We start from the raw sequence: 110,762 nt of genomic DNA on the forward strand, positions 1-110,762 counted from the left end.
CTGTGTGTGTGTGTTCTGTCTGTGTGTGTGTTCTGTCTGTGTGTGTGTGTTCTGTCTGTGTGTGTGTGTTCTGTCTGTGTGTGTGTGTGTTCTGTCTGTGTGTGTGTTCTGTCTGTGTGTGTGTTCTGTCTGTGTGTGTGTGTTCTGTCTGTGTGTGTGTTCTGTCTGTGTGTGTGTTCTGTCTGTGTGTGTGCGTTCTGTCTGTGTGTGTGTTCTGTCTGTGTGTGTGTGTGTCCCAGGCACTGGGGTCATCCACAGGTCCTCTCCAGACCAGACCAGATGAGCCAAAGTGTCTCAGATCAGGGCTCTGGGATCTAGGACTATGCCTTGAGCTGTGACTAAATGAAAAATGAAACAGTGTGCAGCAGCGAACGCTAAACATTTGTAAACCAGAGCGGAGCTAAATCACCTAAAGACAAAAATACACGGTGGGTAGACTCTAAACAGATCTCCCACACAACAACACAACATGGCCTGCTTTCTGTAATACAGCCTGTCACTGATCCAGATACAGAATGATGATCATGGTAACTTCACTTATAAATCACTTTCAAAATTCTAAGAACAGGTAAACAGTGTCAACTCTCTCTGTCTGTGGCCCACATGGGAGAATGATGTTTGACTTTGGCTTTAATTGTTTCTTAGGGGTAAATAACATTTCAGAGAACCCACCACATTTTAATGGATTCTTAACTTTGATAAACAAAATAGCAAGTGTTGTTGCTTTTGCCTCAGATTCTTGCGCAACGGTAATATATTTAACAAAACACACATGTGGTATCTGCCTGGAGACATCGTTCAGAGGAGGAGGAGGAGGAGGGGGAGAGAGAGAGAGCAAGGCAGAGGCTTTAATATTTCCCAAATATACAGGGTATTTACCAAGTACCCTGTACCAGGGTTGCCTAGGTTACTTTATAAATGTAATCCGTTACAGTTACTAGTTACCTTTCCAAAATTGTAATCAGTGATGTAACTTTTGGATTACCTAAAAGTAACGTAATCACATTACTTTTAACTAGGCATCCCCTTCCCCTTTTTGAGTTACTTTTAGATTACTTTCACCTTAAGAGGAATTAGAAGAAGACTCAAATTAATATTACAAATTGAAAGATAGATCAACGATAGATCAACGATAGATCAACGTTTACATAGCTGGCCATGCATAGTAGGCTTTTAACCCATGGCTTCGTACTTCAGTAAAGATAACAAAACGAGTAGGCTATATATTTGCATAAAATACAAAGTCTGTCAGATTTCCAGACATATTAATTGTATATATGCAGTGGAAGTCAGAAGTTTACATACACCTTAGCCAAATACATTTAAACTCAGTTTTTCACAATTCCTGACATTTAATCCTAGTAAAAATTGCCTGTCTTAGGTCAGTTAGGATCACCACTTTATTTTAAGAATGTGAAATGTCAGAATAATAGTAGAGAGAATGTTTTATTTCAGTTTTTATTTCTTTCATCACATTCCCAGTGGGTCAGAAGTTTACATACACAATTAGTATTTGGTAGCATTGCCTTTAAATTGTTTAACTTGGGCCAAAGTTTTCGGGGAGCCTTCCACAAGCTTCCCACAATAAGTTGGGTGAATTTTGGCCCATTCCTCCTGACAGAGCTGGTGTAACTGAGTCGGGTTTGTAGGCCTCCTTGCTCGCACATGCTTTTTCAGTTCTGCCTAAAAAGAATTCTACAGGATTGAGGTCAGGGCTTTGTGATGACCACTCCAATACCTTGACTTTGTTGTCCTTAAGTCATTTTGTCACAACTTTGGAAGTATGCTTGGGGTCATTGTCCATTTGGAAGACACATTTGCGACCAAGCCTTAACTTCCTGAATGATTTCTTGAGATGTTGCTTCAGTATATCCACATAACTTTCCTTCCTCATGAAGCCATCTATTTTATGAAGTGCACCAGTCCCTCCTGCAGCAAAGCACCCCCACAACATGATGCTGCCACCCCCATGCTTCACGGTTGGGATGGTGTTCTTCGGCTTGCAAGCATCCCCCTTTTTCCTCCAAAGATAACGATGGTCATTATGGCCATACAGTTCTATTTTTGTTTCATCAGACCAGAGGACATTTCTCCAAAAGGTACGATCTTTGTCCCCATGTGCAAAAGGGAGTCTGGCTTTTATTACTGCGATTTTGGAGCAATGGCTTCTTCCTTGCTGAGCGGCCTTTCAGGTTGTGTCGATATAGGACTCGTTTTACTGTGGATATAGATACTTTATACCTGTTTCCTCCAGCATCTTCACAAGGTCCTTTACTGTTGTTCTGGGATGGATTTGCACTTTTCGCACCAAAGTACGTTCATCTATCTCTAGGAGACAGAACGCATCTCCTTCCTGAGTGGTATGATGGCTGCGTGGTCCCATGGTGTTTATACTTGCGTACTATTGATTGTACAGATGAACGTGGTACCTTCAGGCGTTTGGAAATTGCTTCCAAGGATGAACAAGACTTGTGGAGGTCTACAATTTTTTTCTGAGGTCTTGTCTGATTTCTTTTGATTTTCCCATGATGTCAAGCAAAGAGGCTCTGAGTTTGAAGGTAGGCCTTGAAATACATCCACAGGCACACCTCAATTGACTCAAATTATGTCAATTAGCCTATCAGAAGCTTCTAAAGCCATGACATTATTTTCTGGAATTTTCCAAGCTGTTTACAGGCACAGTCAACTTAGTGTATGTAAACTTCTGACCCACTGGAATTGTGATACAGTGAATTATAAGTGAAATAATCTGTCTGTAAACAATTGCTGGAAAATGACATGTGTCATGCACAAAGTAGATGTCCTAACCGACTTGCCAAAACTATAGTTTGTTAACAAGAAATGTGTGGAGTGGTTGAAAAACGAGTTTTAATGACTCCAACCTAAGTGTATGTAAACTTCCGACTTCAACTGTATGCCTTTCCCCCCAATTACGATCTTGTCTCAGCACTGCAACTCCCCAATGGGCTTCGGGAGAGGAGAAGGTTGAGTCATGATATGACCCGCCAAACCCACCAACGTGTTGGAGGAAACACAATTCAACTGAGGACCGGATAGGCGCCCGACCCACCACAAGAGCACAATGATCCAAGTAAAGCCCCCCGGAACCCGGACGACGCTGGGCCAATTGTGCGCAGTTCTATGGGACTCCCAGTTATAAAACAGCCTGGGATTGAACCCGGGCCTGTAGTGACACCTCAAGCACTGCAATGCAGTTCCTTAGACCGCTGAGCCACTCAGGAGGCTCATACAATTTAAAGAAATACCCCTTAATCTTGAGGAATAGGACTTGGAAATATAGATTAGTCTAATTATTTTACCTGGGTTCATTGCTTCAAAACGTGGTTGAATAACAAAGGCATGCTCATGGAATGGCATGCTTTGAGCACTACTGAAAAGTGCTATTTGCATGATATGAAAAATAAATGCCATATGCTGCATTTTCTATAGGCCTATTGTTTACCTTTTTCTTGGTGACACCATAGAATTAGAAAACTGAATGACTCTATCGTTGACACGTTCATGTCTCCATAATTTGCAGCTGTTGAAGTCTATCAAAGTTGCACAAGTTTAAGCATGTCTGTTAGGCCTTTGGAAACATATTTTGAATCAGCACTAATTATGTTGAGCAATAAAAGCCCTACTTGTGGTCTTGAATTAAAGTCATTTTTTTCCAGTGTGTTTGGAGCACAATATCATGGAGAAGTTTACAAGGGAGGAACTTGTATTCCATCGGCTGGGATACGAACTATACAGCTGTTGCAAGAGCGCAGTTTTCGCTGGCTGTCCACGGGTCACATAAACAATGACTGATAGGCAGCTTGGCCTACACTTCTTCAATTCAACCATAAAAATAGGCCTACAGTGCCTTCAGAAAGTAATACCCCTTGACTTATTCCACATTTTGTTGTGTTACAGCCTGAATTCAACATTTTGTGAATTGATACAATTTTTCTCACCCATCTACACACAATACCCGATAACGACAAAATGAAAACCTATTTTTAGAAATGCTTGCAAATGTATTGAAAATGAAATACAGAAACATCTCATTTACAAAAGTATTCACACCCCTAAGCCAATACATGTTAGAAACACCTCTGGCAGTGATTACAGCTGTGAGTCTTTCTGGGTAAGTCTCTAAGAGCTTTGCACACCTGGGTTGTACAATATTTGCACATTATCCTTTTTAAAATTCTTCAAGCTTTGTCAAGTTGGTTGTTGATCATTGCTAGACAGCCATTTTCAAGTCTTGCCATAGATTTTCAAGCCGATTTAAGTCAAAACTGTAACTAGGCCACTCAGGAACATTCATCTTGGTAAGCAACTCCAGTGTATATTTGGCCTTGTGTTTTAGGTTATTGTCCTGCTGAAAAGTTAATTTGTCTCCCAGTGTCTGTTGGAAAGCAGACTGAACCAGGTTTTCCTCTAGATTTTGCCTGTGCTTAGCTCTATTCCATTTATTTTTATCCTAAAAAACTCCCTAGTCCTTGCCGTTGACAAGCAAACCCATAACATGATGCACTCACCACCATGCTTGAAAATATGAAGTGAGGTACTCAGGGATGTGTTACATTGGATTTTCCCCAAACATAACACTTTGTACTCAGGACATAAAGTAATTTTCTTTACCACACTTTTTGCAGTTTTACATTAGTGCCTTGTTGCAAACAAGTTTTGGAATATTTTGTATTCTGTATGGGCTTCCTTCTTTTCACTCTGTTATTCAGGTTACTATTGTGGAGTAACTACAATGTTGTTGAGCCATCTGCAGTTGTCTTATCACAGCCATTAAACTCTATAACTGTTTTAAAGCCACCATTGGCCTCATGGAGAAATCCTTGAGCGGTTTCCTTCTTCTCCGGCTACTGAGTTAGGAAGGACTCCTGTATCTTTGTAGTGGCTGGGTGTATTGATACACCATCCAAAGTGTCATTAATAGCCCATGCTCAAAGGGGTATTTAATGTGTGCTTTTTTATTTTATGGGTGCCCTTCTTTGTGAAGCATTGGGAAACCTCCCTGGTCTTTGTGGTTGATTCTGTGTTTGAAATTCACTGCTCGACTGATGGACCTTACAGATAATTGTATGTGTGGGGTATAGAGTATAGCAACTTATTATGTGACTTGTTAAGCACATTTTTACTCCTGAACTTATTTAGGCTTGCCATGACAAAGGGGCTGAATACTTATTGACTCAAGACATTTCAGCTTTTCATTTTTTTATAAATTTGTAAACATTTATACATACTCAATTCCTCTTTGACATTATGGGATATTATGTGCAGGCCAGCGACACAATCTCAATTGAATCCATTTTAAATTCATCCTCTCTTCTCATCCTCTCTGATTGTTGTGGAAATTATATTTGGGGCTCTGGACAGATTCAGTCTGTTCTCTATCTCTCTCTCTTTCTCTCTCTGTCTCTCTCTCTCTTTCTCCCCCTTTTCTCTCTCTGGCTCCCTCCCTCCCTCGCTCTCTTTCAACATGGATAAATCTGCTGGCAATTAAACGTTTATGGGTTTTATCCCATCTCATCGTTCTCCCACGTTCTCGCTCTCTCTCTCTATCCATTCCCCACTCACCTTGTTTCCTCCTCTTTCTCTATTTTGTCACTATCCCTCCTTCTCTCAGCTTCCACCACCTGATCCCTCTGTCCTCTCATCTTTTACTCCTCCACTCCTCTGTCTCTATCTGTCTCCCTGTCTCTCTCTTTCTCTCTCTTTCCCTCTCTTTCTTTCTCTCTCTCTGGGTGGAATAGGGGAATGATTAGTGAGAACAGATTCAGATTTTCCTTCCATGTGTCGTGCCAGTAAAACGCCCGTGTGCCCGCAACACTCAGGACAGCTGTGCCAGAGAAGTAGGGGTGTGTGTGTGTGTGATGATGATGAGAGAAAGCGAGAGCACGGGGAGTGGTAAAGTAACAGAGCGTGATACAATGTACAACACTTGCATAAGTGTGGCTTGTGTAGCTTAAGGCATGCATATCCAACGTTTGTATAAGATCTAGAATATATGTGTGCTGGTGGTTATCGTGTGTGTTCTTAGGTTATTGGTTGTTGTTGGTTGAGGTCATTGTTGCTCTGTGTGTGTATGCTGATTGTCGAGGTGTGTGTGTGTTGTTGGTCGTGGGAACTCTGCTTCAGCTCTCTCTCTCTCTCTCTCTCTCTCTCTCTCTCTTAGCCCAGATGTGTTGCACGGTGCAGTGAAACCTGACCAGCCCCCCACCCCCCACCAACCCGCCCAGAACTCTGCGTTAAGACACATATGGAAACAATTCAGTCAATACCCTGAGCAGGGTAGCCCTCACACACACACACACACACACACACACACACACACACACACACACACACGTTACTTCCATCGGTCCCTTGTTGAGGTGCTCATTGCATGGCATTTGACAGTGTGTTAACTCTGCGGTACTTCAGGTTGTCTACACCCTATCACTAAGTCATTTGGGTTGTCAAATGGCTGTTGAGGTGAGGAGGTGGTTAGGTGAAGGGCTATAGTAGTGGAGTAGGGGGAGATACTTGAGGGCAGTCGGTGATGTCACAAAGGCATCTTGGCCCCCAGGGTTCCGAGAGTCATTGTTGTAACATTCTAGAACTCCTGAAGCCAGACCCGTGAGAGCATGTAGGTGTTTATATTCCACAGTGTGTGAGTGTGCCGACCTGTGTGTATTGTGTGTTTCGTCTGCTTTTGAGTGTGAGAAAGTGTGTGTGTTGGGTCTGGGGAGGAGCGAGGGCAAGGGTTGTTTTTGATATAGCCAAAGTGCAGAAACAAGCCCATTTCTGTAGTTTAATATTTCACTGTCTCCACACCAGGAGCTGCATGTCCAAATGGAAAATAGAGGGGTGGGATAGGAGAATGACATGGAGAGAGGGAGAAAGAAAGAGTACACACACACTTTGAAACGACACACATGTTTCTCTAGACACATGTGTTTCTACTACACACACGTTTCAGGGTCATGCATATACACTCATTATGCATTCTCTCTCTTTCTCTTTCTACCTCTCTATTTCTCTGTCTCACTTGCTCCCTCAAACACAGCATGCACACACGATGCACGGTGACTGGTGCTCTGACTTGGCGTGAGTGTGTAGGTGATCTGAGTGTGATTAGTGTTTGGCTCCATGACAGCTCTGATGACGACGTTCAGCGCTTTGAGCTCCAAACACAACCAGGCTAGGCCTGCTCCTCACACAACCAGCCTGGGCCTGCTCCAAACACAACCAGCCTGGGCCTGCTCCTCACACAACCAGCCTGGGCCTGCTCCAAACACAACCAGCCTGGGCCTGCTCCAAACACAACCAGGCTGGGCCTGCTCCAAACACAACCAGCCTGGGCCTGCTCCAAACACAAACAGCTTGGGCCTGCTCCAAACACAACCAGGCTAGGCCTGCTCCTCACACAACCAGCCTGGGCCTGCTCCAAACACAAACAGCCTGGGCCTGCTCCAAACATAACCAGCGTGGGCCTGCTCCAAACACAACCAGCCTGGGCCTGCTCCAAACACAACCAGCCTGGGCCTGCTCCAAACACAACCAGCCTGGGCCTGCTCCAAACACAACCAGCCTGGGCCTGCTCCTTACACAACCAGCCTGGGCCTGCTCCAAACACAACCAGCCAGTACACTACACTATGCCTCGGACACCCATACACACGCACCCATCCACCCATACACACACACCCACACACGCACACACACACACACACGCATGGGCGCTTGCACACACACACAGAGCGCAGACCTACACACACACATATGTTCCACATGTACTGTACCCCTACACAACCAAGCAGTCTGTCTGTCTGTCTGTCTGTCTGTCTGTCTGTCTGTCTGTCTGTCTGTCTGTCTGTCTGTCTGTCTGTCTGTCTGTCTTCTATTTACTCAAAGTTTAGGTTTGCTTCATTTAGTTCATTACTCTCACCAGAGCAGCTGTGTGATGGATTGTATCTATCAAGTCAGAAATCAACATATGTATACATGCACATATACACACACACACTCTCTCTCTCTCTCTCTCTCTCTCTCTCTCTCTTACACACACACACTCTCTCTCTCTCTCTTTCTCTCTTTCTCTCTCTCTCTCTCTCTCTCTCTCTCTCTCTCTCTCTCTCTCTCACACACACACACACACACACCATTCTCTCACTTGCGGGGCTCCATGCCCAGATCGTGTAAATCCTCTCTGTCCTCCACACATTTCCCTGCTCCCATCAACGTCAACGCTGCTTTGATGAAAACACACACACACACACACCACTCTCCATCATTATCATTGTTTCAGCTGTAGAGGAGTGTTTGTAATTACAGGGGTTTGAAATGAAAGGGAGTTCTCAAGAAGAAAGAAAGGAGGGGTGAAGGAAGAAAGAAAGAGAGAGAAAGACAGAAAAAAACTGTGTCTGTGAAATATTAGTCATTTTTTACCGTAATTGTTTTTCGACCCCATCCCACACTTGTTAAAAAAAACCCAGGGCTTTGGGAATGTGCTTTGGACTGGTTCCAAGGCTCTTGGTCTTTCTCTGCTGGAGTTCTAAGTAAAAGACAAAAGGTTTGTGGGTGGCTGTCAGTAAGGCTTGAGAACGCGGGGTACTTATGGACAGACATAGGCCTGTCCTGTTGCCAGGCCTGGGGCTGGATTTAGGGCTGACTCCCAGCAAAGAGGCTTGTGTTGTGGCTAGACGTTGTGTACCGTGTTGGTCCTGTACTGTCCCACTGGATGGATTCTCTAAAGACTAATGCACTAAACAAATCCAGATCTATTCGATTGATTGACTGACTGACTGACTGACTGACTGACTGACTGACTGACTGAATGAGTGATTGGTTGTCATCTGTCAGCAGTAGGAAGCCCATTTCAGTCAGAGGCATGTCAGAGACAATTTGACCTCGCCACAGAAATGTACTGTACAAACCCACAGCCTGATGACAGGCAACATGCAGGCATCTCCAGCAGTATTTCACTGTGTCCCGGGGCTCGTAAAACACATGCTCGTTAAACAAACCACTGTGACAAACACGCCGAGGTCAGAGGTCAAGGATGAGGTCGTCATACAGTATCACGTTAGATAAAGAACTCACAGAGAGCACCCCCTCCCCTCCATCCACCCCCCCCTCCCCTCCATTTCTCCCTCCCTCCCCTCCCCTCCATCCACCCCCCCCTCCCCTCCATTTCTCCCTCCCCTCCATCCATCCCCCCCTCCCCTCCATTTCTCCCTCCCTCCCCTCCATCCACCCCCCCCCTCCATTTCTCCCTCCCCTCCATCCATCCCCCCCTCCCCTCCATTTCTCCCTCCCCTCCATCCACCCCCCCTCCCCTCCATTTCTCCCTCCCCTCCATCTATCCCTCTCTTCTCCTTTGATTTGATTCTTGCATCTGGAGGACTTATCCATCTCTCTCTCTCTCTCATCTTGCTATTTCCCTGTCTCTCAGGGGTTTACGACTAAACACAAATCCTCCTTTGACAAAACATCAGAAAATAGCTCTGCTTTGTCTGTGAGTTTTGTGCATAGTCAGTGGAACTGTTTTCATATGTTACTTAAATAAGAAAGAGAAACAGACAATCTACCTCCTACGCACACACACACACCCTGCAACGGGGAGTGTGTGTGACCTGTGTACGTCCTCTGCTGACTATGTGTTACCCAAGAGGCAGTGTTTGTGTGGTATCCAGTGGCAACCACTGGGGAGGGTGGGAGAGGCTGATGCAGGGATGTAGGGCTGCAGCCTTGCTTTCCCTCCACTCAGTGTGCATGCCTGATTGCAGTGTGTCTGTGTGTGTGTGTGTGTGTGTGTGTGTGTGTGTGTGTGTGTGTGTGTGTGTGTGTGTGTGTGTGTGTGTGTGTGTGTGTGTGTGTGTGTGTGTGTGTGTGTGTGTGTGTGTGTGTGTGTGTGTGTGTATGATGCGCGGAGTGTGTGGAGAGTGTTGTTGTCTGAAGTCTAAATGTTACTGACATGCACACACTGACTACTGGAGTCAAAAAGTTAAATGCACTCTCTGCTCTCCTCTCTCCCCGGAGGCTCCCTCCCCCTCTCTCTCTCTCTCTCCCTCTCCCTCCCCCTCTCTCTCTCTCTCTCTCTCTCTCTGTCATACTATCCTGCTTTTTCTCTTCCTACCTCTGCTATTTACCCTTCCTCTCTTTCTCTGATGGTTTTAACAGAGGTGTGACTCATTCGGCATAGAGCCACAATGTCAGGTACTGAGGGGGGAGAGAGAGAGAGAGAGAGGGAGAGAGGGAGGGAGAGAGAGAGAGAGAGAGAGAGAGAGAGAGAGAGAGAGAGAGAGAGAGAGAGAGAGAGAGAGAGAGAGAGAGAGAGAGAGAGAGAGAGAGAGAGAGAGAGAGAGACAGACAATCTGAGCCCTGCACTCTTCAATATTTACATCAACGAATTGGCCACTATTCTAGAAAAATCCTCAGCCCCTGGTGTTAGTCTCCACAATTCAGAAGTTAAATGCCTACTCTTCACAGATGACCTATGCCTGCTGTCACCCACAGCACATGGCCTACAGCAGAGCCTGGACCTGCTAGAGCAGTACTGCCAGACCTGGGCCCTGGCAGTAAACCCCAAAAAGACTAAAATAATGATTTTCCAGAGAAGATCCAGATCTCAGGGAATTAGACCAAAGTTCTCAATTGGTACAAAATATGTAGAGTACTGTACACACTACAATTACTTAGGTTTAAAAATAAGCTAAACTGGACACCTTAATGAGGCAGTGAATGAACTGAGAGAGAAAGCACGCAGGGCATTCTATGCCATTAAAAAGCAAATTGAAATTGAAATACCTATTAAAATGTGGCTAAAACTAATTGAATGTGTCATTGAACCAATTGCACTTTATGACAGCGAGGTGTGGGGTCCACTTGCAAAACAAGATTTCATCAAATAGGACACCCCATTGAAACCCTGCATGCAGAGTTCTGTAAGTGTCACGACTTCTACCGAAGGTGGCTCCTCTCTCTGTTCGGGTGGCGGTCGTCGTCGCCGGTCTACTAGCTGCCACCGATCCCTTTTTCCCTTTTCGTTTGGTTTTGTCTGTCTTTTGTTGCACCTGTTTTGAGTTGGGTCATTAGTGGGTTATTTAGTCTCGCTTTTCTAGGTTGGGTTCGTGCAGGATTGTTTGCTGTTACCTGTTGTGGGTTTTGGGGTTGCGTTTGATTTTCTTTGTCTATTGTGGACTTGCGTTTCTTTCTGGACTGCGTCCCGGCCCTTTTTGGGTGGACTATTTTGTCTGGTTTACATGCCTGTTCATGGTGTTTTTGGACTCTGGAATAAAAACGCTCTGCTAGTGCACATTTGGTCTCCTGTGCCTGACTTCACCCCCTCCCAACCACTCCTAGAGAGCAGTGACAGAATCCCGCACCAGTTATTATGGAGTCAGCAGGAGCGGACGCGCCCCCACCCATCCATGGAGGAGTGTGTCTTACAATATACCGCCGTACTACACCGTCTGGGGACGGCCATGGATCAAGTGTTGGCAAGAATGGAGAGATGGGAGAGCAGCGGTCTCCCTACCCCGCCTTCCGCTACTCTCCAACCTGCACCACCCCCAACTCCGACGGCTCCCAGCCCCAGCGGGATTAGGCTTGCGCTCCCGAGGGAATACGATGGGACGGCTGCCGGGTTAAGGCGACCGTCCACCCGACTCCCTCGAGAGAGGAGAGCGTCAACGTCCTCGTCTCCTGCCTTTCGGGTAACGCCCTGGAGTGGGCCAACACAGTCTGGGAGTGTCCAGATTCAGCAAGCGACCATTACCCAGAGTTCACCCGCCGCTTCCGGGCTGTGTTCGACCATCCACCGGAGGGCAGAGCGACGGTTGAACGGCTATTTCATCTAAGGCAGGAGACGAGAAGCGCACAGGACTTCGCGCTGGAGTTCCGGACCCTGGCCGCTGGCGCGGGGTGGAATGACAGGGCCCTGATGGACCATTATAGGTGCAGCCTTAGAGAGGATGTCCACAGGGAGCTAGCGTGTCGGGACACCACCCTAACTCTGGACCAATTTATCGACATGTCCATCAGGTTGGACAACTTGCTGGCTTCTCGCGGGCGTCCTGATCGGGCCCTGTTCGTTCCACCTCCCAGCACTCCTGCTCCAACGCCCATGGAGCTAGGGGGTGCTGAAGCTAGGATGACTGGAGGAGGAGTCTCCTCCTGCACCAGCTGTGGTCGGAGAGGACACCCTGCTGACCGGTGCTGGAGGAGCTCGTCTGGGAGTCGAGAGGGCAGGCAGAGCACTACTCGGACACCTCAGGTGAGTCAGCACCAGGCTCACCCAGAGCTCCCTGTCGGCCATATGTATGTGTTGGTTTCTTTTCCTGAGTTTTCCCCTCATTCCCAGCATAAGGCGCTAGTCGATTCAGGCGCAGCTGGGAGTTTTATGGACCATGGGTTCGCGACTAAGTTAGGGATTCCTTTGGTTCAGGTGGACCAACCCTTCCCCGTGCACACCTTAGATAGTCGACCACTTGGGTCAGGGCTGGTCAGGGAGGCCACAGTTCCACTGGTCATGGTAACGCGGGGGAGTCATGAGGAGCGGATTAGCCTCTTCCTCATTGATTCCCCTGCATTTCCGGTGGTGCTGGGGATTCCCTGATTAGCTTATCACAATCCCCAAATTTTGTGGAGACAGGGTTCTCTTATGGGGTGGGCTCCGTAAGGCTCCTAGACACCTGCCTAGAGGGAAGTTACAGCCCCTCCCCGTTACACAGCAGCCTTGGTCCCACCTGACGGTGGACTTCCTCACCGATCTCCCTCCGTCTCAGGGGAACACCACGATCCTGGTCGTTGTGGATCGGTTTTCTAAGTCCTGCCGTCTCCTCCCTTTGCCCGGTCTTCCTACGGCCCTACAGACTGTGGAGGCCCTGTTTACTCACGTCTTCCGGCACTACGGGGTGCCTGGGGACATAGTCTCTGATCGGGGTCCCCAGTTTACGTCCCGGGTGTGGAGGGCGTTGATAGAGCGTCTGGGGGTTTCGATCAGCTTGACCTCGGGTTTTCACCCCGAGAGTAATGGGCAGGTGGAGAGAATTAATCAGGATGTGGGCAGGTTTCTGCGGTCCTATTGCCAGGACCGGCCCGGAGAGTGGGCGAGGTTCATGCCATGGGCCGAGATGGCTCAGAATTCTCTCCGCCACTCCTCTACGAACCTGTCACCATTTCAGTGCATGTTGGGTTACCAGCCGGTCCTGGTACCATGGCATCAGAGCCAGACCGAGGCTCCTGTGGTGGAGGAATGAGTGCAGCGCTCAAAGGAGACCTGGAGAGCCGTCCAGGAATCCCTGAAATGGGCCGGTGGTTGCCAGAAGGAGAGCGCTGACCGCCACCACAGTGAGGCCCCCGTGGTCGCGCCGGGGGACTGGGTCTGGCTCTCGACCCGGTCCCCCGGAATAAAAACGCTCTGCTAGTGCACATTTGGTCTCCTGCGCCTGACTTCACCCCCTCCCCACCACTCCTAGAGAGCAGTGACAGTAAGATTCTCCTACATGTCCAGAGGAAAACTACAAACAATGCATGCAGGGCAGAATTAGGCCAATATCCACTAATAATAAAAACTAAAAAAAGAGCAATTACGTTTTGGAAACATCTAAAATACATTGACCCGCTCTCATATCATTACCAAGCCCTGCAATGCCAAGAGCTGAACAAAGAAATGAGTCCCCTCATCCAGCTGGTCCTGGGGCTGAGTTCACAAACCTGTTCTACTAACACACTGAAGCCTCAGGACCAGAACATCCAATCAATCAGAATAAACCAAATTACAACACAGTCAAAACAAAACTACATTGCTTATTGGGAAACACAAGCACAAACACAAAGCAAAATGCAGTGCTATCTGGCCCAAAATCGACAGTACACCGTGGCTAAATATTTGACCATGGTTACTGATCAAAACCTTGACAAAGTACAGGCTCAGTGAGCACAGCCTTGCCATTGAGAAGGGTAGACACAGGAAAACCTGGCTCCCTGTAGAGGAAAGGCTGTGCAACCACTGCACAACAGCAGAACCTGAGACGGAGCTGTATTTCCTGACAACATGTAAAAAATATAAAACCATTAGAGAGTGTCATTTTCCCAAATTTGAAACCCTTATTCAAGGTTTCAAAGACCTCTCTGATGAAGATAGGCTACCAGTCCTGTTGAGGGAGGATGCAGAGAGCTGTGGGTTGGCAGCGCACTACATTGCTGCCTGCCATAAGTTGAGGGACAGTGTCTGACAGACCAATCAACCTGCACATGTCCTCTACTGTATGCTTATTGTTGAATGTATGGTTATTTTGACCCTTGGTTATTGTCCCTTTTGACATTTTTGATTCTCATTTTATTTATATTGTAAATATCCAAAATAAGCTTTGGCAATATGTACATTGTTGAGAGAGAGAGAGAGAGAGAGAGAGAGAGAATAAACAGGAGTAAAATGAATAATTTTAGCAAACGGTTTCTGTCACGATTGAGTTTTTTCCTCCTCCTTGCGTGTTTTCCTTCTTATTTGCAACTCATGTTTTGGCGCTGGACTCAGAGACCTGACCGACACACCAACCTGTTTATGTGATAATCTGTGTTTATGACTTATTTTGCTTTAAAGGAGCTAACTACCTAATTACCCTGGGGGTCATTAAGGAGCCCCCTTTACACATACACAGGGACTCACGCATACACTCACACACAAACATACACACACTTATAAAATGCTGTGGGGGAGAATGGGTGTAAGGTAGGGGGTGGAGGGGGCAGGGAGAATGAATATGGGAGTGGTTAGACTAGAGAATGGGAGGGGTTAGGCTATAGGATGGGAGGAGTTAGTCTAGAGGATGGGAGGAATTAGTCTAGAGGATGGGAGGAGTTAGACTAGAGGATGGGAGGAGTTAGACTGGAGGATGGGAGGGGTTAGACTAGAGGATGGGAGGAGTTAGACTGGAGGATGGGAGGGGTTAGTGTGATAGTGTATGGCGTCAATCATCTGTCTCACTAACCCTTTCGCAGGGGTTCTCCACACTCATTTCACACACACACATACACACACACACACACACACACAGTCTTGGCTGATATTAGGGAGATTCTGATATTTCTCCTAGTGAAGTGACATTGTACTGAATGATTTGCTGGAATGTGCCCTGAAGTTCAGGTCAGTCTGAACACACACACACATGTTGAACATTGATCCATGTTCCCAGTAGCCTCACAGAGGAGTACAGACGGTCAGTCGCCACTCTTCTTTCTCCTCCTCCTTCACCTTCCTTCCTTTCTTTTCCTGCTTTCCATTCCTATCTATTATCCCATCCCACGTGGGGGGAGGGGGTTCTGGGTAAGATTTACAATGATGACGACGACGATGAGGAAGATGATGGTGATGATGATGATGATGACAGTGATGCTGAAAAGGACAGTAATAACAAAAGCGTGTTGCATGGGGGGATAATGACAATAACGATTATGACAGCAATGACAAGGAAGATGATTTCACTGAGGGTGTAGTAAAGCACTTCTGGCTGTTCACCTTAGGCCTCTCAAATGCAACCATGCGGCCTAAAGACCCTTTCAATACTGCCACCTTCAGGACAGAACCCGTCATTGACGATGCTAAGTGTCACTGTGAAATATATCAATTAATAGCTTATTACTACTCTACTAGTGTAATGGTATAGTTATTACTACACCTAGAGATGATAACAGTGGTGATGGTGTTATTATTACTACACCTAGAGATGATAACAGTGGTGATGGTGTAGTTATTACTACACCTAGAGATGATAACAGTGGTGATGGCGTAGTTATTACTACACCTAGAGATGATAACAGTGGTGATGGTGTAGTTATTACTACACCTAGAGATGGTATAGGTATTACTACACCTAGAGATGATAACAGTGGTGATGGTGTAGTTATTACTACACCTAGAGATGATAACAGTGGAGATTGTGTAGTTATTGCTACACCTAGAGATGATAACAGTGGTGATGGTGTAGTTATTACTACACCTAGAGATGATAACAGTGGTGATGGTGTAGTTATTACTACACCTAGAGATGATAACAGTGGTGATGGTGTAGTTATTACTACACCTAGAGATGATCACAGTGGTGATGGTGTAGTTATTACTACACCTAGAGATGATAACAGTGGTGATGGTGTAGTTATTACTACACCTAGAGATGATAACAGTGGAGATTGTGTAGTTATTGCTACACCTAGAGATGATAACAGTGGTGATGGTGTAGTTATTACTACACCTAGAGATGATAACAGTGGTGATGGTGTAGTTATTACTACACCTAGAGATGGTATAGGTATTACTACACCTAGAGATGATAACAGTGGTGATGGTGTAGTTATTACTACACCTAGAGATGATCACAGTGGTGATGGTGTAGTTATTACTACACCTAGAGATGATAACAGTGGTGATGGTGTAGTTATTACTACACCTAGAGATGATAACAGTGGTGATGGTGTAGTTATTACTACACCTAGAGATGATAACAGTGGTGATGGTGTAGTTATTACTACACCTAGAGATGATAACAGTGGTGATGGTGTATTTATTACTACACCTAGAGATGATAACAGTGGTGATGGTGTAGTTATTACTACACCTAGAGATGATAACAGTGGTGATGGTGTAGTTATTACTACACCTAGAGATGGTATAGGTATTACTACACCTAGAGATGATAACAGTGGTGATGGTGTAGTTATTACTACACCTAGAGATGATAACAGTGGTGATGGTGTAGTTATTACTACACCTAGAGATGATCACAGTGGTGATGGTGTAGTTATTACTACACCTAGAGATGATAACAGTGGTGATGGTGTAGTTATTACTACACCTAGAGATGATAACAGTGGAGATTGTGTAGTTATTGCTACACCTAGAGATGATAACAGTGGTGATGGTGTAGTTATTACTACACCTAGAGATGATAACAGTGGTGATGGTGTAGTTATTACTACACCTAGAGATGGTATAGGTATTACTACACCTAGAGATGATAACAGTGGTGATGGTGTAGTTATTACTACACCTAGAGATGATCACAGTGGTGATGGTGTAGTTATTACTACACCTAGAGATGATAACAGTGGTGATGGTGTAGTTATTACTACACCTAGAGATGATAACAGTGGTGATGGTGTAGTTATTACTACACCTAGAGATGATAACAGTGGTGATGGTGTAGTTATTACTACACCTAGAGATGATAACAGTGGTGATGGTGTATTTATTACTACACCTAGAGATGATAACAGTGGTGATGGTGTAGTTATTACTACACCTAGAGATGATAACAGTGGTGATGGTGTAGTTATTACTACACCTAGAGATGGTATAGGTATTACTACACCTAGAGATGATAACAGTGGTGATGGTGTAGTTATTACTACACCTAGAGATGATCACAGTGGTGATGGTGTAGTTATTACTACACCTAGAGATGATAACATTGGTCACAATAGTGACCATTCTATAGAGTACCACAGTATGAGTCATAATACCCATACAACCTAGTGGTCAAACAGGGAAATGGTTCCAATTGTTTTTCCACCATTCATTTTTCCCATAAGGGATTTTAGAAACACTTAAAATAAGGACAGTTTCGTGTAGGCTTAGCCTGGTGTGACATTCTGATAACCGTGTAAATCTCTCTAGGACAAGGTGACTTTTATCAATATATTCACCTTTTTTTACCCACCAAAAATGAAATGCTAATTAGCTGCTCATGTGGCTATCAGAAAAAACTACAAATGCCATGATGATCTGGACGAGACTGCCGAATCGAGGCAAAGGTAAGAATCTCTGGATTAACTATCTAATGTTAGCTAAATGTAGTAATGAATAAATTGGCAACATTTAATTAAATGGACAATTCTGTGAACTGTCTTGTAAAAGTTTTAAATTGACACAATACCTGTTAGCAAAGGTGTCAGCTAAGATGACATGCAGGAGCTTGCAGGGATTTGTAGCTTTGCATGATGTCTACTTTGATGCTAATTAGCATTATTCGAATCTGAGAGTAAATAGAGCCGCATATATTGATAAAAGTCACTTTTTCTGAGAGAAATTTACACGGTTATCAAAACGTCACACCAGGGTAAGCCTACACAAAACACAGCCCTTATTTTAAGTGTTTCTAAAATCCCCTATGGGAAAAATGAATGGTGGAAAAACAATTGAAACCATTTCCCTGTTTGACTGTTAGGTTTTATGGGTATTATGACACGTCCACTGTGGGGCTCTATTGCCAAAACATTTTTCATTTTCCATTGTCTCGGTCAGGTCCACATTGGGTAGACGTCAATAGAAAAATATAACATGTGTTTGTTACTTTCATTATTTTACATTCCTTAAAGTCATCATCTCGTCTCTGCTCCTCATCTCTGCTCAGGCAAAAGCAGTCAGCGAGACCATCTACTGTTATCTCTGTTCTCCCCACACTGTACTGTCTTTAGTCACCCTATTTAGCTAGCCTGCCTAAGTACGCTGCAGAGCTGTCTGACAAACTCATTTTACTAGTTCTTCAAAGTAGATGAGGAACACCTTCATGAACTGCCTCTATCCCTCTCGTCGTTGCCTTGTGTTCATTCCTCTCCCGTGCGGTCTATGCGGTCTGTGTATATCTAACCTAAAAGCCAATTTATGCTTGATCCGAAAATGTGGTCGGAGGCGCCGTATGGATGGTGTGACGCAACAATCTTCAGCCCATTGTCCCACTAGTTATTGACTTGATTTCTCTCGTTTATGATTTGATTTCTTTCTGTAATTCAAGTAATTCCACTGACGTTGCTCAATTAGTTGTCTAATGAAGAGTTTATATACCCACCAGTGCGTCAATCTAAGTAACATAATGAAAAAATCTGTACATTTAAGATAGAGATATTTTTGTATGGGCTGTGACTGAATTCCAAAGCATCCACCTTTGTCAGCCTTCCTCATCTGCAGAGGAAGGTGGCCCGAGCTACAGTGGTTTGTCAGACTATGAGACATCCATATGAGACATCCCTATGAGACATCCCTATGAGACATCCCTATGAGACATCCCTATGAGACATCCCTATGAGACATCTATGAGACATCCCTATGAGACATCTATGAGACATCCCTATGAGACATCCCTATGAGACATCCCTATGAGACATCCCTATGAGACATCCCTATGAGACATCTATGAGACATCCCTATGAGACATCCCTATGAGACATCCCTATGAGACATCTATGAGACATCTATGAGACATCCCTATGAGACACCTATGAGACATCTATGAGACATATCTATGAGACATCCCTATGAGACACCTATGAGACATCTATGAGACATCCCTATGAGACATCCCTATGAGACATCTATGAGACATCCCTATGAGACATCCCTATGAGACATCTATGAGACATCTATGAGACATCCCTATGAGACACCTATGAGACATCCCTGAGACATCCCTATGAGACATCTATGAGACATCCCTATGAGACATCCCTATGAGACATCCCTATGAGACATCCCTATGAGACATCTATGAGACATCCCTATGAGACATCTATGAGACATCCCTATGAGACATCCCTATGAGACATCTATGAGACATCTATGAGACATCCCTATGAGACACCTATGAGACATCTATGAGACATCCCTATGAGACATCCCTATGAGACATCTATGAGACATCCCTATGAGACATCCCTATGGGACATCTATGAGACATCCCTATGAGACATCTATGAGACATCCCGAACATTGGACTTCTCACAAAAACGTCTGTAGCATCCAAATGGATATGACCACACTATGGAAAGATGAGACTGGTGTGTTCTCCGTTTTGCTCTACGACCCCCGCAAGTGTCACAGGTAACCAATGGAAGTGAATGGAAGTTTGGAGGTAGTTTTGTGTCAACAAAATAAGGGGCTAAATGTGTTCAAAATTACAAAAACATTTCCTGAGCTTTCTTATACAGTATCGCTCAGCACTAGTGACAGTAGGGATAGGTCAGATCTATTGTGTGTATTTCTATGTTGGTGACAGTAGTGATAGCTCAAATCTATTGCGTGTATTTCTGTGTTGGTGACAGTAGTGATAGTTCAGATCTATTGTGTGTATTTCTGTGTTGGTGACAGTAGGGATAGGTCAGATCTATTGTGTGTATTTCTGTGTTGGTGACAGTAGGGATAGGTCAGATCTATTGTGTGTATTTCTGTGTTGGTGACAGTAGTGATAGTTCAAATCTATTGTGTGTATTTCTGTGTTGGTGACAGTAGTGATAGGTCAGATCTATTGTGTGTATTTCTGTGTTGGTGACAGTAGGGATAGGTCAGATCTATTGTGTGTATTTCTGTGTTGGTGACAGTAGGGATAGGTCAGATCTATTGTGTGTATTTCTGTGTTGGTGACAGTAGTGATAGGTCAGATCTATTGTGTGTATTTCTGTGTTGGTGACAGTAGAGATAGTTCAAATCTATTGTGTGTATTTCTATGTTGGTGACAGTAGTGATAGTTCAGATCTATTGTGTGTATTTCTGTGTTGGTGACAGTAGTGATAGTTCAGATCTATTGTGTGTATTTCTGTGTTGGTGACAGTAGGGAAGGTGGAATAGGGAGGATCAAAGTGTCCTGATTGATCTGTCTTGTTCCACCCACCTGTTCTGTCTGGAATGTTCCTCTCCTGGCAGTGGGTGTGTGTGCGGGTGTGTTATGTCTATGAGAAGTTTTGTGTGTCTGTATGTGTGTGTTCGCATCTGTTACCAGGTGGATGTCGATCTCTCTTTGTGTGTGTGTGTGTGTGTGTGTGTGTGTGTGTGTGTGTGTGTGTGTGTGTGTGTGTGTGTGTGTGTGTGTGTGTGTGTGTGTGTGTGTGTTTGTGTGTGTGTGCAGTCTGTTTCAACACGTCTGTGTAATTTAAGGGAAAATGATCATCTGGAGCTGGAATATGTGCTCATGTCTGTCTGCCACCGCACCACCCCTCCACCCCACCACCCCTCCACCCCTCCACCGCTCCACCCCTCCACCGCTCCACCCCTCTCACACCTTCCTTCTTTTCTCTCATACCCTCGTTCTTTGACAGCTCTAATAAGTTCAGTAGGTCAGGTTACACCCCTCCATCCATGCCAACTTCCCGTTTTTCTGTTCTTTCTCTCTGTCCCCAGTTTCTTTATTTTATCTCTCTCCTTTTGTCTCCCTCTGTTCTCTCTCCCTCTGTTCTCTCTCCCCCTGTTCTCTCCCCCTGTTCTCTCTCCCTGTTCTCTCTCCCTGTTCTCTCTCCCCCTGTTCTCTCTCCCCCTGTTCTCTCCCCCCCTGTTCTCTCTCCCTCTGTTCTCTCTCCCCTGTTCTCCCTCCCCCTGTTCTCTCTCCCTCTGTTCTCTCTCCCCCTGTTCTCTCTCCCCCTGTTCTCTCTCCCTCTGTTCTCTCTCTCCCCCTGTTCTCTCTCCTCCTGTTCTCTCTCCCCCTGTTCTCTCTCTCTCTGTTCTCTCTCCCTCTGTTCTCTCTCCTCTGTTCTCTCTCCCCCTGTTCTCTCTCCCTCTGTTCTCTCTCCCCTGTTCTCTCTCTCCCCCTGTTCTCTCTCCCTCTGTTCTCTCTCCCCTGTTCTCTCTCCCCCTGTTCTCTCTCCCCCTGTTCTCTCTCCCCTGTTCTCTCTCCCCTGTTCTCTCTCTCCCTGTTCTCTCTCCCTGTTCTCTCTCCCCCTGTTCTCTCTCCCTCTGTTCTCTCTCCCCTGTTCTCTCTCCCCCTGTTCTCTCTCCCCCTGTTCTCTCTCCCTCTGTTCTCTCTCCCTCTGTTCTCTCTCCCCAAGTTCTCTCTCCCTCTGTTCTCTCTCCCCTGTTCTCTCTCCCCCTGTTCTCTCTCCCCCTGTTCTCTCTCCCCCTGTTCTCTCTCCCCTGTTCTCTCTCTCCCTGTTCTCTCTCCCTGTTCTCTCTCTCCCTGTTCTCTCTCCCCCTGTTCTCTCTCCATCTGTTCTCTCTCCATCTGTTCTCTCTCCCCCTGTTCTCTCTCTCCCTGTTCTCTCTCCCCTGTTCTCTCTCCCTCTGTTCTCTCTCCCCCTGTTCTCTCTCCCTCTGTTCTCTCTCCCCTGTTCTCTCTCCCTCTGTTCTCTCTCTCCCTGTTCTCTCTCCCTCTGTTCTCTCTCCCCCTGTTCTCTCTCCCCCTGTTCTCTCTCCCCCTGTTCTCTCTCTCCCTGTTCTCTCTCCCCCTGTTCTCTCTCCCTCTGTTCTCTTTCCCCCTGTTCTCTCTCCCCCTGTTCTCTCTCCCCCTGTTCTCTCTCCCCTGTTCTCTCTCTCCCTGTTCTCTCTCCCTCTGTTCTCTCTCCCCCTGTTCTCTCTCCCTCTGTTCTCTCTCCCTCTGTTCTCTCTCCCCCTGTTCTCTCTCCCCTGTTCTCTCTCCCTCTGTTCTCTCTCTCCCTGTTCTCTCTCCCCCTGTTCTCTCTCCCCCTGTTCTCTCTCCCCCTGTTCTCTCTCCCCCTGTTCTCTCTCCCCCTGTTCTCTCTCTCCCCTGTTCTCTCTCCCCCTGTTCTCTCTCCCTCTGTTCTCTCTCCCTCTGTTCTCTCTCCCCTGTTCTCTCTCCCCTGTTCTCTCTCCCCTGTTCTCTCTCCCCCTGTTCTCTCTCCCCCTGTTCTCTCTCCCCCTGTTCTCTCTCTCCTTCTCTCTCCTCTGTTCTCTCTCCTCGGTTCTCTCTCCCCCTGTTCTCCTCTCCCTCTGTTCTCTCTCCCTCTGTTCTCTCTCCCGCATCCCCTGTTCTCTCTCCCTCTGTTTCTCTCTCCCGCTGTTCTCTCGTCTCCCCCTGTTCTCTCTCCCCTGTTCTCTTTTTCCCTCTGTTCTCTCTACTCCCTGTCTCTTCTCCCCCTGTTCTCTCTCCTCTGTTCTCTCTCCCCCTGTTCTCTCTCCCCCTGTTCTCTCTCCCCCTGTTCTCTCTCCCCTGTTCTCTCTCTCCCTGTTCTCTCTCCCTGTTCTCTCTCCCCCTGTTCTCTCTCCCCCTGTTCTCTCTCCCTCTGTTCTCTCTCCCCCAAGTTCTCTCTCCCTCTGTTCTCTCTCCCTGTTCTCTCTCCCCCTGTTCTCTCTCTCTCCCCTGTTCTCTCTCCCCTGTTCTCTCTCTCCCCTGTTCTCTCTTCCCTGTTTCTCTCTCTCCAGTTCTCTCTCCCTCTGTTCTCTCTCCCCCTGGTTCTCTCTCTCTCTCCCTCTGTTCTCTCTCCCCCTGCTCTCTCCCTGTTCTCTCTCCCCCTGTTCTCTCTCCCTCTGTTCTCCTCCTCCCCCTGTTTCTTCTCTCCCGTCTGTTCTCTCTCCCCTGTCTCCTCTCCCTCTGTTCTCTCTCTCCCTGTTCTCTCTCCCTCTGTTCTCTCTCCCCTGTTCTCTCTCCCACTGTTCTCTCTCCCCCTGTTCTCTCTCTCCCTGTTCTCTCTCCCCCTGTTTCTCTCTCCCTCTGTTCTCTTTCCCCCCTGTTTCTCTCTCCCCCCTGTTTCTCTCTCTCCCCCTTTCTCTCCCCCCTGTTCTCTCTCCCTCTGTGCTCTCTCTACCCCTGTTCTCCCTCCCCTCTGGTTCTCTCCTCCCTCTGTTCTCTCTCCCCCTGTTCTCTCTCCCCCTGTTCTCTCTCTCCCTGTTCTCTCTCCCTCTGTTCTCTCTCTCCCTGTTCTCTCTCCCCCTTGTTCTCATCTCTCTCCCCCTGTTCTCTCTCCCCCCTGTTCTCTCTCCCCCTGGTCTCTCTCCCCCGGTTCTCTCTCTCCCTGTTTCTCTCTCCCCCTGTTCTCTCTTCAATCTCCCTCTGTTCTCTCTCCCTCTGTTCTCCTCTCCCCCTGTCTCTCTCCCCTGTTCTCTCATCCCCCTGTTCTCTCTCCCCCGTTCTCTCTCCCCCTGTTCTCTCTCCCCTGTTCTCCTCTCTCCCTGTTCTCTCTCCCCCTGTTCTCTCTCCCTCTGTTCTCTCTCTCCCTCTGTTCTCTCTCCCTCTGTTCTCTCTCCCCTGTTCTCTCTCCCTCTGTTCTCTCTCCCTCTGTTCTCTCTCCCCCTGTTCTCTCTCCCCTGTTCTCTTTCCCTCTGTTCTCTCTCTCCCTTTTCTCTCTCCCCCTGTGCTGCTCTCTCCTCGGTTCTCTCGCCCCCCTGTTCTCTCTCCCCCTGTTCTCATCTCCCCCTGTTCCTCTCTCCCCTGTTCTCTCTCCCTGCTCTCTCCCCGTTCCCTCTGTTCTCTCTCTCCCCTGTTCTCTCTCTCCCTCCTGTTCTCTCTCCCCCTGTTCTCATCTCCCTCTGTTCTCTCTCCCCCTCTGTTCTCTCTCCCCTGTTCTCTCTCTCCCTCTCTCTCTCTCATCCCTCGTTCTCTCTCCTCTGTTCTCTCGCTCCCTGTTCTCTCTCCCCCTGTTCTCTCTCCCTCTTGTTCCTCCCTCCCCTGTTCTCCTCCCCCTGCTTCTCTCTCCCTGTTCCTCTCCTCCCCCTGTTCTCTCTTCCCTCTGTTCTCCTCTCTCCCCCTTCGTTCTCTCTCCCTCTGTTCCTCTCCCCCTGTTCTTCTCTTCCCCTGTCTCTCTCATCCCCTGTTCTCTCCTCTCCTCTGTCTCTCTCTTCCTCTGTTTCTCTTCTCTCCCTGTTCTCTCTCCCTCTGTTCTCTCTCCCTCCTGTTCTCTCTCCCCTGTTTCCTTCCCCTGCCTCTTCTCCCTGTTCTCCTCTCCCCTGTTCTCTCTCCCCTGTTCTCTCTCCCCCTGTTCTCTCTCCCTCTGTTCTCTCTCCCCCTGTTCTCTCTCCCCCTGTTCTCTCTCCCCCCCCTGTTCTCTCTCCCTCTCTCCCCCTGTCTCTCTCCCCCTGTTCTCTCTCCCCTGTTCTCTCTCCCCTGTTCTCTCTCCCTGTTCTCTCTCCCTCTGTTCTCTCTCCCCCTGTTCTCTCTCCCTCTGTTCTCTCTCCCTCTGTTCTCTCTCCCCTGTTTCTCTCTCCCTCTGTTCTCTCTCCCTCTGTTCTCTCTCTCCCCTGTTCTCTCTCCCCTGTTCTCTTTCCCTCTGTTCTCTCTCTCCCTGTTCTCTCTCCCCCTGTTCTCTCTCCCTCTGTTCTCTCTCCCCCTGTTCTCTCTCCCCCTGTTCTCTCTCCCCCTGTTCTCTCTCCCCTGTTCTCTCTCCCTCTGTTCTCTCTCCCCCTGTTCTCTCTCCCTCTGTTCTCTCTCCCCCTGTTCTCTCTCCCCTGTTCTCTCTCTCCCCCTGCTCTCTCTCCCTCTGTTCTCTCTCCCTCTGTTCTCTCTCTCCCTGTTCTCTCTCCCCCTGTTCTCTCTCCCCTCTGTTCTCTCTCTCCCTGTTCTCTCCCCCCTGCTCTCTCTCCCTGTTCTCTCTCCCCTGTTCTCTCTCCCTCTGTTCTCTCTCCCCCTGTTCTCTCTCCCTCTGTTCTCTCTCCCTGTTCTCTCTCCCCCTGTTCTCTCTCCCCCTGTTCTCTCTCCCCCTGTTCTCTCTCCCCTGTTCTCTCTCTCCCTGTTCTCTCTCCCTGTTCTCTCTCCCTCTGTTCTCTCTCCCCTGTTCTCTCTCCCCTGTTCTCTCTCTCCCTGTTCTCTCTCCCTCTGTTCTCTCTCCCTCTGTTCTCTCTCCCCTGTTCTCTCTCCCTCTGTTCTCTCTCCCTCTGTTCTCTCTCCCCTGTCCTCTCTCCCTCTGTTCTCTCTCCCTCTGTTCTCTCTCCCCCTGTCCTCTCTCCCCTGTTCTCTCTCCCTCTGTTCTCTCTCTCCCTGTTCTCTCTCCCCCTGTTCTCTCTCCCTCTGTTCTCTCTCTCCCTGTTCTCTCTCCCCCTGTTCTCTCTCCCCTGTTCTCTCTCCCTGTTCTCTCTCCCCCTGTTCTCTCTCCCCCTGTTCTCTCTCCCCTGTTCTCTCTCCCTCTGTTCTCTCTCCCCCTGTTCTCTCTCCCCTGTTCTCTCTCTCCCCTGTTCTCTCTCCCTCTGTTCTCTCTCTCCCTGCTCTCTCTCCCTCTGTTCTCTCTCTCCCTGTTCTCTCTCCCCCTTTTCTCTCTCCCTCTGTTCTCTCTCTCCCTGTTCTCTCCCCCCCTGCTCTCTCTCCCTCTGTTCTCTCTCCCCGTCCTCTCTCCCTCTGTTCTCTCTCCCCGTCCTCTCTCCCACTGTTCTCTCTCCCTTTTTCTCTTCCCCTTCCCCTTTCCCACACATATATATACATACTTACTCCTTCACCAACACACACAGACACACACTGACAGACAGACAGATGCACACACACACAAACACACACACGAACACACACACACACTGTCTCTCCAGGCCTCTCAGGTTGCTGACATATTCAATATTTGCACGTATAAAGTAATAATAATAATATTAGCGGGTGTGACAGAGCTAGGGTCCATGGGCTGACACCGCCAGGACTTCTATAAATATCCCCCCTTTTCTGGGGGAATCCGAGACGCAGCACAGAACTTCAGTTTACACAGCTGAGGAGCATGTGGAAGAAACTCTCCATTCGCTCTCTCTCTCTCTCTCTCTCTCTCTCTCTCTCTCTCTCTCTCTCTCTCTCTCTCTCTCCCACCTTCTCCTCCCTTCCTCTCTCCTCCTTTCTTTCTATCCCTCTCTTCATTCCTATCACTCCACCTATTTGCTTGCCCTGCCCCGGCAGCTTGCTACTGTACCTCTCTTTTTCTCCATCCTCCCTTTTCTCTCCCTTCTCCTTTCCTCTCTGTCTCTCTCTTTCTTTTCAATGTGAATGATATGGTGGTGATACTCCTGCCATGGTGTATGAAAGCAGGACAGGGTCTGCTTGTGGAATTGAGGTGAAGAGCAAAGTTAGTGGGTCTTCTCTCTCCCATCTCCTTCTCTACTCCTCTCTCCCATCTCCTTCTCTCCTCCACTCTCCCATCTCATTATCTCCTCTCTCCCATCTCCCTCACCCCTCCTCTCCCCATCTCCTTCTCTCTCCCATTTCCTTCTCTCCTCCTCTCTCCAATCTCCTTCTCTACTCCTCCCTCCATCTCCTTCTCTCCTCCTCCCTCCATCTCCTTCTCTCCTCTCACCCATCTCTTTCTCTTTCCTTCTCTCCCATCTTCTTCTCTCCATCTCCTCTCCTCTCTCCATCTCCTTCTCTCCTCTCTCCATCTCCTTCTCTTCTCTCTCCAATCTCCTTCTCTCCTCCTCTTCTTTCCCATCTCCTCCTCTCCTCCTCTCTCCATCTCATTCTCTCCTCTCTCCATCTCCTTCTCTATCTTCTTTCCCATCTCCTTCTCTCCTCTCTCCATCTCCCTCTCTTCAATCACTTTTTAAATCTCTTTCTCTGTCTCTCACCTTGTTACAGACTCTCTCTCCCTCTCTCTGTCTGTCTCTCTCTTCTCCTCTCCTCTCTTACTGTCTGTCTCTCTCCTTGTTACAAGCTCTCCCTCTCCCCTTGTTCTCCTTAACATCTGCTGCAGTAATCAACAGTTATCTCCCCATAGGGGCCATGCATGCACACGCCTGGACACACACGCGCATAGTCAAGGTCATGCACACACACACACACACACACACACACACACACACACACACACACACACACCACACACACACACACACACACACACACACACACACACACACACACACACACACACACACACACACATAGTAAGGAGACTGGGTGTCTGTGTATTATCCAGCATCCACTAGGGGAAACCCTTGTTTTTGTAATGATGCAAGACTGCTGTCGCACCTGGTGAGCTTCTAATTATGCTTTTGCACCCAAATGAAGTGTGTGACATATGAAGTACGTAGGGTTCTAGTGTGTGTGTGTGGTGTGTGTGTGTGTGTGTGTGTGTGTGTGTGTGTGTGTGTGTGTGTGTGTGTGTGTGTGTGTGTGTGTGTGTGTGTGTGTGTGTGTGTGTGTGTGTGTGTGTGTGTGTGTGTGTGTGTGTGTGTGTGTGTGTGTGTGTGTGTGTGTGTGTGTGTGTGTGTGTGTGTGTGTGTGTGTGTCATGTCTGATGTCAGTCTATGGAAGCTGTAGTACTTGTGGCCACTGCTGGGTTTACTGGTCTCTGTCCCCCCCTACAGGATATAGCTCATAGGTACAACAACACGCCATTCACGTTACAGTGCTGCTGGTCAAATGTACTACACACTTCATTATCATGCATGAGGCTGGTATATACCTGTGTCAACTGCTGATAGTGGTGATATTATTCAGTTGGGCAAAAGCTAGGCCGACATAGTTGCTTAGGCTAAGCGTACGACACGTTTTGATTAGGCCTTCTCTGAAAGGAATTACCGGTATATGTAGTAATGTTTCAGCACACATGAAGGTTTGGTTGGAGTCAGTGGCGGATTTAGGCGACATGGGCATCCGCCCAGGTGACATTTGCGCAATCGGTTTTAATGCAATTAGTAATGCAATTAGTTGTGCAATTTAGTTTGTGTGTTACTTGTTTGAAGTGCAATAGTGTAATAATCTGGTTCTCTTCTTTATAAGTGTGTTATTCTATTTGTGGATTTGTGTGATGTAGGATTTGTGCAATGTAGTTTTATCTGTGTGTTTTTGTTAGAAATAGGGTAATAGTGTAATAATTAGATTGTTTTTATTTTGTATTTATATACTACAATTTGTTTCTATTTGTCTTGTTACTTCTTTTTGATATTTATGAGTCTTATTTTTGTATATGTATTTAGATTCATATAGTTTTAAATGTTATGATTATTTAATTGTGTTCCAAATGTCTGAATAAAAAGGACAGTTAGTGCAGCATGGGGATGTTTTAGGGGGGTTCGCCCAGGGAGCCATGCTAGAACAGCCACTGCTAGGAGATGATAAAGGTACTTGGATCTTGATGCACATTCTCATCCCTTGACGTCGCAATACACCTGTAGCAGTAATATAACTGTGGAGCCAATGACAAAGGTTTGCCAGCTTAGCTCTACGGATCCAGGCTGCATCACATCCGGCCGTGATTGGGAGTCCGATAGGGCGGTGCACAATTGGCCCAGCGTCGTCCGGGTTTGTCCCGGGTAGGCTGTCATTGTAAATAAGAATTTGTTCTTAACTGACTTGGCTAGTTAAATAAAATAAAAAAATACTTCGTATGCTCAAGTTTCCACTCCTCGTCGTTCAGATGGTTGGGGGGTCGAACCGTGGGCGCTGTCTTGCGTTTTCTCACTTCGCTCTCCTGTTACTCTATATTACAGCAGTTATTTTTCTTTCATTGGGATATCTTTTCATTATGAAACAGACGTTAGGCTAGTTTTATTTATTGTAAATGTGTTGTATGTCTTTCCATCCGTAGTAGTAGGCCTATCAAAACTAAAACAGTCTTGAAATGGCTAGGCCAGTTGTGTGGCGTCAAATCCATGTTATTGAAGATTTATATGACGTAGTCTCTATCTCATACAAATGTCAATCTGCAGCCCTAGACTCTCGACGCTGGTTTAGCTCAATGGTTACTTCAACACAAATCCATTTTGTATTATGGACATTTAATAATTAAATACATAGTGACCCTGTGGGTATCTTTATTTTGTTAAGTGTATTTATCTTTAAATAAATAAATACATTCTGAAAAGGTTGATATGTCAGTAGCCTATCTAGTCCAACAATTATACTGCATCCTTCATTTCTTTACAAAACCGTCTAAACCATTAAAACGAAACCTGGTCTGTGCGTACCTGCACTGCCACAATCTACAGTACATTGTCCGTGTGTAGACTGCCTGATTTACCTGAATATACCAGCAGGAGTCGCTCTGAGACCACGGAATATCAGATATCCCTAACAAACATGAACAATTCAAACTGCATTTTTTTATTGCATTTCAAATCGGAAGCCATTAGGGAACCAATTGTAGATATATAGGGCCTAGTAATAATGAAAACTGCAAAAACTAAACAAAAACGATGTCAACATAATTATCTATTGAGTTTTTCCTATGGAAATTATGTGTATATTGGAAATTATTTGTATATTGTCATATGCCTAAGTTATTTAAGCACTTGGTTAACGGCACATGGAGTTAAACAGGGTGGTTACTTGACCTCAGTAAACTTGAATGCAATCTCAATCATTATTTTTATTGTCAAGTTTGGTCGCATTAGTTTGTGTTTTTGTCTCATAGCCTGAGTAATACACAGGTAAGGGCACCAACGCTTTACACAGGACCTGTCAGTTCCGTGTTATGGGAGAGCTCTGTGACGTAAGCTATATCTCATACAAAGGTCTATCTGCAGCCCTGTGTTTCCGGCGCTGGTTTAGCTCAGTGGTTACTTCAACTCGGTTTCTGTTTCACGGCCCGCGGGCCATGAAGTACGATCCACGGGCGCTGTCCAATGCTTTTTATTTATTTTTTCAAAAAAAGGTCTACAAAACAAATATGTTAATTCCGTTTAAAGTAGACAATTACAATTCAGTTGATAGGTTACATTTTTCATTTGTATTATGGACATTTAATAACAGCATAAATAATAATAATATTTCACCTTTATTTATCCAGGTAGGCCAGTTGAGAACAAGTTCTCATTTACAACTACGATCTGGCCAAGATAAAGCAAAGCAGTGCCACACAAACAACAGCACAGAGTTACACATGGGATAAACAAACGTACAGTCAATAACACAATAGAAAATTCTATATACAGTGTGTGCAAATGAGGTAAGATTAGGGAGGTAAGGCAATACATTAACTGAATAGACAGCAATAGAGGGTGACCCTGTGGTATCTTTATTGTGTTAAATGTATTTATCTTTAAAGAAATCTAATCCATAGTCCCTATTAAATGTTTTTGCAGTCTTTATGAATGTAAGCTGTTTAACCGGTAGATGGCGCAGAGGATCATTAATGAGAGAAGAAAAGGATTTGACTTAATTTTATCTGTGGCCAATGACCTTGAGCCTTCTTGGATGGGTACTTCTAATGTAACTCTATGGCAGCACCCAAGAGGCTTGAATTTTGGAGCTCTGCCCTTAGACTTGGCGGTGACGTAGTGTCCCAGTGAGTGAAATATTTTTGCAAAAAATGTGGGGCTCAAAACAGGTGGGGCTCTGCCTAACTAAAACAATTACCACATCCTTCCCTTGTTTGCATAACTGTCTAAGCTAATCAAACGAAACCTAGCTGGGCCATAACATGGGTAGGGTATTCCACCTGGTCAGTGAGAAAGGCCATTTGGCCGGTTGTGCGTACCTGTAGTGCCAGACTCTACAGTACGTTGTCCTGTGTGGGCTGCCTGATTTACCTGAATGTACCAGCGGGAGTCGCTGTCAGACCACGGAATATCAGATAGGCCTAATAAACATGAACGATTAAATCTAAATTATTTCTTGCATTTCAAATGAGAGGCCATTGGGCAACCTGCTTTAGCTATATAGGGTCTAGTAATAATGAAAACAGCAAAACCAAAACCAAAAACATTAAAATTATCAGTATTATGTATTGAGTTTTTCCTATGTAAATGATTGGTATGTTGGAAGTGGTTTATACTGTCATATGCCTAAGTGATTTAGGCACTTGGTTAACAGCTCTTGGATTTAATCAGGTTGGTTATTTGACCTCAATAAATGTATATATAGTCATTCATGTCTACTCTGACTGATTGTACTATGCACATCAAGGCTATATATCGATATTTTTCTTCTCTGAATGTTCTCTGTGATGGTTCAAACCCACATGCGCTGCCTGGTGTCTTTCGATTGAAATTAAATTTTGTTCACAAAAGTTAGCCTAAGACGTTTGTTCAAGAAAATCTCATAGGCTATTGATCTAACGTACAATGCTTAAGCCATATAGATGAATGACGAATTTTACAAAACCTTTATAGCACTGTGATAACCTATAGCGCAAAGAATCTTCAACACCCTGGGCTACTCAGTTTATTATGACTTGAATGGAGTTTCAAGTCTGATATTCTTGTTTTTATTGTCAAGTTTGGTTGCCTTAGTTTGTGCTTCTCTCTCATGGTCTAAGTACAGCAGTGGTAAATGCACCAACGCTTTACACATTACACAAGGCCCCGTCACTTCCGTGTTATTGAAGCTCCCTGTGACGTAGGCTATAAAAGTCGTTCTGCAGCCCGAGATCCTCGGCGCTGGTTTAGCTCAGTGGTTACTTCAATCGAAATCCTGTTTCATGGTCCGCGGGCCAGAAGTACCAACCACGGGCGCTGTCCAGCGCTTTTTTTTTTATATATTGAAAAAAATTATCCAAAACAAATCTGTTAATTCAATTTAAAGTAGACAATTACAATTCAGTTGATAGGTTGCATTTTCCATTTGTATTATGGACATGTAGTAATAACATTAAATCAATAGCAGTAACTGAATTAACAGCAATAAATAGTGACACTGTGGGGATCTTTATTTTGTTAAATGTATTTATCCTGGCCTGGGGCATAAAAAAACTATATTTCTGATTTAGGTCTACCAAATTATTTATGTCTTATAATCATAGAGTTTTTTCCCAGTATAGTTTCTGTCTCGTACTTGCATTCACTGGGAACCTGCAGTCCCCCATTGACCTATGGGTTATGGAAAACTTGTGTAATACACTGATTAACGTGGCCTAAATCACATCGGAGGTCTGAAGTCATTTTGCAGGCTACCCTATCGGCGCTGGGTCACTGCGGAGGTTACTTCAGCTGTGAAAAGATCCAGTGGGCCCACATACGAACCACCAAAAATGAAAAAATCTACTACAAATGAGAAATTGTTGTTATTGGTGAGGGTTCAGCATTTCGATTGGGATAACTTCCCTTTAGAGAGTTGTTACGTTGTACATTCAAACTTTTTTTTGTAGCCTTTGCCTTCACATTTCACCCGTATTTTTAAAATACATATATAGGCTTTGTTTTGAGGATATAGTTTAATATGAAATGTACGTGTTTCTATTGTTTCAATGTAAAGAAAACAAAGATTATGATTGTAGGCTACAGTATTGCAGTACTGTCTACTCTGACATTTCTCCTCTAACAATCATCCGGCAGATGGCGCTCTAGGATCAGGAATAAAAACGATGTCAGTAAGCCTACACATTAACTGTGTTCTTAGACTTCCCACATGGCTTAAGGTCAAATTCATTTCAGTACAATTCAGAGTTTAGGAAGTGAATGAGCCGCAGTTTAACATTTTCCGTCTTTTCAGTTAATATTCTTATTCATTTGTAATGTCATGACAAGTGATTTATAGCCTACTTTACTGACATTTGGCTAATTAAATAATAATGTATTCAACTTCTACAAACAAGAATAAAGTAATACAGATATATGATAGAGCAGGTCTGGACTATGATTTTCCGACAGAGTTGAACGTTGTGTGTTCAAGCCTCCAACAGATCGAGAGAGTCAAGATGGAACAACATGACTGAGCAGAGGGAGGTTGTCAACGGGGGAGAGGCTAGAAGACCACACAGACATTTACATCTTTTTTGTCGTTCTAGAAGTCTTTGTAAACAAATGATCTTCAGCTTCATGTAATGTTTAAAACACGTATAGTTGCTGTCGCGGATTGTTGTTCATTGAACTCCATGCCCACTCAGTGATGGCACATCTTGCCTCTATGTCAACATGGAAAAGAACGAACTGTCTCGGTGTAGTTAGTTATCTCCGGACTGTCGCCTATCGTCTCTCTCCGCGTCTCTCAGCTCTCTCTCCTGCTCCTCTCTCAGCTCTCCTCTCTCAGCTCTCCTCTCTCATCGTGTGTGTGTGTGTGTGTGTGTGTGTGTGTGTGTGTGTGTGTGTGTGTGTGTGTGTGGTGTGTGTGTGTGTGTGTGTGTGTGTGTGTGTGTGTGTGTGTGTGTGATAGAGAAAGAGAGAGAGAGAGAGAGAGAGTGAGGGAGGGAACGGTAGAGACAGAGAAAGTAATGAAATGACCTCTGTGTGTGCTCGGCCGGGTCGCGGTTAATGTGATTGTTGAGTGTGAGAGCAGTTCAGAGAATGCCGTGTTGCTTTTTCCATCGGACAATGCAAGTGGGAATGCGAGGAGAGGCGAGGGCGGATGAAACGATCTTAATGCGCCATGTAATGCATGTTAATGTAACAGGCACCGAGGGACTGTCGGTGCATCCAACGGAGTGTTTTGGGATTATTTATCACAAAACATTTGTATTCTTCTGTTGGGGAACGGTTGATCCCGGATAGCTACACACTAATCCTCCACTCCGTTAATTAAAAAGACGAGGAAACCAATGAAACTGGTGTTTTTTCAGAAATGTAATCATTTCTGGAGAAGCTTAACCATCTGCTGGAGGTTAAGTCTGTGAGCAGATTGTGTTTTCTGGTTGTTTAAACCCGCGGATTTCCCTTTTTTCCACTAGAAGAAGAGGCGGGTGGATGGTCTCTGGGGGTGAAGAGGGAAGGGGGTCGTCGCTAAGAGAGGGTGTCGGGGAAATTTTTCTTTTGTCTTTTGTCTCCCTCTGTTCTCTCTCCCTCTGTTCTCTCTCTCCCCCTGTTCTCTCTCCTCCTGTTCTCTCTCCCCCCTGTTCTCTCTCTCTCTGTTCTCTCTCCCCTCTGTTCTCTCTCCCTCTGTTCTCTCTCCCCCTGTTCTCTCTCCCTCTGTTCTCTCTCCCCTGTTCTCTCTCCCCCTGTTCTCTCTCCCTCTGTTCTCTCTCCCCTGTTCTCTCTCCCCCTGTTCTCTCTCCCCCTGTTCTCTCTCCCCCTGTTCTCTCTCCCCTGTTCTCTCTCTCCCTGTTCTCTCTCCCTGTTCTCTCTCCCCCTGTTCTCCTCTCCTCTGTTCTCTCTCCCTCTGTTCTCTCTCCCCAAGTTCTCTCTCCCTCTGTTCTCTCTCCCCTGTTCTCTCTCCCCCTGTTCTCTCTCCCCCTGTTCTCTCTCCCCTGTTCTCTCTCTCCCTGTTCTCTCTCCCTGTTCTCTCTCCCTGTTCTCTCTCCCTCTCCCTCTGTTCTCTCTCCCCTGTTCTCTCCTCCCCTGTTTCTCTCTCCCCCTGTTCTCTCTCTCCCTGTTCTCTCTCCCCCTGTTCTCTCTCCCCCTGTTCTCTCTCCCCCCCTCTCTCTCCCCTGTGCTCTCCCCTGTTCTCTCTCCCCTTTCTCTCTCCCTCTGTTCTCTCTCTCCTGTTCTCTCTCCCTCTGTTCTCTCTCCCCCCTGTTCTCTCTCCCCCCTGTTCTCTCTCCCCCTGTTCTCTCCTCCCTGTTCTCTCTCTCCCCCCGTTCTCTCTCCCTCTGTTTCTCTTTCCCCCTGTTCTCTCTCTCCCCCCTGTTCTCTCTCCCCTCCCCCCCCCCTGTTCTCTCTCTCCTCCCCCTGTTCTCTCTCTCCCCGTGCTCTCTCCCCCTGTTCTCCTCTCTCCCCTGTTCTCTCCCCTCTGTTCTCTCTCCCTCTGTTCCTCTCCCCCTGTTCTCTCTCCCCTGTTTCTCTCCCTCTGTTTCTCTCTCTCCCTGTTCTCTCTCCCCCTGTTCTCTCTCCCCCTGTTCTCTCTCCCCTGTTCTCTCTCCCCCTGTTCTCTCTCGCCGCTGTTCTCTCTCCCTCTGTTCTCTCTCCCTCTGTCTCTCTCCCCTCCTGTTCTCTCTCCCCTGTTTCTCCGCCCCTCTGTTTCTCTCTCCCTCTGTTTCTCTCTCCCCTGTTCTCTCTCCCCCCTGTTCTCTCTCCACCTGTTCTCTCTCCCCCTGTTCTCTCTCCCCTGTTCTCTCTCTCCCTGTTCTCTCTCCCTGTTCTCTCTCCCCCTGTTCTCTCTCCCTCTGTTCTCTCTCCCTCTGTTCTCTCTCCCCAAGTTCTCTCTCCCTCTGTTCTCTCTCCCCTGTTCTCTCTCCCCCCTGTTCTCTCTCCCCTGTTCTCTCTCCCCCTGTTCTCTCTCCCCTGTTCTCTCTCTCCCCTGTTCTCTCTCCCTGTTCTCTCTCCCTCTGTTCTCTCTCTCCCTCTGTTCTCTCTCCCTCTGTTCTCTCTCCCCTGTTCTCTCTCCCTCTGTTCTCTCTCCCTCTGTTCTCTCTCCCTCTGTTCTCTCTCTCCCGTTCTCTCTCCCCCTGTTTCTCTCCCTCTGTTCTCTCTCTCTCCCTGTTCTCTCTCCCTCTGTTCTCTCCTCCCCCTGTTCTCTCTCCCCCTGTTCTCTCTCCCTCTGTTCTCTCTCTCCCCTGTTCTCTCTCCCCCTGTTCTCTCTCCCCCTGTTCTCTCTCCCCCTGTCTCTCCTCCCTGTTCTCTCTCCCCTGTTCTCTCTCTCTCCCTCTGTTCTCTCTCTCCTCCCTGTTCTCTCTCCCTCTGTTCTCTCTCTCCCTGTTCTCTCTCCCCCTGTTCTCTCTCCCTCTGTTCTCTCTCCCTCTGTTCTCTCTCTCCCTGTTCTCTCTCCCCCTTTTCCTCTCCCCCTGTTCTCTCTCCCTCTGTTCTCTCTCCTCTCCTCCCCTGTTCTCTCTCCCTCTGTTCTCTCTCCCCTGTTCTCTCTCTCTCCCCCCTGTTCTCTCTCCCTCTGTTCTCTCTCCCCCTGTTCTCTCTCCCCTGTTCTCTCTCTCCCTGTTCTCTCTCCCTGTTCTCCTCTTCTCTCCCCTGTTCTCTCTCCCTGTTCTCTCTCCCCCTGTTCTCTCTCCCTCTGTTCTCTCTCCCTCTGTTCTCTCTCCCCAAGTTCTCTCTCCCTCTGTTCTCTCTCCCCTGTTCTCTTCTCGACTCTCTCCCCCCTGTTCTCTCTCCCCTGTTCTCTCTTCCCCTGTTCTCTCTCTCCCTGTTCTCTCTCCCTGTTCTCTCTCTCCTGTTCTCCTCTCTCCTTGTTCTCTCTCCCCCTGTTCTCTCTCCCCCTGTATCTCTCCCCTTCTCTCTCTCCCCCTGTTCTCTCTCCCCCTTGTTCTCTCTCCCCCTGTTCTCTCTCCCCTGTTTCTCTCTCCCCTGTTCTCTCTCTCCCTGTTCTCTCTCCCTGTTCTCTCTCCCTCTGTTCTCTCTCCCTCGGTATCGGTCTCCTCCTCTTCTCTCTCCCCAAGTTTCTCTCTCCCTGTTCTCTCTCCCCTGTTCTCTCTCCCCCTGTTCTCCTCCCCCTGTTCTCTCTCCCCCTGTTCTCTCTCCCCTGTTCTCTCTCCCTGTTCTCTCTCTCCCCTGTTCTCTCTCCCTGTTCTCTCTCTCCCTGTTCTCTCTCCCTCTGTTCTCTCTCCCCCTGTTCTCTCTCCCCCTGTTCTCTCTCCCCCTGTTTCTCTCTCTCCCTGTTCTCTCTCCCCCTGTTTCTCTTCTCCTCGTCTCTCTCTCCCCTGTCTCTCTCCCCTGTTCTCTCTCCCTCCTGTTCTCATCTCCCCTGTTCTCTCTCCCTCGTTCTCCTCTCTCCCTGTGTCTCTCTCCCTCTGTTCTCATCTCCCTGTTCTCTCTCCCCCTGTTCTCTCTCCCCCTGTTCTTCCCTCTCTCTCCCCTGTTCTCTCTCCCCTGTTCTCTTCCCCCTGTTCTCTCTCCCCCTGTTCTCTCTCCCCCTGTTCTCTCTCCCCCTGTTCTCTCTCCCCCTGTTCTCTCTCCCCTGTTCTCTCTCCCCTGTTCTCTCTCCCCTGTTCTTCTCCCGCTGTCTCTCTCCCTCTGTTCTCTCTCTCCTCCCTGTTCTCTCTCCCCTGTGTTCTCTCTCCCTCTGTTCTCTCTCTCCCCTGTTCTCTCTCCCCCTGTTCTCTCTCCCCTGTTCTCTCTCCCCCTGTTCTCTCTCTCCCTGTTCTCTCTCCCCTGTTCTCTCTCCCTCTGTTCTCTCTCCCTCTGTTCTCTCTCCCCCTGTTTCTCTCTCCCCTGTTCTCTCTCCCCCTGTTCTCTCTCCCCCTGTTCTCTCTCCCCCTGTTCTCTCTCCCCTGTTCTCTCTCTCCCTGTTCTCTCTCCCTGTTCTCTCTCCTCTGTTCTCTCTCCCCCTGTTCTCTCTCCCTCTGTTCTCTCTCCCTCTGTTCTCTCTCCCCTGTTCTCTCTCCCTCTGTTCTCTCTCCCTCTGTTCTCTCTCCCTCTGTTCTCTCTCTCCCTGTTCTCTCTCCCCCTGTTCTCTCTCCCTCTGTTCTCTCTCCCCCTGTTCTCTCTCCCCCTGTTCTCTCTCCCTCTGTTCTCTCTCCCCCTGTTCTCTCTCCCCCTGTTCTCTCTCCCCCTGTTCTCTCTCCCCTGTTCTCTCTCTCCCTGTTCTCTCTCCCTGTTCTCTCTCCCTCTGTTCTCTCTCCCTCTGTTCTCTCTCCCCAAGTTCTCTCTCCCTCTGTTCTCTCTCCCCTGTTCTCTCTCCCCCTGTTCTCTCTCCCCCTTTATCTTTAAATAAATAAATACATTCTGAAAAGGTTGATATGTCAGTAGCCTATCTAGTCCAACAATTACACTGCATCCTTCATTTCTTTACAAAACCGTCTAAACCATTAAAACGAAACCTGGTCTGTGCGTACCTGCACTGCCACAATCTACAGTACATTGTCCGTGTGTAGACTGCCTGATTTACCTGAATATACCAGCAGGAGTCGCTCTGAGACCACGGAATATCAGATATCCCTAACAAACATGAACAATTCAAACTGCATTTTTTTATTGCATTTCAAATCGGAAGCCATTAGGGAACCAATTGTAGATATATAGGGCCTAGTAATAATGAAAACTGCAAAAACTAAACAAAAACGATGTCAACATAATTATCTATTGAGTTTTTCCTATGGAAATTATGTGTATATTGGAAATTATTTGTATATTGTCATATGCCTAAGTTATTTAAGCACTTGGTTAACGGCACATGGAGTTAAACAGGGTGGTTACTTGACCTCAGTAAACTTGAATGCAATCTCAATCATTATTTTTATTGTCAAGTTTGGTCGCATTAGTTTGTGTTTTTGTCTCATAGCCTGAGTAATACACAGGTAAGGGCACCAACGCTTTACACAGGACCTGTCAGTTCCGTGTTATGGGAGAGCTCTGTGACGTAAGCTATATCTCATACAAAGGTCTATCTGCAGCCCTGTGTTTCCGGCGCTGGTTTAGCTCAGTGGTTACTTCAACTCGGTTTCTGTTTCACGGCCCGCGGGCCACGAAGTACGATCCACGGGCGCTGTCCAATGCTTTTTATTTATTTTTTCAAAAAAAGGTCTACAAAACAAATATGTTAATTCCGTTTAAAGTAGACAATTACAATTCAGTTGATAGGTTACATTTTTCATTTGTATTATGGACATTTAATAACAGCATAAATAATAATAATATTTCACCTTTATTTATCCAGGTAGGCCAGTTGAGAACAAGTTCTCATTTACAACTACGATCTGGCCAAGATAAAGCAAAGCAGTGCCACACAAACAACAGCACAGAGTTACACATGGGATAAACAAACGTACAGTCAATAACACAATAGAAAATTCTATATACAGTGTGTGCAAATGAGGTAAGATTAGGGAGGTAAGGCAATACATTAACTGAATAGACAGCAATAGAGGGTGACCCTGTGGTATCTTTATTGTGTTAAATGTATTTATCTTTAAAGAAATCTAATCCATAGTCCCTATTAAATGTTTTTGCAGTCTTTATGAATGTAAGCTGTTTAACCGGTAGATGGCGCAGAGGATCATTAATGAGAGAAGAAAAGGATTTGACTTAATTTTATCTGTGGCCAATGACCTTGAGCCTTCTTGGATGGGCACTTCTAATGTAACTCTATGGCAGCACCCAAGAGGCTTGAATTTTGGAGCTCTGCCCTTAGACTTGGCGGTGACGTAGTGTCCCAGTGAGTGAAATATTTTTGCAAAAAATGTGGGGCTCAAAACAGGTGGGGCTCTGCCTAACTAAAACAATTACCACATCCTTCCCTTGTTTGCATAACTGTCTAAGCTAATCAAACGAAACCTAGCTGGGCCATTACATGGGTAGGGTATTCCACCTGGTCAGTGAGAAAGGCCATTTGGCCGGTTGTGCGTACCTGAAGTGCCAGACTCTACAGTACGTTGTCCTGTGTGGGCTGCCTGATTTACCTGAATGTACCAGCGGGAGTCGCTGTCAGACCACGGAATATCAGATAGGCCTAATAAACATGAACGATTAAATCTAAATTATTTCTTGCATTTCAAATGAGAGGCCATTGGGCAACCTGCTTTAGCTATATAGGGTCTAGTAATAATGAAAACAGCAAAACCAAAACCAAAAACATTAAAATTATCAGTATTATGTATTGAGTTTTTCCTATGTAAATGATTGGTATGTTGGAAGTGGTTTATACTGTCATATGCCTAAGTGATTTAGGCACTTGGTTAACAGCTCTTGGATTTAATCAGGTTGGTTATTTGACCTCAATAAATGTATATATAGTCATTCATGTCTACTCTGACTGATTGTACTATGCACATCAAGGCTATATATCGATATTTTTCTTCTCTGAATGTTCTCTGTGATGGTTCAAACCCACATGCGCTGCCTGGTGTCTTTCGATTGAAATTCAATTTTGTTCACAAAAGTTAGCCTAAGACGTTTGTTCAAGAAAATCTCATAGGCTATTGATCTAACGTACAATGCTTAAGCCATATAGATGAATGACGAATTTTACAAAACCTTTATAGCACTGTGATAACCTATAGCGCAAAGAATCTTCAACACCCTGGGCTACTCAGTTTATTATGACTTGAATGGAGTTTCAAGTCTGATATTCTTGTTTTTATTGTCAAGTTTGGTTGCCTTAGTTTGTGCTTCTCTCTCATGGTGAAAGTACAGCAGTGGTAAATGCACCAACGCTTTACACATTACAGAAGGCCCCGTCACTTCCGTGTTATTGAAGCTCCCTGTGACGTGGGCTATAAAAGTCGTTCTGCAGCCCGAGATCCTCGGCGCTGGTTTAGCTCAGTGGTTACTTCAATTGAAATCCTGTTTCATGGTCCGCGGGCCAGAAGTACCAACCACGGGCGCTGTCCAGCGCTTTTTTTTTTATATATTGAAAAAAATTCTCCAAAACAAATCTTTTAATTCAATTTAAAGTAGACAATTACAATTCAGTTGATAGGTTGCATTTTCCATTTGTATTATGGACATGTAGTAATAACATTAAATCAATAGCAGTAACTGAATTAACAGCAATAAATAGTGACACTGTGGGGATCTTTATTTTGTTAAATGTATTTATCCTGGCCTGGGGCATAAAAAAACTATATTTCTGATTTAGGTCTACCAAATTATTTATATCTTATAATCATAGAGTTTTTTCCCAGTATAGTTTCTGTCTCGTACTTGCATTCACTGGGAACCTGCAGTCCCCCATTGACCTATGGGTTATGGAAAACTTGTGTAATACACTGATTAACGTGGCCTAAATCACATCGGAGGTCTGAAGTCATTTTGCAGGCTCCCCTATCGGCGCTGGGTCACTGCGGAGGTTACTTCAGCTGTGAAAAGATCCAGTGGGCCCACATACGAACCACCAAAAATGAAAAAATCTACTACAAATGAGAAATTGTTGTTATTGGTGAGGGTTCAGCATTTCGATTGGGATAACTTCCCTTTAGAGAGCTGTTACGTTGTACATTCAAACTTTTTTTTGTAGCCTTTGACTTCACATTTCACCCGTATTTTTAAAATACATATATAGGCTTTGTTTTGAGGATATAGTTTAATATGAAATGTACGTGTTTCTATTGTTTCAATGTAAAGAAAACAAAGATTATGATTGTAGGCTACAGTATTGCAGTACTGTCTACTCTGACATTTCTCCTCTAACAATTATCCGGCAGATGGCGCTCTAGGATCAGGAATAAAAACGATATCAGTAAGCCTACACATTAACTTTGTTCTTAGACTTCCCACATGGCTTAAGGTCAAATTCATTTCAGTACAATTCAGAGTTTAGGAAGTGAATGAGCCGCAGTTTAACATTTTCCGTCTTTTCAGTTAATATTCTTATTCATTTGTAATGTCATGACAAGTGATTTATAGCCTACTTTACTGACATTTGGCTAATTAAATAATAATGTATTCAACTTCTACAAACAAGAATAAAGTAATACAGATATATGATAGAGCAGGTCTGGACTATGATTTTCCGACAGAGTTGAACGTTGTGTGTCTCAAGCCTCCAACAGATCGAGAGAGTCAAGATGGAACAACATGACTGAGCAGAGGGAGGTTGTCAACGGGGGAGAGGCTAGAAGACCACACAGACATTTACATCTTTTTTGTCGTTCTAGAAGTCTTTGTAAACAAATGATCTTCAGCTTCATGTAATGTTTAAAACACGTATAGTTGTTGTCGCGGATTGTTGTTCATTGAACTCCATGCCCACTCAGTGATGGCACATCTTGCCTCTATGTCAACATGGAAAAGAACGAACTGTCTCGGTGTAGTTAGCCTATCTCAAAACAGGTGGGGCTCTGCCTAACTAAAACAATTACCACATCCTTCCCTTGTTTGCATAACTGTCTAAGCTAATCAAACGAAACCTAGCTGGGCCATTACATGGGTAGGGTATTCCACCTGGTCAGTGAGAAAGGCCATTTGGACAGTTGTGCGTACCTGTAGTGCCAGACTCTACAGTACGTTGTCCTGTGTGGGCTGCCTGATTTACCTGAATGTACCAGCGGGAGTCGCTGTCAGACCACGGAATATCAGATAGGCCTAATAAACATGAACGATTAAATCTAAATGATTTCTTGCATTTCAAATGAGAGGCCATTGGGCAACCTGTTTTAGCTATATAGGGTCTAGTAATAATGAAAACAGCAAAACCAAAACCAAAAACATTAAAATTATCAGTATTATGTATTGAGTTTTTCCTATGTAAATGATTGGTATGTTGGAAGTGGTTTATACTGTCATATGCCTAAGTGATTTAGGCACTTGGTTAACAGCTCTTGGATTTAATCAGGTTGGTTATTTGACCTCAATAAATGTATATATAGTCATTCATGTCTACTCTGACTGATTGTACTATGCACATCAAGGCTATATATCGATATTTTTCTTCTCTGAATGTTCTCTGTGATGGTTCAAACCCACATGCGCTGCCTGGTGTTTTTCGATTGAAATTCAATTTTGTTCACAAAAGTTAGCCTAAGACGTTTGTTCAAGAAAATCTCATAGGCTATTGATCTAACGTACAATGCTTAAGCCATATAGATGAATGACGAATTTTACAAAACCTTTATAGCACTGTGATAACCTATAGCGCAAAGAATCTTCAACACCCTGGGCTACTCAGTTTATTATGACTTGAATGGAGTTTCAAGTCTGATATTCTTGTTTTTATTGTCAAGTTTGGTTGCCTTAGTTTGTGCTTCTCTCTCATGGTGTAAGTACAGCAGTGGTAAATGCACCAACGCTTTACACATTACACAAGGCCCCGTCACTTCCGTGTTATTGAAGCTCCCTGTGACGTAGGCTATAAAAGTCGTTCTGCAGCCCGAGATCCTCGGCGCTGGTTTAGCTCAGTGGTTACTTCAATCGAAATCCTGTTTCATGGTCCGCGGGCCAGAAGTACCAACCACGGGCGCTGTCCAGCTCTTTTTTTTTTATATATTGAAAAAAATTCTCCAAAACAAATCTGTTAATTCAATTTAAAGTAGACAATTACAATTCAGTTGATAGGTTGCATTTTCCATTTGTATTATGGACATGTAGTAATAACATTAAATCAATAGCAGTAACTGAATTAACAGCAATAAATAGTGACACTGTGGGGATCTTTATTTTGTTAAATGTATTTATCCTGGCCTGGGGCATAAAAAAACTATATTTCTGATTTAGGTCTACCAAATTATTTATATCTTATAATCATAGAGTTTTTTCCCAGTATAGTTTCTGTCTCGTACTTGCATTCACTGGGAACCTGCAGTCCCCCATTGACCTATGGGTTATGGAAAACTTGTGTAATACACTGATTAACGTGGCCTAAATCACATCGGAGGTCTGAAGTCATTTTGCAGGCTCCCCTATCGGCGCTGGGTCACTGCGGAGGTTACTTCAGCTGTGAAAAGATCCAGTGGGCCCACATACGAACCACCAAAAATGAAAAAATCTACTACAAATGAGAAATTGTTGTTATTGGTGAGGGTTCAGCATTTCGATTGGGATAACTTCCCTTTAGAGAGTTGTTACGTTGTACATTCAAACTTTTTTTTGTAGCCTTTGACTTCACATTTCACCCGTATTTTTAAAATACATATATAGGCTTTGTTTTGAGGATATAGTTTAATATGAAATGTACGTGTTTCTATTGTTTCAATGTAAAGAAAACAAAGATTATGATTGTAGGCTACAGTATTGCAGTACTGTCTACTCTGACATTTCTCCTCTAACAATTATCCGGCAGATGGCGCTCTAGGATCAGGAATAAAAACGATATCAGTAAGCCTACACATTAACTTTGTTCTTAGACTTCCCACATGGCTTAAGGTCAAATTCATTTCAGTACAATTCAGAGTTTAGGAAGTGAATGAGCCGCAGTTTAACATTTTCCGTCTTTTCAGTTAATATTCTTATTCATTTGTAATGTCATGACAAGTGATTTATAGCCTACTTTACTGACATTTGGCTAATTAAATAATAATGTATTCAACTTCTACAAACAAGAATAAAGTAATACAGATATATGATAGAGCAGGTCTGGACTATGATTTTCCGACAGAGTTGAACGTTGTGTGTCTCAAGCCTCCAACAGATCGAGAGAGTCAAGATGGAACAACATGACTGAGCAGAGGGAGGTTGTCAACGGGGGAGAGGCTAGAAGACCACACAGACATTTACATCTTTTTTGTCGTTCTAGAAGTCTTTGTAAACAAATGATCTTCAGCTTCATGTAATGTTTAAAACACGTATAGTTGTTGTCGCGGATTGTTGTTCATTGAACTCCATGCCCACTCAGTGATGGCACATCTTGCCTCTATGTCAACATGGAAAAGAACGAACTGTCTCGGTGTAGTTAGCCTATCTCAAAACAGGTGGGGCTCTGCCTAACTAAAACAATTACCACATCCTTCCCTTGTTTGCATAACTGTCTAAGCTAATCAAACGAAACCTAGCTGGGCCATTACATGGGTAGGGTATTCCACTTGGTCAGTGAGAAAGGCCATTTGGACAGTTGTGCGTACCTGTAGTGCCAGACTCTACAGTACGTTGTCCTGTGTGGGCTGCCTGATTTACCTGAATGTACCAGCGGGAGTCGCTGTCAGACCACGGAATATCAGATAGGCCTAATAAACATGAACGATTAAATCTAAATGATTTCTTGCATTTCAAATGAGAGGCCATTGGGCAACCTGTTTTAGCTATATAGGGTCTAGTAATAATGAAAACAGCAAAACCAAAACCAAAAACATTAAAATTATCAGTATTATGTATTGAGTTTTTCCTATGTAAATGATTGGTATGTTGGAAGTGGTTTATACTGTCATATGCCTAAGTGATTTAGGCACTTGGTTAACAGCTCTTGGATTTAATCAGGTTGGTTATTTGACCTCAATAAATGTATATATAGTCATTCATGTCTACTCTGACTGATTGTACTATGCACATCAAGGCTATATATCGATATTTTTCTTCTCTGAATGTTCTCTGTGATGGTTCAAACCCACATGCGCTGCCTGGTGTCTTTCGATTGAAATTCAATTTTGTTCACAAAAGTTAGCCTAAGACGTTTGTTCAAGAAAATCTCATAGGCTATTGATCTAACGTACAATGCTTAAGCCATATAGATGAATGACGAATTTTACAAAACCTTTATAGCACTGTGATAACCTATAGCGCAAAGAATCTTCAACACCCTGGGCTACTCAGTTTATTATGACTTGAATGGAGTTTCAAGTCTGATATTCTTGTTTTTATTGTCAAGTTTGGTTGCCTTAGTTTGTGCTTCTCTCTCATGGTGTAAGTACAGCAGTGGTAAATGCACCAACGCTTTACACATTACACAAGGCCCCGTCACTTCCGTGTTATTGAAGCTCCCTGTGACGTAGGCTATAAAAGTCGTTCTGCAGCCCGAGATCCTCGGCGCTGGTTTAGCTCAGTGGTTACTTCAATCGAAATCCTGTTTCATGGTCCGCGGGCCAGAAGTACCAACCACGGGCGCTGTCCAGCTCTTTTTTTTTTATATATTGAAAAAAATTCTCCAAAACAAATCTGTTAATTCAATTTAAAGTAGACAATTACAATTCAGTTGATAGGTTGCATTTTCCATTTGTATTATGGACATGTAGTAATAACATTAAATCAATAGCAGTAACTGAATTAACAGCAATAAATAGTGACACTGTGGGGATCTTTATTTTGTTAAATGTATTTATCCTGGCCTGGGGCATAAAAAAACTATATTTCTGATTTAGGTCTACCAAATTATTTATATCTTATAATCATAGAGTTTTTTCCCAGTATAGTTTCTGTCTCGTACTTGCATTCACTGGGAACCTGCAGTCCCCCATTGACCTATGGGTTATGGAAAACTTGTGTAATACACTGATTAACGTGGCCTAAATCACATCGGAGGTCTGAAGTCATTTTGCAGGCTCCCCTATCGGCGCTGGGTCACTGCGGAGGTTACTTCAGCTGTGAAAAGATCCAGTGGGCCCACATACGAACCACCAAAAATGAAAAAATCTACTACAAATGAGAAATTGTTGTTATTGGTGAGGGTTCAGCATTTCGATTGGGATAACTTCCCTTTAGAGAGTTGTTACGTTGTACATTCAAACTTTTTTTTGTAGCCTTTGACTTCACATTTCACCCGTATTTTTAAAATACATATATAGGCTTTGTTTTGAGGATATAGTTTAATATGAAATGTACGTGTTTCTATTGTTTCAATGTAAAGAAAACAAAGATTATGATTGTAGGCTACAGTATTGCAGTACTGTCTACTCTGACATTTCTCCTCTAACAATTATCCGGCAGATGGCGCTCTAGGATCAGGAATAAAAACGATATCAGTAAGCCTACACATTAACTTTGTTCTTAGACTTCCCATATGGCTTAAGGTCAAATTCATTTCAGTACAATTCAGAGTTTAGGAAGTGAATGAGCCGCAGTTTAACATTTTCCGTCTTTTCAGTTAATATTCTTATTCATTTGTAATGTCATGACAAGTGATTTATAGCCTACTTTACTGACATTTGGCTAATTAAATAATAATGTATTCAACTTCTACAAACAAGAATAAAGTAATACAGATATATGATAGAGCAGGTCTGGACTATGATTTTCCGACAGAGTTGAACGTTGTGTGTCTCAAGCCTCCAACAGATCGAGAGAGTCAAGATGGAACAACATGACTGAGCAGAGGGAGGTTGTCAACGGGGGAGAGGCTAGAAGACCACACAGACATTTACATCTTTTTTGTCGTTCTAGAAGTCTTTGTAAACAAATGATCTTCAGCTTCATGTAATGTTTAAAACACGTATAGTTGTTGTCGCGGATTGTTGTTCATTGAACTCCATGCCCACTCAGTGATGGCACATCTTGCCTCTATGTCAACATGGAAAAGAACGAACTGTCTCGGTGTAGTTAGCCTATCTCAAAACAGGTGGGGCTCTGCCTAACTAAAACAATTACCACATCCTTCCCTTGTTTGCATAACTGTCTAAGCTAATCAAACGAAACCTAGCTGGGCCATTACATGGGTAGGGTATTCCACTTGGTCAGTGAGAAAGGCCATTTGGACAGTTGTGCGTACCTGTAGTGCCAGACTCTACAGTACGTTGTCCTGTGTGGGCTGCCTGATTTACCTGAATGTACCAGCGGGAGTCGCTGTCAGACCACGGAATATCAGATAGGCCTAATAAACATGAACGATTAAATCTAAATGATTTCTTGCATTTCAAATGAGAGGCCATTGGGCAACCTGTTTTAGCTATATAGGGTCTAGTAATAATGAAAACAGCAAAACCAAAACCAAAAACATTAAAATTATCAGTATTATGTATTGAGTTTTTCCTATGTAAATGATTGGTATGTTGGAAGTGGTTTATACTGTCATATGCCTAAGTGATTTAGGCACTTGGTTAACAGCTCTTGGATTTAATCAGGTTGGTTATTTGACCTCAATAAATGTATATATAGTCATTCATGTCTACTCTGACTGATTGTACTATGCACATCAAGGCTATATATCGATATTTTTCTTCTCTGAATGTTCTCTGTGATGGTTCAAACCCACATGCGCTGCCTGGTGTCTTTCGATTGAAATTCAATTTTGTTCACAAAAGTTAGCCTAAGACGTTTGTTCAAGAAAATCTCATAGGCTATTGATCTAACGTACAATGCTTAAGCCATATAGATGAATGACGAATTTTACAAAACCTTTATAGCACTGTGATAACCTATAGCGCAAAGAATCTTCAACACCCTGGGCTACTCAGTTTATTATGACTTGAATGGAGTTTCAAGTCTGATATTCTTGTTTTTATTGTCAAGTTTGGTTGCCTTAGTTTGTGCTTCTCTCTCATGGTGTAAGTACAGCAGTGGTAAATGCACCAACGCTTTACACATTACACAAGGCCCCGTCACTTCCGTGTTATTGAAGCTCCCTGTGACGTAGGCTATAAAAGTCGTTCTGCAGCCCGAGATCCTCGGCGCTGGTTTAGCTCAGTGGTTACTTCAATCGAAATCCTGTTTCATGGTCCGCGGGCCAGAAGTACCAACCACGGGCGCTGTCCAGCTCTTTTTTTTTTATATATTGAAAAAAATTCTCCAAAACAAATCTGTTAATTCAATTTAAAGTAGACAATTACAATTCAGTTGATAGGTTGCATTTTCCATTTGTATTATGGACATGTAGTAATAACATTAAATCAATAGCAGTAACTGAATTAACAGCAATAAATAGTGACACTGTGGGGATCTTTATTTTGTTAAATGTATTTATCCTGGCCTGGGGCATAAAAAAACTATATTTCTGATTTAGGTCTACCAAATTATTTATATCTTATAATCATAGAGTTTTTTCCCAGTATAGTTTCTGTCTCGTACTTGCATTCACTGGGAACCTGCAGTCCCCCATTGACCTATGGGTTATGGAAAACTTGTGTAATACACTGATTAACGTGGCCTAAATCACATCGGAGGTCTGAAGTCATTTTGCAGGCTCCCCTATCGGCGCTGGGTCACTGCGGAGGTTACTTCAGCTGTGAAAAGATCCAGTGGGCCCACATACGAACCACCAAAAATGAAAAAATCTACTACAAATGAGAAATTGTTGTTATTGGTGAGGGTTCAGCATTTCGATTGGGATAACTTCCCTTTAGAGAGTTGTTACGTTGTACATTCAAACTTTTTTTTGTAGCCTTTGACTTCACATTTCACCCGTATTTTTAAAATACATATATAGGCTTTGTTTTGAGGATATAGTTTAATATGAAATGTACGTGTTTCTATTGTTTCAATGTAAAGAAAACAAAGATTATGATTGTAGGCTACAGTATTGCAGTACTGTCTACTCTGACATTTCTCCTCTAACAATTATCCGGCAGATGGCGCTCTAGGATCAGGAATAAAAACGATATCAGTAAGCCTACACATTAACTGTGTTCTTAGACTTCCCACATGGCTTAAGGTCAAATTCATTTCAGTACAATTCAGAGTTTAGGAAGTGAATGAGCCGCAGTTTAACATTTTCCGTCTTTTCAGTTAATATTCTTATTCATTTGTAATGTCATGACAAGTGATTTATAGCCTACTTTACTGACATTTGGCTAATTAAATAATAATGTATTCAACTTCTACAAACAAGAATAAAGTAATACAGATATATGATAGAGCAGGTCTGGACAATGATTTTCCGACAGAGTTGAACGTTGTGTGTTTCAAGCCTCCAACAGATCGAGAGAGTCAAGATGGAACAACATGACTGAGCAGAGGGAGGTTGTCAACGGGGGAGAGGCTAGAAGACCACACAGACATTTACATCTTTTTTGTCGTTCTAGAAGTCTTTGTAAACAAATGATCTTCAGCTTCATGTAATGTTTAAAACACGTATAGTTGCTGTCGCGGATTGTTGTTCATTGAACTCCATGCCCACTCAGTGATGGCACATCTTGCCTCTATGTCAACATGGAAAAGAACGAACTGTCTCGGTGTAGTTAGTTATCTCCGGACTGTCGCCTATCGTCTCTCTCCTGCTCCTCTCTCAGCTCTCCTCTCTCATTGTGTGTGTGTGTGTGTGTGTGTGTGTGTGTGTGTGTGTGTGTGTGTGTGTGTGTGTGTGTGTGTGTGTGTGTGTGTGTGTGTGTGTGTGTGTGTGTGTGTGTGAAAGAGAAAGAGAAAGAGAGAGAGAGAGAGAGGGAGGGAGGGAGAGGGAACGGTAGAGACAGAGAAAGTAATGAAATGACCTCTGTGTGTGCTCGGCCGGGTCGCGGTTAAGGTGATTGTTGAGTGTGAGAGCAGTTCAGAGAATGCCGTGTTGCTTTTTCCATCGGACAATGCAAGTGGGAATGCGAGGAGAGGCGAGGGCGGATGAAACGATCTTAATGCGCCATGTAATGCATGTTAATGTAACAGGCACCGAGGGACTGTCGGTGCATCCAACGGAGTGTTTTGGGATTATTTATCACAAAACATTTGTATTCTTCTGTTGGGGAACGGTTGATCCCGGATAGCTACACACTAATCCTCCACTCCGTTAATTAAAAAGACGAGGAAACCAATGGAACTGGTGTTTTTTCAGAAATGTAATCATTTCTGGAGAAGCTTAACCATCTGCTGGAGGTTAAGTCTGTGAGCAGATTGTGTTTTCTGGTTGTTTAAAGCCGCGGATTTCCCTTTTTTCCACTAGAAGAAGAGGCGGGTGGATGGTCTCTGGGGGTGAAGAGGGAAGGGGGTCGTCGCTAAGAGAGGGTGTCGGGGAAATTTTTCTTTGGTCTCAGTGGCTGTGTCGTCAGCTCAAGTGGAGAAATTTGAGCTCGAGCCACGGGGTTTAATTGGAATGCGACTTGAGTCTGTCAAGAGACTACGCCGAGCGCGCCGAGGGATTCTGTGTGTGTGTGTGTGTGTGTGTGTGTGTGTGTGTGTGTGTGTGTGTGTGTGTGTGTGTGTGTGTGTGTGTGTGTGTGTGTGTGTGTGTGTGTGTGTGTGTGTGTGTGTGTGTGTGTGTGTGTGTTTTGATGCCTGACTGACTGACCAGGATTAAATGGGTAAAATTAGATTTGAGCAAACATGTGCCACACTCTTAAGAGTCCCGGGTTTTCCTCTTTGTCTTTTCAGAGCCAAAACTGCCATCTCCATAATCTTATAAAGTTATTCCATCATATTTACATCTGTTCAAATTACTTGGGCTAAGATTGTGCCTTGTCTGTACAAATAACCTCCTGTCTTTTGCCATGTTTTTATGTTATCTCCGTAAAATGATCGCCATTATCCCTGTAAATAATCATGTAAAATGGGACTATGATATAATCCCAACAGTAATACCTTCCTGTGATTAAACGGTGTGATTATGGTTTTATGAAGTTGATTTTATGTTGATTGAGTTGATGTTCAGGTCTGCCTATACAGATCAAGCCGTTTTAATGCGTGTTTGTTTGTACCAGTGCCTCTTTTTTTGCCTTCATTATTTTTAGCTGGAAAATAGATGCTCACAAACAATCATTAAAATTGAATAACCCATTAAGGATTCTTTTTGTAAACCCCAAATACTCTATGATGATAAATCCATGGGGTCATTTTGGGCATTCATTTTCAAAGAAACCCTATTTGCAATCCCATGTAGACCTACAGTGGCCAATAGCTATAAAATGCAAGAAGAGCCTTTTTAGTTGTTGTTATAGTTGTATTCCCATCACTGTGTTTTTATAAAGTGTTTTATTCAAAGGCCTGACGGACCATGTGCCGGACGAGACCTTTGAAATCTACGTCAGCTGCTCAGCGAATAACTAGAAAACGACACCCTCGATGAAAAGTGATTTACCCCTAATCCAAATCTGCCCCTGATGTCTCGAATGGAAGCTACGCTGTTGTCGCGTCTCTAATCGCTCCGAGGAGCCGCGCCAGATAAAGGGTTAACCGTGCTACTGTCATTAGCGTCGCTGCTCTCATGTCGTCGTCCTCCAATATAGTGCTGGGCGTAGCCACGGACCCCTACTTCTCCTAACACACACACACACACACACACACACACACACACACACACACACACACACACACACACACACACACACACACACACACACACACACCTCCCCATCGGCTCCTCGGAATATCTAATACACTGGGAAATCATAGTGCGAGCCTCCCCCGCTCACACACTGCTACTGCGCGCGTGGAGCAGAGACGCTTTACTCCTCTCATCCAGGTTTCCCTTCCTGTTTTAGATTATTCTAAAGTGCAATCATTTGATGAAAGTATATTGTACGTGCGCAAAGGAGCAATCTGCTCGGAAGTTTTGCCTTTTTATTTGTTTCTAGAACAACTGGAAACAAATCGACATATCATTGTATAAAGTGCATAATGTCAGTGACGGGTAAACTCATTCTGTGCTGGTTTCACTCTTGACGATTTTCTGGTGCGCGTTTGAGATGGCGCACAGGCTCGTGAGCACCCGGTGGACACCGTTAACCGGGCTGGTGGGGTGCCTGCTGGTGTGCACTTGTGTGGTGGACCTGGTTCTCGCACAGATTCGATACTCTATCCCCGAGGAGTTGGAGCACGGAGCTTTTGTCGGTAATATCGCCGAGGACCTGGGCTTGGATGTAGCCAAGCTGTCCTCTCGTCGGTTTCGGATTGTATCCGGGGCCAAAAAACAATACTTAGAAGTGAATCTGGAAAACGGTATTTTGTTCGTTAATGAGAAGATTGACCGCGAGGAACTGTGTGAACGGAGTCCGACCTGCTTCTTGCACTTGCAAGTGGTGATCGAGAATCCGTTAGAACTGTACCGAGTGGAGGTGGAGATTTTGGATGTGAATGACAACTCTCCCAATTTCCCATGGAGCGAGTTTAATCTGGAGATTACAGAGTCAGCGGCGCCCGGGTCTCGGTTCCCGTTGGAAAGTGCGCAGGACCAGGACGTGGGCACCAACTCGCTCCGCTCCTACCAGCTGAGCTCCAACGAACACTTTGTGCTGAACATCCAGACGCGTAATGATGGGAGCAAGTTTGCCGAGCTAGTTCTGGAGACCCCACTAGACCGGGAGCAGCAGAAGACGCAAGAGATGGTCCTCACATCCATGGACGGGGGGTCGCCTGAGCGCTCGGGCACAGCTCTCATCACCATCACGGTGCTGGATGCCAACGACAACGTGCCCGTTTTCGACCGGTCTGTTTACCGGGCGAGCCTGGTAGAAAACGCACCGAGAGGGACATTAGTGATGAAGCTTAATGCTACTGATTTGGACGAGGGTGCGAACGGGGAGGTGTCCTATGCATTCAGTGGGCACGCACCTCTCAAAGTGCGCGAGCTGTTCAGCGTAGACCAGTACACAGGTGAGATCCGTGTGAAGGGGATTGTGGACTATGAGAAAGCGAGTGTGTATGAGCTGTATGTGCAGGCTAAAGACAGGGGTCCCTCGGCAGTGGCCGTGCACAGTAAGGTACTGGTGGATATCTTAGATGTGAATGACAACGCGCCAGAAGTCATCCTCACCTCCGTTTCCACGCCTGTCCAGGAGGACGCACCATCGGGAACGGTGATAGCCGTTATAAGCGTCATGGACCGGGACTCGGGAGAGAACGGGAATGTGGACTGCCAGATCCCCAGCAACGTCCCCTTCCAGCTCCACTCCTCTTTTAAGAACTACTACACTCTGGTGACTAGCGAGTTTCTCGACAGAGAAGCCTTCTCCGAGTACAACATCACCCTCACGGCCCGGGACCTGGGCTCCCCGTCGCTCTCCACGAGGAAAACCATCCTCGTCAAAGTGTCTGACATTAACGATAACCCCCCGCGCTTCGCCCAGCCATCATACACAGTTTATGTGACTGAGAATAACGCCCCGGGCGCATCCATTTGCTCAGTCACTGCTTTCGATCCCGATTATAATCAGAACGCCTATCTGTCCTACTCGATTCTAGAGGGTCAGATCCATGGCATGCCCGTGTCCACTTACGTCTCCATCAACTCGGACAACGGAAATATCTACGCGCTACGCTCCTTTGACTACGAGCAGCTAAGGAACTTTCAGATACGGGTGCAGGCGCAGGACGCCGGTTTCCCCCCACTCAGCAGCAATGTCACAGTAAATGTGTTCGTATTGGACCAGAATGACAACTCTCCGGTCATCGTGTCCCCCTTGCCCAAGAACGGGACTGTAGCGACAGAGGTGGTCCCGAGGTCAGTGGATGCGGGGTACCTAGTCATCAAGATCACTGCTCTAGATGCGGACGCAGGACAGAACTCCCGCCTCTCCTACCAGGTGCTCCAGGCTACGGACCCCGGGCTGTTCAGTGTCGCGCTCTACACAGGAGAAATCAGGACAATTCGCCGGCTCGTGGATAAGGACGCTACGAGGCAGAGACTCGTCATCCTGGTCAAGGACAACGGCCAGCCGCCTCTCTCCGCCACCGTCTCCATCCTCCTCTCCGTGGTCGAGAACGTGCCCGAGTCCCTGTCTGATTTCGGCGACCTTACTCTGAGCCCGCAGCCCCCCTCCAACCTCGCCCTCTACTTGATCGTGTCACTGAGCACCATCTCGCTAATCTTCCTGGTGGCTATTATTGTGCTGGCTGCGGTCAAATGTTACAAGGACAGAGACACCCTCAGCGGGTACAGCCTCCCTCCCTTCGCCTGCTGCTGCTGCGGGGGCTTCCAGCCAGAGCCACCCCCCGAGGTATTCAAAAAATCTAACCTGAACCTGCAAATCTCCACCGGGGCTAAAGTGCCTACCAACTGCATGGAGGTAAATGGCAACGGTACTCTGTCCCAAGCCTACTGCTATAAAGTGTGTCTGACCCCCGAGTCAGCTAAGAGTGACTTTATGTTCCTGAAGCCGTGCAGCCCCAGCAGTACCTCGAGGAACAACGAGACGAAGGGGGCTGACAACTTTGCTTGGAGCGCGCACAACCGGAGCGCATCCGCGAATAACAATTCCGGAGCCACCACTCCGAATGAGGTAACGTGAGAGTGAATGTGTTAGAATTTATAGAATTCATTTAGCCCCTTCACTTATACTTTCACATATACTGTGTGTTAATGCCTATTTTTGTTTAAAACATAATCAAGTACTTCACATTCTATCTAATAAAGGTGAAATCATACATGCGGCAGTGTGACTGTATCTGAGTGAACTTGAACGACACAATATTCAGACGTCAATATTCATCAGGCTGGGTAAAATTCTCTACTAATGCAACCTACACATTTTTATTTCCCATTCCTGTTAGTGTTTATACCTTAGTTATAGACCTACAGTAATGACGTGATGAAATGTTTTGGTTTTATAATAAGAGAGTGGATATTCTATTCACAGAGTCTATGAAAGAAATATGAAACAAGAACCACAGTATATTTTACACTGAACGTGTGTTGTGGAGCTTATGTCTCTCTCGTCGCGCGCAGAACAGAACCGTCTGCCAGAAATATCCGTTTCACAGAGCAACGGAGATGAATAAACCTCAGTCCTGTTTGTTTCGATGCTTATACATCGATCCCTAATCCATTGTTGTTTCTAAGCTATTTGAGCTGTCTATGATCATCATTTGTCCATTGTTCATTTGAAAACATTTTCCGAGTAATATAATACATGAGAAATCCCGTAACGTTTGTATGCTTGCGTATTGGTGTGGTAGCATACAATCAATGTCATTGCATGTTCTGTCTCCTGCTTATCACATTTACGACGAGAGACATCGCCCATACTTTTCCTTCACAAACCACCAGTTGGAATTGATTTCTAGTAGTGGCTGCGAATAGAGTTTTTACCATAAGTACAAGGTAACGGCTGACAGACAAGGTGAATGACAGGCCATCTCGGAAATAGAACTCCGCTTTTCTGGGCTAAAGTATGCTGTCAACGACCGTTCTGGAGAATCGTCCACCTCTCATTTGTTTGGACAGATCACCTCACTAACTATGCCTCAAGGGCACAGTCACGGTCGAGCCGTTATGCTGCACACAACGCGGTGCATACGAAAGGGGGTCGCGTCCATTATTGATGAAAAATGGCAAAGGGCTGGTTTCTGGGGTGCTGGGGAGGAGAAAAGGTAGGGGGGATGAGGGGGGGGCATGGCCCTGGCTGGGACGTGGAACGCCTGTAGATTGCCCCGGTGAGGAGAGAGATGTAGATCCGTGTTTTGTCCTGAGCGAAGGAAGGGTGGGTGGGTGGGTGGGGGTGGGGGGACCGAGGGAGGGACAGAGAGAGAGAGGAAGGCGAGACTGCTGTTGTCGGAGTCACTAGATGGGACCGGCAAACCGTGAATGTGATGTGTGCGTATTGCCCATTGTGCATTTCTATTATCTGGTACGATGTAGACAGTGACGGATAAAGGGACACTTTTCTTCCTAGAATATCCCATCTCCGTATAGACTGAAGACTAAAAATGTCAGTCCCATTCATAGCAGGAACACCTCTGGCCATATAAAGAGCTTGATTCGAGGTCATGCTGATTGTTCTGCTGTAGCTATGTCCCTCCAGGGGCTTGGTGTCCTTGATGACGTTCATTGGTTCCCTTAAATCACCCCAGTGTTCGCCGAGAGTCACTCTCCCACATGAGTCAAATTGGATGGGTGCACAGCATGCCGCGGATCGGCGGATGACACGATACCAGCTCAAAGACTTACCAACTAAACAGTGGGATGGTTATATAGCCTATTGTCAACCATATCAATGGTGTATGTAGACCAACATGTCGGCCTAGTGTAATCTCAGCAGGCTGATAAAAAAGACATCAATTGAAGGTGAAAGAGGAGACAGATTAGGCCTCTCCTACACACAGGTCAACTGTTCTGGGAAACAGACTGATCAGCTGAGATGACCTAGATAACTAGGTAAAGCTGCAAGAACGGCACAACTTTTCTCGCCTCTCAGCAAGACATAATTAAAAGCTGATCTTCTCGGAGAATCAGGGCAATATTCATGTAAAAAATGATACATAAAACAAAAAAAACAATTACGTGTATAATTGTATTAATTTCCTGAGTGTCAAGGTTTCCTTTGAATATTAAAATCGTGTTTTCGTTTCATCCCTGTTGGGTTCTAATAGGTTTTTGTGTAGAGCTGGCGTGGAATGTATTTTCAATACCGATTCTAATAACAGTGAATTAATAGAGCATGGAATCCACACTATGAGACTTATTCCCGGAATACTTATCACTCTGTAGTGCCCGTCCCCCTCCCCTGCTGTGTTGTGCTGCAGTGGATGAAAGCGAAGTAAATGACAGGCGAGTCATTGCTCAAAGCACGACGCACATCCTTGCTGCGGTCTGAAAAAAGACCACAAGGAGGCAGTCAAGCTCTATGGAAAAAATATCATTTGTCGAATTCATTTAGACGTCCGTTCCTTAAATGTCCAATTCAGCCGTTTTTATTTCAATATCACGTCATTTCTGGGTTACAATTAAGTACCTTACTGTGATTGTTTAAATTAAAATGGTCAAAAGGAGACAAAAATAGCTTTTTAGCAAAGAGCAATTTCTCAAGCAATAATCTAGCTAGGACTGTGGTCTGAGTGAGGAGGGGAAAACTAAAAACTAGATGTTATTAGCAGAGAGGTTTGTAACTCTCTTTATTGGTCTATTAACTTTATTTATCATGGTAATGTCAACAGGCAGGCCAAAAACCATCCCACCAGAACAGGCTGAAATATCAGGCAGTCGTTTCAAACAAGCTCTTACACTAAACGGGCATCATCATCATTTTCATAATTTCACAGTATTATTCCAACCTCATAGTGTGGAAATATATATACAACACATCACGTTTCTGACTGCACTGGTCCTTTAAAGTGACATGAATATAATGTAGAATATGGAAATGAATAGAACTCTACTGATATTTACTGAGAAAACATTGAATCACTATTTGTGTTGAAGCTCGTCTTTTTAACAAGGTTTTTAGACATGTGGTTTTAAGATCTTATTATCTCTCTTAATCTATAGCTCAAACAACCAAACATAGACTGGACCCTCCCAAAGAACCAGAAGTCCTCTGTGAAAAGGTAACAATCATCTTTGACATGTACACTGCCAACTACCTCAGCATACCGGTCCTTGAGACAGAATGTTATTAATGAATGGCTGGTCATGCCAGAACATATTATGTGATTCTTCATGGATGGATCTTTATCCTCCGCAGCTATAACGCTATCAACATGGACGGCACTCTGATGAGGAAGGCCATGCTTGCAGACCCAGAGAACTACATGACACCCATGACGGGCCAGTACTGGACCTGGGGCACCCACATGAGGGGTACATGAGGGCCTGGGCTTGAAACACACACACACACACACACACACACACACACACACACACACACACACACACACACACACACACACACACACACACACACACACACACATGCCCTGATGAAGACAGCTTGTATATCAAGTATGGATCCTGCCCTGTTGAGCCGATATTTTTGCATCTGAGCTCCTAGAGTGTGCAGCTCTCCTTTATTTAAATGTTTTATGTTATGATGACATAAGCCCCACTTCCACAGCGTTTATGTGTGTGTCTGTACTATCCTTGATTTCAGTCTTTCAGTATATTAATCAACATTATGTTTTTTCTTCTATAGACTACAAGATGTCTCCTCCTGCCACTGGGCCACCTCCTCGCTCCTGGACCCCTCGGTGCACCCCTCCACCCCAGCAACAACCCCAACCCCAGCAGCCTCAGCAACCTCCACTCCCCCCTCACCCCCATCCTCACCCCCATCCTCACCCCCAACCACCTCCAGACTACCAACACAACGTGTACATCCCGGGCACGCCGTCGGCCCTGTGCACCCTGAGGCCAGCAGCCACCCACCACCGCAGCGAGCTGGACGTCCACAACTCCTTCTCCACCTTCGGCAAGAAGAGACGTTTCATCCACAACTACGAGCCCAGGACAGAAGCAGCAGCAGCTGTCATCAACAATGACCTGTATAACGATTAATAATGGGACTCTGAGAGAGGGAATGAGTGAGTAGCCTCTATGATATGAGTGAATGAGCCGTATGGTCTGTAAACATAGGAAACGTACTAAGGACAGAGAGTTCAATGAAAAGGGATTCATTCATGACTGAATTAATGAAATATGTGTACAAACGGAGGAATGAATAAATCAACTTTCGACCTCCATGCTAACGGAAAGAGGGAGATGGATGACTCCAAGAAGAGTGATCTTTAAACCGTTTTATGATCTGCCACTGTTGGCCATTGTTATTTTGTATACATTACTGTCACATGTTTTCCACAGTCTGTTTTTCAATTGATTACATTTATTATTGTTATTATTATTATTTATTGTTTTGACAATCAGCCAGGAGCAAAGGAAAATGATGAGAAACATCCAAACAGCCTAAGATTGGACAGCGCTTTGCACATTGTTATAAATATCAATTATATTTTTGAATGTTTACAAAAACGGACACAAATAACCAGGCTGCGTTTATTCATCTAAAACGGACAAATTGTAAGAATATGTAGGAATATACCTGTAGATATGCAAACTGCATTTGTGATGCAGGTGATCCACAAATGCTTTAACAGTCATCTCCTAACACATATATTGTATATACATTTCTGAGAATAAAGTTTTTTTTCTCATAATTTGCTCTTTTTCCTAGTATATCAAGTACGGATCCTGCCCTGTTGAGCCGATGATGCTCATGACATCACCAGCTTCCCCCAAACAGGTTTCATTCTGACGATGGGTTAAATTGATTGAGGCACCTTTCCAATGTCAATCAGCATCAGTCACACATCCACTTTAAAGTTAGGAAATTGTTTTAGGGTGAAAAAGTTGCCAGGCGCACTAACACCGGGGCAAGCTTTCTGCCACGGTCAGCTGTGGCAAGGAATAAACATAGTAAAATGCCAGTACATGCCCATTGGAGTGCTTGCATTTCCATTTGGCCGCAGAGAATAGTCGAGGTTCCTTAACTGAACAAACAGAATATCATTTTAAGTAAAGACAGTGGGACTGGAATGGGAGCTTAAACGCCTGGACCTAAACCTGGACGAAATCTGCCAAACGTTCTTCACCCCCTCTCCATGCGCTTTTTCTTTTAAAATCCCGGAGAACGAGTTCCGAATGTCAACAGATGAGTATCGGCCGGATCCAGAAGAGTAATTAGGTCGGCGGGTGCCACAGATTGAAAATAATTATCTTAATAAGGAAACGGTCTCCATGGAGGCAAGACGCTTCTGGAACTGGAGTGTAACCTTCTGTCCGACAGGAGAGGGGAGGAGAACCATAGGGACGGTGTAGCAGGGCTGGAGTTACTGTATCAGCTTGAAAAATAGAGGCATACAACGTTTCACACCCACTAAAATATCCCCAGACAAGATGTGTCTATGAATAGAAACCATAGCCTGGTATAAAATGCTGGGGTGTTGTTTAGTAGATTTCATGGTCCGGATGAATCTGAAGCAGTGTTGCGTTCCATAGGACGCATGAACAAACAGTCATTCTTCTCATGATCTAATAAACTAACGGCCACCACATTCATAATGACGAGGGCTGCTAAACTGCATTTCCCTTCAGGACATAATCCAAGTCTTGACCTTATTGAGGCCTAGTCAAGCCTCTTCACCTGGGCCGCAGAGGGAACACCTACAGTATTAGACAGTTTTACACACCTACAGTATTACACAATATTACACACCTACAGTATTACACAGTATTACACACCTACAGTATTACACAGTATTACACACCTACAGTATTACACAGTATTACACACCTACAGTATTACACAGTATTACACACCTACAGTATTAGACAGTAGTACACACCTACAGTATTACACAGTATTACACACCTACAGTATTACACAGTATTACACACCTACAGTATTAGACAGTATTACACACCTACAGTATTGCACAGTATTACACACCTACAGTATTACACAGTATTACACACCTACAGTATTAGACAGTATTACACACCTTCAGTATTACACAGTATTACACACCTACAGTATTAGACAGTATTACACACCTACAGTATTACACGGTATTACACACCTACAGTATTAGACAGTATTACACACCTACAGTATTACACAGTATTACACAGTATTACACACCTACAGTATTAGACAGTATTACACACCTACAGTATTACACGGTATTACACACCTACAGTATTAGACAGTATTACACACCTACAGTATTACACACATCATTACACAACGTGTTCCTCCAGCAGCTCTGTGAGCCATGGGGATTCTTCTGCATGGTACAATGTTCTTCTCCTCTCATCATGCCTACCTCCTCCCCATAAACATACTGTTCAACTCCCCAATCCCTCACCCATCCTCACCTCCCTCTAATCCCTGTCCCATCCTCACGTCCCTCTAATCCCTCGCCCATCCTCACCTCCTCCCAATCCCTCGCCCATTCTCACCTACCCCCAATATCTCGCCCATCCTCATCTCCCACCATCCCTTGCCCATCCGCACCTCCCCCCAGTCCCTGGCCCAAACCCCACCTCCCTCTAATCCTTTGCCCATCCTCACCTCCCCCCAATCCCTTGCCCATCCTCACGTCCCTCTTATCCCTCGCCCATCCTCAACCTCCCCCAATTCCTCGCCCATCCTCAACCTCCCCCAATCCCTCACCCATCCTCAACCTCCCCCAATCCCTCGCCCATCCTCACCTCCCCCAATACATAGCCCATCCTCAACACCCTCTAATCCCCACACATTCTCCTCCATGTCAGCATCCCTCTTTCCGATCACTGGATCAATAAAAGTCCATTAAATACACAGAGACCACAACATTAAAGTCAAAGTCAAAGTAAATGCAAAAATGCTCTTTCAAACCAGCAGGGAACACCATGACCTAGATATGTGTTATTGTGAGCGAATACAAGGATAATGAACCATTTAGAGAACTGAATGAAACACATGGCCTATTGTGGTACCACAAGGCATGACCAATGTGATCAGGCATGGCACAGTATGTATCTAGACATTCAGTATCTGTATAGTGTAAAGACAGCAGATCTGTATACGTGGTCTACCTGCTGTATCTCCACCAGGGGGCACCATTCAGTCACAAACAGAGGGAGAAAGATGGAAAAGGAGCAGACATGATGCAATAGGAGAGCTTGTTGCCTTTCATAATAAAGAATGAATCACATAAAGTACACCTTCAACATAATAATGGAACAGATCACATAACAAAGATGACTAACTCTCAGACAGCACATAAGGCCTGGTTGTGTTTCAGAAATGACAGGTACGTTTGCTGAAGTTAACACACGCGTTGCATATTGGTTGGAGAAAGGCGATATCAGTTTGTGGATTTGGTGGCTTCCTGGTCGTCGGTAGAGTCATCTGTTGACTGAGGTATCCTCTGGTTCATCAGAAGGTGACCTGTGATGACAAAATAACACAGAATACAGCGCCAGTTAGATAGTGATAGAGTTGAAAAGAAAGCTGTATAAATACACTGTCTCAAAAAAATATAGGGAACACTTAAACAACACAATGTAACTCCAAGTCAATCACACTTCTGTGAAATTAAACTGTCCACTTAGGAAGCAACACTGATTGACAATAAATTTCACATGCTGTTGTGCAAATGGAATAGACAACAGGTGGAAATTATAGGCAATTAGCAAGACACCCCCAATAAAAGAGTGGTTCTGCAGGTGGGGACCACAGACCACTTCTCAGTTCCTATGCTTCCTGGCTGATGTTTTGGTCACTTTTGAATGCTGGCGGTGCTTTCACTCTAGTGGTAGCATGAGACGGAGTCTACAACCCACACAAGTGGCTCAGGTAGTGCAGCTCATTCAGGATGGCACATCAATGCGAGCTGTGGCAAGAAGGTTTGCTGTGTCTGTCAGCGTAGTGTCCAGAGCATGGAGGCGCTACCAGGAGACAGGCCAGTACATCAGGAGACGTGGAGGAGGCCGTAGGAGGGCAACAACCCAGCAGCAGGACCGCTACCTCCGCCTTTGTGCAAGGAGGAGCAGGAGAAGCACTGCCAGAGCCCTGCAAAATGACCTCCAGCAGGCCACAAATGTGCATGTGTCTGCTCAAACGGTCAGAAACAGACTCTATGAGGGTGGTATGATGGCCCGACGTCCACAGGTGGGGGTTGTGCTTACAGCCCAACACCGTGCAGGACGTTTGGCATTTGCCAGAGAACACCAAGATTGGCAAATTCGCCACTGGTGCCCTGTGCTCTTCACAGATGAAAGCAGGTTCACACTGAGCACGTGACAGACGTGACAGAGTCTGGAGACGCCGTGGAGAACGTTCTGCTGCCTGCAACATCCTCCAGCATGACCGGTTTGGCGGTGGGTCAGTCATGGTGTGGGGTGGCATTTCTTTGGGGGGCCGCACAGCCCTCCATGTGCTCGCCAGAGGTAGCCTGACTGCCATTAGGTACCGAGATGAGATCCTCAGACCCCTTGTGAGACCATATGCTGGTGCGGTTGGCCCTGGGTTCCTCCTAATGCAAGACAATGCTAGACTTCATGTGGCTGGAGTGTGTCAGCATTTCCTGCAAGAGGAAGGCATTGATGCTATGGACTGGCCCGCCCGTTCCCCAGACCTGAATCCAATTGAGAACATCTGGGACATCATGTCTCGCTCCATCCACCAACGCTTTAGTCCAGGTCTAGGAGGAGATCCCTCAGGAGACCATCCACCACCTCATCAGGAGCATGCCCAGGCGTTGTAGGGAAGTCATACAGGCACGTGGAGGCCACACACACTACTGAGCCTCATTTTGACTTGTTTTAAGGACATTACATCAAAGTTGGATCAGCCTGTAGTGTGGTTTTCCACTTTAATTTTGAGTGTGACTCCAAATCCAGACCTCCATGGGTTGATACATTGGATTTCCATTGATTATTTTTGTGTGATTTTGTTGTCAGCACATATATATATATATATATATATATATATATATATAGAGAGCATTGCAATACATTATATTAATGAAAGGGGTAATCTGCAATTGCTACAACTATTTTTGAACTTTTAAATTCATGATATATCAAAATCAAATCAAATCAAATTTATTTATATAGCCCCTTCTTACATCAGCTGATATCTCAAAATGCTGTACAGAAACCCAGCCTAAAACCCCAAACAGCAAGTAATGCTGGTGTAGAAGCACGGTGGCTAGGAAAAACTCCCTAGAAAGGCCAAAACCTAGGAAGAAACCTAGAAAGGAACCAGGCTATGAGGGGTGGCAAGTCCTCTTCTGGCTGTGCCGGGTGGAGATTATAACAGCACATGGCCAAGATGTTCAAATGTTCATAAATGACCAGCATGGTCAAATAATAATAATAATCATAGTAGTTGTCGAGGGTGCAACAAGTCAGTAACACAAGAGTAAGTGTCAGTTGGCTTTTTCATAGCCGATCTTTGAGAGTATCTCTACCGCTCCTGCTGTCTCTAGAGAGTTGAAAACAGCAGGTCTGGGACAGGTAGCACGTCCGGTGAACAGGTCAGGGTTCCAGCAGGTCTGGGACAGCAGGTCTGGGACAGGTAGCACGTCCGGTAAACAGGTCAGGGTTCCATAGCCGCAGGCAGAACAGTTGGAACTGTAGCAGCAGCACGGCCAGGTGAACTGGGGACAGCAAGGAGTCATCAAGCCAGGTAGTCCTGAGACATGGTCCTAGGGCTCAGGTCCTCCGAGAGAGAGAAAGAAAGAAAGAGAGAAAGAGAGAATTAGAAAGAGCATATTTAAATTCACACAGGACACTGGAAAAGACAAGAGAAATACTCCAGATGTGACAGACTGACCCTAGTCCCCGACACATAAACTACTACAGCATAAATACTGGAGGCTGAGACAGGAGGGGTCAGGAGACACTGTGGCCCCAACCGATGAAACCCCCGGACAGGGCCAAACAGGTAGGATATAACCACTTTGCCAAAGCACAGCCCCCACACCACTGGAGGGATATCTCCAACCACCAACCTACCATCCCGAGACAAGGCCGAGTATAGCCCACAAAGATCTCCGCCACGGCACAACCCAAGGGGGGGCGCCAACCCAGACAGGAAGACCATGTCAGTGACTCAACCCACTCAAGTGACGCACCCCTCCCAGGGATGGCATGGAAGAACACCAGTAAGCCAATGACTCAGCCCCTGTAATAGGGGTAGAGGCAGAGAATCCCAGTGGAGAGAGGGGAAACCGGCCAGGCAGAGACAGCAAGGGCGGTTCGTTGCTCCAGCCTTTCCGTTCACCTTCACACCCCTGGGCCAGACTACACTTAATTATAGGACCTACTGAAGAGATGTGTCTTCAGTAAAGACTTAAAGGTTGAGACTGAGTCTGCGTCTCTCACATGGGTAGGCAGACTAGTCCATAAAGATGGAGCTCTATAGGAAAAAGCCCTGCCTCCAGCTGTTTGCTTAGAAATTCTAGGAACAATTAGGAGGCCTGCGTCTTGTGACCATAGCGTACGTGTAGGTATGTACGGCAGGACCAAATCGGAAAGATAGGTAGGAGCAAGCCCATGTAATGCTTTGTAGGTTAGCAGTAAAACCTTGAAATCAGCACTTGCCTTAACAGGAAGCCAGTGTAGGGAGGCTAGCACTGGAGTAATATGATACATTTTTTGGGTTCTAGTCAGGATTCTAGCAGCAGTATTTAGCACTAACTGAAGTTTATTTAGTGCTTTATCTGGGTAGCCGGAAAGTAGAGCATTGCAGTAGTCCAACCTAGAAGTAACAAAGGCATGGATTAATTTTTCTGCGTCATTTTTGGACAGAAAGTGTCTGATTTTTGCAACGTTACGTAGATGGAAAAAAGGTGTCCTTGAAATAGTCTTGATATGTTCTTGAAAAGAGAGATCAGGGTCCAGAGTAACGCCGAAGTCCTTCACAGTTTTATTTGAGACGACTGTACAACCATCCAGATTAATTGTCAGATTCAACAGAAGATCTCTTTGTTTCTTGGGACCTAGAACAAGCATCTCTGTTTTGTCCGAGTTTAAAAGTAGAAAGTTTGCAGCCATCCACTTACTTATGTCTGAGACACAGCCTTCTAGCGAGGGAAATTTTGGGGCTTCACCATGTTTCATTGAAATGTACAGCTGTGTGTCATCCGCATAGCAGTGAAATTGAACATTATGTTTTCGAATGACATCCCCAAGAGGTAAAATATATAGTGAAAACAATAGTGGTCCTAAAACGGAACCTTGAGGAACACCGAAATGTACAGTTGATTTGTCAGAGGACAAACCATTCACAGAGACAAACTGACATCTTTCCGACAGATAAGATCTAAACCAGGCCAGATCTTGTCCATGTAGACCAATTTGGGTTTCCAATCTCTCCAAAAGAATGTGGTGATCGATGGTATCAAAAGCAGCACTAAGATCTAGGAGCACAAGGACAGATGCAGAGCCTCGGTCTGACGTCGTTAGAAGGTCATTTACCACCTTCACAAGTGCAGTCTCAGTGCTATGATGGGGTCTAAAACCAGACTGAAGCGTTTCGTATACATTGTTTGTCTTCAGGAAGGCAGTGAGTTGCTGCGCAACAGCTTTTTCTAAAAATTTTGAGAGGAATGGAAGATTCGATATAGGCCGATAGTTTTTTTTATAATTTCTGGGTCAAGATTTGGCTTTTTCAAGAGAGGCTTTATTACTGCCACTTTTAGTGAGTTTGGTACACATCCGGTGGATAGAGAGCCGTTTATTATGTTCAACATAGGAGGGCCAAGCACAGAAAGCAGCTCTTTCAGTAGTTTAGTTGGAATTGGGTCTAGTATGCAGCTTGAAGGTTTAGAGGCCATGATTATTTTCATCATTGGGTCATGAGATATAGTACTAAAACACTTTAGTGTCTCCCTTGATCCTAGGTCCTGGCAGAGTTGTGCAGACTCAGGACAACGGAGCTTTGGAGGAATACGCAGATTTAAAGAGGAGTCCGTAATTTGCTTTCTAACGATCATGATCTTTTCCTCAAAGAAGTTCATGAATTCATTACTGCTGAAGTGAGAGCCATCCTCTCTTGGGGAATGCTGCTTTTTAGTTAGCTTTGCGACAGTATCAAAAATAAATTTTGGATTGTTCTTATTTTCCTCAATTAAGTTGGAAAAATAGGATGATCGAGCAGCAGTGAGGGCTCTTCGATACTGCACGGTACTGTCTTTCCAAGCTAGTCGGAAGACTTCCAGTTTGGTGTGGCGCCATTTCCGTTCCAATTTTCTGGAAGCTTGCTTCAGAGCTTGTGTATTTTCTGTATACCAGGGAGCTAGTTTCTTATGACAAATGTTTTTAGTTTTTAGGGGTGCAACTGCATCTAGGGTATTGCGCAAGGTTAAATTGAGTTCCTCAGTTAGGTGGTTAACTGATTTTTGTCATCTGACGTCCTTGGGTAGGCAGAGGGAGTCTGGAAGGCCATCAAGGAATCTTTGGGTTGTCTGAGAATTTATAGCACAACTTTTAATGCTCCTTGGTTGGGGTCTGAGAAGATTATTTGTTGCAATTGCAAACGTAATAAAATGGTGGTCCGATAGTCCAGGATTATGAGGAAAAACATTAAGACATTGCATTTGGTAAGTATTCAGACCCCTGGACTTTTTCCACATTTTGCTACATTACAGACTTATTCAAAAATGGATTACATTTGGGTTTTTTACTCATCAATCTACACACAAGTCCCCATAATGACAAAGCAAAAACGGGTTTTTATACATTTTTGCAACTGTATTACAAATAAAAAACGCTAATATCAAATTTACATACTCTACATCAAACACACGTTTTCCATGTGTTTGATGCCATTCCATTTGCTCCGTTTCAGCCATTATTATGAGCTGTCCTCCCCTCAGCAGCCATTAACATAAGTATTCAGACCCTTTACTCAGTACTTTGTTGAAGCACCTTTGGCAAAGATTGCAGACGAGTCTTCTTGGGTATGACGCTACAAGCTTGGCACACCTGTATTTTGGGAATTTCTCCCATTCTTCTCTGCAGATCCTCTCAAGCTCTGTCAAGTTGGATGGGGAGCGTCGCTGCACAGCTATTTTCAGGTCTCTCCAGAGATGTTCGATCTAGTTCAAGTTCGAGCTCTGGCTGGGCCACTCAAAGACATTCAAAGACTTGTCCCGAAGCCACTCCTGCATTGTCTTGGCTGTGTGCTTAGGGTCGTCGTCCTGTTGGAAGGTGAACCTTCACCCCAGTCTGAGGTCCTCAGCACTCTGGAGCAGGTTTTCATCAAGGATCTCTTTAGACTTTGCTCCGTTCATCTTTCCCTCGATCCTGATTAGTCTCCCCAGTCCCTGCCTCAGAAAAACATCCCCCCCAGAATGATGCTGCCACCACCATGCTTCACCGTAGGGATGGTGCCAGGTTTCCTCCAGATGTGACGGTTGGCTTTCAGGCCAAAGAGTTCAATCTTGGTTTCATCAGACCAGAGAATCTTGTTTTTCACTGTCTGAGAGGTTTTAGGTGCCTTTTGGCAAACTCCAAGCGGGCTGTCATGTGCCTTTTACTGAGGTGTGGCTTCTGTCTAGCCACTCTACCATAAAGGCCTGATTGGTGGAGTGCTGCAGAGATGGTTGTCCTTCTGGAAGGTTCTCCCATCTCCACAGAGGAACTCTGGAGCTCTGTCAGAGTGACCATAGGGTTCTTGGTCACCTCCCTGACCAAGGCTCTTCTCCCCCAATTGCTCAGTTTGGCCGGGTGGCCAGCTCTGGGAAGAGGCTTGATTTTTCCAAACTTCTTCAATTTAAGAATGATGGAGGCAACTGTGTTCTTGGGGACCTTCAATGCTGTAGTCATTTTTTGGTACCCTTCCCCAGATCTGTGCCTATGCACAATCCTATCTCGGAGCTCTATGGACAATTCCTTTGACCTCATGGCTTGGTTTTTGCTCTGACATGCACTGTCAACTGTGGGACCTTATATAGACAGGTGTGTGCCTTTCCAAATCATGTCCAATCAATAGAATTTACCACAGGTGGACTCAAGTTGTAGAAACATCTCAAGGATGATCAATGGAAGCATGATGCACCTGAGCTCAATTTTGAGTCTCATAGCAAAGGGTCTGAATACTTATGTAAATAAGGTATTTCAGTGTTTTTTATTTATACATTTGCTAAAATGTAAAAAAATCTGTCATTATGGGGTATTGTGTGTCGATAGATGAGGAAAATGTAATTTAATCTATTTTGGAATAAGGTAACAAAATGTGGAAAATGTCAAGGGGTATGAATACTGCACTGTACATTCCTGTATTGTACATAGGCCAGTCATCAAGGACTTTTCTTTAATTGTACTATTTTCTACATTGTAGAATAATAGTGAAGACATCAAAACTATGAAATAACACATATGGAATCATGTAGTAACCAAAAAAGAGTTAAATATATCAAAATATATTTAATATTTTAGATTCTTCATTGTAGCCATCATTTGCCTTAATGACAGCTTTGCACAGTCTTGTCATTCTCTCAACCAGCTTCATGAGGAATGCTTTTCCAACAGTCTTGAAGGAGTTCCCACATATGCTGAGCACTTGTTGGCTGCTTTTCCGTCAGTCTGCGGTCCAACTCATCCCAAACCCTCTCAATTGCGTTGAGGTCGAGTGATTGTGGAGGCCAGGTTATCTGATGCAGCACGCCATCACTCTCCTTGGTCAAATAGCCCTTACACAGCCTGGATGTGTGTTTTGGGCCATTGTCCTGTTGAAAAACAAATGATAGTCTCACTAAGCGTAAACCAGATAGGATGGCGTATCGCTGCAGAATTCTGTGGTAGCCATGCTGGTTAAGAGTGCCTTGAATTCTAAATAAATCACTTACAATGTCACCATCAAAGCACCCCCACACCATCACACCTCCTCCTCCATGCTTCACGGTGGGAACCATACATGCTAAGATCATCCGTTGACCTACTCTGCGTCTGACAAAGACATGGTGTTTGGAACCAAAAATCTCAAATTTGGACGCATCAGACCAAAGGACAGGTTTCCACTGGTCTAATGTCCATTGCTCGTGTTTCTTGGCCCAAGCAAGTCTCTTCTTCTTATTGGTGCCCTTTAGTAGTGGTTTCCTTGCAGCAATTTGACCATGAACGCCTGATTCAGACAGTCTCCTCTGAACAGTTGATGTTGAGATGTGTTTGTTACTTAAACTTTGTGAAGCATTTATTTGCGCTGCAATTTCTGAGGCTGGTAACTATAATGAACTTATCCTCTGCAGCAGAGGTAACTGTGGGTCTTCCATTCCTGTGGCGATCCTCACGAGAGCCAGTTTCATCATAGCGCTTGATGGTTTTTGCGACTGCGCTTGAAGAAACTTTCAAAGTTCTTGAAGTTTTCTGGATTGACTGACCTTCATGTCTTAAAGTAATGATGGACTGTCATTTCTCTTTGCTTATCAGAGCTGTTCTTGACATAATATGGACTTGGTCTTTTACCAAATCTTCTGTATACCGCCCCTACCTTGTCACAACACAACTGATTGGCTCAAACGTATTAAGAAGGAAATTAATTCCACAAATTAACTTTCAACAAGGCAAAACTTTTAATTGAAACGCATTCCAGGTAACTACCTCATGATGCTGGTTGAGAGAATGCCAAGAATGTGCAAAGATGTCATCAAGGCAAAGGGTGGCTGCTTTGAAGAATCTCAAATATAAAATATACAGTTGAAGTCAGAAGTTTACATACACTTATGCTGGAGTCATTAAAACTCGCTTTTCAAGCACTCTTGTTAACAAACTATAGTTTTCGGCAAGTCGGTTAGGACATTAACTTGGTGCGTGACACTAGTAATTTTTCCAACAATTGTTAACAGACAGATTATTTCACTTATAATTCACTGTATCACAGTTCCAGTGGGTCAGAAGTTTACATACACTAAGTTGACTGTGCCTTTAAACAGCTTGGAAAATTCCAGAAAATTATGTCATGGCTTGATGAGCTTCTGATAGGCAAATTGACACAATTTGAGTCAATTGGAGGTGTACCTAGGGATGTATTTCAAGGCCTACCTTCAAACTCAGTGGCTCTTTGCTTGACATCATGGGAAAATCAAAAGAAATCAGCCAAGACCTCAGAAAAACAATTGTAGACCTCCACAAGTCTGATTCATCCTTGGGGGCAATTTCCAAATGCCTGAAGGTATCATGTTTATCATATCTCCTAGATATGAACGTACTTTGGTGCGAAGAGTGCCAATCAATCCCAGAACAACAACAAAGGACCCTGTGAAGATGCTGGAGGAAACAGGTACAAAAGTATCTATATCCACAGTAAAACAAGTCCTCTATCGACATAACCTGAAAGGTCGCTCAGCAAGGAAGAAGCCGCTGCTCCAAAACCACCATAAAAAAGCCAGACTACGGTTTGCAACTGCACATGGGGACAAAGATCATACTTTTTGGAGAAATGTCCTCTGGTTTAATGAAACAAAAATAGAACTGTTTGGCCATAATGACCATCGTTATGTTTGAAGGAAAAAGGGGGAGGCTTGCAAGCTGAAGAACACCATTCCAACCGTAAAGCACGGGGGTGGCAGCATCATGTTTTTGGGGAGTTTTGCTGCAGGAGGGACTGGTGCACTTCACAAAATAGATGGCATCATGAGGCAGGACAATTATGTGGATAAATTGAAGCAACATCTCAAGACATCAGTCGGAAGTTAAAGCTTGATCGCAAATGGATCTTCCAAATGGACAATGACCCCAAGCATACTTCCAAAGTTGTTGCAAAATGGCTTAAGGACAACAAAGTCAAGGTATTGGAGTGGCCACCACAAAGCCCTGACCTCAAGCATATAGAACATTTGTGGGCAAAACTGAAAAAGCGTGTGCAAGCAAGAAGGCCTAAAAATCTGACTCAGTTACACCAGCTCTGTCAGAAGAAATGGGCTAAAATTCAACCAACTTATTGTGGGATGCATGTGGAAGGCTACCCGAAACGTTTGACCCAAGTTAAACAATTTAAAGGCAATGCTACCAAATACTAATTGAGTGTATGCAAACTTCCGACCCACTGGGAATGTGATGAAAGAAATAAAAGCTAAAATAAATCATTCTCTCTACTATTATTCTGACATTTCACATTCTTAAAATAAAGTGGTGATCCTAACTGACCTAAGACAGGGAATTTTTGCAAGGATTAAATTTCAGGAATTGTGAAAAACTGAGTTTAAATGTATTTGGCTAAGGTGTATGTAAACTTCCGACTTCAACTGTATTTTGATTTGTTTACAGATTGTTTGGTTACTACATGATTTCATTTGTGTTATTTCATAGTTTTGATGTCTTCACTATTATTCTAAAATGTAGAAAATTGTAAAAATAAAGAAAACCCCTTGAATGAGTATGTGTGTCCAAACTTTTGACTGGTACTGTATATCAAGTATTTTTATATTCCACAAGTATTATCAGATGAACTGTTTTGTACAGATAATGATCAGACTCAAGTTACAAATACTGGTAAACACTCAAATACATTTCGTTTAAATGTTTTCACTAAGGTAGTGCACTGGGCCTTTACTAGTCCTGTATTAGCGGACCGATACAGACGTCTTCATCGTGGGGGGAAAAAAACGTCTGCATCCCCCATCGGCAAAAGAATTGCAGCACCCCTTCATGGAAACGCCTTCATGCGGAAATATTGATATAATAACTATTATATTGAAGTAAACTTGGAGTCCCGCGGTGATATGTTGTGTGGTCCTCCCACTATGACTCAGAAACCAAGCAGGTTGTTAGGCCACAGATAAATACATAATGATGAACTTCACAGGGTGGTGAAAGTGCACGTGATGAGCTTGATGCTCCCTACCAATACATATCTTATTCTGGTGACATGATGATCGTTGCTTGGCTGCCGTTTGACAATTATTATAAAAAAACATTTGAATATCTCTTATCCATAATAATTTCATTATGCAAGTAGACTACCCTCACTGTATCGGCAAGGTGTCGGCTAGAGCGCACGTGCCAAGACCAGAGTGGGCATGTTTGCTATTTAACGCAACCGTTTTTGTGACAAAACCATCAGTAGAGTTAAAAATGCAATGGAAGCCCATTTAACTTGTATTTTTCATTCGGTGCACAATGTCATCACGCACAGAATTTAATACGCAATAAATCAGTTCGATGGAAACATCTCTGGTGGGAAAATGCGCATATTGTTTTAGGCTGAAATTCAAGCCAATGGTCTATTGTTGCGTCACATTATAAGATTCTAGACAGCAAAAAGGTATTTCATTCATATTTTTTTCACCGGTGATGTCATAATCAGTGAATGGAAGTCAGATAATTCCAATCACATGGATTTGGCGCTAGATTTAATATTAATACATTTAATTTGTATTTCTCTTTTCATTACAGAGTTATATTGAAAAATATACAATAATATACAATAAAAACAACTTACATTTAGAATCAAGGAAGATAAAATAACGATTGTGGGCTAGATGCTAAATGCATTTTAGTTTTGGACTTGGACTAGGACTATGAAAAATAAGTGGGGTTTTGTTTTCACTGTTTTTGATTTATTCACTGATTATCACATCAACCGTGAAAACAATAGATAGGCCAAATACAATAGTACAAGTCAACATGCCCTTCGTTCTTAGTAATATGAATATCAACAGCCTACTTAGTAATACAGCACAATATTTACTATTTTTTATATCTCTATCAATACTGTCTTGCTTAAGTAGCCAGTTCTGCAGCATCACAACAACCAGTGGCCTCTCTCCCTGACTCCCCTCCTGCGTTAGCCAGATGGTGTCGCTGTTCACCAGTAATTGTCTCAGCTTAGAGGGAACCATGACATTCTCATGCGTCTCTGCTGTAGGACAGACCTGTTTTAGCTTAAACAAACAGGGCTATTTCATTTACAACAACAACACTGGTCTGAACACCAGGCTGCTATATAGGATTTTATACAAGCCTTAATAGCATCCGAATATAAGGAGTCTAGCTAAATCTGACTGGAGTTCAACGTCCAGGATGCATCGGGAGAGAAGGTTTTTCTCGGCTGTCTTTGTGTTCTGTGCGTTATGGGGCAGCGCTTTGTCTGTGACGCGGTACTCCATACACGAAGAGATGGAGAGAGGATCTGTAGTGGCCAATTTAGCCGAAGATTTGGGACTGGAACTTGGAGGTCTGGCTCATCGCGAGGTTAAACTTGATATTTTCCATAGCAAGAAGTTCTTGGACGTCAACAAAAAGACAGGTGAGCTGTATATTGTAGAGAAAATAGACAGGGAGTATCTTTGTACTACTAAGACTACCGACTGTTTTTTAAAATTGGACGTTATCATTGAAAGTCCTTTACGCATATTTAACATTGAATTGGGAATAACAGATATTAATGATAACGCACCTCATTTTCGTAGGGACAGAATAGAGCTCGATGTTTTAGAATCAGCTACACCAGGAGAGAGATTCTCCCTTCCTAATGCAGTGGACCCGGATGTTGGTATAAATACAGTCAAAACCTACCAGCTCAGTGCTAGCGATCATTTTACCATAGAAATCCAGACTGGGAGTGATGGTACTAAATATGTTGACTTGGTCTTGACAAAGGCTTTAGACCGGGAGGAGCACGCCGTTCATAACTTAATACTCACGGCTGTAGATGGCGGGGTCCCATCGCAATCTGGTACAGCTAATATCGTTGTTAAAGTGCTGGATACAAACGACAACGCCCCTCGATTCGACCGTTCGGTTTATTACGTTAATGTGACAGAAAACTCCGCGATTGGAACGCTAGTAATGAAGCTAAACGCCACAGATTTAGATGAAGGGCCAAATGCAAACATCACGTATTCATTCACACTTTACACCTCAGAGAAAACACAATACGTATTTGCACTGAATCCAAACACAGGAGAGATAACAGTGAAAGGACCTATTGATTATGAAGATATGAAATTTTACGAGATGCATGTTGAGGCTAAGGACAAAGGACAGCATCCCCTATTGGGTCAATGTAAAATTGTAGTTGACGTTACAGATAAAAACGACAACTATCCAGAGATAACCGTTAAATCGTATAAGAGTACAGTTAATGAGAACATTCCGGTTGGGACAGTCATAGCAATCGTAGGTATAAGCGACAGAGACACAGGTGACAATGGCAAAGTGAACCTATCTATAAACCAACAGGTGCCATTTGTTTTGAACAAGTCGTCTGACTTCCATTACGAGCTCATTGTCTCGGAAACATTAGACCGTGAGAAAGTTCCAGAATATGATATCACGCTCGTTGTGACGGACGGAGGAAGGCCCTCCTTGTCTGATAATGAAACGATAACTTTACATCTGTTGGACGTCAATGATAACGCGCCACTCTTCCCCCAGTCGTTCTACACTATTCCCGTTATGGAGAATAACGCGCCTGGGGCCTTGCTAAGTTCCCTCACTGCGTTTGATCCAGACCTCCATGAAAACCAGTATCTAGTTTATTTCATCATAGAAAAGGAGATAGTGAACACCTCCATTTCCATGCTGTTTTCCATCAATCCGGAGAACGGTAATCTTTACGCACTGAAGACGTTTGACTATGAGATAGAGAAGGAGTTCCTTTTCCACATTGAGGCCAGAGACTCTGGTGTTCCTCCGCTCAGCAGTAACGTGACTGTCCACATCATTATTGTGGACCAGAACGACAACACCCCGGTCATAGTCTCTCCGTGGCGCGTGCACGGCTCCGTGGTGGAGGATAAGATTCCCAGATCCACCGATAAAGGATCCCTGGTCTCCAAGGTGATAGCCATAGACACGGACTCGGTCCAGAACTCTCGGATTACATACCAGTTTCTACAGGTTACTGACGCCACCTTATTCAGTCTGGACCAATACAATGGAGATATCCGGACCATGAGAATGTTCAGTTACAGAGATCCGCGTCATCAACGGCTGGTTGTCATCGCCAAGGACAACGGGGAACCTGCTCTCTCAGCTACAGTTACCATCAAGCTGTCAACAGTGGAGACTGCCGTTAAAGCCTACTCTGACATGACTGAAGTGCCTCTAGAATATGACATATTTTCAGACTTAAACCTGTATTTGGTGATCGGCTTGGGCTCGGTGTCCTTTCTGTTATTGATCACCATATTGGTCACCTGTGTGCTGAAGTGTCAGAAACCGATGCCCAGCAAAGCGGCTCCTCCCAGTAGGAACAGCGTGATCAGCGAGAGGAACTCGACCATCGCAGATTCCACCCTGGTCTCCAACGATGCCTACTGGTACAGTATGTTTCTAGCAGAGACCAGGAAAGGAAAGCTGGTAGTCAGACAGCCTGTGCCAAAGGCGGGCTCCAGATACATTGTGTCCAGTTTACCAAGGAGCACGGGCCTGACAGAGACCAGCGACTCAGCAGCCTCTACTCTGCAGGTAAGAAAACAATCTCCATCTGTTTTAAACAAATTACCTACAAGCCTTTTTTTGATAATCTGCTGCGTAAAAGCCATCATTTAGGGCGTAATATGGTACAAATTAAAATCTTATAAAGGGTAGCTGTGAACTACAATAATGACCAAAACAACAAACTGATAAACCTTTACTCCCTCTACCAAACGTTTAAACTATACAATGCCATGCAACGTTTATAATAATGATGACAACATTAGATTTTACAAACGTAGCGAAATGGACAATATATATATATATATTCCCATGCCCTTTAAAAACAATTTATTAAAAATAACGACGTAAACTTTTCTTTCTCATTATACACCATTCATAGACCACAAAAACAAGTGTACCGTTTTCATGTAGATATGTGAATGCTGGTAAATGCGCAAAGTGTCGCTGCTCACCAATAAAACACACCTCTTGTGATGTAATCGTCACAATGACAGTTTGTAACAAGGAGGAAAGCAAGGTGTTTTTTTATCTGGACAGCTCCCTGGTTCTGAAACCATCGCTTTGACAAAGGATGCTCTTAAACACGTCTCGCTTCTACTCCCAAACGGTTGACTATTTCCAGATTATCACAATCCTCACGTTTTGAATTTTGCGTTGCGCGTGATAAGCAATCATTTGAAACAATGGGTGTACATCGTATCATTCAGCTCTCGAGGAGGTACGTCTCGGTCTTTCTTCTTTTCTCTGCAGTCCTGAACACGGCATCTGCCGTTACCCATTATTCTATTCCCGAAGAAATGGAGGAAGGCTCTATTGTTGCTAATCTAGCCACTGATTTGGGACTGGACATGAAAACCTTAAGCGACCGCAAGATGCGGTTAGATACCATAGCTAATAAGAAATATGTGGACGTTAATAAGGACACAGGAGAAATGTATATCGCTGAAAAGATAGACAGGGAACTGCTTTGCAACATTAAGACAGCTACTTGTTTTTTAAAAATGGAAGTTGTCCTTGAGAACCCACTGAGGATATTTAACATAGAGTTGGAAATAATGGATATCAATGATAATGCGCCACAATTTCGAAGAGATACAATACATTTAGATATATCCGAGTCGACACCGTTAGGTGAGCGATTCTCTTTAAGCAATGCAGTTGACCCTGATATTGGTGCTAACTCGGTGAAAACCTATCATCTTAGCGAAAGCCACCATTTTGGTATTGAAATTCAGACTGGAAGAGACGGATCGAAGTTTGCAGATTTGATTCTGAAAAAGGCTTTAGACCGAGAGAAGCAGGCGTTTCAAAATCTAATACTCACCGCTGTAGACAGCGGGGTACCCACGCGCTCCGGTACAGCCAGCATCATTGTTCATGTGTTAGATACAAATGACAACGCCCCTTATTTTGAAACGGAAAGCTTTCGTATAAACGTACCGGAGAACTCCCCAATCGGAAATATTGTAGTGAAGTTAAACGCAACAGACTTAGACGAAGGGTCAAATGCAGAAGTAATATACTCCTACAGTCTTTATACATCAGAAAAGACACAGGGCACGTTCAAATTAAATCCTGATAGCGGTGAGATAACTGTAAAGGAAATGATCAATTATGAAGACTTTAGGATCTATGACATGGAAGTCATTGCAACAGATAAGGGGACTAACTCTTTGTCAGGTCAGTGTAAAATAACTATTCTAGTGACGGATATGAATGACAATCATCCTGAAATATCAATCAAATCATATCAAAGTCCTATAAAGGAGGATACAGCAGTAGACACGGTGATAGCAGTTGTCAGTGTCGGCGATAAAGATTCAGGTGAAAATGGGATTGTTGATATCCATATTGCGGATGAATTACCTTTTGCACTAAGAGAGTCTTCCGATAACTATTATGAGTTAGTAGTGTCAGAACCTCTAGACCGTGAGAAGGTTCCAGAATATGACATAACTTTTACCGTAACAGACAGGGGTTCCCCTCCGCTATCTGACAACGAAACGATGACTTTAGAACTACTAGACGTTAACGACAACGTTCCACAGTTCCCCCAGTCGTTCTACACTATTCCCGTTATGGAGAATAACGCGCCTGGGGCCTTGCTAAGTTCCCTCACTGCGTTTGATCCAGACCTCCATGAAAACCAGTATCTAGTTTATTTCATCATAGAAAAGGAGATAGTGAACACCTCCATTTCCATGCTGTTTTCCATCAATCCGGAGAACGGTAATCTTTACGCACTGAAGACGTTTGACTATGAGATAGAGAAGGAGTTCCTTTTCCACATTGAGGCCAGAGACTCTGGTGTTCCTCCGCTCAGCAGTAACGTGACTGTCCACATCATTATTGTGGACCAGAACGACAACACCCCGGTCATAGTCTCACCGTGGCGCGTGCACGGCTCCGTGGTGGAGGATAAGATTCCCAGATCCACCGATAAAGGATCCCTGGTCTCCAAGGTGATAGCCATAGACACGGACTCGGTCCAGAACTCTCGGATTACATACCAGTTTCTACAGGTTACTGACGCCACCTTATTCAGTCTGGACCAATACAATGGAGATATCCGGACCATGAGAATGTTCAGTTACAGAGATCCGCGTCATCAACGGCTGGTTGTCATCGCCAAGGACAACGGGGAACCTGCTCTCTCAGCTACAGTTACCATCAAGCTGTCAACAGTGGAGACTGCCGTTAAAGCCTACTCTGACATGACTGAAGTGCCTCTAGAATATGACATATTTTCAGACTTAAACCTGTATTTGGTGATCGGCTTGGGCTCGGTGTCCTTTCTGTTATTGATCACCATATTGGTCACCTGTGTGCTGAAGTGTCAGAAACCGATGCCCAGCAAAGCGGCTCCTCCCAGTAGGAACAGCGTGATCAGCGAGAGGAACTCGACCATCGCAGATTCCACCCTGGTCTCCAACGATGCCTACTGGTACAGTATGTTTCTAGCAGAGACCAGGAAAGGAAAGCTGGTAGTCAGACAGCCTGTGCCAAAGGCGGGCTCCAGATACATTGTGTCCAGTTTACCAAGGAGCACGGGCCTGACAGAGACCAGCGACTCAGCAGCCTCTACTCTGCAGGTAAGAAAACAATCTCCATCTGTTTTAAACAAATTACTTATAATCAATCGCTTTGACAATAATGTGCTGGATCTCTTCGTGTAAAACCAGGGCACAAAGTGAAGGCATGGTGAGACATTGATGCATATATTATTGGGGTAGTTGTGAACAAGTATGATAACCGAAGAAAAAAACTGAGCACAGGCCTACTCGCTCTTCTATTCTACCTATTTTAGGCAATTAAAACTTGCCTGCAATGTTGTAATTCGCATGTGTGTATGTTGGTAAAATGCGCAAAGTGTCGCTGCTCACCAATAAAAGGCTCTGTTCTGTGAAGTAACAGTCGCCATGACAGTTCGTCACAGCGACGAAAGAAAAGCAATGTATGTGGACATCTCCCTGGTACTGAATCCATCGCTGTAAAACGATTATCTAAAATACATATCGGTACAATAGTCGACTCGTTTGGCTTCTCAAACCATCATCAGAAGGTCCCAATTTTTGTATTGCGTTACCCACGGATAACAACAATCAAAAGATGGAGTCGCATTGCCTCGTTCAACGGTGGAGAAGAAGGTACGTGTCGGTCTTTCTTCTTCTCTCTACCACCATGAACACGGCGTCTGCCGTAACCCATTATTCTATTCCAGAGGAAATGGAGGAAGGCTCCGTTGTTGCCAATTTAGCTACTGATTTGGGACTGGATGTGAAAACATTGAATAGGCGCAAGATGCGATTGGATGTTGTCGCCAATAAAAAATATCTGGAGGTTAACAAAGAAACCGGAGAGCTTTACATTTTACAGAAAATGGACAGAGAACATCTTTGCAGCTCTAAAACCAATTGCTTTCTTAAACTGGACGCTACAATTGAAAACCCATTACGAATGTTTAATATTGAGCTAGAAATCATGGATATCAACGACAATTCACCTTATTTTCGAAGAGACGAAATGCATTTGGATATATCGGAGTCAACTGCAATAGGAGAACGCTTCTCTTTGAACAATGCCGTGGATCCTGACGTTGGCACTAATTCTGTGAAAACGTACCATCTAAGAGAAAGTGATCATTTCAATATAGAAATTCAGGCCGGACGAGACGGGTCAAAGTTTGCCGATTTGATTCTGAAAAAGGCTTTAGACCGAGAGCAGCAGGAGGTTCATCATCTAATACTCACGGCTGTAGACGGCGGAGTACCCACGCGCTCCGGTACAGCCAACATCATTGTTCGCGTTCTAGATACGAATGACAACGCCCCTAAATTTGACAAAGAAAGCTACAATATAGAAATAATGGAAAACTTTCCAATCGGAAGCCTTGTGGTTACACTGAATGCAACTGACTTAGATGAGGGAACCAATTCGGAAATAATATATTCATATAGCCTTTATACATCAGAGAAAACTCAAGCCACTTTCAGTTTGAATTCTAATAACGGAGAAATAACGGTGAAAGAAATGATCAATTATGAAGACTTCAGGATCTATGATATGGAAGTCATAGCAACAGATAAGGGGACCAACTCTTTGTCAGGTCAGTGTAAAATAACTATTCTAGTGACGGATATGAATGACAATCATCCTGAAATATCAATCAAATCATATCAAAGTCCTATAAAGGAGGATACAGCAGTAGACACGGTGATAGCAGTTGTCAGTGTCGGCGATAAAGATTCAGGTGAAAATGGGATTGTTGATATCCATATTGCGGATGAATTACCTTTTGCACTAAGAGAGTCTTCCGATAACTATTATGAGTTAGTAGTGTCAGAACCTCTAGACCGTGAGAAGGTTCCAGAATATGATATAACTTTTACCGTAACAGACAGGGGTTCCCCTCCGCTATCTGACAACGAAACGATGACTTTAGAACTACTAGACGTTAACGACAACGTTCCACAGTTCCCCCAGTCGTTCTACACTATACCCGTTATGGAGAATAACGCGCCTGGGGCCTTGCTAAGTTCCCTCACTGCGTTTGATCCAGACCTCCATGAAAACCAGTATCTAGTTTATTTCATCATAGAAAAGGAGATAGTGAACACCTCCATTTCCATGCTGTTTTCCATCAATCCGGAGAACGGTAATCTTTACGCACTGAAGACGTTTGACTATGAGATAGAGAAGGAGTTCCTTTTCCACATTGAGGCCAGAGACTCTGGTGTTCCTCCGCTCAGCAGTAACGTGACTGTCCACATCATTATTGTGGACCAGAACGACAACACCCCGGTCATAGTCTCTCCGTGGCGCGTGCACGGCTCCGTGGTGGAGGATAAGATTCCCAGATCCACCGATAAAGGATCCCTGGTCTCCAAGGTGATAGCCATAGACACGGACTCGGTCCAGAACTCTCGGATTACGTACCAGTTTCTACAGGTTACTGACGCCACCTTATTCAGTCTGGACCAATACAATGGAGATATCCGGACCATGAGAATGTTCAGTTACAGAGATCCGCGTCATCAACGGCTGGTTGTCATCGCCAAGGACAACGGGGAACCTGCTCTCTCAGCTACAGTTACCATCAAGCTGTCAACAGTGGAGACTGCCGTTAAAGCCTACTCTGACATGACTGAAGTGCCTCTAGAATATGACATATTTTCAGACTTAAACCTGTATTTGGTGATCGGCTTGGGCTCGGTGTCCTTTCTGTTATTGATCACCATATTGGTCACCTGTGTGCTGAAGTGTCAGAAACCGATGCCCAGCAAAGCGGCTCCTCCCAGTAGGAACAGCGTGATCAGCGAGAGGAACTCGACCATCGCAGATTCCACCCTGGTCTCCAACGATGCCTACTGGTACAGTATGTTTCTAGCAGAGACCAGGAAAGGAAAGCTGGTAGTCAGACAGCCTGTGCCAAAGGCGGGCTCCAGATACATTGTGTCCAGTTTACCAAGGAGCACGGGCCTGACAGAGACCAGCGAATCAGCCGCCTCTACTCTGCAGGTAAGAAGGATCTCCACCTCGGATTCAACATCATTTGCTGTAACTTTGTCAGTGTTTGTTCCCCAGGTAGATTCTTACTCCATTTATACAACCTTAAATGTTGGAACTTCTTTGCTCTGACATGCATGGCATGTCTTCCTTGTTGCTGATGTAAACGTTTGAATGTATATACTTGACACCTCATTTTCTATCGATATGTGCACACTTTTAATTAACTGGTAATACAGTAATACTATGAGGTCTGTAGTACTTTAAAATGAAAGGTGCAAAGTTTTGTTAAACACGCAAAGCATCGCTGTTCACCAGTGAAAAGCATTCGTTTGTGATGTAATAGTCTCCATGGAAGCTGCGTCACAGGGACGAGAGGGGAGCATTGTGATATGGACAGCTCTGTGGTGCTGAAACTACCACGTTTGAATAGATCATTTCAAACACAACCTGGCACTTATTAGAAACAGTCGTTGTGTTGTCTTATTCAATATTTTCACTGTTCAATTGTATGTTTTGGAATTGCTTCACACTGGGAGTAAAGCAAACTATTTCTAACAATGGATTCGCGTATTAATGGACAGTCCTGGAGAAGGTTCGTCTCCGCCTTTATTCTTCTCTCTGCAGTCCTGAACACGGCGTCTGCTGTTACTCACTATTCTATTCCCGAGGAAATGGAGGAAGGATCCGTTGTTGCTAATTTAGCTGCGGATTTGGGACTGGATGTGAAAACCTTGAGCAAACGCAAGATGCGGTTAGACATCATCGCCGGTAAGAAATATCTTGACGTGAACAAAGAGACAGGGGAGCTGTATATTGTTGAAAATATGGACAGGGAATACCTCTGTAGTTCTAAAACAGCTACAACTTGTTTTCTAAAAATGGAGGTAATTATTGAAAATCCAGTTCGGATATTTAACATAGAATTGGAAATCGTTGATATAAATGACAACGCGCCACGTTTTCGTAGAGATATCATCAACCTAGATATTTCTGAATCGACCCCAGCCGGGGAGCGTTTTTCTCTAAGCAATGCAATTGACCCCGACGTGGGCACGAATTCTGTAGAAACCTACCAAATCAGTGAAAGTGATCATTTTGATATTGAAATTCAGACGGGGAGGGATGGATCGAAGTTTGCCGATTTGATACTAAAAAAGGCTTTAAACCGAGAGGAGCACGCCGTTCATAACCTAATACTCACCGCTGTAGATGGTGGACTCCCCGCGCGCTCCGGTACAGCCAACATAATTGTTCGCGTTCTAGATACGAATGACAACGCCCCTCAATTTGATAAAGAAAGCTACATCATCAATGTGATGGAAAACTTTCCAATCGGAAGCCTTGTGGTAACACTGAATGCAACTGACTTAGATGAGGGAACCAATTCGGAAATAATATATTCATATAGCCTTTATACATCAGAGAAAACTCAAGCCACTTTCAGTTTGAATTCTAATAACGGAGAAATAACGGTGAAAGAAATGATCAATTATGAAGACTTCAGGATCTATGATATGGAAGTCATAGCAACAGATAAGGGGACCAACTCTTTGTCAGGTCAGTGTAAAATAACTATTCTAGTGACGGATATGAATGACAATCATCCTGAAATATCAATCAAATCATATCAAAGTCCTATAAAGGAGGATACAGCAGTAAACACGGTGATAGCAGTTGTCAGTGTCGGCGATAAAGATTCAGGTGAAAATGGGATTGTTGATATCCATATTGCGGATGAATTACCTTTTGCACTAAGAGAGTCTTCCGATAACTATTATGAGTTAGTAGTGTCAGAACCTCTAGACCGTGAGAAGGTTCCAGAATATGACATAACTTTTACCGTAACAGACAGGGGTTCCCCTCCGCTATCTGACAACGAAACGATGACTTTAGAACTACTAGACGTTAACGACAACGTTCCACAGTTCCCCCAGTCGTTCTACACTATTCCCGTTATGGAGAATAACGCGCCTGGGGCCTTGCTAAGTTCCCTCACTGCGTTTGATCCAGACCTCCATGAAAACCAGTATCTAGTTTATTTCATCATAGAAAAGGAGATAGTGAACACCTCCATTTCCATGCTGTTTTCCATCAATCCGGAGAACGGTAATCTTTACGCACTGAAGACGTTTGACTATGAGATAGAGAAGGAGTTCCTTTTCCACATTGAGGCCAGAGACTCTGGTGTTCCTCCGCTCAGCAGTAACGTGACTGTCCACATCATTATTGTGGACCAGAACGACAACACCCCGGTCATAGTCTCACCGTGGCGCGTGCACGGCTCCGTGGTGGAGGATAAGATTCCCAGATCCACCGATAAAGGATCCCTGGTCTCCAAGGTGATAGCCATAGACACGGACTCGGTCCAGAACTCTCGGATTACATACCAGTTTCTACAGGTTACTGACGCCACCTTATTCAGTCTGGACCAATACAATGGAGATATCCGGACCATGAGAATGTTCAGTTACAGAGATCCGCGTCATCAACGGCTGGTTGTCATCGCCAAGGACAACGGGGAACCTGCTCTCTCAGCTACAGTTACCATCAAGCTGTCAACAGTGGAGACTGCCGTTAAAGCCTACTCTGACATGACTGAAGTGCCTCTAGAATATGACATATTTTCAGACTTAAACCTGTATTTGGTGATCGGCTTGGGCTCGGTGTCCTTTCTGTTATTGATCACCATATTGGTCACCTGTGTGCTGAAGTGTCAGAAACCGATGCCCAGCAAAGCGGCTCCTCCCAGTAGGAACAGCGTGATCAGCGAGAGGAACTCGACCATCGCAGATTCCACCCTGGTCTCCAACGATGCCTACTGGTACAGTATGTTTCTAGCAGAGACCAGGAAAGGAAAGCTGGTAGTCAGACAGCCTGTGCCAAAGGCGGGCTCCAGATACATTGTGTCCAGTTTACCAAGGAGCACGGGCCTGACAGAGACCAGCGAATCAGCCGCCTCTACTCTGCAGGTAAGACATGATCATTCATTTCAGATATGCTAAAATATTTCTATAGACAACCTTGTTTCCACGTAAACCAACGTGGAATACACGTTGAATTGACCTCTGTGACCAGTGGTATTTGTCCGTGTATGACTCTTTACGCATTCACCTTATGCGTAAATGCCTTTTTTCTTCGTCATTCAATGGATGACACTTCTGGGGTCATCGTGTTAATAGGCCTACCTTTCAGGTCTAATATAAATTCAAAAATATGTTCGGCAAAACAAATGAAATCCCACCAGCTACCTTGGTCTTGTTTCAATCGTGAAGTCGATAAAAATCTTACAGGCAACAGTGCTCCAGATGTTTGCTTATTTGTGTCTACATTTAGCTATATTACGAAGACAGCCCAACAACATAGACAGCAGTAGATATGTACACAGCAAAAAGTCCAGTGTTGAATTAACTCCCACAGAGTTGATTTCAACACTTTGAGGGTTTATATAGGTCCACACTCTCCAGAGTTAAATTAACACTTTCAAAATAGTTAAACATTTAACACTGCCAGAGTTCCTTCTTTAACTCGCAAAACAGAGTTAAAGTAACACTAAGAGATTAGACAACTAACACTGCTCCGAGTTAATTTTTATTAACTATTTGGGTAGTGTTAATTTTTATTAACTATTTGGGTAGTGTTAATTTCACTCCCTAAAGTGTCAATTATCTACACTGAAAAAATGTTAAAATGAATTGTTAATTTATTCATTATTTAATTAAATATATACTTATAATAATAATAATGAATCACAATAAACAATCATTGTCAAACACATTTATTTGTGCCTTCTGCCTTGCAGTCAGTTGAATTAAAACATTGTGAATGAAGGTATAATGCACATACTTTCATCTGAAACATTGTATGAGCTTTGAATATCAAACGGTTTATGAAATTTAAGCTCAGACATTTTTAGTAGACATCTTTCCACACTTCGTAATACTCTGAATGCATGATGATGGTCATCAAAATTCTCTGTAAATAGCTTGTTTGTCAAAAAATAAAAAAGTGATCTTCAACCAAAAGTACATCACTTATTTGACAAAAGACTGGCATGTCTTCTTGCATTGCACTGCAAATAACTAGTCCAGCTTTATATTCTACACCATCAACTTTAACCCGACTAGTTGAGAAAACGTCTTTTGACAAGATCGTTTCAAGCATTTCATTGTTGACGACATTCTCATCTCTGAAGAGAAAATATTTAATTGGCCCATACTCATTTTGTTTGAGGGTGAAGGTTTCCCAGTGATAAGCAATGGCCATCTGATGCTTTTTAGCAAGCGATTTGGTTATGTTTTTGAAATTTTTAAAACAATCTTTAAACAGCTTGTGTTTGGCCTCAAACCTCATACACCACGTATATAATAAGGGGCCAATTTTCCTTATAGAAGATGGGTAATGGATCATAAAATGATGCTTAGGTATCAAGTTTCTATGTGGATACAAGTGCTTAAGTAGTTTGTGGTGGTCAACAATCAAATGCTTTAAATATATTGTCATACCTAGAGTGAGAGAAGGTGAAAAAAACTGTTCATTATTTGAAGTAACAACAGTAACAAATTCCAGTTTTTGTTTCCTGCAGGAATAATGTCAAACAGTGGGATGTTTTTCACAAGACACAATGTCTGAATAGAATTCAAACCAATGCCATTGCCAACACTCTCCAAAATAATCTTTGTAGGACGATTTTTTCATTCTAAAAATCCATAATCAAAACAATAAATCCTGGAAAGCAAGTCCTGTTCTGACAAAGTGTTGCGTGAGATATCCAAAAAGCTATTTGATCTCATACTGAACCACACCCTCAAGAACATCATGCATGATATCAAATGAATAGTTATTACAAACATGGAAATACTTCAATGAATTAAACGGTTTGCCTTGCATGGGATGAGACGCTTATCCATTGTGATGTAGAAGCTCTCAATCTTGCTCTTCTGACGCCCAACAGCGAGGAGGTACGGCTGCCGATCCTGCTGGTTGCGGAGATGCTCCTCCAAACTGCAGCATGACTAGGGTTGAGATTAGAAAACTGAAAATTAGACAAGAATAATGTGCAGCCAGAGAAAACTACATTATAGAAGTGATTATTCAAACAGCTTTTCATTGGCTAGTGCAAGATGGGAATGAAGACTTAATTACAATTCCATCCACTTTTTAACAACCCTCATTTACATATGTCGCTAAGAAGGTGACCTGACAAATTACTATAATCACGTTAATAATATAATTACCTTATGAAAGACAACAAGTCTCAACTGCATCACATGCACTAATTTTTGGAGACTTCAGTCCCCCTGGAGGTGGTGGAAGGAGATGTAACAGCAACAACAGGGAAGCCATTTCTTGGTCGTAGGCTGAGGACAAAGAGTCACAAGAATTAACTGAAAACTCTTCAAATGTAATACTTTTAAAGTTTGAATGAGAACAGGGAGGCATTATGAGAACGTTTTAAAAAGTCATCTATTAGTCACATTTATCCCAAAAATCAGATCAACGTTCAGAGATACACAGAATAAACAAATGAAATATTATTGCAGTTATAATTTAACTGCAATTATAGCAAATTTATAAAAAATAAAAAAAACAACTCACTTGTTGGCTCATCAAGATCACTTCCTGGGGGACTTTCTGCTGACTGCACCAAGCGACGCAACTCTGGTGTTGAGGTGAGCCGCTTAGCCTCTTTTATGACATTTGGCTTGAAGAACAAATCCCATTTCTGAAGAAGCCTGGAGGATGTGTCGCCATCAAATAGGAGAGTGAAGTCTTGGTCCACCTTTAAGAAAGAAGATATTAAACTACTACTACTTCAGGAAATACTTTCAAATTTCAAGCCATTCTAAACATCTCATCCCAAACTTACCAATCCTTTTGTATCCAGGAATCTTGGGAAGCTGGAGAGGATATCAACACTTCTGCCTGGGTCATTAACGAGCTTCTGACGGTGCTGAAAGGTCTCTCTCATCTTCTGGAAAAATCAGGGAATTGTCTGTGGTATGGTTGAGCAAAGACATGGCCTCTTGGCAAGCATCACCATCAAGCTGCCTTTCAACATTAACAGTCCTTTGGAAATTTGGGCCCCCTGGAGAAAAGTCAATTGGGCTATTTGGTGGCAGTGCAGATCCTCGACGAATCTTCCTCTGGACTGTTTTCAGACGGCAAGAAATGTATCCTGTGCTGCTTGCAGCATCATAGAAGTGTTCCTGAAATGGGAAAAAAAGAAAATAAATGCGTTGTCATACTAGGCTCATGAGAAATCTCACGGAATTCAAATATCAATGTCATCCACACAGTTTTGTGTCACAACATGACATGAAAGAGTTAACAATAATAATGCCTATTACATAGCCCTTCTTGGAGTATGGATCCTTGAGGGAAGGGAACAACATCACTATCCCACGCGCATAATCTTCTCTGATTGCTTTAGTGGGGCGGTGCCTGAGAGGAGATATTAAATTAGTACATTTATGCAATGGCCATGCAGTTATCTGGTACAAATAAAAACAATGTGAAACAAACATACCCATGATTGTCAATCATGTGAGCCACCAGGATGTTAACCATTTTTCTTCTTGCAGCATCTGTTAGGGTTTCTGTTGTTTGGTACTCCTGTAGTACTTCTTCACCCCCAGACTTGCCTCTTAGCACAGCTTCAATCAACTAATAAAAAACATTACAATACAAAACATGGTGATAAATAGCTTTTCTAGAGACTCAGTGAAAAAATGTGAAAGCATTAAGAAACCTGTTCAGCAGACACAGCATCATGTGTATCCTCAATTCTTTGTCTCTTGCTAGGGACATCATCTAGGATTATAGTTGATGCACTTGAGCTGAAGCTTGAGTCAGACGTCTCAGAAGCAGAAGACAAGGAGAAATCAGAGAATTCTAAAGGAATAGAAAAAAATGCAAATAATTATATTATGTAAGGTGTAAAGTTCTTTATTATACCTGCCTTGATATCTCACCCTGATCTGAGAATAGTGTCAGCACCACATTGCCTTGTCCAACGAGGTCGCTGAATATTTCTGCATCAACTTCTGTCCCTGTTGCATCCTTGTATATAACTTTTGCATCAGGTGGCAGGCAAAATCTCTCGATGACTGGAAAAGATAGTAAGGTCAAACTGAATGTGCCTTTGAAGTCAGAATGTTTCTTGCCTCACAGCCAATAACTCTTCACGTTGAATACACACTGTATAACCCTTAAATATACCTAGAGCATTTTCCCTCACATAACCCATTCCCTCTTAAATCCAAATTGATGATTGGCTTTTTTTCTTGACTGTTTTGGTGTATATTAATACTTTACACTCTATGAAGCACACATTACAGAACTGAAAATGATTAGCAATTTAACCCCATTTACCGTATAAAAGAGTCTGATAAAGGCATGTAAAGAAAATCAGAATCGACAACATTAAGGAGCTTGCACAACGAGCTTTTAAAGCCATGCTAACCGTTTTCATGGAATTGCATAAAGTCAAACCGTCCTTCATCCTCATCCAGCTTCACATATTTCTGCTGTTGGCTGTACTTCACCTGGACCAGCATTTTGACTGAGACATGCAAGGAAGTTTGACAAAGTAAATAAACATTTAAAGGAAGAACGATAAAGATTAAAGCTAAGTCGACAGTGTTACACCATTTTTGGTGACCCATCAGATTCTGTGACCTGCACTGTTGGAAAAAGTACTAATTTTCAGAAAATCGCGCTGTGAATGAGATATTAAAATGCTGCTTATGCATTGACTCATCAGTATTTAATGAAGCACTTAAATGTTTAATAAATGTTTAATATCAGTCACAGCCCGATTTTCTGCTAATTTTGTACTTTAGCTTTAACTTAGTAATTTCAGTACAATTAACTGGTAATACTTATATACTTTTAATTAAGTAAATGATCTGAGTACTTTTTCCAACACTGCAGGTCATAGAATCTGATGGGTCACCAAATACAGTGTACGCTGGTCACACAGACAACACGTGAAACACCGTCTGCGTGTTGGGACGTGATGTTTGCGGTCCCTTTGATGTTCAAAGTGAAGGGGGGAAAAAGACGTTAGCTCCAGCCTCAAACAAGATTTTATACAGTAAAAAAACATAACGCTTTGTTTTTCCTCTCAATAAATCATCATTGATAAAGTTGGAGACGGTTTAAGTAACAAACTGTTAGCTAGCTTACCATACACTTCTAGCTAGCTAATCACCAGGACAAATTTGCTGCTCAGACCTGGCAACAAACACGGTTTTGTTAGGCATATATTCTCTGTAGATGTTTCATTGATCATACTGAAATTCTCCGCATCAATTTATAATTGTTTCAGTAAGTTTGAGTTAATTGCACTTACCGTGTAGTACTGCATGGGAGGGAGAAAATGGCGCCGACTTGTCTCCTCTGTCTCCAACCGACGAAGTGAAATGCATGGGCGGAGGGAGCTTAATTACATCTCTGCGGAGTTGGGTTAACACTGACCGGCTCAACTCTGTCAAATAACTCCAACACTGAACACCATTTAAATCAGAATGTGTTAAAATTACACTCTGGGAGTGAAAATCAACTCGGAAATGTTTAACCCTGAAATGTCAACACTCCAATTTTTGCTGTGTACAAGCTCGTAATATGCGCAAAGCGTCGCTGTTTACTAGCTAAACACATTCGTTTGTAATGCAGTGGTCGCCATGACAGTTCGTCATTAGGAAGGCAGTGTAGCCTACTCCTGTTGCTGAATCCGTCAAAAAAGAGATTATTCTGCTCTGTTCGCTCTTAAACGCTTAAGGCCTTGCGATATTGTAATTGACCTATATTTTCTGCTGGTTGACATTGTGTTTGAGATGACTTTATTGTAAACAGAGTTCACAAAGACAACAATGGAGGCGCATAGACGCGGACAGCCATGGAGAAGGTATGTCTCGGTTTTTCTTCTTTTCTCTGCTGCCCTGAACACCGTGTCTGCCGTTACCCATTATTCTATTCCCGAAGAAATGGAGGAAGGCTCCGTTGTTGCTAATTTAGCTGCTGATTTGGGACTCGATGTAAACACTCTGAGTAAACGGGAGATACGGTTAGATGTTGTTGGAAATAAGAAGTATTTGCAGATTAACAAAGACACGGGGGAACTGTACATTTTAGAGAAGATGGACAGAGAATTGTTTTGCCCCATCAAAACGACCACTTGCTTCCTTAAATTGGATGTTACAATTGAAAACCCAATACGAATGTTTAATATCGAACTAGAAATCATGGATATCAACGATAATGCACCTCATTTTCGAAGGGATAAAATGTATTTGGATATATCCGAGTCAACTGCAATAGGTGAACGCTTCTCTTTGAACAATGCCGTGGATCCTGATGTCGGAGACAATTCTGTTAAAACCTACCACCTGAGCGAAAGTGATCATTTTACTATAGAAATTCAGACCGGGAGAGATGGGTCAAAGTTTGCTGATCTAATTTTGCAGACAGCTTTAGACCGCGAGCAGCAGGAGGTTCATCATCTAATACTCACCGCTGTAGACGGCGGAGTACAAGCGCGTTCGGGCACAGCCAACATCATTGTTCGAGTGCTGGATACAAACGACAACGCCCCTAAATTTGACAAAGAAAGCTACAATATAGAAATAATGGAAAACTCTCCAATCGGAAGTCTTGTGGTGAAACTGAATGCAACTGACTTAGATGAGGGAACCAATTCGAAAATAGTATATTCATATAGTCTGTATACATCTGAAAAAACTCAAGAAACGTTCAGTTTAAACCCTAATAATGGTGAAATTACAGTAAAAGAAATGATTAATTATGAAGATTATAGAATTTATGATATGGAGGTTATAGCGACAGATAAAGGATCCAATTATTTATCAGGTCAGTGTAAAATAGCTATTCTAGTGACGGATATGAATGACAATCATCCTGAAATATCAATCAAATCATATCAAAGTCCTATAAAGGAGGATACAGCAGTAGACACGGTGATAGCAGTTGTCAGTGTCGGCGATAAAGATTCAGGTGAAAATGGGATTGTTGATATCCATATTGCGGATGAATTACCTTTTGCACTAAGAGAGTCTTCCGATAACTATTATGAGTTAGTAGTGTCAGAACCTCTAGACCGTGAGAAGGTTCCAGAATATGACATAACTTTTACCGTAACAGACAGGGGTTCCCCTCCGCTATCTGACAACGAAACGATGACTTTAGAACTACTAGACGTTAACGACAACGTTCCACAGTTCCCCCAGTCGTTCTACACTATTCCCGTTATGGAGAATAACGCGCCTGGGGCCTTGCTAAGTTCCCTCACTGCGTTTGATCCAGACCTCCATGAAAACCAGTATCTAGTTTATTTCATCATAGAAAAGGAGATAGTGAACACCTCCATTTCCATGCTGTTTTCCATCAATCCGGAGAACGGTAATCTTTACGCACTGAAGACGTTTGACTATGAGATAGAGAAGGAGTTCCTTTTCCACATTGAGGCCAGAGACTCTGGTGTTCCTCCGCTCAGCAGTAACGTGACTGTCCACATCATTATTGTGGACCAGAACGACAACACCCCGGTCATAGTCTCACCGTGGCGCGTGCACGGCTCCGTGGTGGAGGATAAGATTCCCAGATCCACCGATAAAGGATCCCTGGTCTCCAAGGTGATAGCCATAGACACGGACTCGGTCCAGAACTCTCGGATTACATACCAGTTTCTACAGGTTACTGACGCCACCTTATTCAGTCTGGACCAATACAATGGAGATATCCGGACCATGAGAATGTTCAGTTACAGAGATCCGCGTCATCAACGGCTGGTTGTCATCGCCAAGGACAACGGGGAACCTGCTCTCTCAGCTACAGTTACCATCAAGCTGTCAACAGTGGAGACTGCCGTTAAAGCCTACTCTGACATGACTGAAGTGCCTCTAGAATATGACATATTTTCAGACTTAAACCTGTATTTGGTGATCGGCTTGGGCTCGGTGTCCTTTCTGTTATTGATCACCATATTGGTCACCTGTGTGCTGAAGTGTCAGAAACCGATGCCCAGCAAAGCGGCTCCTCCCAGTAGGAACAGCGTGATCAGCGAGAGGAACTCGACCATCGCAGATTCCACCCTGGTCTCCAACGATGCCTACTGGTACAGTATGTTTCTAGCAGAGACCAGGAAAGGAAAGCTGGTAGTCAGACAGCCTGTGCCAAAGGCGGGCTCCAGATACATTGTGTCCAGTTTACCAAGGAGCACGGGCCTGACAGAGACCAGCGAATCAGCCGCCTCTACTCTGCAGGTAAGAAGGACCTCCACCTCCGCATGACCTCCACCTCTGAATGACTTCCACAGCAAAGCACAATGCAACAACAATATGACTGAGTCACTGCAATCTTAGAAAAAGGGTTCCAAAAGGGTTCTTCAGATGTTCCCATAGGAGAACCCTTTTTGGATCCAGGTAGAACCCTTTTGGGTTCCATGTAGAACCCTCTTTGGAATGGGTTCTACATGGTACCGAAAATGATTCTACCTGGAACCCAAATGGTTTTTACCTGGATCCAAAACTAGTTCTTCAAAGGATTTTCCTTTGGGGATCGCCAAATAACCCTTTTAGGTTCTCCAGTGCCATCTGAAAGTATTCAGACCCCTTGACTTTTTCCACATTTTGTTACGTTACAGCCTTGTTCTAAAATATATATTTTTATTTCCCTCATCAATCTACACACAATACCCCATAATTATCACGGCTCAGGCTAAGACCCAGATCTAGACACAGGAGGTGGAAAGTATGAGTCTCAGAGTTTATTAGTTCAAGGAGCAGGCAATCGGTAGGTTAAGGCAGGCATAGAGTTGTAATCCAAATCAGAGTCAGTTAGGTACAGGACGGCAGGCGGGATCAGGGTCAGGACAGGCAGACAGGTCAGAACTGGGAAGACTAGGAAAAACAAAAAACTAGAGCACAGGAACCACGGGAACATGCTGGTAAGACTTGACAGGACAAGACAAACTGGCAACGGACAAACAGAAAACACAGGTATAAATACACATGATGTAATGGGAGACACCTGGTGGGAGTTGGAGCCAATATCAAGACAGGTGAAACAGATCAGGGTGTGACAGTCCCCCCCCCCACCCCCACCTCCCACCCAGGAGCGCCACCTGACGTCCTACCCTGGGACATACCTGGTTGACCGAGGTGTCGACGGCGGAAGTCCGAGGTCCAGGATATTCTTGGTGGGGACCCAACACCTCTCCTCTGGGCCAGTCAACCAGGTACTGGAATCCCCTGCCCTGCGGTCGAACACTCAGGAGTCGCCAAACTATGTATGCCAGATGGCCATCGATGAGACGGGGGAGAGGGGTGGGCCTGGAAACAGGAGACAAAGGGCTATGAAACAGGGGTTTCATTCTACATACATGGAAAGTGGGATGTATACGGAGGGTGCGGGGCAACAGAAGGACCTTAGAGATGGGGAAAAGGTCGATAAAATGAGGGGAGGTTTGCGGAACTCCACCCGGAGGGGCAGATACCGAGTGGAAAGCCATACCCTTTGCCCAAGATGGTAGCGGGGAGCAGGGATCTGTTGGCGGTCCGCCTGTCATCGATACCTGGAGGTGGTCTTGAGAAGAGCGGCCTGGGCTATTTTCCAGATACAGCGACAACAATGGACAAACATCTGGGCAGAAGGTATGTCTGTCTTCATTTTCTTGCTCTGGGAAGGGTGGGGCTGATATCCCAGGGAACTCTTAAAAGGCAAGAGACCCGTAGCAGAACAGGGAAGGGTGTTGTGGGCATAATCCACCTACACGAATTGCTGGCTCCAGGTGGTGGGATTGGTGGAGACGAGGCAACGAAGAGTTGTCTCCAGGTCCTGATTGTCTCGCTCCGACTGGTCATTAGAATGGGGATGGATGAAAACCAGAGGACAGGCTGGCCGACTACCCAATGAGGGTGCAGAACGCCTTCCAGAACTGGGATGAGAATTGAGGACCGTGATTGGAGACCATGTCGACCGGAAGTCCATGGATCTGTAAGAAGTGCTGCACCATGAGCTGGGCCGTCTCCTTAGCTGAGGGCAACTTAGGGTGGCTTTGGAAAACCTATCCACCACCGTAAGGATGGTGGTGTTGCCATCTGACGGATGGAGACCCGTGATGAAGTCCAGGGAGATATGGGACCAGTGGCGGTGAGGGACAGGGAGTGCTTGAAGGAGGCCAGCTGGAGTTTGCCCCAGAGTCTTGTTCTGCGCACACACAGTGCAGGCGGCAACGAACGAGGAGATGTCGGGAACCATGGCGGGCCACCAAAAATGTTGTTGGATGAAAGCCAAGGTCCGATGGGAGCCAGGATGACAGGTGAGTGTGGAAACAAACATCCAGTTGGCTGGGAACACTGCGCCTTGCGGACCAGACTCTCTATTCCCCAGATGATAGCAGCCGCTAGACAGGAAGTAGCGAGGATGATCTCTGGGTCCGATGGTGTAGTAGCAGGGCTGTACAGACGTGAAAGTGCGTAAGGCTTCACATTCTTGGACCCCGGGCGGTAGGAGATAGTGAAAAGGAAATGAGTGAATAACAAGGACTATCTGGCCTGCCTGGAGTTGAGACGCTTGGTGGTCCCTCTCAGCGGGGTTAAGACGATGGGAAAGGAAGGCACAGGGATGCAGCTTCTGGTACTGGGCAGAATGCTGGGATAGGACAGCCCCCACTCCGACGTCCAAGGTGTCGACCTCCACCACGAACTGACGGGACAGGTCCGGATGGGTTAAGATGGAAGCTGTAGTGAATCGCTGCTTGAGGTCTCAGAACGTCCGGTCAGCTGCTGGGGACCATATGAACGGAAATTTCCATCACATTTTTTTCTAAGTGTGTGCCCTAAAACAGGGGTTCCCAAACTCTTTTACTCGGGGCCCCAACAGTGGGGAATATCCTGCATCCCCCCCACGTGCGCCAAGTCTATTTCTACGGGCACAAGCACAGTTCATGACACAAACTGTTCACACCCCTCTTGATGCTGAAAATAATTTAGCAGCTTTGAAACTTATTTCCTGCAATTCTATACATTTTATCATTGGGTTACAACAATATCTACATTTATGGGGCGTACAATATATCTCAATATTTGTATTATTTATTTTATACAGTCTTTTTTGCTCATCTTTATCAAGAGTGCTGTTAATTATGGACATGACTGTATAGGCAACGTATACGCCTCCAGTTCCACAACAAGCAAGGTAATGTGAACCCAGTGAAGTGGTTGGGAAGTTACAGTAATGAGAGAGCAACACCAAATGTTCATTAGAACCACGCTACTGTGTAAGAACAACAAGTAAATCCAAGATGGCATCGTGAAAAACACAAATCTAACACTTTGGGCAAAAGTTCTGTTTATTTCTGAGAAGAAGCAATGATGATTTTATAAAATACTGTTCAATAATAGAAACTTGGAAAATTACTGAAACTTAAAATGTGTAAGATAAAATTTGATAATGTTTTTGGCATCACATAACCTATTCACACAAACTTGTCGCATACTGTTTACCCAGATATACCGTATACAAAGTGTCAGGTGTTGAGAGGGAAGGTGTTACATGTCCACCTTCCACCACATTACCCGTCTAAAAACAGGTCCCCTTCTGGCATTGCCTGGTAATCAGGCCTAGTTCCTTTACCTCTGAAATTCATTCATCTGTTATGAATTTATATTTTTTCCCTCTAGCACCTCAACAAACAGCTGCAGTACCTGCTGGGGAAAAGGCGCCTCTAATTTGGCCTGACAGGTTGAATGGCGTGTGGCTTATATTTCACCGCACTAACTGTGCCTGCATACTGCATCCTTGTAGAGCTAACACACAGTGATGGAGATTACACAGCGCCAGCAGCAATGTTGTTTATATATGGTACAGCCTACAAAGAAATGAGACAGAAACCCCTTGAGCTTTCAAAACAAACAAGGTTACGGTTTCACATTAGACTTCCTGTCCTTTATGAGTCTAGATGCAACAAATGGCTTCCTCTCATTATTGACATCACAGGATCTATTCTAATTCGGTATTTGTTTATTGACTTTCATTTCATCAAATATCTCCATCCCCTGATTTATTAAAATGCATCAGAATAAACCCCCCCCCCCCTCTCTCTCTCAGTGAGCCCAGTGAAGCTGAACGCCTCAATGAGGCCACTCCCGCCTCCATGCTGCAGAGGTTGTCTCCTCCTCTTACGTCACTCAGTAGGGAAGAGAGCAGGAGGAGGTCTGCAGCAAGAGAGGGGTCAGGGTTGTAGTGAACTTGTTTTGCTGTGCACCACTCTCTCTATACCTAATAATGTGCACTGTCATTTCTCAAAATCCAGCCATAGCCTATCCATAGTCTATCTACATGTTCTGCAATATCTGTTCTCGTGTTATTATACATTTACGCACTCGTTCCAATGTATAACAAATGTTTTACTTGATCAAGGCTGGTTCTTGTAAAAAGGTAAATATTTGTAGAATAAGTTATTGTGTGCGCGCTTGTGTGTGAGGGTGACTGTGTGTGTGTGTGCGTGCGTGCGTGCGTGCGTGTGTATGGATTGCTGAAACGGTTGTTTTCCTAACCAACTCATGTTACCCTTTTCAGGTTGCCATGACATTTTTCCTTCTATCCTGTTTTGTCTGTTTTGTCTGTTTTGGGCTGTAGGCTATATATTTTTGAAATATTGACTTTCAGACTTTTCCCAAGATTTATCAGATAATCCCTTCAGTAGAAATGGAGTGATTAATACGACAAAATGAGAGTATAGCCATAGGCCATAACCATGCATACAGAAAGATTCCTTGTGTTCTGCAATGTCTTGACCATTGAAATGCTTCTTTCTTTTCTCCCTGTTCTTAAGTACCCTAAATGAGGGAAGTCCACTGTGCAGCTGGAGGTATGCAGGGGTCTTACTCAACCGCCCTGGGAAGCCCTTTTTAAATGGCCTTACAGAAATGATGTGTTTTCTTTTTCGTGTCTGTTTCTGTTTCAGTGGAGTTCTTCTCGTCCTGTGTTTTTCCCCTCCCGTTAAGAGGAGTGGTGGTTTTGATCACAAATGTCACTCTGGTGATACCCCTGCCCTGTTCCTCATGGCCTCATCTATGAAAAGCACCAGATTGGGTCTGTCCTGCATCGACCTTTTGCCCCTTTTTAACAGATCCTCATCCCCAAACTAGCCAATGCTGCCCATGTTAGACTCTTATCCTCAAGGCTCCTCCTATTGGCCTGTCTCAGCTCTGACTATATAATAATATCCTCCTCCTATTGGGCCTGTCTCAGCTCTGACTATATAATAATATCCTCCTCCTATTGGGCCCGTCTCAGCTCTGATTACATAATAATATCCTCCGCCTATTGGGCCCGTCTCAGCTCTGACTATATAATAATATCCTCCTCCTATTGGGCCCGTCTCAGCTCTGATTACATAATAATATCCTCCTCCTATTGGGCCTGTCTCAGCTCTGACTATATAATAATATCCTCCTCCTATTGGCCCGTCTCAGCTCTGACTATATAATAATATCCTCCTCCTATTGGGCCCGTCTCAGCTCTGATTACATAATAATATCCTCCTCCTATTGGCCTGTCTCAGCACTGATTACATAATAATATCCTCCTCCTATTGGGCCCGTCTCAGCTCTGACTATATAATAATATCCTCCTCCTATTGGGCCCGTCTCAGCTCTGATTACATAATAATATCCTCCTCCTATTGGCCTGTCTCAGCACTGACTACATAATAATATCCTCCTCCTATTGGGCCTGTCTCAGCACTGATTACATAATAATATCCTCCTCCTATTGGCCTGTCTCAGCTCTGATTACATAATAATATCCTCCTCCTATTGGGCCCGTCTCAGCTCTGATTACATAATAATATCCTCCTCCTATTGGGCCTGTCTCAGCTCTGATTACATAATAATATCCTCCTCCTATTGGCCTGTCTCAGCACTGATTACATAATAATATCCTCCTCCTATTGGCCTGTCTCAGCTCTGATTACATAATAATATCCTCCTCCTATTGGGCCTGTCTCAGCTCTGATTACATAATAATATCCTCCTCCTATTGGGCCTGTCTCAGCTCTGACTATATAATAATATCCTCCTCCTATTGAGCCCGTCTCAGCTCTGATTACATAATAATATCCTCCTCCTATTGGCCCGTCTCAGCTCTGACTACATAATAATATCCTCCTCCTATTGGCCTGTCTCAGCACTGATTACATAATAATATCCTCCTCCTATTGGGCCTGTCTCAGCTCTGATTACATAATAATATCCTCCTCCTATTGGCCTGTCTCAGCTCTGATTACATAATAATATCCTCCTCCTATTGGGCCTGTCTCAGCTCTGATTACATAATAATATCCTCCTCCTATTGGGCCTGTCTCAGCTCTGATTACATAATAATATCCTCCTCCTATTGGGCCTGTCTCAGCTCTGATTACATAATAATATCCTCCTCCTATTGGGCCTGTCTCAGCTCTGATTACATAATAATATCCTCCTCCTATTGGGCCTGTCTCAGCTCTGATTACATAATAATATCCTCCTCCTATTGGCCTGTCTCAGCTCTGATTACATAATAATATCCTCCTCCTATTGGGCCCGTCTCAGCTCTGATTACATAATAATATCCTCCTCCTATTGGGCCTGTCTCAGCTCTGATTACATAATAATATCCTCCTCCTATTGGGCCTGTCTCAGCTCTGATTACATAATAATATCCTCCTCCTATTGGCCCGTCTCAGCTCTGATTACATAATAATATCCTCCTCCTATTGGGCCTGTCTCAGCTCTGATTACATAATAATATCCTCCTCCTATTGGGCCTGTCTCAGCTCTGATTACATAATAATATCCTCCTCCTATTGGGCCTGTCTCAGCTCTGATTACATAATAATATCCTCCTCCTATTGGGCCTGTCTCAGCTCTGATTACATAATAATATCCTCCTCCTATTGGGCCTGTCTCAGCTCTGATTACATAATAATATCCTCCTCCTATTGGGCCTGTCTCAGCTCTGATTACATAATAATATCCTCCTCCTATTGGGCCTGTCTCAGCTCTGATTACATAATAATATCCTCCTCCTATTGGGCCTGTCTCAGCTCTGACTACATAATAATATCCTCCTCCTATTGGGCCTGTCTCAGCACTGATTACATAATAATATCCTCCTCCTATTGGCCTGTCTCAGCTCTGATTACATAATAATATCCTCCTCCTATTGGGCCTGTCTCAGCTCTGATTACATAATAATATCCTCCTCCTATTGGGCCTGTCTCAGCTCTGACTATATAATAATATCCTCCTCCTATTGGCCCGTCTCAGCTCTGATTACATAATAATATCCTCCTCCTATTGGGCCTGTCTCAGCTCTGACTATATAATAATATCCTCCTCCTATTGGGCCTGTCTCAGCTCTGATTACATAATAATATCCTCCTCCTATTGGGCCTGTCTCAGCTCTGACTATATAATAATATCCTCCTCCTATTTGGCCTGTCTCAGCTCTGATTACATAATAATATCCTCCTCCTATTGGCCCGTCTCAGCTCTGATTACATAATAATATCCTCCTCCTATTGGGCCTGTCTCAGCTCTGACTATATAATAATATCCTCCTCCTATTGGGCCTGTCTCAGCTCTGATTACATAATAATATCCTCCTCCTATTGGGCCTGTCTCAGCTCTGATTACATAATAATATCCTCCTCCTATTGGGCCTGTCTCAGCTCTGATTACATAATAATATCCTCCTCCTATTGGCCCGTCTCAGCTCTGATTACATAATAATATCCTCCTCCTATTGGGCCTGTCTCAGCTCTGATTACATAATAATATCCTCCTCCTATTGGGCCTGTCTCAGCTCTGATTACATAATAATATCCTCCTCCTATTGGCCCGTCTCAGCTCTGATTACATAATAATATCCTCCTCCTATTGGGCCTGTCTCAGCTCTGATTACATAATAATATCCTCCTCCTATTGGGCCTGTCTCAGCTCTGATTACATAATAATATCCTCCTCCTATTGGCCCGTCTCAGCTCTGATTACATAATAATATCCTCCTCCTATTGGGCCTGTCTCAGCTCTGATTACATAATAATATCCTCCTCCTATTGGGCCTGTCTCAGCTCTGATTACATAATAATATCCTCCTCCTATTGGGCCCGTCTCAGCTCTGATTACATAATAATATCCTCCTCCTATTGGGCCTGTCTCAGCTCTGATTACATAATAATATCCTCTAGCAACGCTACTATTATGATGCTGATATCTAGGTTCTGCTGCCCTAGTTTCCTTACTCTAAAGTACATTTGGTCTTTCTTCTCTGGCGGAACAGTGACCTTTGGACAGTTTCCTATCAGGGAAACAAACTAATGGCATTGATTAACCTCAGAGGACATCAGACAGAGACATTGTGATAATCATAATGCTGCTGATAACAATAATAATCTGTGATCTATTTGGCAGAAACTCTGGCTTTAGTTGTAATCCAGATTAAAGAGGGGGATGGATGACGGTATGCCCTCTCTCCTGCGATTCATTTTTTGTTTAGGGCACACCCTGTGTGTAACTCCTGATTGCAGCCAGTTACTGAGCACTCAACCCTGCATCTGGCCCCCGGGGGCCGTAGAATGACAGACAAAAAAAACAGAAATCGGACAATTGTCCGGCCCTCTCTTGCACACCACAACTGATCCCTGACTGATGCATCTCACAGCATCCTACCCCGGCCCTCCCAGGCCCTCCCAGGCCCTCCCAGGCCCTCTCAGGCCCTCCCTGCAACCACCACAGATACATTACAACCCAGGCTGACATACATGTTAGCATGTAGCAGAACTTCCCCCAAATCCCTAGGTTTTCCAGTAATCCTGGTTGGAAGATTATGGATTTCCTGCTTTCCCCCTCCTGATTCAGGTAATCTTCCAACCTGGTATTCTGGAAAGACAGGGGATTTTGGGAAAGTTCCTGGATTTCTGCAACCCTAAACAGAACTATACGGTCCTCTGCATGTAATATTAATACATGTTCATCTCCTTCACTCCCATCACTAATGCAGATCAGGGACATGTTCTACTGTATCTTAGACTGTTTGTTTGGTGGATTGGACTGTACTGTTTGTGGTGTGAATGATTGACTGTTTGATTGTTTGACTGACTGTTGATGAGTTCACAACAACACAAGGATCCTTGTGAATTCGTCTTCACTGCGATGTGATGCCTGACCTAATTCTTTGTGCAGAGGGACAGAAAATGAAACTTATCACCCAATTCCTTAGCAACCACTCTCCCTCACGTAATCTTGGAGCATGGTGTACATGGATAGCCCCACCACCACCAGAATCCTCCACTCTGTCCTTCTGCCTGATGCCTTGTCAGACTGACAGACCTCGGCTGCATGAGACGTGTCATAGTCTGGCCAATCACAAGGCTGTGAGTGTCCCAGATCCCTCCCACCTTTGTCTAATCCTCTTCTCTCATTCTCAGGGGTCCACCACCACCGGCAGCGGCAGCAGTTCCTCATAAGGCCCCATCCCCATTGGTCCACCAGAGTTACATCAGAAGGAACCCCGCGTCCACTGATGAAAGGAACCCCCGTCCTTACCCTACTCAGCCCCCTCCCCTAAGCGACCAGGCCCCCAGTGACACTTCACCTACACCCCCTTGGCAAAACAATGACTGTCATCCCAAGGACCTAAAGGACACTCTGATGGTCCCTTGCCCCCCTATCCCCCAGCCATGACCCAATCTCTCTATAAGCACACACTAGCCCCAATCAACTTCAACGTCCATTCAACACGCATGGTTCTGCATGGCTATGGCCCATCACTGAGGGCCCCTCACGTTTCAACTAACCACAGTGAAGAGAACATACACTAGAGAGACAGAATGCAGGAGTTAAAACAGCCACTATGAATATACAGAGACAGACATAGGAATGTGGAATTGCCTTCAAAGACTGTACCCCCTTTCCAAAAGGAAAGACCTTGGATGTTAGGTTTTTACTGAAGTATTTGTTCTTGTTCGGTCAGAGCACACGTGTGGAAATGTAGAATCAAACAAACCAATATATCCTAAAAAGGAATTTAGAATACTTTCATCAATCCATTTATCAAACAACAAAGAGTGAGCCCTTCTTTATCAATACTGTATATGTACGTATATCAGCCCTTTCCTTCATGTGCATGGAGATTTCAATGTAACTGCTTTGTTAGGAAATGTGTTAGATGTGGTCTGGGATATTTTAAGTGACTCACAGTGTCTACCAAGGTCTCACTCTACCATCACTGTTTATTCAGTTTTTTATTTTTCACTTTTCATAACAAGAGTGTCATTACAAAGAATACTGTTAGCCTATATGATGAAGTCACAATTATGACACCTCTCTGATGAAGGTGCAATGACAAAGACACCCTTCTGACATCAAAGACTGCTGGTCTGGAGGAGGGGTCAGAGGTCATCGGCCTGTGCTCTCTCCCTGCACAGCTCCTCTCACCCTCCTCCTCCACTCCAGAGCAGAGCAAACTGCACATAGTTCCCTCCTAAAAACATCCATGGTCTACCCCTATGTGAGGTTGGGGGATGTCTGGGCTTTGCCAGTGAGGGGAAGTATTGGAAGTATCTGGCATCATTTTGAATTAGGCCCTATGGCAAATACAGTTTCATCCAAATATAATATGTCCATTTTATATATTGTTTCACTGCCTTATACGTTCGCTTTAAACCTTTATCAGTGAATAAGTTCATTTTAATCACTTAAATGAATGACTGTGTTATTTTATGTGTAATGCTGGATGTATTTCATCCCAATGCTTTAGTATTGAAGTAAACAAAGAAAACAATACACTGGCCAAATTAATCTGTTTTTAAAGTTTACATTTCTTTATTTTTAAAACTATGTACAAAATGTGATTGCTAAACAAAATGAAACTCCTATATGTATTTCAAATATTACTACAGTAACTACTATTCCTGCTTTTAGTTCTGATCAAGGCAAGTATATACGTGCTTTATGTAGCCTATAGTATCTATTGATGGTGCAATATGTAGTCAGTCTTTATGTATTGTACTGCATGCCATGTTGATCTGATCTATAAGACTATTACATTCATGATGAATTACCTCTTTGCTCTCTGGTTCTTTTAGCTCTCCAAGGTGGGCCCACTCATCCGTAGGACACAAAAGATGCCCCTAACCGCTGATACGAGGTCAGATATTTTTGAGATATGGTTAAGGTCAAGGTTGGTAGGTATCTGATCCTGGATCTGTGGTGTAGGGGCAGCTTTTGCTAGGTCAGCTGAGCAGTTCCACAGCAGCTCATTGGTTGACATGCTAGCTACTGAAGCCTACTCAATTCAACTTTTGAAGTAACTGCACATTAGCAGCTCTACCAGACAAAAGCTTCACGGTTGAACTGATTATTTGAAATGTTTAATAAACAAATCAATAGCCTGATGCAGGGTTTCCCAAACTTGGTCCTGGGGCCCCCCTGGGTGCACATTTAGTTTTTTGCCCTAGCACTACACAACTGATTTGAATAATCAAAGCTTGATGATGAGTTGGTTATTTGAATCTGCTGTGTAGTGCTAGGGCAAAAAAACTAAACGTGCACCCAGCAGGGCCCCAGGACCGAGTTTGGGAAACCCTGGCCTAACCTGGTGGTGCTGGGGTGTAGGTGGTGATCTGTAAAACAGAAGCAACAACAGGAAAGTGATAGGAAGAAAGTCATTTTAAAATGATTGAATCTCATTGGTTAATACTTTACCGATTGATGAAACGTGATAGGTGGATATTGAAGGTGTGTAAAGTGACAAAAAACTCACAGGTAGGCCTCATAGAGTTGGATAGAGGACTCATCTTTACATTTGTGCCATTATGGCATCTGTGACAGCATGGGCAGCGCCATTGAGGTTACAACCCATAGGAATCCCCACCCAACTGACACTTGGACTACTTTAAATTGGCATGGTGGAAGCCCTCAATGACGCTACCCATGCTAAAACAGCCATTTGGCCATTAGAGACCTCTATCATTCTCTATGGTAGGCCAATAACTTGAAGGAAAATGTTTTGCTTGTCAGCACTTAGTTTGTTTCCCAAAATACAGAAATCATCCCTGTATGATGCATTTTGCGTCTTATGATGCTGCGTTTTGCATCCTATTATGCAAAATGCATCACACAAGGAGGATTTCTGTATTTTGATAGTTACATATGTTGAAAACTTGATTGCTGACAAGCAAAACATTTTGGGACCTTATCAACAATGGACTAATGAAACAAATACCAAAAGATAGTTATTGGGTGGAATTTCTCTTTAAGTGACTGGTAGAAATCCATTATGGTTCATTTTTTGCTTCAACAATTTTTTTGTTTGGGGGGTTTACAACTATAATATTCATGTTGCACACTTAGGTTATACCACATGTACCCATAGGCTGCCCCCCCCCCCCCAAAAAAAAAGTAAGAAATGCATACAGAGAAATCATATTGATCACAAAGGATTTTTTAAATAATACAATTGGTATGTAAAGAGGTGGGCCTACTCCACAACATGTCCAGACCTCAATTGTTCCTTGACTTCCGCAATAAGTGGAAAACTGAATAATATCTGCCGGATATTAACTTAATTGAACTGTGAGATCGGGCAAATGAGGAAAACAACACGATTTTACTACAAAGGTAAACAAGAACGTCGTTCAATTAGGCCAACAGTGACCAAAAAGATATTGTTAAGAATCGTAAATTACGTAAATTCAGCGCAGAGAATATGTCAACAATACAGTTATCGTGATATGTGCAATGCTTTGATAAGACCAGGTCTATTTATTCTGATGGCAGAACGAGTGGCGTTAGCTAGCGGATATTTGCTATTTCACTTTGTGGTCTAAAATGTTCTGTAGGCCTAGTCGTGAGGAAGAGGCAGATACATTTCCACTTTAAATATGATGGAGCTGGCTAGCTACTGGTGAAATGGCACGTCAGATTTGATTGACATACATGCTCACGTAAATGTGGTTTTATCCTGCTATTCACCACATGACAGTGTAGATTTACAGCGAGAGACAGGCCATGGCTCATGACCACATGTGACCATTTGAGTCTGTGTTTATCATAGGAGGTTGGTGGCACCATCATTGGGAAGGAGGGGCACGTGGTAATGGCTGGAGCGGAAACAGTTGAATGGTATCAAATACAGTACGTTGGGAAAATACTCAGACCCCTTGACTTTTTCCACATTTTGTTACGTTACAGCCTTATTCTAAAGAGGATTAAATCGTTTTCCCCCTTCATCAATCTACACACAATACCCCATAATGACAAAGCAAAAACAGGTTTTTAGAAATTTTTGCTAATTTATTAAGAATAAAAAACGGAAATATCAAAGTGACATACTGTACATCAAACATGTTTTCCATGTGTTTGATGCCATTCCATTTGCTCCATTTCAGCCATTATTATGAGCCGTCCTCCCCTCAGCAGCCTCCACTGGTGTGTATGGGGTTATGTTAATGTCTAGGTCAGCCCATACAAATAGAGTGAATTGAATGGGACTGCTGTAACTAAAGCAGTTGGGCAAAGAGAGATGGCCAAGAGCAACAAGACAGAGTCTACATAACAGACTGCTGTGAGTAGGACATCTAGTGATTCAGCACTATGATTCAGGACAAAAGAGCCTCTCCTCCTCACTCTGTAGTTCAGTTAGTACTGATTATCTATGATTCAGGACAGAGAGCCTCTCCTCCTCACTCTGTAGTTCAGTTAGTACTGATTATCTATGATTCAGGACAGAGAGCCTCTCCTCCTCACTCTGTAGTTCAGTTAGTACTGATTATCTATGATTCAGGACAGAGAGCCTCTCCTCCTCACTCTGTAGTTCAGTTAGTAGTGATTATCTATGATTCAGGACAGAGAGCCTCTCCTCCTCACTCTGTAGTTCAGTTAGTACTGATTATCTATGATTCAGGACAGAGAGCCTCTCCTCCTCACTCTGTAGTTCAGTTAGTACTGATTATCTATGATTCAGGACAGAGAGCCTCTCCTCCTCACTCTGTAGTTCAGTTAGTACTGATTATCTATGATTCAGGACAGAGAGCGTCTCCTCCTCACTCCGTAGTTCAGTTAGTACTGATTATCTATGATTCAGGACAGAGAGCCTCTCCTCCTCACTCTGTAGTTCAGTTAGTACTGATTATCTATGATTCAGGACAGAGAGCCTCTCCTCACTCTGTAGTTCAGTTAGTACTGATTATCTATGATTCAGGACAGAGAGCCTCTCCTCCTCACTCTGTAGTTCAGTTAGTACTGATTATCTATGATTCAGGACAGAGAGCCTCTCCTCCTCACTCTGTAGTTCAGTTAGTACTGATTATCTATGATTCAGGACAGAGAGCCTCTCCTCCTCACTCCGTAGTTCAGTTAGTACTGATTATCTATGATTCAGGACAGAGAGCCTCTCCTCCTCACTCTGTAGTTCAGTTAGTACTGATTATCTATGATTCAGGACAGAGAGCCTCTCCTCCTCACTCCGTAGTTCAGTTAGTACTGATTATCTATCATTCAGGACAGAGAGCCTCTCCTCCTCACTCTGTAGTTCAGTTAGTACTGATTATCTGTGATTCAGGACAGAGAGCCTCTCCTCCTCACTCTGTAGTTCAGTTAGTACTGATTATCTATGATTCAGGACAGAGAGCGTCTCCTCCTCACTCTGTAGTTCAGTTAGTAGTGATTATCTATGATTCAGGACAGAGAGCCTCTCCTCCTCACTCCGTAGATCAGTTAGTACTGATTATCTATGATTCAGGACAGAGAGCCTCTACTCCTCACTCTGTAGTTCAGTTAGTACTGATTATCTATGATTCAGGACAGAGAGCCTCTACTCCTCACACCGAGCCATCTGGTCTGCTGCAAGGTGCTGACTTTTACTTTCTATACATGGCAGCATAATGCAATTCCAACAAATATAAATGAGTAAATTGCAACAGAACGTGAAGGGATGATGATGATCTGGGAAAAAGATGGGATGGCATTGAGAGCGATGGTATCGATAGTATTGATGATATTGATAGTGTTGCTGGTATTGATTGTATTGCTGGTACTGATTGTATTGCTGGTATTGATGATATTGCTAGTATTGATTGTATTGCTGGTATTGATGATATTGCTGGTATTGATTTTATTGCTTGTATTGATGATATTGCTGGTATTGATTTTATTGCTTGTATTGATGATATTGCTAGTATTGATGATATTGCTAGTATTGCTGGTACTAATTTTATTGCTGGTACTGATAGTATTGATGATATTGATAGTATTGCTGGTACTGATAATACTGATAGTATTGATGATATTGATGATACTGATGATATTGATAGTATTGATGATATTGATAGTACTGATTATATTGATAGTACTGATAGTATTGATGATACTGATGATATTGATAGTATTGATGATATTGATAGTACTGATGATATTGATAGTACTGATTGTATTGCTGGTACTGATGGTATTGCGGTGAAGGGTGCCTGTCAGAGACAGGTAAATAGTCAGGTCCGTAGTGTTAGCAGCACACCTCACTGTCCCTTCACGTCCTTTGGCTCAGGTCTGTGTAAATGGTATAGCTGGATTTGTTTTTATTTCAACTTTATTTATCCAGGTAGGCCAGTTGAGAACAAGTTCTCATTTACACCTGCGACCTGGCCAAGATAAAGCAAAGCAGTGAGACAAAAACAGCAGAGTTACACATGGTATAAACAAACGTACAGTCAACAACACAATAGAAAAATCTATGTACAGTGTGTGCAAATGTAGTAAGATTAGGCAGGTAAGGCAATAAATAGGCCATAGAGGCAAAATAATTACAATTTAGCATTAACACTGAAGTGATAGATGTGCAGAAGATGATGTGCAAGTAGAGATACTTGGGTGCAAAAGAACCACTCGTCTCCACTGCATAGCTGGTTAACCACTCGTCTCCACTACATAGCTGGTTAACCACTCGTCTCTACTGCATAGCTGGTTAACCACTCGTCTCCACTGCATAGCTGGTTAACCACTCGTCTCCACTGCATAGCTGGTTAACCACTCGTCTCCACTGCATAGCTGGTTAACCACTCGTCTCCACTGCATAGCTGGTTAACCACTCGTCTCCACTGCATAGCTGGTTAACCACTCGTCTCCACTGCATAGCTGGTTAACCACTCGTCTCCACTGCATAGCTGGTTAACCACTCGTCTCCACTGCATAGCTGGTTAACCACTCGTCTCCACTGCATAGCTGGTTAACCACTCGTCTCCACTGTATAACCACTCGTCTCCACTGTATAGCTGCACTGTGAAAATAAATCCTGTTAATTTACGGTAAAAGTCTGGCAGCACGGGTGCCAGAAATAGACTAAAACTAAAGACAAAAATGTACATAAATAATCTGTATTAAATGGGGATTTACTTTCCATCAAATAAAGTATATTACTGCAATTTTACGACATTAACTCCTATTTATACCTGGAATCCCTTTTTTGCTGGCATTGGTTGTGAAAAATAAAGAATTGGCCAGCTAAAAAGCATAAAGAACTCCTTAATTGATGACAAAACGCAGATTATAATCGTAATATTACAAAAACCTACTCTCAATATAACTGGTATCAGTTGTGAAAATAGAGAATTGGTCAGCTCAAAAACGAATAATTCCTTAATTAATTGATGCCAAAGTTACACAAACACAGATAATTGTCATAACATTACAAAAACCTACTCTTGATCTAACTGGCATCAGTTGTGAAACTAAGGAATTGTTACGCGAAAAAACAGACATTACTCCTTAATTGATGCCAAAATATAGCTAGAACACAGATAATTGTTATTACATTATGAAAAACTACTCAATTCAACTGGTTGTGAAATAGAGAATTGGCTAGAAAAAGTAAAGATTCCCTGTCTTAGTTCAGTTAGGATCCCAACTTTATTATAAGAATGTGAAATGTCTGAATAATAGTAGAGAGAATGATTTATTTCAGCTTTTATTTCTTTCATCACATTCCCAGTGGGTCAGAAGTTTACATACACTCAATTAGTATTTGGTAGCATTGCCTTTAAATTGTTTAACTTGGGTCAAACGTTTTGGATAGCCTTCCACAAGCTTCCTACAATAAGTTGGATGAATTTTGGCCCATTCCTCCTGACAGAGCTGGTGTAACTGAGTCAGGTTTGTAGGCCTCCTTGCTCGCACACGCTTTTTCACTTCTGCCCACAACTGTTTTATAGAATTGAGGTCAGGGCTTAGTGATGGCCACTCCAATACCTTGACTTTGTTGTCCTTAAGCCATTTTGCCACAACTTTGGAAGTATGCTTGGGGTCATTGTCCATTTGGAAGACCCATTTGAGACCAAGCTTTAACTTCCTGACTGATGTCTTGAGATGTTGCTTCAATATATCCACATAATTTTCCTTCCTCGTGATGCCATCTATTTTGTGAAGTGCACCAGTCCTTCCTGCAGCAAAGCACCCCCACAACATGATGCTGTCACCCCCGTGCTTCACGGTTGGGATGGTGTTCTTCAGCTTGCAAGCCTCCCCCTTTTTCCTCCAAA

The 110,762-nt window shown here is 44.1% G+C and overlaps 6 protein-coding genes across 20 annotated transcripts; 4 read left to right on the top strand and 2 right to left on the bottom strand.

Annotated features, from left to right (window-relative positions):
• Positions 1-15,284: 15,284 nt before the first annotated feature.
• On the bottom strand, positions 15,285-17,478 carry LOC115205016 (uncharacterized). Its single transcript, XM_029770577.1, has 4 exons — positions 17,249-17,478; positions 16,886-16,969; positions 15,713-16,648; positions 15,285-15,387 (listed from the first exon to the last, which is right to left on the bottom strand). Exons 1-4 carry the CDS (start codon positions 17,476-17,478, stop codon positions 15,285-15,287), a joined length of 1,353 nt encoding a protein of 450 aa, XP_029626437.1.
• Positions 17,479-50,322: 32,844 nt separating this feature from the next.
• Positions 50,323-59,433, top strand: LOC115205342 (protocadherin-10-like). 2 transcript variants are annotated; one of them, XM_029771198.1, is made up of 4 exons: positions 50,324-54,788; positions 57,773-57,831; positions 57,969-58,084; positions 58,416-59,433. In XM_029771198.1, the coding sequence occupies exons 1-4, from the start codon at positions 52,257-52,259 to the stop codon at positions 58,775-58,777; spliced, it is 3,069 nt and encodes a 1,022-aa protein (XP_029627058.1). In that variant the 5' UTR covers positions 50,324-52,256; the 3' UTR covers positions 58,778-59,433. The 2 variants fall into 2 exon arrangements, with proteins under 2 accessions (XP_029627059.1, XP_029627058.1); XM_029771199.1 differs by lacking the exons at positions 57,773-57,831; positions 57,969-58,084; positions 58,416-59,433 and adding an exon at positions 54,923-55,851 and having other exon boundaries at positions 50,323-54,788.
• A 14,213-nt stretch (positions 59,434-73,646) lies between these two features.
• Positions 73,647-76,282, top strand: LOC115205344 (protocadherin alpha-C2). Its single transcript, XM_029771202.1, has one exon. The coding sequence runs from the start codon at positions 73,793-73,795 to the stop codon at positions 76,265-76,267; it is 2,475 nt and encodes an 824-aa protein (XP_029627062.1). The 5' UTR covers positions 73,647-73,792; the 3' UTR covers positions 76,268-76,282.
• Positions 76,283-76,702: 420 nt separating this feature from the next.
• On the top strand, positions 76,703-104,293 carry LOC115205345 (protocadherin alpha-C2). 4 transcript variants are annotated; one of them, XM_029771206.1, is made up of 3 exons: positions 76,703-79,248; positions 98,022-98,057; positions 102,660-102,746. In XM_029771206.1, exons 1-2 carry the CDS (start codon positions 76,840-76,842, stop codon positions 98,031-98,033), a joined length of 2,421 nt encoding a protein of 806 aa, XP_029627066.1. In that variant the 5' UTR covers positions 76,703-76,839; the 3' UTR covers positions 98,034-98,057; positions 102,660-102,746. The 4 variants fall into 4 exon arrangements, with proteins under 4 accessions (XP_029627066.1, XP_029627064.1, XP_029627065.1 ...); XM_029771205.1 differs by lacking the exon at positions 76,703-79,248 and adding an exon at positions 90,661-93,447 and having other exon boundaries at positions 102,660-104,293; XM_029771204.1 differs by lacking the exon at positions 98,022-98,057 and having other exon boundaries at positions 76,704-79,248; positions 102,660-104,293.
• Positions 79,271-85,182, top strand: LOC115205343 (protocadherin alpha-C2-like). Its single transcript, XM_029771200.1, has 2 exons — positions 79,271-82,174; positions 85,135-85,182. The coding sequence occupies exons 1-2, from the start codon at positions 79,766-79,768 to the stop codon at positions 85,165-85,167; spliced, it is 2,442 nt and encodes an 813-aa protein (XP_029627060.1). The 5' UTR covers positions 79,271-79,765; the 3' UTR covers positions 85,168-85,182.
• On the bottom strand, positions 85,925-90,619 carry LOC115205346 (uncharacterized). 11 transcript variants are annotated; one of them, XR_003880585.1, is made up of 10 exons: positions 90,519-90,582; positions 90,353-90,400; positions 89,137-89,726; positions 88,914-89,056; positions 88,692-88,828; positions 88,513-88,606; positions 88,032-88,371; positions 87,761-87,944; positions 87,400-87,522; positions 85,925-87,177 (listed from the first exon to the last, which is right to left on the bottom strand). XR_003880585.1 is itself a non-coding variant. In XM_029771210.1 (10 exons), the coding sequence occupies exons 1-7, from the start codon at positions 90,592-90,594 to the stop codon at positions 88,096-88,098; spliced, it is 960 nt and encodes a 319-aa protein (XP_029627070.1). In that variant the 5' UTR covers positions 90,595-90,619; the 3' UTR covers positions 85,925-87,177; positions 87,400-87,522; positions 87,761-87,944; positions 88,032-88,095. The 11 variants fall into 11 exon arrangements, 4 of the variants coding, with proteins under 4 accessions (XP_029627070.1, XP_029627068.1, XP_029627067.1 ...); XM_029771210.1 differs by lacking the exon at positions 90,353-90,400 and having other exon boundaries at positions 89,137-89,271; positions 89,628-89,726; positions 90,519-90,619; XM_029771208.1 differs by having other exon boundaries at positions 89,137-89,271; positions 89,628-90,400; positions 90,519-90,584.
• Positions 104,294-110,762: the final 6,469 nt, after the last annotated feature.

This window comes from Salmo trutta, chromosome 13, assembly GCF_901001165.1.
Source record: "Salmo trutta chromosome 13, fSalTru1.1, whole genome shotgun sequence".
Classification (NCBI taxonomy): Eukaryota; Metazoa; Chordata; class Actinopteri; order Salmoniformes; family Salmonidae; genus Salmo; species Salmo trutta.

Bases quoted from the DNA above. Each gene is read 5' to 3' on its own strand.
- LOC115205345 (XM_029771204.1), top strand. From the start codon at position 76,840: ATGGGTGTACATCGTATCATTCAGCTCTCGAGGAGGTACGTCTCGGTC. The intron at 79,249-102,659 runs GTAAGAAAACAA...TCTCATTCTCAG, and splicing joins CAGCAGCCTCTACTCTGCAG to GGGTCCACCACCACCGGCAG.
- LOC115205016 (XM_029770577.1), bottom strand. From the start codon at position 17,478: ATGGTCACTATTGTGACCAATGTTATCATCTCTAGGTGTAGTAATAAC. The intron at 16,649-16,885 runs GTGTAGCAATAA...TACCATCTCTAG, and splicing joins ACCACTGTTATCATCTCTAG to GTGTAGTAATAACTACACCA. The intron at 15,388-15,712 runs GTGTAGTAATAA...TGTCCTTTTCAG, and splicing joins ACCACTGTTATCATCTCTAG to CATCACTGTCATCATCATCA.
- LOC115205343 (XM_029771200.1), top strand. From the start codon at position 79,766: ATGGAGTCGCATTGCCTCGTTCAACGGTGGAGAAGAAGGTACGTGTCG. The intron at 82,175-85,134 runs GTAAGAAGGATC...TCTACTCTGCAG, and splicing joins CAGCCGCCTCTACTCTGCAG to GTAAGACATGATCATTCATT.
- LOC115205342 (XM_029771198.1), top strand. From the start codon at position 52,257: ATGGCGCACAGGCTCGTGAGCACCCGGTGGACACCGTTAACCGGGCTG. The intron at 54,789-57,772 runs GTAACGTGAGAG...CTTAATCTATAG, and splicing joins GAGCCACCACTCCGAATGAG to CTCAAACAACCAAACATAGA. The intron at 58,085-58,415 runs GTACATGAGGGC...TTTCTTCTATAG, and splicing joins CTGGGGCACCCACATGAGGG to ACTACAAGATGTCTCCTCCT.
- LOC115205344 (XM_029771202.1), top strand. From the start codon at position 73,793: ATGCATCGGGAGAGAAGGTTTTTCTCGGCTGTCTTTGTGTTCTGTGCG.
- LOC115205346 (XM_029771208.1), bottom strand. From the start codon at position 89,829: ATGGGTCACCAAAAATGGTGTAACACTGTCGACTTAGCTTTAATCTTT. The intron at 88,829-88,913 runs GTTTCTTAATGC...GTTTTTTATTAG, and splicing joins ATGCTGTGTCTGCTGAACAG to TTGATTGAAGCTGTGCTAAG. The intron at 88,607-88,691 runs GTATGTTTGTTT...ATCTCCTCTCAG, and splicing joins CACATGATTGACAATCATGG to GCACCGCCCCACTAAAGCAA.